This window comes from Vicugna pacos, chromosome 10 (assembly GCF_048564905.1).
Source record: "Vicugna pacos chromosome 10, VicPac4, whole genome shotgun sequence".
Lineage (NCBI taxonomy): Eukaryota > Metazoa > Chordata > Mammalia > Artiodactyla > Camelidae > Vicugna > Vicugna pacos.
The window spans coordinates 70987548-71108393 of NC_132996.1; the positions used below are offsets into that span (position 1 = coordinate 70987548).

The window sequence follows — 120846 nt, forward strand, 5'->3', positions numbered from 1 at the left end:
CCGCCCACTCCGGGACACTTGCAGAGGCTTTCCCCACGACTCCGTCTGCCCTTCCCTCCCCTGCACGTGCCCCCACACACTCTGGTGGCCTGGTCCCAACTGCGGGTGTGGGAACACCATCCGCAGGGTCACCAGGCCCCTGCCCAGAGTGCCTAACTCAGGACGACTGGGTGGGCAGAACCCGCACTCCTAACAAGAGCCTCAGTGGTGCTGCCGCTGCTGCTCAGGGCCCACGCCTCACTGACACGCTCCAAGCCCGCAGCCTGCCGCCTGTCCCGCCTGGTCTCCCTCTTGCCTTGGCCCCTTCCATCCGGTGGTCATGGACATAGACCTGTCCCCACCCCAGCCTGTCCTACTAGCCACCACCGACTGCAGCTGCTGGCCCAGCCTCACTCACCTAAAACCTTTGCACACACCCCTACTGATGCCTGGTAAACTCCTACACATCCCACAGGCTCCCACTCTGCGGTGGCCTCCTTGAGGGTGCCCTTCCTGCTCACTCAGCAGGGCTGTGTGCGGGCCCCACTTGTGTGGTGCTACCCCCACTGTCGTTCTGTTTGCTGCTGTCTTGCCTCGCTACACTGGAAGCCTGTCAAGAAGCAAACTGTGCTTGACGGAACGGAGCTCAGACCGGGCCAGGCTCTGAGCTCCCCGCAGCTGAGAGAATGAGAAGACAAGTCACAGACTAGGAGAAAGTATTTGCGAAAGACACGCCTGATTAAGGGCTACTAATCAAATATACAAAGAATTCTTAAAACCCAACAGTAAGAAAATGGACCCAGCGAAATAAACGGGCAAAAGATACTTCAGCGATACCTCGCTGAAGAAAACACCAAGATGGCGAGTAAGCGCATGAAAAGATACTTCACAACGCGTCATTAGGGAACTGCAAATTAAATGACAAGCTATGGCCACACACCTATCAATACGGCCAAAATCCAAAACACTGACACCACCCCGTGCTCACTTCTGCCCACCTGCACCCAATGAGCTTGCTAAAGAGAGCTCCCCACGCAGGGCGAGCAGGGCCCTCCCCATCCTTATCCTTTCCTCAGTCTGCTCTTCTCTTAGATTCTCTAACCTCTCCCAACATTTTTATCTTGGCTGAAACTTCTACCTTCAGTTCCTTAAAACAGGTATTTTAACTTACTTCATATAATGATTTGTCTGTTGTGGTTTTAAGCTGCACCCCCACGGAAACTAGACCAAACCCCTCAGAATTCCAGGTGTTGATGAGAGTTTCGTAAAAGGAATAAAGGGTCTCAGAGCCAAGATGAGGGTTACAAGTAGGTTTCTGCTGGTATTTTGCAGTCAGTAGAAGGTTCCCTCCTGAGGGCGGCTCGCTCGCTGCCGCGCTTTTGGTCTTATGTCCAGCCTGCGGTTAACTGACAGGCGAGACGCTGTTCAGCATGTGTGACATAAGAAGTGTGTATCTGGGCTCTGCCCCGTTACAGAGCTCCTAACACCCCTGTAATTTCCTGAGTGATGGAGATGGTGGGAGTGGCTTACACAGAGTACCCAAATCCTCTGCAGTTCCCTGGGTACTAGGAGTGTCTTTTGTTCTAATGAGGTGACTGTTGGTGGGCCCCTGGACTGCTTCAGAATGGGGGCTGATCTTCAGAAAGACCAAACCATGATTAGAAGCTCGGAACTTTCAGTTCCATCCCCCTTTCTCCAAAGAAGGGAGAGGGGCTGGAGATTGAGTTAACGATTGATCATGCCTACGTGATGAAGCCTCCATAAAAATCCCTAAACTGCAGGCTTTGGAGAGCTGCCAGGTTAGTGAACACATCCAGGCGCCAGGAAGGTGGTGCCCTCCAGTTCCAGAGGACAGAAACTCCTTGCTCAGGACCCTTCTGGACCTCGCCTATGTACCTCTTCTTCTGGCTGCTCATTTCTATCCTTTATAATAAACCACTAACAGTAAGTGAAGTGTTCTCCTGAGTTCTGTGAGCTGTTATAGCAAATTATCCAACCCAAGGAAGGGGTCATGGGAACTTCAGATTTGTAGCCAAGCCAGACGGAAGTGCGGGTAATCTGGGAGCCACTGCTTGAGATTGGTGTCTGCGGTGGGAGCTGTCTTGTGGGACTGAGTCCTTGAAACTGTGGAATCTGACACTAACGGTGTCAGAATTGAATTAAATTATGGGACACCCAGATGATGTCTAGAGAGCTGGAAAACTGGTTGGTATGGGGAAAAAAGCCCCGCTCACGTGGTATCAGAAGTGTGAGTGCAGAAACAGTTTTCTTTTAGCATGTGTCATTTTTTTTTAAAAAAATGACTTTTTCTCAGATTCTTGAAAGACAAGCTTTAAGTTCAGCTGCATTTCTGGGAAAATAAAAACGAAAACAAAAACAAAACCCACCAGATAATCTAACCTTAATCACAAAGGTGACCCCCATCATTTAGTATGTAGAGAAATTTGCACAGCCACACCCAGAAATAAGGACATACTATTTTTATTTTTATATGGTTTTAAAATAGCATTGGTTCTCTAACAAAAACAAAAAGCTGCGGTTTTCTGTCTTCTTGGTCATCCTCTGTAACTGCTAACTCTGGGTGCTGCAGTGGCTTTATACACAACCCTGCTTTGGCTTCTACTTCTCATATCGAATTTTCTGCAGGTCGTGCAGACTTAACAAATTCTCCCTTCTGAGAAGCCCTGCAGGGGTTATGCTTTCCCAGATGCCCCTTCCCTAGCCTTCAGGCTGTAGCTCTGTATCTGGCCACAGGCAGAATGCCCTCAGGTAGCACGGAAGGTCCCCCAGTGCACAGGAGCCCAGGTCCCAGGCGGGCCCCCTGCAGGGCTGGTGCAGTGCCCTGAGGGTGGCCGCTCCCCTTCCTTGCTGCCAGTCCTGCCTCCGGGCTCTGCAGGGGCGACACCTGCTGCAAGGCCCTTTCTAGGCAGCTCTCTGCCCCAGAGCAGTGCTGGAGCACAGTGTTCCCACCCCGCCATCCGACAGCACTTGTCTACCTCCGGCTTTCTGCCGCAGAATCCAGACCCCAAGGGGTGACAAAGGGGTTGAAATGGAGAAGAATTAATTTCTTTCTCCTGGTTTGGCTCCCCATCAGAACTAGGCTATTCCAAACACAGCTCTACAAACTGCCAGCTAACTCCTCGCTCCTTGCTCACTGACATGCCAGGGCCGGGCCCTGAGCCCCACTCCTCTCCGCGGGGAGCTGTGAGTGACACTACTCCCCACGGGGAGCTGTGAGCTCCCTAAATGCTCTGGGGCAGCCGCGCTGCTAACGAGCACAGAAGCAGAACTGACACATTAACAGTTATTAAGTTAATTACGACAATGGAAGACATTTGAAATTTTTATTCCTCTTTGCTTTTACAATAGAACCAAAAGAAAGTCGACTTAATAACTTACCTAACCTGCTGGTTTCTGCAAACTAGTTATTTTAACTGTTTTACAAACAATAATAGTATTATAACAATAATTATGGAGAAGTTAATTGGATAATAGAGCTTTTCCACAATTCAAATGGAAACACAAAAGAAACGAGATAATTTTTAATCCCACAACTCAAAACGCTACTGACCAAGGCAGGCCCGTGTGCCCGTGTGGGCCACCACCCACGCCTCATGGGGAGGCCCTAGAGGCGACTGGTAATTCCTGTGACTCTGAGGAGGCGTTGGCACGCAGAGACTCTTCAGGGCATTCAGCAGTTCTCTACAGACTTTAAGTTGCATCTTAGCAGTCTATCTGGGGACTTTATTTCTAAATAATTTAGGGGAAAAATCATCATGGCTTTTTATGCAGAGAAGCCCCCAGAGGAAAACTGGAGAGGATGAAGTCGGGAGGAACGGACTTTTATTTCTCCCCAGGGTCTGCTTCCACCCTCCATGACTCAACGCTGGTGCAGACACCCCCCCCCCCAGGACCACAGGAACCCATGCTCTCTCCTGGGGTCCAGACAACAACGGTTATGGCATGCACTTCCTCAGAAGAGGGGAGGGTTTCCATCGCCAAATCCCTCAGAGACTGTGAGCGCACCCCCCCCCCGCCCCGTTTCCCGGATGCAAAGGGAAAGCTTAATCTTAACCATGAAGCTGTTGCCGCAGACCCAGCCTCATGTTCCTTAAAACAACCTTCTAAACTCTAGATTTCCTTCAGAATATGGAGACAAAATCCACATCACTCACATTTCACACATTGCACTCTACTCAACTTTCAGCCCTTTGGATTTGAACTCAATATGGAGAATCTGTGACAAGCATCTCCCGAATTCCTCTAAGATCATCTGCTCCGCCAAGCACTTGGAGCGGCGCTCCTTCTCCGCCTCTTCGCCTTGAGCCAGCAGGCAGGCGCACGTGGCTTCCACCACCTCCCAGGAGATGCATGAGGAAGACGGCCTGTCAGAAGAGAGAGGGTACAGGCTGCGTTCAATCACGCCACTGTTTTAAGATACTTTGTGTATTCAAGGGGACACGCTTGTCAAGGCTTTTTAAAGACTGTCACAGGTAAAATCTAACATTGGCTTCCCAATACTGGAAACTCTATTGCCCATATGAAGTAAAGGATCGCCTTTAGAAGAACACTACCGAGCACGGGTGTGTCTGTCAGCCTCTAGACACCTTCTCGTGGCAGATTCTAAATTTTCTCAAAATTAGACCCACTAACAGGCCCTGAGACCTGGGCTGCGGTGCTCAGCCGTGGGCTGCGCGGGGTAGAAGCAGCCGGGATCTTAGATGAAACGCGTCCCTGCAGACAAGCCCGCGGCCTTGGTCTAGGCTCCCTGCACAACGTCTGCCTCAGGAGAAGGGGGCAGGACAGCGCCCCAAGGGCCGGCCCTCCTCCCAGGACCTCCGAACTGCAGAAGCCCTCGCCTCCGAGAACTTGCCTCCTTGGGGCACATGAGCATGGCCTCGCCTCTGAATGCCTCTGGGAGACCTGAGTGAGGCTCTGAGAGACAGCAGATCCGTGCCATACAGGACCCTGGCCATCTTCCCCCCGGGCTCAAGGGGCAACTGGGGCTTAGCTAGATAGTTACCCAGACTGAAAAAACGCAGGAAAACTATAAAGTATCAAGAAGTGTTAGATTATGAAAACAGAGATAGATGCTGGGATTGGTTAAAGTCTCTCATGGAGGCAATACACAGTGACTTCGGTGGAAGATGAAAGATGAAATGTCTGAACACTTGAGCTGGACTCCAAGGTATGGAGCGTCCATCACAGTCCTTCCGACACACACCATCCTGACGTTGGGCAGTGACATTTCCACATAGAATTTCGCAGAAGATGCAGCCATGTTTCAGTACGTTTTTCCTGATAAAGACCTCTGCGGATCATAGTGAGGAGTATTTCCGATGCTTCTCTAACCAAATGAACATGAACTTGGATTTTCAAAATGATATCAATTAACTCATGACGTCTGGTACTTTATCATGACATGACCCATCACACTGAACTCAGTATTTTTTTAATGGGTGAATCTAGTCCAATAGACAGTAAAATTATTGCTCAACCCTTGAGAACCTGCTAGGAATATAACACAGCCTCCAAATAATTAAATGGGAAGATACCCAACTAAAGTGGAATCCGCGATCCCTTCAGTAAGGAATACAGCTTATGAAAGCTGAGAACTTCTCCCTGCTGTCACTTCCTATGGCACAGACTGGTTCAAGCACACGCTGTCGAGAGAGCATGCCCTTGCGTCCTGACGTCCTGCAGGGCCCTTCTACTCTTGTGAAAAGCCGGGGGTGACCCAGACGGTGAGGACCAAAGGGTCACGCTAAGAGGACAAATAAGACCACTTTTGGCAGCAGGGGCCCCCCGAGGTACCACAGTGTGTGATCAAGGGAAGGTCCAGACAGGGAGACAGGTGCCCGCTCCCCATCCCCTGTCCCCCCCGCCGCCGCAAGCACGCTTTCTTCCCAGTGTGTAAACTGTTTAAACTCTCCTCTCAGATTAACCTTGAATTCCCCTTTAGGAGGCTTAGTTCAGAGTACCTACCTATCTCTTCTGAATTTTGGTAGTCCTGAAAATTTAGTTGGTGATAAATGATGGCTGCCTTCAAAACCTCCAACTTCCATGTAATTTGGCATGTTTATTAGCGTTTTTCGTTCTGGGCTTTCTTCATAATTTTTGCAACCAATGCATTTACAAATCGAAGAACACAAAGTTTTGGCCTGGTAATAGAAAAGGCTTCAATGAAATTAGGTTGCCCTGCAATCCATCAAAACCTGACACATTCTGTTTGGACCTTAAATACCTGTTTATGTTTGTGGGTATGTGTATGTGCACGAATGTGATCTGCAATCTTCACACACACAAAAGAGAAAGGCAGCTGAGAAGAGGAGTGAATGACGGCGACGTGAGGAGGGAGGCGCCTTCCCGCACGTGTCACTGTGAGGGGGAGGGTGATGGGGAGAGGACTTCCGAGGTGGGCGGGTGTGGGTGCGGGCCCGGGGCTCCACCCTCCTCCTCCTCCAGCAGCCAAGGGTGCCATGCTGGCGCTGCTGTTACAGAGAACGTGGGGGTGGGTAGAATCTGAAGCCCACCTGAGGGCAGGCCTGTGTTGGGTGTTTTAGGGGAGGCCCTTCCTGCTTCCTTGTGGGTGGACTTTGTTGTCACATGGCCGTGTGACACCTGGGGCGGGGGTTCCCAGCTGTGCCCGGCAAGCCCAGGGCCAGCCCCTTGCTCGGGCCGGGCCGTGGGGCAGTCGGAAGGCTGGCCCTGCCATCCATGGTGGTTTTCAGCTTCTTCTTTATTTTAGTCCCTGGGAATTTCCCTCTGTCCTTTTGAGCTCAGATGGGCATCTGAAAGGGTGTGTTTTATTCTTCACCTCTGCGTGTTTTGAGCAGGAGGTTTTTGGGGATTTCTACTCTGCTCGAATGCCAGAGACCTCAGGACATCTGCCTTTGCATGGGCCACTGCCCGGCAGAGGAAATGGGCGGACTCAGTCTCAGGGCACCCCCGAGGATGCTGTGAAGAGCAGACAGAGATGCTGTGAGGACGTGTGAAAATAGTTCCCCTGGGGTAATGCCATTCCTTTTCTGGACCTGTGTCTCTGCAATGTTTGTGGCTATGTTTTCAGAGCCCCAGCTGGGGGACGCTAGGTCTGCTGGATCTCCAGAATCACGAAGACTTTTCTTAAGCCTCTGATGACAACCTCTTAAAAATGAAATTTATAGAAACCCCACCCCCGTTGCCCCAAGAGACCCCAAACAAACCAAAGGAGAGATTTTTAAGGAAGAGTTTCTCAGCTGCTTCACTGATAGGGCCGGGCCTGAGGGTTCACCCCCTTCCTCTTTCTCCCTTTCCTTCAACACAGAAAAAAGACACAGAAGAGGGAGGAGAGAGGGGTGAAACTAAAGGAGAAACAGCACATCCCTCTACTGTTGCCAAACCTTTGAGAAGAAGGAAGAGCCTAGTCCTAGAATTGACACCTCAGTTTGTTGGCATCTCTCTCGTAGCAGAGGTAACTGTCCAGGCTGGTCTCTGTCCGCTCAGGCGCTGGCCGCTCAGAGAACCCAGGTGAGTGCTCGCTGGAGGACAAGGCTCCCCAGGGACCTACTGGCCCACCCAGAGTGTCTTTGCTCTGCTCAGGGAGGAAGAGGCCCACCGCCAGGAGCCACTGGACTGCTGGCCGTGAGTGTGGCTCCCTCATGAAGCCAGCAGAGTGGGCAAGGCCACAGCAGTGGGCGCCCTCAGCCAGACACTCAGGGTGGGCTCGGGGACTGCAACATGCACCCAAAGGGGCCATGGGCTAAGACATCTGATTCCTAAAGTGTAATTTATATTTGAGAAATTAAGGTAGACTAATGAGTACCCTTTAAGAATCCCTGGAAGGGAGAAAATTAAATTATATTTCTAAGTTAAAGCTTTTTAAACCACAAAGTTACTTATTTGCCTGGCTTTTAAAAATAGCACTCGGAAGGAGGTGACTGACCTCGTAGCACTCACAGTAGTTCTTAAGGCAGCCCGACCTCCTGCAGCTGCAGCCTTTGCTGTGCCGAGGCTTGGCGTCTCCCAACTTTCCTTTCCCAATTTTTGGTTGGAAAGCTTCTGGATTTCTGTCAAGACATGCCTAGGGCAGAAAGTACAAGACTCCATCACGACATACTTCATTGTTTAACAATAACGTGCCGTGAAAGGGCTCTGTTTTCCTGTCGCGTCATCTGGTAGTTACTTCAGGAGGAGCCACGGCAAGCAGCGGGCCCGTCTGTTCATGTCATTAAGAAAGTGTGTCCGCTTCCTGTCCCATCGCCACTCATTTGCACACTTAAAGGCAGAAAAGTAATGGACAGTAAAGATGCAAAGAACATCACTGTGTCTGTGTGGACTTCCTTCATTCCCGCATTTCCCGTACGTTTTTTCCTGAGACACCTGGGATCTGGAGGCCAAGGCTCCCGGGGACCTAGTGCCCCACCCAGAGCGCTTAGACAGCTCACACTTATTAAACATTTACTGTGTTTCGGGCATCCTTCTGTGTGATTTATACACATTCTCTCGCTTCATCCTCACAGCGACCTCGTGAGGTAAACACAACGACTGCTCCTGCTGCCTGACGGTGAAGAAGCAGAGGTGGGGGGAGGTCAGGTAACGGAGGGCAAGTGGTGGGAGCGGGTCCAGGCCCTGTGCTCACGTCCAGCCCCGGGTCTCAACCACACAGCACGTGAGGCTTCGTGTCTTGGTGTTCATTAAACTTTTCTGTCTACTGCCTACCCATCTAGACATACACTTACGCATCTATTTCTCATAACAAAGTGGTTCAGGGCTCTTTATGAAGCTGTCTGAGCATCAGCGCCAGCCCCCGTCCCCCACCAACAAGTGAACAGCGGGACCTCTGCCCCCCAGCACCAGGGCCCCTAGAAATCCCCAGCGGCCCAGAGGGACCACTGGGGCGACACGGCTTCATATTTTCACTTTTGACAGAAGAACGAGGGGCAGTGAATGCACGAGTCTGTGGGTGGAGTGTGATGAAATTGAGCAGGCATGTGCCCTCACCCAGGTCAAGTCAGAGGACAGTCCAGCCCCCAGAGGCTCCCTCATGACTCCTCCCGTCAACACAGCTGCAGTGGGAGCCTCTATTCTGACTTGGATCGCTCTAATTTTGCCTGTTCTGGAACATCATCTGAGTAGAACCACGTGGTGAGTACTCTTGTGCTTGGCGTCTCTCAGCAGCACAACGTCTGGGAGCCTTGCCCACACTGTAGCACACGTATGTGGCTCTTTCTTTTGCACTGGTATGTACTATCCCACTATATGATAAATCTCACCAGATTCATCCATTCTCTCATGGATGAACATGAGGCTTGTTTCCAGTTTGCGGCTATTATGAATGAAGCATTTTTGTACAAATCTGTAGTGGGCGTGTGCTCATTTCTATTGGCTATATTTTTAAGAATGAGACTGCTGGGTCATGGCACATACAAAAGTTAAGCTTTAGTAACTATTGCCAAACAATTTTCCAAAGTGGTTGTACCAATGTACATTCCCACCAGCAATGCACAAGAATTCTGACACTTTTAAAACTTTTTACACTTTCAGTTGCAGACAACACCGTTAACCCCTAAAAATGCTACTACACTGAAGTTTAAATGCATCATAGTTTTCTTTTGCCCTATGGATATGCCTGTAACAAAATTGGTATTTTCAACTGATTTATCTATAATTCAAGAGGGGAATTCAATGATTTCAGAAAAAAACAAACAGACCAACCATGGCAGAGTACGAGTCTCAAGTCCGCAGGTGGCGGCCGTCCGCGTCCCTTTGTGGAGAGAGGGCATCAAGACGTGCCCCTGCAGGTTGGCGATGCTCCCCTCCTGGTTGGCGGTGCTCCCCTCCCTGGTGCTCTTCTGTGCCTTCGGGAAGGGTTGAAAGCTCCCAGCTACTGCATGTCTCTTAGCAGGGGGCCCGAGGAGCCCTCCAAGGTGCTGTTTGCCCCTAGATTCTCCCCTTCACCCGGAAGCCAAGGAGAATAAAAACCGGCCAAGCATAACGATGGCTGAGAGCTTTCACCTGGTTTTCTTCACTCACTGGACTGTCTACGCCTTTTCGGACTACACTCTTTGAACTCAGGCTTATCTGCTATACAACACAAGCCAAGTTTCTAACCCCCAAATCAGGACAAAGTGGATATCTGCATGCTGTTAAACCAGAGCTTTCTGGGCCCCCGCCACCCCTTTGAAGACATCCCACACTGGCGGGGAACAAGGTCTCTCTCCGGCTACCGTGCTCCTAAGAGCCCCCAATCGTGGCCAATACCCCCACCTGCAGGAATAGAGTCCTATGCAGTGAATACTTTTCAACACTTTGGGTTTTCCCAATATTGAAGTTAGAAATCTGTGGAGACAGTTTTGTGACTAACCCAGCACTTTTAAATGCTTTTAAAATACGTGTCTTTCATGGAAATTTCTTACCTTAATGGCCTTAAACCGTTCGATTTCATGACGTAAATTGTTGCAACAATTATTACAATTGCAGTTGTTGCAAAAGTCTCCACCAGCAAAGCAATCACAGTACCTGCGAAGAAAACAACATGGTGTGTCCAAGGCACTGGCTGCAGAGTGAGCAGATGGCACAGGCGCGCACAGCACTCCAGGAAGGAGGGAGAGAGCCGGCCAGCACGCGCAGTCAGCACAGCTGTGTCTCACGACTCTCCTTTTCATGTGAAAACAGACCGACTGGGATGGTGTTCTCCAGTGACTAACACAGAAGAGAGAGACTAGTTAAAGTCATTGGTTTCCTAATATAGGAGTTTGCAGAGCAAAACAATTTCCTGGAACACGTCCACGGATGTCAGTTGTCTCCTGCCCCTGGTGCCCACTGCCACCCTCCCGGGAGCACCGTCAGCTGGTGAGTGGAGACTTCAGGTAATAAAGAGCTGCTTCCCACCAACCACCCCATCCTCCCAACACGCGCTCACCCCAGCCAGACCTGGCCTCGGAGAGAAAACGAGAGACCCCTAGGGGTGGGGCCTGGCCCAGGCTGTCTTCCTTTCACTCCACGCCAGTGTGTGGAGGGAGGAGAAACGAATGGCGGAAGAAACACGTGTGGAACGACTGCCGGGACTGCTGCAACGCGGGCTGTCCGTGAGCTCAGAGTCTACCCGACAGCGTGGTGAGGAGGCCCCCCGAGGCCCGGCCCCCTGCCCCGGGGACCCTGGCTGTGCCCTGCGGCCCGCGGGCAGCGCGAGCTCCTTCTCTGCTGGGCTTTCCTCGAAGAGCTCGCCCTGTCTCTGACCGCGAACTGCCTCACAGGCTCTGGGAGGTGCCTGCCCTCAGGCTGTACAGCAGAGTTCCTTACAGGCTCTGGTTTACGTTTCTTCCAGTACGGGCAGGGACAAGACACTTCCCTCGCTCATGTAAAATCCAGCGTCCCGGAAAGGACTCCTGATGCCCTACCTGTAACCTGCACCCAGAGGGGCTTTGGGAAGCTCGTCAGCCACTCCATGGCTCAGCTTGTGACCAGAGGGCCTTCTGGTTCTCAGGAACTCTGTTCTCTTCTCAGAGCACAATTCACTGGAAAAAGCTTCAAATGCAGGTTTAATATCAGCTCTGCTACCAGCTCCCCACATCCTCTGATGCAGGTTATCTATTAAGCAGTGCCTAGAGCCATGAAATGGAACTCATGGCACCCAGTCTACCAGTCTCAAAGGGCTGCTGAGGGAAGCCCTGAAGACTGGACACCCAGCATGCTTCCACAGAGTGGGTGTGATTCCTGCAGGGTGCTGCCTGGAGCAGCTGGCAATGCGGTAGACCAGACGACTGCAGAAACCTTCCTGTTACAGAATTCCTAAATATAATTCTTTTAACATTTATTATTTTAAAAAAATGTTTTAAAATGCAAGTCAAGCCAAGAGGAGAGTGGAGGAGAGACTGTCAGAAGGGAAAAGAAGAGATTGTGAACCCAGGGGCTGAGCTCTGTAACTACTAAGTACTGCCCTGGGCCATCTGCTGGTCCCTACTGACCCAGAGCTTCGGTTCAAAGGGCCACTCATGCAGGAGATAGGGGACAAAGTCCGAGCTACAGAAGGTGGGATTTGGATCAAAAACACTCATATAAAGTGTGGATCCTTGAAAGGCAGCCTCCCCACAAGTCTACTTCACAGGAGGAGGGTGTGGAGACACGTCACTGTCTGAGCCGCACAGAGAGGAAAGACCTCACACAAGATGTGGAAACTAGAACAGACGCACAGAAAGTAAAACCAACAGGAGAGAGGAAGGTGCAGAGGGAACCAGAGCGCCCGCCGTTTACGCACCAGAGGGTCCAGGAAGATAGGATTTTAAGAACGAAGGGGAGAAAATAAGTCAAGAACATTTCCCAGAACTAAAGGGCATGGGTTTCCAAAGTGAGAGGGCCTGCCAAGCAGCCAGAACAAGATGTCTCGTTACCGTATCGCAGAGCCCAGGGAGCAAGGAGAAGGTCCCACAAGGTTCCAGAAAGGATAAAATAGGCTTCGTACAAAGGTCAAGGAAAAGAATCGTGCCAAAATTTCAATAGCAACACCGGAAACCAGAAGAAAATGCAGCAAAGCCCTCAGAATTCTAAAGGAAAATTTGACTAGCTGAAGTTGAATGGAAGCTGGAAATCTCGCTATCCAATCCAAAGTGATCATCTCAGTGTGAGGACTATGACATTTTCAGACATGTAAGGTCTGAAAAATTAGGTCCCATGTACTCTTGCTGAGGAAGCTACCAGAGAATGTGCTGCACCAAAATGATGCAGTGACTCAAATGAGGAAGATAAAGGGATCCAGGAGCCAGGGGACCAAACATGAGGAGGAAGCAAAGGAAACCCTGGATCTGATGGGAGAGGCGGGTCCACGAGAAGAACTGTGCAGCAGGCCTGGAAACCAACCACTCCGAGTGGGACAGGTGACGGCTGCGGGAAAGGCTTCCTCCAGACCAGACTCAGCGAATACCTAGTGTGTGGAGCACCTTGAGAAAACAGTTACCCAAGCAGAGGAGAGTTAATGGGTAAGTAAGTGTTGTGTACATAAAAAACTAAGTATTAACTAAGTGTTAACTCGAGGGAAAAGGTAAAGAAGTGCAGGAAGAAAATCAATCAAGGCTCAGTAGTGAGGAGTGTTTTCACGGGCATAAAAATAAATACTTGCCACCACTCTACCCAAGTGCATCCAATGCCCGAGTATGGGAAACGTGTGTGTCAGGAGGCGGATTACCAGTAGGTGGGAAGAATAAACAGAGCTTTCCTCACATCTTTCATGATGTGAAAACAAGTGGTCACGCCAAAACTTAAAAGCCAGCAAGCAGCAATACAGGCATGTTGTTTAGATTTATGGAGACAAATGTTAAAAGATTTGGTTAAGGGCTGAAAATTCCTAGAGATCAGAAAATAAGGAACAATGTCAGGGAACTCCTTTTTTTTGTCATAAATCTTGTGTAATTATTTGGCTCTTTAAACTATGTGCATGTGACCTGGATAAAAATAATAACTAAATTAAAAGTCAGAAAGATAAAACTGAAACTGAAAGATAAAGAAATTGGATCCAGATTCAGCATAAAAACACAAAGCAGTTAAAAATATGGAAGAGAGGCTAAGAGAAATGGTCAGTAGCCAGGGGGCTCATGTGTATCTGATTAGCATGGCAGAAGGACAGAAAAGAGGAAATGGAAGAGAGGCATCTTTGGAGTGAGGATATCTGTGAGTTTTCCAGAGCTGTTGAAAGTTGTAGATCTTCAGATTTCACAAACCCAGTGAACCCCTAAAAGGCAGGTAAAAAGAAAAACCAAAGATAAAAAGAAAACTGCAAAAACACCAGAGAGAAAAGACAGATTTCCCAGACTTCTGTTGGAAATAATGGAAAACAGTGGAATAGCATCTTCAAAGCATTGATTAAAAACTGACAGTCTGGAATTTTATACCTCGTCAAACTGTTTCGTCACTGACGTGGGGCTTGGCACATTTCTTTTCTTGCTTTACACATTTTGCTGGGTGATTTTATTTATTAACTCTTCCCCCTCTTTGTTTTAAACTCTAGGTTGGAGATTTATAAATCTGTACCACCAACCCCTCATTTTCTTCTTCCCCAAACATCAGGGAAGGGCTGGCCACGTTTGAAGCTTATCCTCCTCATCTCCCACTCATTCTTTTTTTTTTTAAATCAACCAAAGTCCATAGATTACATTAGGGTTCACTCTTGATGATGTACATTCTATGGGTTTTGACAAATGCATAATGACATGAGCCACCACTATAGTATCACACAGAATAATTTCATTCCCTAAAAATCCCTTGTGCTCCATTTATTCATTCCTCCCCACTTCCCTCTCCCCAGACCCCTGAAAACCACAATCTTTTTATTGTTTCTGTAGCTTTGAATGTCATTTGGTTGGAATCATACATTTTGTAGCCTTTTCAGACTGACTTCTTTCATTTAGTAATATGTCTTTTAAGTTTCTTCCATGTCTTTCATGGCTTGATAGCTCATTTCTTTTTTTTTCACTGTGTATATATTTTAAAATTTACATATATGTACTGTTCTTTGTTTCTAAGAACACTTAGAGCTTTAGATTTTTAAATTTACATAGTTATCAAAGGAATAAAGCCAATCACAAAATAAAAAGTAATCCAAAAAGATACATATACCCTGCTATTAACAGTAACATTATTTATAATTGCCATGATATGGAGGCATCCTAAGTGCACATCAATAATTGAATAAAGTAGATGCAGCATATATGTGTGGGTGTGTGTATATACATATATATAGAATGGACTACAACTCACCCATAAGAAGGAAGGATATTTTGCCATTTGCAGCCCTTCATTCATTTTTTTTTCACTTCAAAACCCACAATTTTATAACTAACACAAACATTTCCATTACATCAAAAACAACAAAATACCTAGAAATAAACTTAACCAAGGAGGTTACCTATACCCTGAAAACCAAAATGACACAAAAAAAATGGAAAGATTTCTTGTGCTCCTGAACTGGAAGAATCAACATTGTCAAAATGGCCACACTACACAAAGCAACCCACAGACCCAACCCGACCCCTGTCCAAGTACTCGTGACATTCCTCACAGAGCTAGAGCAAGCAATTCCAGAATTTATAAGGAACCACAAAAGAGCCTGAACAACCAAAACAACTTTTGTAGGTCTCTGTTTTGTTTTTCTCCTTCTTCTTTTTGTTCTCTTTTCTTATGGTTTGATGACTAGAGAAGGTCCTTTAATAAGTTGTTGTAAAGCTGGTTTGGTGATGCTGAAATCTTTTAGCTTTTGTTTATCTGTGAAGCTTTTGATTTTTCCAAGTCCAAACGAGAGCCTTGTGGATAGAGTATTCTTGGTTGTAAGTTTCCCCCTTGCACCACTTTGAATATATCGTGTCACTTCCTTCTGGCCTGTAGAGCATCTGCTGAAAAATCAGCTGATAGCCTTATGGGAGTTCCCTTGTATGTTTTGTTGCTTTTCTCTTGCAAATTTTAATATTTTCACCTTATCCTTAATTGTTGTCAGTTTGATGACTGTGCCTCAGTGGGTTCCTCTTTGGGTTGATCCTGTGTGGAACTCTCTGCACTTCCAGGACTTGGGTGACTACTTCCTTCCCTAAGTTGGGGACATTTATGGTGATTATCTCTACAAAAATTTCCTCAGGTCCTTTCTCTCTCTCTTCTCTTTCTGGGACCCCTATAATGCGAATATTAGTGCTCTTCATGTTGTCCCAGAGTTCTCTTAAACTATCCTCATTTCTTTTCATTCTTTTTCTTTTTCTGTTCTGCAGTAGTGACTTCCCTAATCTGTCTTCTAGCTCGCTGACTCGATCGGCCTCACATGGTCTGTTCTCGGTTCCTTCTAGTGTGTTACTCATTTCAGTGATTTTGTTCTTCAACTCTGTTTGAGTATTCTTTATTCCAACTCTTTGCTAAAAAACTTTGCTCTGTGCCTGTATAAGCCTCTTGAGTTCTCTGAACATCTTCACCTTGATTACTTTAAACTCTTTCTCAGATAAATTGCCTACCTCCTCATCACTTATTTCTTCTTCTGGGATTTTACCTTGTGCCTTGGCCTGGGAGATATTCTTTTGCCGCCTCATATCCTCTATCTTTCTATGTGTTTGTGGACTCCTTCCACAGGCTTTGGGATTATTGTTTGCTTATTTCTAGTATCTGCCCCTGGTGGATGGAACTAGACTAGAGGCTTATGCAGGTTTCCTGGCAGGAGGAGCCAGTGCCTGGCCACTGCTGGGTGCAGCTCGGTCTTGGACCTCTGGTAGGTAGGGCTGTGCCTAGAGGCCTTTGTAGCTGAGGAAGCCTGCTGATGGGTGGGACTGTGTCCCACCCTCCATGTTGTTTGGCCTGAGGCTTCCCTATAGGCTGTTGGGTGGGGCTGGGTCTTGGTGCTAAGGATCTAATCAAGATGTCAGCCTCCAGGAAAGCTCATGTAGATGAACACTCCCAGAATGTCTGCCACCAGCTTTTATGTCCCCTGGGTGAGTTGCAGCCATCCCCCACGTCCCTAGGAGACCCTCCAAATCCAGCAGGCAGGCCTGGCCCAGGTTCTTATGGAACCACTGCCTCTGCCCCTTGGCCCTGGTGCACACAGGTTTCCATGAACGCTTCCCTCTCCCACTCATTCAGTAACCCGTGGTGCTCAGATGTTCTCTACCCGCTAACTCTCCAAGGTGGTCAACAACCTTCTTACTGGAAAATGTCAGGACCTCTTCACTGCACTGCACCTCTCAGCCATGTGTGACACCGTGGTGCTCTAGAACCACACTCCTCACTTCCTATCAGACATTTCTACCTCTGCCTCACTGCGCCTGTGCCTCAGCTCCTGACCTCTTCTTCATCCCTCACCTGCTGGCGCTGTCGTCTCTCTCTGCATTCGCAGTGTCATCCTCTCCTCGGTAACATGACCCCTGAGTCATTTCTGACCATTACCTTTCTCTCTTTTCTCACATCCAAGGTGTTACCAAGTCTACCGATTCTGGCTCAGAAATCTAATTTTATTCTTAATATAAGTAAATCACAATTGTTAGTTTTTAAAAGTATAAAAAAGTATGGATTAAAGATGCCTATTAAAAAATGGATCATTAGATTCGCTTTTTAAGAAGCTAGCTATATTTGGAAAACAAGAGACACACCTAAAACAAAACTACCACATAGAAAGTATAAACATAAAGGGATGTTATGAACACAACCTGCTGATACTAACCAAAGAAAATATGATATAGCAGATTAATAGCAGGCTCCCCCCCAAAATAATTTAACTCAAAAAGCAACAGGATACAGAGTTATATTTACCAGCTGATGGAAGAATTCACCAAAAAGATGTAACAATCATGAATCTGTATACTTTCCACTATAGACTTAAAATATACAAATCAAGACGGAATCATAAGGAGAAAACAAGCAAATTCACAAGTTATAGCAAGAGGTCTTAATGCACTTTTATCAAAAACAGATAAATCACACAAAGTCTAATAGCATTCAGCATATTTAAAAAACAAAGTGAACAAACTTGAGCTAATGAATAGTAATGCATCCAACAAAGAGAAGATACATTTTAAAGTTAGTATAGAATATTTAAAAAATTGATCAAACATTAAGATATATGAAAGTTTTCATAAATTTCAAAGCATTGATGTCATAAAGACCATATTATCTGACCACATTATAATTAAACATAAAAATTAAAAAAGAATATTGCTTTAAAAATATATATACACATACATACACGTATATGCATACATACACATCTGGACACTATGAAATGTACACCTAAATAAGTCATGAAGTGAAGAAAACATTAGGATGAAAATTACAAAATATTTCAAGTGAATGGCAATGAAAGTACCACATGTCAACTCTTAGTAGATGCAACAAAGCAGTATCTAGGGACAATTTATATCTTCAAATGCATTTGCTAAAAAATTAAAAAAGGATTGGAAATAAATAAGCATTTAACACGAAAAGCTAGTAAAACAAGAGAGTAAAATAATAATAGTGTGAGGGAGAAAATAGTAAAGAGTAATAATATACTTCTGAAATAGGAAACAGAAATGCAAGTGAGAAAATCAATAAAACCAAAAGTCGGTGCCCTGAAAAGACCGACAAAATAGATGAACGTCGCATGAGACTGACCGAGAAGGAGAAAGGCACAAATAAACAACAGCAGAAATTAAAATTAGAACATTTAAAAGGCTATAACTACAGATACAGAGATAATTTTTAAAATAATATAAGAATATATGAACAGGATATGTGAATAGATTTGAACATTAAAACAAATCAACAGTTCTCAAGAAAATATAAAATATCAAAATGGACCCGAGAAGAAACACAAACTAAGAGAAAGCAGTAACTACTAAACAAAGTGAATGACTAAGTCCCTGACTCCAAACCCCCAAGACACCAGCCCAGAGAGTTTTACAAGCAAAGTTTAACCAAACTTCAAAGAACTAATAAATTCTACTTTACCCAAACTTTTCCAGAAGCTAGAGAAAAAGAACAGGGCCCAGTGCGGATGGGGAAGACTGCTAAAGCATTTCATTAGGCAACACAGCACTGACGCCACAGCACTGAAACCAAGCAAAGAAAATGTGAGAAAGGAAAATTACAGATCTATCTCACTCACGAAGAAGATACCAAAATCCTAACAAAATATAAGAAAACTAAATCTTGCAGTGCATACAAAAGACAAAATCAGTACTTCATGATCAAATTGGGTTCAATCCCTGGCATACAAAGGTGGATGACCATGAAAAAATGTTGTAATAGATCATATTGTAAAATTAAAAGAGAAAAATAATTCAATCATTTCAATGCATATAGGAAAAAAGGCTCTCATAAAATTCACCATTCATTTATAACAAGAACAAAAAAAGTAAACCTCTTAGGAAGCCAGACACTTCCTTAGCCTCCCCCCCTTACTCTATACTGACAGCAACTCTAGTTGAGCATGTGGTCGGCTCCACCCAATTTCCACTCCATTTCCCAGCTCCCTGCATGGCTTGGTCTGACCACATGACAGGTTCTGGCCAAGGGAATGTGAGTGGAGGTAATTGTGGCCATTTCTAGTTATGCCTTAAAAGGCAAAGAGGGTGTCTTTGCCCTGCTCTTTTCTCTTCCCCAGTGGCTGGAATGTGAATGTGCAGGTGGAGGCTGGGCCAGCCTTCTTAGCCACAGAGTGGAGTCACTCTGAGGATGGCAGAGCAACTGATAAAAGAGGCTGAGACACTAATACTCGATTAGCTGCCACAAGAGCCCTGAAATGGCTGTAGTTTAGTCTCTGTTACAGCGTCTTCCTCCTACAGAGACCTCAAAACCTTAGAGCAAATATCTCATTTAGGGCAGGGCAATGCCCAGCACCCGCACCTCCCTTCATCACTGCGGTAGAGGTCCCAGCGAAGACTATCAGGCAAGGGAAAGGAAAAGATGGGGGAGGTATCGTGGTCTTTACTTGCAGATGAGGTGATTGTGTAAATACAAAGGTGAAGGAAATTCACAGACGAATCATTGCAACTAAGAAGTGGGATCCATGCATGGGCAGGATCAAAAACCCAGAACCAGATGTACACATGTACTTCTATTCTCAACAGCTGACATTGAACGCATTGCAGATTGTGGGGGAATTTATTAGGGTTTTGCAGTAAATAGTGCCAGACAATTAATTGTACATACAGGAAAAATAATTAGCTCCCTATCTAATACCATTCACAAAAACCAATTTCAGGTGCATCAGGGCCTCAATGACAAAAAGCAGACTTCTAAAACTTTTAGAAGATACTCTAACCTTGGGATATGGCCAGATTTCTTGAACAAGGCACAAAAAGACACAAATAATAAAGACCAGTGAAAATTTAGACTACATTAAATTTCAAAATTCTGTTAATCAAAAGTCACTGATCACTTCAAGTCATGCGTATTGAGTGTCCAGTGAACACTGAACCTCGCGCTAGACACTGGCGATAGTCATAAATAAGACACAGTCCTCCTCATCGTAAGGCTTATGGTCATGCACACACGCTCTTTTCTCAGGGCCAGAATGAGGGCTAGACAGGGTTGAAAACAGTATGTAAAATCAGGATACACACCTTGGCCCCCAACCAAACTTCCACTCCCTTCTTACCACTTACGTGGGCTTCCCTTCTTTGCAAAATTGCTTTCCTCTCCCAGTAGGCTCAGTCAGACTGGTCTGTCCAGTTGGTAACAGCAACAGTGGCAGCAACAAGAGAGCTGGAAAAGCGTCATCCTGGGCTCAGGCTCCCCTACTTGGTGAGTCAGTCAAGATCATGGATGAGAGTGGATGGTGGTCTTTCAGGGTATGCCACAGTCCTGTGGGTCCCTGCTTTGTCACCATCCCCACCCACAGTCTAGGTATTCTTGTACTAGGTGTTTGCATTTGTCCCCCTTCTTCAGTCTACTCTCACCACTGCCTAGGAAACCACAACTGCAGCCATCACTTGAGGTTTGGTGGCTCTTCCCTTGGCTGTGAAACACCAAATCGGCATCATCTATTGAAGATGCTGTCCTTGAGGTACAGATGGTTCCAGTGCTGGCAGGCTGGCAACATTCCAACACCTTGTGGGTAATTCTGCTCTATCACTTAATGAGAAGGTCATGATACTGTTCAAGAAGATACCTGATGCCCTGTGGTACGTTCACTTCCCACAGGCACATTATATCCTAGAATTTTAGTCTTAGTGTTTGAAAAGACCTGAGACGATTTGTTTTCCAAACTCATTCTTCATTCATTGGCATCCCGACAAATCCCCAGCTATATAACACTTTAAAACACTGGATTAAATAAATATTTAAAACATTTTAGATGCATATTTGAGCTGGTAAAAAATTAAAGAAACCTCTCAAAGGCCAAAAAATAGAGAAGTAAAAACTAAAGCTGAAGCCTGCAGCTGTCCCAACAACCAAGGGCCTTGGCTTTAACTGTTCCTCGGAGAAAGAAGGGGGGACAACAGCTATAGTGATGGCAAACAGAACATTTACAACGTGCCAGCCATTACTCTAAGTGTTTGATATATGATAACATATGTGTTTGCATGTTTAATGTATTTATGTATATTAATGCTCAAGGCGTGGGATCAGCTCAAAGATCTACACATAAAGCTGGAACAGTGGAGGGTCTGCACCCAGTGCAAGAATGAACTAGGAAAAATGCCTGCAAAAGAAAGGGCAAGAAAAATGCATCTGGGCATTGGCTTGGAAGGAGGGAGGGCTCAGCTGGGTTTGAGACCTGAATTCATACTAACTGTGTGGCCTAACAAAAAAAATCTTAGCCAAAACTTTCAGGTTGTCCAAACTGAAAGTGCCACCAAGCCCCAAGTAAAAGCAAACTCAGATGTTCTCTGAAGGAATGCACTCTCAAGGTAACCTCAAAGAATTCCCACAGATAAAGTTCTAATGATTGTATTCACGCACACACAAAATCACAAAGTACATGAGGTAACAAGCCATAAAGAGTAAAGATCAAGAAACAAACACCAGAATCAGTAAGCAGAGACTTTAATTCTAGAATTATAAACCACAGAATAGAAATAAAGTATTTTTTAAATTGTAAAACATAAAAGAAGGGATCAAAAGTATAAGTAAGGAACAAGAGACTACCAAAAAATGGCCATGCAGATTTGACCTCCTACTCCACAGAATTCTGCCTAATTAATGAATTAATCCAATTAACCAGAGACTAAAGTTCATTTGAAGAGCAATATCAGAGACTGCTTAATCTATGATTAAAATCTTGATTTAAATTTGATTAGGGTGAAAAAATTAGACCATACAACTGCTCCCCCCAAAAACCCACCCAATATCTCAGCAAAAATTGAATTGAAATGGAAGATGCTTAAAAACTGAGTCTAGATTTGTTTAAAGTCGATATAAGAAAGGTCTAATTAAAATTGCCCTGAAAAATCTCTGTGCTCATAACATAAAACCAAGTCCTTCCTTCAGAGTGCTCACGAAGGAGAGCCCTTTCTCCACCCCACTGCATAGGGGTCCTTCTCACTCTATGAAATTATTGTCCAAAGGTTCAGAATTTACCATTTATGTCCCTGCTTGTATCATAAAAAGCCCTGTTACAAAAGTGGGTTTACAATGAATGCTTTAATAAACTAATCATGAAGGAAATCAATGTTCCAAATGCTTAAAGATTATTTCAACAGTGATGGAAAGTTGATATGAGCTACTTTTAAAATCTTAAAATTATTTTTTAATAAACGGTAAGTTTTTAATAAAATAATCACAAAACATTTATCTACTTTTTAATTGAGTTCACATCAATACCATTTTAATTGTATAGATTCATTTTATCATTTAAAAATAATTTCCAACTTTTTATGGCTAATTGAATAAGAACAAAATTTTGAAGTATATTATTTCAAGTTTTCAGGGTACCCAGAAAAGAACCACAAGGGCACCTCTAGCTCTGTTTGGAGGAGGAAGGCAAAGGGGATGTGTGCAGAGAATGGACCCCTCATCTACCACAGCAAGAAGGCAACAGATCATCTTTACAGATGTGGAAGCAAACCTAGAAAGTCTGAAAACAGAAGTCAGTAAAATGGTAGCTTCCAGGGGGAGTCCAGAGAATGGGAAGAGTGGAGCAGGGTACCATTACTTTCCATCAAAATCCAGATATAGTCACTGACTTTTATCCATGTGTATCTATCACTTTGATTTTTTAAAAATACAATAATGTGGGAGAAGGGTAGATCTCAGTGGTAGAGCACATGCTTAGCATGTACAAGGTCCTGGGTTCAATCCCCAGCACCTCCACTAAAAAGAAAAAAAGAAGAAAAAAATACAATAATATGGTTTTATCTTTATTAATGGACAATTAGTATTAATCCTTCATAACCTTTATCCAGTAGAGACTTCCAATAAAGTAGAACAAATGCACCCTAAGAAAATTACATTCTATTGCCTTGAGAACATGACTTAGCTGTGGGGAGTGGGCAGCTGAAGAAAACTAAGAGCTATTACTGGTGATTATGCCACATTTGATAGAAGAGCAACTAATGGTGACTCCACTCCTATATCTGTTCAGTACGAGTGCCGGTGTCACACGTGGAGAGACAGCGTGGGGTTGCCACCAGCACAAGGTCACAGCTCCTTCACGAAGAAGCTCTGTGTGAGTGAATTTGCCCATTCCTTAGCCTTTCCAAAAACAGCATTTCCAGAGATAACTGGTTTCTTAGTGCTACTGACACCAACCAAACCAGGAAGCACGTGTTAATTTATGGTGGAAATAACAACTCCTCCAGGGCCTGAAATGTCCACATCCTCTATCGAGGGCCCCCTGCTCCTCAGTATGGAGCGACCAGGGAAGCTACATCATTGGTGATGAGCATGGATTTAGAAGTGCAGAGTCACAGAGTGTCATGTGAGGCATGCAGCACATGGCACTTCTTGGAGAAGGCAGTGCTCACATTCCCCGGAGACAGTGCCCATGTCCCCCAGAGGCAGTGCCCACGTCCCCCGGAGATAGTGCCTCCTCTGTCTGGACAGCACTGGAGACACTCTGGACCTCCTTTTCCTTTGTTCAAATGCTGACCAAACCCCCTTGTGATGATAAACTCTTTCTTTAGTGTATCAGTTCCCAATTAATCTGGAAAGCTGCTTCTAGGCAAGAAGCTATTTCTTTGGCTTCTCCATTGCGAGGTAGTCAGTAAGTGAAACCCTTCGTGGAGACTCATCTTATTTCCAAGTCCTTAGGAGTTACCTCTTTGTCCCCAGTCATAGTCAACCCCTTCCTCTAGGCTTCGTGGGTTACGGACCAGCAGTTTAGCGCCCCTGTCCACAGGAACCCACCCCTCTCCTGGCTCTGTCCACTCTAGACACTACCACCTTGTCCTCCACCGCGTCAGAAGTCTCCATCTGGGCAGGCCACTGGCTCGACAGTGTCACAGAGTCCGGGCTTTCCCCTCTGTTCTCCTTCCTCTCACCCCGCTGCGCTTTCAGAAGTCCTGATCAGTTGTCTCCTGGCGTTTCCAGTGCTCAGAGAGGTACGTGACTTGCATTCACAGACTAAACCAATGACAACTCAATATTTACATACAGTCAACCCGGACTTCAGCATTAACTTAAAAAATCAATTTTTTTTCAGTTTTGTTTTGTGAACAAAGTTTCACAGGCTTCTGGATTTTTACCCACTTCTGCGCCCCCTCATCACCAACCCATCAATGGAGCTCTCAGTGACTTCAGGAGGAGCTCTGCAATGGAAAAATCGTGTGGAGACGGTGGTTAGGGTTGTTAGACACTGGGACGAGATGAGAGTCTTCCCTTCCAACAGGTAACTTAGGGCTAGGTAGCCTTTGGGACAGAAAACGGCAGCCCGCAGGAGAAGCTGAGAGCGGGCAGACCACACAGTTGTCTACAAGGGACATGGGACAGGGTGGGAGCGGAACCTCTAGTTCACAGTGCTGTCAGTCACGGTCACTGGCCCGCCTCCTATTTCAGCCACACGGTCCACCCCGGCCCATAAGTCTGCTTCACCATCTGCCCCACCATCCCCTGACTGGGCCTCCCAGGACCTGGCATCCCCTGGGGAGGATATTTCTGAGAAAATTTCAATGTAGAGTAAACTGATTCATCAGACTTAAAAACTAGGATGTGCAAATGTTACAGTTAATGCTCAGCAAGGATGCTGTGTGCCGGGCTTGTCTGAGGGGCTAGAGGATGTAAACCAAACCTGAGAAGAGTCGCACCATCGGAGGTGGCGGAGGCGCTTTTACTGAGTTAGCTGGTCAAGGTGACACCAAGGGATCCTGCTGGGTTTGCGCAGAGTGCGAGTTCTCGTGGCGCTGGTTTACGGTGAGCGTCAGGGCAGGGCTGCTGAGTCTTAGCCGCAGCAGACACGCTGCTAGCCATTCAGGTTTGCCTGGACTCTGCCCCACTTACTTCTAGTCAATAACGAAGGATTTGTGATTACTTACAATTTCAGACACTGGGATTTGGTACAGTTACATGGCTTTTTAGACTTGTGTCCCATGAACCAAGAGTTCCTCTACAAAGATTAAAAAGGAAAAGGTATTCAGATGGTTACTCTTTGAAAAGGGAATTAGCTAAGCCTCTGGTGTTTTTGGACAAATACTGAAAAGCTCAACACCGGATAGATACAGGTATTGTTTATCAGTACCTGGTCATGCGATGGGGTGGTCTGCGTGTTCACAACGTGAAGGAGCCACCCAGCCAGGCCCAGCTCAGCCCAGAGAGCCAGTGGGGTGCTGGGCAGGGTCCTACTGCTGTCCCCTCCCCAAGAAGCCTTCCCTGCATTTATATCCATTGATCTGTGTGTGGCTCCCCACACCAAAAAGCTCTTTTTGTTTTTATTTTTTGTATTTTCCCAAATCTGAACACTAATGGAAAGTATGAATGAAAGAACAACAGATAAGCCATCACTCGCACTGTCACAGCAGCATGAGAACTGTCCGACTAGTACAACCAGCAGTGTCAAAGTGTGTTTTGAATGTGTCATGTGGGCACTGGGGTTCACCCTTCCAACCACGCCTGAGGGGATCAGCCCAGAAGCCATCCTCAGGGGCATCAGAGGAGGAGAGATAATCGTGTGTAGGATGCTGCTACACACGAGGGGCAGCTGCGGGCAGAGAAATCGGGACAAGGTCCCAAGCGTTGCTTACAAATGCTGCTCCCTGTGGGAACTCCCAGGGTTCCCTAAGGGTTGAGGGAATATTGCCAAGGCCAGATGTTTGGTAGATCACAGTGAGGAGGAGGAGGAACATACATGCCAAAACACAACTGTGACCAGGGCTCTCCCTCCTGGGGTGTGTGGCCATCTCCTGTGGCCACCTGCTCCCTGAGGCCACGTGTGCAGCTTCACCTCTGTAACCACTGGCTGCTTCCGACGGGGCAGGGACACCTCTTGGTTTCAGGTTTCCTGCAGGTCTACACCAGTACTTGGCACACACGAAGCTTGCTGTCTCCTGTCACCCCACAGAGCACGGGAATTACCCCAGTTGGAACCAATGCAATGACCTTGAAGGGCATGCTAGGCCAGCCCAACTGCCCTGTGCTCTGTGCCCGAGCACACATGGGTGCCTTTGGTTGGAACTGAGGTCAGCGTAGCCCTCGCTCGGCCCACCTCCCCTCTGCCCCCGCACACTCCACTCATCAGTCCTCCCCGCTACGCTCATGACTATGCTTCTACTTCGTGACCCTCCCCCACCCTGCCATTTGAAACAGGGAGTGGTGACTGGCGCACAGATGAGCTGCTAAGCCTTACTTCTGGAGATGTATCTCATTTCTAAAATAATGTCCCCATGCTATGTCACGGAATGCTATACTAATTTATTCTGCATCGGGTTAGTTTTCCCCTTTGTAGGCCGGAGAGCTGCAGCCTTCCTTCCTCTCGGTGCCTGGAAGTGGCAGATCCGGCTACACTGCCCCTGCCCACCCGTCGTGGATCGGACATGGGCTGTCAGGGGAGGGGGACGTGGCACCCACTTCACTGCTCTCACCCAGCCTTCAGCCCTGCCTCTAAAATGGGATGGGGTACATGGAGACACTCCAGTGGTGACTTGCCATAACCGTGGAAGGAGAGAGTGTCTACGCTGTCAGCAAGATGCCAACAGGCATTTACTAAGAGGTCATCATGTGGCCAGGACTGTCCTAAGTGCTGCAGGGGAACGCCAAAAAAATATATATATATGTGTGTGTATATATGTATATGTATATGTATATGTATATGTATATGTGTATGTATATGTATTGGTACAGTGCCTGTCCTGGAGGAATCCATCAAATAATTTGGGACATGATATATACACAATTGAGAAATTAGAGAATAGCTGAAATTATAGAATCAACTATCAAATTGAAACTGATTGTAAATGATACAAAATTCAGAGGCAGGATAGTTTTATAAAGCTATAAAAACAAAATACTTCTGAAGGAAGTAGAACTTGACATCAACTTTCAAGGGTGTGAAGGTTTTTGTTATCCAACAAAAGGATGTTGAAACAGCTGCATGAGCAAAGACGCCATGTTAGGGATGAGCACAGAGCGCCTGAAGGGACAGCAAGGGGACAGGCTGATTGTGATGGACCACACTGGGAAAAAACTTCCATGGGTCTAATAATGTTTGACCACTTTCTTCTGCCAATTTGAAAATTAAAGAGAAGAGATCTGCACAAGTTTGCCTCAGAGAATCATTATAAATACACTGTACCACAACGAGATATGACCTCATCTTTAAGTAAAAATTTCCAGAAGCAGACTCTTGAATATTCTTTATTATAATGTTCATTATTTTACCAAAAATAATAGCATCAATGATGTATGAAACAGAATTTCATGTAATCTGATTGATAATCAGATCATTAAAGCTATGCAGAGTGACAGGATGTGAATTTTGATTAATATGATAAGCTAGTTAATAAGTTAGCCAGCTCACCATCTGCCTCTAAAGAATGGTGACGGGGCGAATTTACCCACGTGGACTACTGGCCGTAGGCCCAAGCTGGCCTTCTTCCGTGTCATCTACTAGAGTAGAATGTTTAAACCATATTGGGCTGAATTTCCTTTCTGATATCTTCAGACCTAATCTGACCTCGTTATCTTGTGGAAGTCAAAAGAAAAAAAAAAGCCAAACAATGCATCTAAAAAGGTGAAGAGGTACAGCAAGTCAGGTGTGGCTGGGACTCGTACAGAGTGAACCCACCAGCGGTGTTCCGACTGCTCTCTCACTGCAAGTGATAAGCCGGTAGAGATTCCAGGACACCCGTCAGCACTGTGGATATTGACATAAAAATCATCTGGCTGATTGAGTGCAAGGACATCAAATCAACTAATTATTTGCAGCAAAAAAATCACCAAAACAAAGCTCATGTTGTTCCTGGCACATCATTTATAATAGAGAAATAGCTTATGATCTGCGTAATTACTTCACAGTAAAGAAAACCTCATAGAGACTGGGAAAGTGGGGGACAGGAGGGGGAAGAAACACACTGCAGTGAAAACTTGCTCACAACTGCTCCTCTGTGGAAACCTACATCAGCTACGACACAGAGAAACCTCAGATGGCACTGTAGCTCTGAGAGCACACACTTGAAATAAAATATTAGAAGCACCAAATCCCCTTAATGTTCTAGACACAGTAAAGCACATGGTGGTACAAAGCTGTGGGCCAGATGCTCCCAGATTACAAGAAAGGTCAAGTGAGTATCTGCAGGATTGTAACATCTTAGGTCACACGGTGTGACCAGAGAGCTCATACTACCAGGAGCACCCAGAAGTTGTTTACATAGTTTTTGTTTTGACCAGAAGTGTTAAGAGCCACAATTATAGGACCAATTACAATAATAGCAACCACGCCCTGGCTGGTCCATGACACCAAGAGAGTGAGGCAAGGACAAAGGCCCCGGACAGTCTTATCCCATCACATTAATTGAAAGTCATCAACTGACGTGGCCCTGATTACAACCAGCTCAAAGACCAACTGCTGAAACTGAAGCAGTGAATTACATGAGCAACTGACACTTTTCAGAGAGGACGGACGCAGAGGTGAGTATTAATTGAATTCATGTGTCTCCAGAACTCTTCCAGATGGTTCACCTTTCACACTGCCCTGCACAACTCTCCTCACACCAATGCCACAGTGAAGGTGCACCTGGTGGCAGACACTTCAGGAGCCTGGAATCATGAGAGGCCACAGCTGACCTTCCGTAAATTGCCTGACCTGATTTCTTTCAGGTCCTCAGATGTCCATCTGCATTAGACTGTGTGCCCTAAAACTTTTGGAATCAGGAAGAGACTGATCTTCATAACCAACTAAAGGGCTCAGTGAACAGAAAGGGCTGCCCTGTCCGCTGGTAGCATATGAATGTTACCTCCACAAACAGTTTCGACCAGCTTGGTTAGTTTAATTAGTTGCAATTATAGACATGAGTTTAAAATGGCAAGACAAGGTCACAGATAAGTGCTGCCACGTCCACGAGGAGACCACGTGCCTTGACACCTGCCACTCAGCATGAGCTTACCACACAGGGACCGAAGCTGGCAGGGGCAGCCCGTAAAGGCACAGTAAGACCACTGGCGACATGAAGTGACTGCCACGCCATTACTTACGTTGATGACAGCAAACAAGAAAGAGAGCAGCTAAGTTTAAACCAATGTGAAATCCAGACAGAGCTGTGAATGGCAGCAAGCCTCCGAAGCGCTGACACCGGCAGTGGACAGAGATGGAAGCAAATGGAGGCTACAGGTCAGCCCCTGCTGCAACCACCAGCCAGACACGCACAGCAGCACTGCTAGTACACTGCTTCACGTCAAACTGGCGTTCCAGGAGTCGTGAAAGTTTGCAGGTAAAGCTAATTTTAAAACTCAGAAGAAAATCACAAATGTACCCAAGAGACTCTTAAACTCTTACATTAAAGTAAGTGACAGCTGATTGCTTTTAATCCTTACCCAGCCAAAGTTATATTTGGTGGTCCTGGAAGAGTTGATCCCGAGGGGAAAGCAGACCCACTGACTACGGATGGTAAGGCTGTATTATCCAGCTGTTTAAAGGCAAAGGAAAGCATATTTTGAATTAGTAAACATCTTAAGAGTTTATTCCAGTCAGCCCCTAAGTACAGATAAAAACGATTCTTTTTCCACAATCCCTTTACAACAGTGTCTGGGCCCTGATACCCCCATGATGTGACTAGTACCTGAGCAGGTTCCAGCCAAGGCTTTTCAGCAGCAGTGGGAGGAGCCCAGCCCTAGTCAGCTCACAGCCCCACCCGACCACAGGACGCCCCCGGTGAGAAAGCCCTGACTGTGGACAAAGGGACATGGGTTAGGGCTTCAGGGCCAGGCCATCCACAAGATGACCAGCAGTACACACAGCTGTCAGTTGGCTGGTCAGTGACACTGCAATGGACATCGTATTCATTTTTATGAACTACACATTGTGAACTAAATTCAGTTGCAAATTTCTGTAAACTTCAAATGTTCTTTAATTATTATTATATTCTTGGTATAACACAAGAGATCTTGACATTTTCATCTAGTCATGACTTTTTCATCTAGTCATGAAAAACTTTGTAGTCTATTTTAACAAATTCAGAAGCAATGTCATAATCTCGGCATTTCCATGTCCTTTGTTTCTCATTTTCCTTTAAATTATCCACTAGCATGACTCACAAGGAGAGGAAAGGGTGGTAAAATTAATACTGAACTAATTTTCTTCTTATCAGAATCTTGAAGAAATTTAAAGCATTGACTACATCTAGGTTTTGAGATTATTTGCATAAACCACAGTTAAACATCCTGTCCTGGTCTCTTCCTTCCCTGAAGACTTGAAATTAAAAAATAAATTTTGTTTAAGAAGCATAGTCTTGGAAAACACATTTTACTCATCTTCCTCCTTTTCTCTCTTCTGCCTCTTTTTAAACTGTGTGCAATCACTCCCCGTTGGGGCCTGAAGACACTGAGAAACCAGCCTGGGTCCCACTCCTTCATTACAAATCCCCCCAAGTCCCACGGGAGTCACCCCAGGGCCCCTCCTTGGGTCTGGCTGAGAGCTGAGGACTCTGCTCTCCTTTCGGGTCACTGGAGGGGGTGTTCACAAGTTACTGTTTCTTTTACAGTCACCCAGACACCTACTGGGTGGACGTCTGCAGGTAGCAGTGCAGAGTTTTGCATTCTTTTGGAGAAAGGATTTCAAGTTCTTGGGGTTGAGGCAATTCTCTGCATAAACCAGATACAATTTCTCTTTTTCTCCTTTGCTTATTTAGCCCCAAAGTAAAGCAGAGAAAAAGAGACATCTTTTAAGCACTACATAGGTAGTAAATCTAGGGCAACTTAATCCTAGAATCTATGACTTTCCTCGGCAACATCTGGCGGCCTGGGATAGAAGTAAACTCTAAGGTATCGCTTTTCTCTGTCACAACACCTAAAATGCAGATTCTGTGTCAGTGAGTCTGGGGTGGAGCCTGAGATCCTACATTTCTCACAGGCTTCTGGGGCTTCCCATGCTTCTGGTCCACACACCACACTTGCAGCAGCGAAGCGCTGAAGAATATACAGCACTGGGGTTTGGCAAGGAAGCAAGGGGCCCTAGCGATGCAGCAAGGGCGCGGCTAACGTAACTGCCCACGCTGCGTACGGCCCACCCTGGATGACAAGCCAGGGGAGCCAAAATGAGAACAAGAATAAACACAGCTGAGGGAGAGTGCAGGGGAAGGGAAGGAGGTTGTGGCCCAAAGGGCCTTTCAGTGCATGATCTTAGCGGTGGGACAGCAAGTCCGACGTGTGCCCCACCGACTGGGGCTGAAACTGTCAAGGAGGCGGGTGGCGTGGAGGAGGCCAGGAGGGAGAGGCCCCCGAGCCCCAACAACAGAGACTCTGTATGTGGTGCTCGCGGCATCACAGTTCACTCATCTCCTTCCCTGATTAACACTCTCGCCCTTCCTGGCTCATGGATCATTTGAGAAAGATTTATTTACTCTCTCAGCAAATAGTTAACTCTATTTATGTCCACTGCCTGAGAGATCTCCTCTAGCCTCGGGGTGTTCAGTGCCATCCACACGCTGGCAACTTCGTCCCTCCAGCCCAGTCCTTCGTCACTCTGGACGCCAGACCTGTGTATCCTACACAACGTCATCATGCGTGTGTCTGAGAGACACCTCACATTTAACATTCCAAATGGAGCTCCTAGCCTCCCTCACAAAACTTGCACCATCACATCGCTCTTGAGGGAAGCTCCATCTTTCCGCTAGTTCAGGCGGAAGGACCTGGGACGTCCCTGACCCCTCTGTTCCTCTCATGGCCCACAACCAGTCCCTCAGCAAACCCTGCTGGCTTAGCCTTGAAAGTATCCTGACAAGCTGTTTCTCGCCTCCGCTGCCACCTCCTGGTCAGGGCCACCACGGTCTCTGACGCAGACCATTCCACCAGCAGGTATACCTGCTCTCACTTCGTCCTGCCTCAGGGCCAGCCCCCTTTCAAGCAGAGAGAAAACACAGGCCTTCCGTCATGTCCCTCATCTCTGTCATCTCTGGCTTCCTCCTGCTACCTTCCTCTTGCTCGCTCCGTCCCAGCCCCACTGGCCTCCTTGCTGTCTCCACCGCAGGCTGAACCTGTGCTGTGCTGTTCCCCCTGCCTGGAATGTTCTTCTGTGTGATAGTCACATGGTTCACCCCTCCTCTTTTTCAAGACTTTGTTCAAATGTCACCTTCTCAGCGGAGCCAGTTGTGACCACCCTGTGCAACCTGCCTTCCTCCCCTAGGCCCCATCCCCCAGTGCCCATCCACTGCTCTTCCAGCATGCAATACAATTTCCTGATTAGATTTCCTTATTGTCTGTCTCTCACACAAACATATAAGCTGCAGGAGGGTAGAGCTGTATGTTTTGATTTCTTTTGGGGGGTTCACTTAGCATTAGCTCCCTGATGTAACCCAAGTGCTAGGACCAGGGCCACCCTATTGAAGGTCACCCTGTATGAATGCCCATACATGCTGGCCTTGTCCCAGCTCTCAGGTCACAAACAAGAATCACAGGATCTCTGCTCCTTTAGAGCTTGCATCCCCGTGGGTGGATGCAGGCAAACAAACAGCCAACTGAAGAGCGCAAGACAGTGACAGTGCTGTGCGGAGAATCAAACAGGCGCTGTGACAGCGACTGGCTGTCTGCACTGGGGAGTTGCAGAAGACTTCCGGGGAAGTGACATTTTACAGCAAGACTTAGGGAAAAGAGCACATTTGTCTTATATTAACTCTTGCATATTATGGTGTAATCATAAAAGCATCTTAAACTTTTAAAGCTATTTCCTTAACCCTGAGGATGGTGAGGGATGTTCTAGACCAAGTGGGAGGTACATGCCGATGGGTGGCAGGACCACAAAGGACAAGCTCAGCAAATGGGGTGGAATTATGGCCTGGAGGCTGTGGGAAGGGGCCAGGCATTTTCACGAGTTGGCAGAGAATGGGGTCTTAGACTCACTCCGCTACCCCCAGTGACTGACACAGGGGTGAAGGTGTTAAACTCTCAGTGTATGTTTCACTGCTGATTGTAAGATGCAGGATAGATTATATTTTCTGAGTAATTCCAACTTCGACAATTGAAATTTCAAGAAACAATAATGCCCCATTGTACTTTTTTTTATTAAAACAATGACTTACTTGTTGTGTAATGAGATTTAATTTTGCTGGTACTGGCAAAAATCTTCCTACTAAAGTAGTCATAGGTTTAGGGGCATCTGTAAGGAAGACAATTGCAATTAATTGACAGCACATATTGTTCCTTTTCCACTTGCACATGGAAGAAAGTACAAAAATGATCATGTGTCAAGAGTTTAACATGTGCAAAGTCACTTGTCTTGATCTTATTTATGTTTTCTATAAAACCTTTCCGTTTTTCAATGTCTTGGGGTTTTTGTTTTTTTCTTCTTACTACACCCTTTTTCTTTGTCATAATGCTACTTAACTTGACCTTCCAGGGACAGTTTACTACGCTAAAAAGTGCCAGTACTGCCCAGGCTCCCAAGCTGCGTGCCAAGGTGCCCTGGAGCGCCGCAGCATGCTCGCCAGGGAGGCACTCGGTATGTCACGTTCACAAGGAAAGCAGTGTCCTCCAGAGGACAGCACATGGATGACTTTCAGTTTATGTGTCTTCTTTCTTCACATGCTTACAAACTTACTAGGATGTAAACACTTACTAGGCGATTGGGACCAAACTACTTATGACTGAAACTGATAGCTATTTCTTTGGCCTAAGGGTGCTGTGAAAAACATTGCTGAGACACTAAGGGCTCAGTAAAACTCCAGGTTTGTGAGTCAAGGTGGCAGGAGGAATGTGTCTTAAGTCTCCTGATCACCCACCAGGTAACACATTTCCTGCTCCAGGCAGGTGTATCCTAGAGTGGTGTTACCTTGAGACTTCAGCAACAGAGTGCACTTATTTAATGCTGGTATTTAGTGTGTACACTGTGTAACACAGGAGATTGGGCTGTGTGTGCATGGCAGAGGGAGGGTATGATGACATGACAAGGAAATAGATTTGGAGAACACTAAGTAAAGCTTCCTTCTATGGGTCTAAACGCATTAGGATGTTGTCATGTTTTCAAGAGGAAGGGAATTAGCAAAGACCCCTCCTCTGCCTGTGTGGGGATCAGATGTAGCTTTGACCCACCGGGAGTGGAGCCGGAAGGTCCATGGCTGGTGTAAAGCAAAGGCCTTCCGGGAGCACTTTGCATCCTAGAAAAGTGAATGTCTTAAAGGCATGTTATCTGTCCCTGGATAAAGAGGCCATCAGGATAAAACAGGAGATACACTCTTTTTGCCCTGGACTCCAAAGGCCCATTGAAATGACATTTGGATTTAATATTGATTTAAATTGTTGGCAAGGTCTGTAAATCATCTGATAATGAAATATTCTGGTTAACTCAGCTTTAGAATAACATGATTATGTATATAGTACACACAGAGATGCCCAGTTTTTAAGAATTAGTGTCTAATTTTGTAAACACAATCTTAAAACTATGTCATTTAGTCTTTCTTTAATCATTCATAAGTCATTTAATGATAATCAAGTACTTACAGGTCATCTATTATTATTGCACCAGTTTAAAGGAGTTTCTGAGTAAACGATTGGCAGATAAATCAGCATTTGATATGATTATTTCAGAGCTCATGGTGATTAAAGCAGAGTGATAGTTCTCACTGATTACATGAAAACATTGACATGAAAATGTGTATAGCTTACACCACATCTGAACAGTCAACCTGCCACCAGATCTGGACAAGGCGGATATTTCAACCCAGGCACCTGCAGCCACACCCACTTGTGGCTCTCCGCAACTAGCAGAAGTGGAGGACAGCTCTCCAAGCATTTGAGATAGTCAATATAATACTCACTTACCAACTTCCATATGATATGTGATATATTTTTATTAATTTACTTTGTACCTGACTGTAGATAATTATTTTGGTCTTGATACTGAGGAACCAAATGAAGTGCTTTTAGTTCTCTTGTGCCAGAATTGTCTATACACAGCATTTGTGTACCCCCTTTCAACTGACATATCACCTAAAATGAAAAATAATGATCAGGTTTTATTTTTTAAAAGATATCCAGCAATATGAATCTAAGTAAACTTTAATCTGAGAAAACAGCTTTAATCCAGAATTTAAGTTCTAATGGAAAATGGCAAATTATAGATGTGTTCTCCATTTCTTACTCTGCAATAGCACGCTCTGTGAGGTATCACAGGGCAAAAAGTCCCTTGGGAGGTATTTTCTGAGATGTGTTCAGGGTGCTAAGAGAAGGTCCTGCTCACGGTTTTCCCTACAGGTGTCTTACCGATGAGGCTCAGGGTAAAGAAGGGGTGACTGTGAACAGAGCTTCCTTCCCCTGCCCATTACTCCATGGTCTACAGGGATGGAGAGAGTGTGTTGGACCCCAGCCCCACTCAGACTCAGTTAACTATAAGAAGGACTCTGTCCCTCTGACCCCATCTCTGTAGCTGGACAGATACTTAGAATAATCTTTAATTTTATAACAGTTGTTCTTTTCCACCACTTCCACATGTTATAATTTAACACGTATGGTTTTTAAAAATATCCATTGATTTTATTTTCTAAAAGTACAGTTTAGAAAGGTTACTTTAAGAATGGGAAAATTCTAAGAAGACACATCAATCTCTCTTGGCCTGACAGGCACTCTCAGATCACCTAGTTGGATTCCGACCATAAATCAGTGCCAGTGAGCCAGGTGAGTCCATCAGGCAATCACACTGATCAAGCCCAGCATAGATGGAGCCCTCACTGCGTGCAGCCCTGTCCATGGCAATGCGGCCTGAATACGAGGCAAGAGAAGTCATCGTCTCTGCCTGCACATAGCTTCTAATTCTGAGGGTAAAACCACAAACACCCAGAGAAGCAGTGGTTTTTGCCTTTAGGTTGCCTTTGGGTTTCCTAGACAGGAAAATCCAAATAAGCATAAAGGATCAATGTTACCAAAATTACAGACGTAGAGCCTTTGTTAACACGGTGCTGATCATTGGGTCAAAACTTCAGATCACCTTGACATTGGATAAGAGGCCAACATTCATGTTTGGTTGGAATTTTATTTGTATTTAGAGGATACAGTTATAATCTCGCCCACACAGGTGCACAAACTGGAAGAAGGACCCAGAGTGGACTCTCCAGGCCTCTGTCCATTGCACAATTCTGGGCTCTGTCCTGCCCTTTTCAGGAGCATGGTAACATTACTCAGGGGTCTGCTGTAATTGGAAGAGCTCTTGTCCTGCTATGCAGTCCAGGTATCCTTGCAAACTCTGCCCTCAGAACCCACGGGCCTGAGGAGAACCATGGACAGAGGCGAGGACTGCTGTATGCCACAGCAAACCACAGTTCATGATGAGCCCATTTTAAAGTATTTTCTAGTTAAAGCATATGCTTTAGAGCTATGGCCTCATTTCCCCAAATGAACAGCTGCTGAGGGCAAGGCAATTGCTGGTTCTTTGAACTCTTTGCTAAAATGATGCTTCAGGCAAGATTCCCTGTCTTCCCTCCTTCCCAGTCCTCATCACTGAAACCTGGCGTCCTCGATGACCCACTTATAAGCAGACTATGTAACATCTTTGTTTTCTTATCCGTAAGATGTAGATAAAAATAATGCCTACCCTACAGAGTTGATGGGAGGATTAAATGGAGTTACAAGCATGTAAAACTGCCACATAAGCCGCAGATGTTACTGATTACCTATCGTACACAAGTGTTAGTCGGTGTTAGGAATCTGAAGGTAGGCAGGGAGGAAGGTAGCCTCTGTAGTAGCCTCACCGCCCCCTGACATGCCTGACCTCACAGCTCAGGGGCTGTCCCACTCCTGGTATGCACTGAGCGATGTGACCTGTAGTTTCTCTCCTTAATGAATACAGCAATGTCCTAATCTTTGTTTGATTTACTAAGACCAAGTAGAAATGAGAACCTTAGATGTGAAAGAAACATAAGAAAGCCTCTTTTGATAAATGAGACCAAAATGCTGATTTAACAAGGAAACAGAAGGAAAACCAATGACTGAAATAACTATTACTGTTGACTTAGTAATGAGAAGGGGTAAACACTTAAAATAATGTTGGTCAGATACATTTTCTCTGGCATAGTTACCATTGGGTTCGAGTCCTTCTGGGAGCAGCCAGAGGCATCCTCTCTTTCCTGTGATGACGAGAACTTGCCACAGGACTCCTGGGCAAGAGGGCTCTGAAAAGTTGCTTCCTCCAGGTTGTTACTCGTAATCGAACCACCGGCTTCCTTTATTTCAACCTGAAAAAGCAAATGTTATTTTAGAAATCACATTGTGGAAGCTGGATTTTGCAGTCGCATAATCTAGAAAATTCTTTACAGAAGTTACCTTTTTAAAGTAAAATGCACCCTTACCCTTAGTGCCTCTCTTCTGCACTATTATTCCCTCTATGGGGCAGCAAGATAGGGTGACAAGTATCTGACCCGCCTCCCTGGGGATTGGGGACCCTGGGGACCATAACCATCTGCCCACGAGATGTGGACATGTGATTTTGATGTGGCCCTCTTGCTGTTTCAGAAACACAGTATAAGTAACTTGAGAAGGTTCCATGGCTGGTCAGCTGCCCCTCCAGCTGCTGGACAGCCCCTGCTCTAAGGGAGCTGGCTGCCTTGTGGGACCTTCCTTAAAACTGCCTGAAATGCTGATCCTCTAGCACCGTTCTTAGAGTGCGCTCATTAGGTTGTATTAGATGTTCCAGTTGATTGCTTTGCTTTTTCCTCAAGAAGCTTGAAATCCTTGCTGACATTTTAGTAATATTTATATTGTAACTTACAACATATTTATAGTAATGTTTATAATTAAATAGTAGAGCTTTCCTGACTGGATGGTAGGATAATAATTCACATGAAACAGTGAAGGGAGGGTGTATTTGCCAACTCTGTTTTTAAGCTATCCTCTGCAGCAATTCAGTGACACACCAGCAAAATTACCAAAAATAGGGAAAACACCAATGATATTACTGAAAATCGATGGAATTTAAAAAACTAAAAAGTCTCGATGGTTAAAAAAAATTACCGTCAGATTTAAGTGTTTTAAAATCAGGGTGCTGCTTCTTAAATTTTGGTAAGAATGTAAGGAGGGTTGGGAAACAGCAGTCAACCCACATTTTACATCATCTCTCCCCTCCTTTATCTCCACCCACCCAGACTGCCGACGAGAGAGTGCAGGTGAGTCTCCCCAAAGGCCAGGAGGCAGGTCACAAACCCTGCAAAGAAGATGGTGATTCTCAGGTAACATTCTGAAGACCTCATATAAAATCATGGAACAGATAACTATCTTTCAAAGTGTGGGTGTTGACTCAGATTTGGAGATCATCTAACCTAAAATCTGAGACCCAAACAAGTAATAGTTATCACGAACTGGCAAATTCCTTAGCACAGTAGACTAGTATCTAGGTATAAATCTTTTAAAAACACAGAGAAAGTTTATCTATATTTCAAGTTATAACCTTATTTAGATATTTCAAATTGTAATTTGAATTACAATTGGGGATACTTTGTTTCCTTTAAAACTGATTTGTTTAGTTGTAGCAAGAACAAAGCAGAAAACTACTAGTAGTCATATAGCAAAAGAGGGCAGTTGGCTGACAATTAGCAGAATTTACCTAGACTCTGATTTATATTACATATGATTGAGGAACAACCACTTATTAGCAGACGGAAGCTCTAACAACTTGATTTAAAGGCTCACCACACACAAGTATTAATGAGTCCTTGCTGCAAATTACAATCTTTAGAAAATGCAAAATGCAAGCACAGGAAAACTCACACTTGTATTTGTTTTCATAGACACTGGGGCTTCTTTCCTAAAGCCAGTTTCAAAATTTTCTAGTTGTTTCCCTCCTCTTCTGTTGTGTGCTGTCTGCCTGGCTAGGCCAGGCTTGGCCAGGTTTGAACCAGGGACCCAGGACCTAATTCACCTTCAGGCAGGATGGCTTGGCTGGATGATGCATCTCGCATAACCAAGGGATGTGCCCTGTTTAAGGTTAGTGAGTCCAACCAGGGATGCTACTGACACAGGAAAAACACCCGTAGAGGGAAATCTTGGTATAAGCTGGAAGTCTCCCATCTCTACTTGGGAAGAGGTAGGGGCTGGGGCGGTGGGACTGTGCGATGTGGATCTTACTGGAATCACCCGGACACCGGGGTGGCTGGCTCCTTCCCTGGCCCAGGCGCCCAGGGGCACGACAGCCGGACTCCTGTGCGGGGTCAGCAGGGAGGACAGGAAGTGGACGTTGTAGGCCTGTGGCTGCGGGGCCGCGGGCAGAACAGCGTCTTTCAGGGGATTGAGGTCGGGGAGGCTCGGATACTCCCCGAGTACCTCCTCATCTTCGTTCTCATCCACCAGCAGCTCCACTTTGACCTTATTCTTGCAGTCTGCGCTGAGCGGGGGGTTGAACGTGTGCAGCAGGGGCTCTCTGGGGTCAGCGGCGCCCAGATATGCGTCTTTAAGGATGTGGAACTCATCTTCCTCGTGCTTCACGGCCACCGGGGACTTCAGAGGGAGGTTTTCAGAAACAAACTGACTCTCGGCGCTGAAAAGGTCGGTCACCATCTCATCTTCGGGGCCGGACATGCGGTCCAGCAGAGGGGTGTCTTCCATGTCCACCGAGGGTATAAGGGGCCAGGCATCGCCCGGGATTCTGGGAGGAAGATGGCACCTGCAACGACGCGGCCGGCTGAGGCGGCGGTCCCCCCCTGCCCGGGCCGCTGACCTGGGGCCCGCCGCCCCCAGGGGCTGAGAGGGACGGGGGCGTGCGGTCCCCAGGGGCTGAGAGGGACGGGGGCGTGCGGTCCCCAGGGGCTGAGAGGGACGGGGGCCCGCCGCCCCGAGGGGGCTGACCTGGCGGTCCCCCCGCCCCTGACGGGGACGGCTGGGGAGGGGTCCCACCGCCCCTTCAAGGCTGACTAGGGACCCGCCGTCCCCCTCCCCTCCTGCAGACCCGAGGCCAGGCCCGGAACCGCGAGGAGACCCGACGGCGGCTGGGGTCTCAGGCGGCGGAGGGGCTCCGGGTTAGGCCTCCTCAGACCGACGCACCTGGCAGAGCGAGGAGCGCGGATACCGGACGGGAGCGGGGGTGCACTGGCCCCTCAAGGGCCAGCGGCCGTTGGCGGTTGGGAGGGGCGGGGTCATGGTAGGTGGGCGGGGCTAGTTGGGGGCGGTGCCTTGTGGGCGGGGCCGGAGTGTGGGACGGGTTCGGGACGAGGCGAAGGCGGGGCGCATAGGTGAGCAGAGGCGTGGCGAGGCGGAGCCTGGAAGTGCGGTGGGGTAAGGCTTCAGAAACAGAATCAGCAGGGACCCGGCGGCGCGCGCAGGGAGCTGAGGGGTGTCCGAGTTGGGGACATCGACCGGCCGGCCGTTGAGGGGAGGTGGACAGGGAAGAACACTCCTGGGACCAGCAGCTCCAAGCTCTGGTAGGGAAGTGAGGCCCCAGGCCAGTCCAAAGCGGCGCTGGGTGGGACTCCCTAGCTTGACTTCAGGCCTTGGTCTTTTTTTTTTTTTTTTTTTTTTTTAACATTTTTCATTGATTTATAATCACTTTACAATGTTGTGTCAAATTCCAGTGTTCAGCACAATTTTTCAGTCATTCATGGACATATACACACTCATTGTCACATTTTTTTCTCTGTGAGTTATCATAACATTTTGTGTATATTTCCAGGCCTTAGTCTTTAGAATTTTTTTTTTTTTTTCTGCTCTCGAGTTCCTCAGGACAAACCTGGTCGTGGAGCACTCCACGGGTGGGTGGAGGACCACGGGTTTGCACTTGCAAATTCCCAACCTAGCATGCAATTCAGGTCGGTGGTGCTGGAGCTTGGGAGGAAAGCTAGGCATCCCTAGTCAATGTAAACAACCCAACATAGTTGATTGATGTTTGGAGGGAGAGACCTAGAAGGAACAAGTATGACTAACGCTAATAAAACGCAAACTCTGAGTGGTGGAAGTGAGCTAAATCCACCTTTCACAGAAGCAGAATCCCACTGTTTAGTCAAGGAAAGAGGTGAAATCTTATTTAGGGTCACGGCCAAGAACTGCAAATCCAACCAAGCAGTTGGAAGAGGTTCTGGGGATGGGGTTGGGGCTCTGGAGGTAAGAAGATTACATGGCGCTGTTTCCATTGAAAATATTGTTTTGGTAACGTAAAAATGTAAGACATCAGCTTTCTAATCTCATTCAAAAAGTACTTTCCTGAGTCAAACGGTAGCAACCAAGACGCACCAATGCTGTGTACTATTTAGCTGTACACTTCAGCATTCAAGAAATCCCAAGCAAAATTTGCACAGTTGAGGATTCCTAAATTTGCGACACAGCATTAAGTGTCCTAGGACCTTATCTGAAAAATTATTCTGGGACATTAAAAGCTGGCTTTAAAAGAGCATAATGTGATTAAATTTCTCACTGTTGTAATTTTCCATGTGAACAACTTAAAATATATTCCCAGCAACTAGTTCATTGCAGATATACTTGCCTTGAAATACTGTCCAGTTCTTGGAGGATTCACTTCCTGTGTGCCTGTGATCTGTAGGGCAGGGCTCCATAGAAAGCTCTAGTGGCTTCTTCAGACTAAAATTAGGACAGCTTTTGGGGGGAAGGAAATAGCTCTGTGGTAGAGTGCATACCCAGCATGCACAAGGTCCTGGGTTCAATTTCCAGTATCTTCATTAAAAAAGAAATAAAAATAAAGTCAGGACAGCTTTTTCCCTTTAATTATACAGACTGTCCTTGACTTTGGGTTTTGTTGGGGGGTTGTTTGTTTTTTTAGTTTCTTGGCAATTTACTTGTACAAACATGGACTCTTATACACGTGTTTGTGTGTGTGGCTTCCTTATTCTTAATTTTATGGCTGGAAAAATCACATCTCATTGAACTCTGCTGCGTTTGGGGGTAGGCCTGAGAGTGCACCTTGGGCTTCCCAAACCGTAGGGTCTAGAAGGCAGCTGACAGACACTGCAGAGCCCAAGTAGAAAACCGTGAAGAGCTCGAATTTGCCTGAGGAGGACTTCGAGCCCCAGCCACCCCACTCACTAACCCGCATGTAGGCACGGCTGCTGAGCAGCATCTGGGGTCTTGTGTGCATGGCCACCCATGAGCCACCTTGCCGGACAGGATCAAAGGCCTGGAACCTTCTCACACTCGCAGTTCCTAGAACACTCTGCCGGCCCTGTTGGATTGGCCAAGGCCGGCTCTGTCTTGTGATTCAAGCCTTAGCTCAAACCCCTTTCGAGATCAGCCTCCTTCCCATGCCAGCTACTCTTCCACCACCCACACAAACGTGCCCAAGGAACCCATGAGATCCTCTGGGAGGTTCCCTTGGTTCTCCGCCTCCTCCCACTGGAGCTTGATCTCCACAAATTGACAGTCAGAACCTGGTGGGGTCCCTGCTATATTCCCAGTGCCCAGAACAGAGCTCAGCACACAGTAGGTGTGAAAACTGAATTCATGTGTTTTCTGAGCACCTACCACAGGTCAGGCACTGTTCTAGGCTCTGGGGCAAGGAAGAGGATACACAAATGAATGCAGAGTGGAACTCATTGCCCTCCTTAGCAGCTGCCCTTCTCTGCCAGGTGCGTGAATTTAGTGATGTCCACTCTGCCCCACCTGAGGCCTTTTCTTACATCTTGACCTGTCACCTTTGTCCCGGTGCCTGAGCCTGGTACCTGACTTAGAATCTCCTGATCAGCATGACAAGAGACAGAAACCAATACTGCAGTAGACTGGGATTAATGTTTTTATTAATGATAACATTCAGGTGGCATTTCTAAGATTTACATCCAAAAGAGCATATTGTATTTATACGCAGTGGACAGTCCCAGATAACAAATTCAGACCACAGCTCTGTTAAGACCATGGCTGGTTCCAAATTAAATTAAATACATAATACTCTTACCTCCTCCTTTCAACATGTACAATAAAACCCCCCCTCTTCCTCCTTTTAAGGAATATAAAATTGCATTGATAACTGCATTGATTAGCAATACTACATTTGAAACATTTAAAACCTGAGAGACAAGCCTGAATACATTTTGAGTGCTATCACGTCTGCGCTTGAATTCCCATGTGACCGCCAGGTAATACAGACAGGTCAGTGGTCAACAGAGTACAATTTCGATGGCCCTGGCTTTGACAGGGAGCCAGGCCTGGCTGAGGCAAAGGGGCTGTACCCACCCACAACATACACACATCCTTGACTACAAACCACAGATAAACAGGGCCTTTTCTCACTGTGGCTGATGGATCTCCTTCTTGCTTTTTTTTTTTTTTTCATCTCTTCTCATTTCTGCTTGCTTTGAAGAGGAAAAAAAGTCTTTGGCCCATTGAGGCCCATTCACATCACAACCTGTATGTGAATAAAACACGCACGTGCTCTGGGGCAAGGGCCTTTCCCCGGCTCCAGTGGGTCAGCCTGGTCACTGTATCACTGGGCACAGAACTCTTATAGAGGCAAGCCCGACCAGAGCAGAGGGAGCAGAAAAATAAATATACAATCTGAAAAATGGACAAGCTCAGCTTCTTATTACAGCCCAGAGGCGGTGATCTCATTCCATGATCCTTTATTTTTTACATTAAATACTGAAAGTGATTCAGTGCATAATCGCTTTTTGGTCAATCACTCTTTCAAAACAGGCACTCCCACCTGAAGTGTGTGCACTCCCATCACACACGGCCTTCGCCGAGATGACCCGCTCCCTCCACCGCCCTAGAAACGCAAGAAGGCCCCTCTCTCGCCAGGTGGGGTTAGAAGGTGCTCCTACCGGTGCATCAGCGCTGTGCGACCCTCACCTCCTTGGGGTTCCCTTTTCTCAAGTTTTGTTCCTTTCTCAGTCTAGGCAAGCAGGAATCCTGAGGCACCTATTCTGTTTTAGTTTTCAGTGAGTGCTCGGGACACACACCATTCCACCATCACAGCCCTGGCTCCCCATTTCTGACACACGCCCGTTTTCTTTTGTAGCTAAATGATGAAGCTGAAGGCAGGCAGTCTGATGGGGGAATCCAGTGCAGCTGCCCGCATAAGGGGATAAGGGGACACCACAGGAACATGCTGAACACAGGGTTATCCACTCAGTAAACTGAGGCGGGAGTGAGACCTCCACAATTCCACCTAAAGGCTCTGCAAAAGAAATCTTTCATGCGGTCTCCCCTTACACTGAGAGCCTTCCACTTTTAAGGCACTGGGTTTTGAAGACTTGCAAGGTCAGTAAAACTAAAGATGAGACAGACTACGTGCTGCAAAGAGGCAGAAGCGAATGCAGACGACCAAACTGGCCAGTTACAGTTACCACAGCGACAGAGCTGTTCCCAGAAGCACAGCGTTTCTCAGTTAGTGCATTACTTGTGCGTCCGCTATTGACAATTACCATCTTCAGCTCAAATGGTGCTTTTCTCTCCAAGCAAAAGAAACGTTTACATTGCTCTGATAAAATTAAATGCCCGTTAAGTCCCAGGGATGCTGTGGCTGCGGAGGACGTGGGCCGTGTCCATTTCCAACGCGTGTGAAGTCACAACCCCACTCATTCCTGAATTCGCTCAACAACAGTTTCCTCCCTGAATAAACACAAGTCAGCATGAAGACTTTAGGGGGACTTTCTCAAAACGTCCCCACAGTTAGGACCTACTTGGAAGTAGTCGGGTTATACTTCACATGGTGGAGCCTGCGTTCTAGAAATGCAAAAACACCACGCCCTCGATGGGAGGAAAGCAATTCTTCATCCTGAACTACACAGGATTCATAGCTATTTTTCATTTGGTTTTTCATCAGAAGAGCTCGCTTTCCTTCACCGCAGCCCTCAAGGGATTTACTTGTTGGAATTGGTGCTGAAACCGAACAAAGTGATGATGTCAGCCATTGCTTGTTTCAAGTGCTTCCCAAAGCGGTGAGAATCCTGTCGTTTAGAAACAAAAAACACAGATCACAAGGTGGATGTTCCTACATTTCAAGTCTTTTCCTCTGTAATCTGACTCAGAGAACGAACGTTCCTTTTTGCCAGTTCTCTAAGCTTGCTTTAAAGGCTTAATCACTAAGTTATACAGTCCAGGGAAATGTGAAGAGTTGGCAGAGATAGTGATTTCCATATTTGTGCCCTAAAGCTTCCCCTGATGTCATGCATTACATAAAACACACAGGTAAGTGAATTCCAGTCTTCTCTGTTAAAGGTGAACCTGGCACTGCCTGTCAGGCGTTGCACAATGTGGAAAGGAGAGAAAGGATTAAATATTCTATGCTAGGAAGGGGGTCACATGATCCATTCACAGAGAACACTGCCGACCCCTGTTTCCTCACATATGTGTATTCCTAAGCACGTGCACACCAATCTTAGTCCACTCCTCAATGTTACCCAGAGGCTCGAAGTTGCAGAAGCACTCCAACAATAAGATTTAAAACCACTGCTACCAGCAAAGTTGAAAACACTTTCAACCAAATTAGACAGATCTCGTTAAAACTTTTAAGAGAATTTCATGATTCCTTTTTTGGAAAACGTCCAAACTGAGTGAAAGTTACACAACTGAACAGAAATTATTCTCTGTCAAATTAAGGATGTGCTGCTCTTAAAAATAAAACAGTAAAAATACCCTGTCTTTAGAAGACAGGACTTTTTCTACTCACTGTCTCGGGGCACGAGAACTTGGAAGATATGTGGAAATTGATGAGGTCATCCCCCACGAGAATGTACGACACACCGTAACCATCGTCAGCAACCTGCAGAAAAGCACGCTTGAATGTAACCATGGGAAAGGAGCTGATGTGAAGAGAGGATTTCGGACATTCTTATCATGAGACTGCCATTAACATCTGCATGAATGACCAGCGAGGTAACAGGCGCTCAGAACAGAGACAGACACACCCTATTCCCGAAGCTCCCTGCTCTGCAAACACGGATGCCCAGCCACTCACCGGTCCGAAGCCCCCTCCGCTCGACACATACTCCGGATTCCTCTCCAAATTAAAGAGCTCCACCTGCTGTGGAGGGGTTTGGCTGGTTGATAATCTCCAAGGCTCAGATAGGACCTGTTGAGTAAAACAAGGAAATGCTGCAATAACATGCCTCAACCCCAGTCTCTTCTGTTCCCGAGGAGCCCCAGTGGGAGACAAGAAAAGGCTTGCTCGGTGTTTGGACCATTTCAGACACCAGAGGTCCCTGAAGGGCTGCCAGCTCAGGGCAGTACATCTGCAGAGAGGGATGGAGCGGGCAAGGACACCTGGACTGGAGGGGCCAACACCGGCCGAGTGTCCTGGGAAGGAAAAGTGGCAGATACATGAAGCAGGATTCAGAACCGGGGGGGTGGTGCACTGGAGCAAACTGGCACCAGCTCCCGGGAGCTGACTGCCGCATTTCCAGGAATCTTCCAAGCTGCTCGTTAAATCCAACCATTATTAAAAACTAAATTTTATAAACTGAAAAGTAGATAAACTATATTAAAAATGAAGATGATAAATACTCAGAGCACATCATTTCCTAGTTATTTTAGTGCAAGCCACAGCATTCCAGAGGTTGAAGAGACGCAGCTCACATTTTCCACTGTGATGACAGTTAGGCCCTAAGCTGCTCTGACTGGCAAAGCTGTACTACACATCTAAGTTTCAGTTTAGCCAACAAACCTGAGCGGGCTGCCACAGCAATGACTCACCTCCTTCAGGAAAGGGGAGTCGACAGCCAGGTACTTGGACACCACGTAGAGGCAGAAGAGATGGCGGTCAATCCCCGAGCCGGTCATCGCCAGGCGGTAGAGATGCTGGTGCTTCTTGGATGCAATCTTGAATAAGTTGAGCCTCTGTTCAACCTAAGTCCCAAAGGACGGGGAGTTTCAGGTTGTGTGTTCGGAGTCTGAGCTCCAGGATGAGGGTCACAGCCCTTCTCCCCAGCGGCCCGACTGGGCGCTGAGACAGCCGGCCACTGAGTGGCTCTGGGTGGTTGCCAAGGTGACCTGACCAGACACCCCACCAGCCAACTGCCCCTTCCCCAGATTCAGGCTGCACACTGGGAGGCTCAGAGGCTACTGGGGGGCGGGTTATTGGAGAAGCAGTTTCGGGTCCTTTGTGCCACCTGCTGGGTATCATGTCACCTTTTACACAAAGGAGGCCACTGAGTAGGTGGGAAGGCCCGAGCCTCCAAGCCTCCTTGTGCGGAAATGGAGCTCCGTCCCTCTTGCTCACTGCAGTGTTTGTTACTGCAGGTTGTAAAAAGTCCTCCGAAGCGGCCTGGCAGCTCTGCTAAAACAGCTCTCTGGGGCCTCCAGGTCTGACCTGAAAAGGCTGCATGAGGTTCTGGTGGGCCCTGTCACGTCAGTCACAGAACCAGGCAGCACGGCGCCCGTACGGGGACGCAGAGGCCCACCCACTCTAGATCGGGTCTTCAAGGCTGCTCTGAAGGCAGCTTATGACAGATCAGAGAAACCCGTCATGATACCCAGAGTTCTGCCCACCAAATCAAAAGCTTTTCCAGAACAGAGTTCTCCCCAGAACAGGGAAGGGAGTCCTAGGCCGTGTCTCCTCCGGGGTCAGCAGAGGCACCTGCCCTCCGGGTCAGGCAGACCCGGGCACGGATCTGGCCTCAGCCCCTACCTAGGCGGGCGGCCCAGCCATTCGCTGCATTCACCTGGATCTCTATTCCTTTAGCTACGAAAATGAACTGATAAAACTTCAGGCCACCACCAAGATTCAAAGGCAGTGGAGAGAAAACCCAGAGCCCTGAGCAGGGGAGCTTCAGTGCGGGCAGCAGGCTTCAGCAACCCCGAGCATAAGGCTCCCCAGTGTGGATGAGAACTATTTCCTGTCATACCATTAAGCAAAGGACACTGTTGCCCTCAGCCATCAGCCACTGCCACCAGTCCCGACAGTGAGCCGGAAGGAACCCAGGATGGAGACAAGCAGACAGCCCACAGCCAAGCTCTGGGCCTCTGCAGCCTCCCCCAGTGGTGCCCCCTGAGGGGACTCAGGACAGGAAAGAACAGGACACTGGCCCTAGAGAGCTTGGGTGCACATCAAAGGAATGACTTCAATGAGCCCAGACTATTGCATCTTTCCAGACACAGAAAATTCTGAGATCTCTGGTTTTCTCTGATTAACAGTAATCTTTCCATGTTCCGACTACCTGCTCTTTGTTGCAAAAACTCCTATATATCCTGGTCCCTCCCCAACTTCTTCTTAGAGCTCTTCTGAGAGGCCGCCTCCCCGCCCGAAGTCCTCAGAAACGTCTCCAGAACAAAACTCTCAGTTTTGGGGCTGGGCATCTTTTTTCACTCGACACATGGATGGTCACTGTTTTCTCACCTAGACTCCAACTACTTGCAAAGTCTGGCAGCACCTACCTCCGACTCCGTTCTTCCTCGGCTGTGTACCCCTGGTTTAAAGACTTTTAGGAAGTATAATCTGATTGGTAGACACCACAGAACGACAGAAGACTGCTACAAACATTAACCTTTGTGTCTGCCCTCATGGTTCCCTTTTAATACTTTCTGTCTCCTCAAGGAGGGTGGAGGAAAGGAGGAGATGGAGTTGCTGGAGAAGGAATGCCTGGGGTCTCCCCTGGGAAGCCTGCCCATTAACCTCAGGAGTCCTGAAAAGCATGGTTGTCCCCGCTGGGCACACGTACCGTCTGCGTGGGGTCCACCATGGCCAGCACGAAGTTGCACGACTCGGTGGTGCAGGACCGCACGGTCTCCGTTCGCCCCTCTCGGAAGAGCCGGGTCATGGAGGCCTCATAGGTGAGGGAGAATTTGCCCATGTCCTGGGGGAGGAGAAATAGTTTAACACAAGGCAGGGTATGTTGACCAATTCTGAAGCCTGAGGGGATCGGGTAAGCTCAGCAGGGAAAAGCAGACTTCACCGTCAGCTGTAGTTTTTAGTCGTCGTCAGTTTTTACATGGGGTTATGCAGCAGGCAGGTAGGAATGTCATTAGCTATGAAAAGGGCGGAGGGTCCGGGCTTCCGTTTCCAGGTTCAACCGGTGCCTGGTTCCTGAGTGTCACCCACCTGCCCGAGTGCAGACGTGGTTATGGGAGGAATTCAGTACAGGACAAGGAGATCCACATGCAAGAGTTGGAAATTATCTAAGAGAGGGAACTGGTCAGGAACGTCCTTCTCCAGGTGGGCGGCAAGTGGGTGTGCGGCGGGAGCCTAAAGCCCAGACGGCCCCCACTAGACAGGAGTGGGAATAAAAGCAGGAGGAAGCGCCGTCGGGCCTGGCAGATGCCAGGGGGCAGCAGAGGGAAGGTCTCTTTGGAACGTTCTCACTTTCTCGGTGAAATAAGAAAGTTCGCCTACTTGGGGGGCTGGGTAGAGCTCAGAGGTAGAGGGCGTGCTTAGCGTGCACAAGGTACGGGGTTCAATCCTCAGTACCTCCATTTTAAAAAAAAGAAAAGAAAAAAACTTTTTTAAGTTTGCCTACTGAGATTGAGGATAGGGAGGTGCTGGGAGTCAGAGAGGGGTGTGAAATGGCTCCTGGGGTGTAGACAGTGGGTTGCCGGGGCCACCAGAGTCGGGGCTCACAAACTAAGACGAGCCGGCAGTTTGGGGTTTTCCTCCGGCCACACTGACATCTCGGTGCAGGGTCAGAGCAGGCAGACACCCGGAATAAACCGCGGGTGGTTCTGCTGTGCTTGGAGCCTTAGGGCCGAGGTCAGGGTGATGGTGACAGGCTGTGCGCTTCATGCCCAGGGAGGGAAAAAGAGAGGCGAGATGGGCAGGCGGAGAGGGGGAAGGGCAGTGCCTGCGATGGGGCCAGAGGGGGACAGGATGACAGGAAGAGCTGGTGGTGCCTGCAGCTGGGACCCTGCAGGTGGCGTGAGGCCGGCACACAAAGGCTGGAGATGGAAGCAGCAGGTGGCACATGAGGACAGAGACAGGTCCAGGGGCACACGGGGCAGCCACCACCTGTGCTCTGGGAGGACACCGCCCGCAGGCCACCAGATCAAAAACGACCAGGTTCCCCACGTGGACAGGAAAGTGACGAGAAACTGTGTGGACCCAAGTCATCCCTGAGCAGACTACATCCCTCTGGGTATATGGGTGCTGGTGGCCCCAGAGGGACAGAGGACACCCTGCAACAGGCCAGCGCTGTTAAGGAAATTCTGGCGAGGGCAAGGCTGAGCTTCCAGCGTGTGGTCCAGACCTGTGGGCAGCCTGGCAGGGCTCTTTCCCTCCCCACGGCTGGAAGGGTTGACTTAACATTGGCTGTTCCCGCCATCCTGCACATATAGTGATAAAGCCATCGGGCCACCAGGTGAGGGACACAGCCCGGAGGTGTGTGAGTGCTGTCCCAGCCTCTGGTGTTCCACACCCAAGGTTTCCAAGGCGCCCCCAACGCCCAGCACAGACAGTCACCAGGTCACAATACTCATCCTTTAATACGCCGGTTATTAGATTTCCCTTGGATGGTATCTGAGAGGTTCTACCCCCTCACTCTGCTCCACAGTCAGTAGGGGGGCCCCAGGTGAGCCACCAAATATGCCGTTTGGAGAACTCCGTACAGGAAGGGAGCTTATTCTGGGGGGCTTTCCAAGGGGCTCATCAGGAAGCAGTGGGGGATACAGAGGGAAGGAGGGAACGTGGGGAAAGTATAAACGTGGTACCTTAGTCATTTAATACGGGTTAACTTGGGATGTATGATGTAATAGTTTATTTGAAGTCAGCTTTCCAGCATCACACTTTAATTGTGTAAGTGGTGAGCACGATCATGCATTACACCCACGGTTTAAAAAATGACCATCTAAAAACCTCGTGGCCAATGCACTGAACATTAGTGTGCTCAGACGCCTCACAGAGCCAAGCCGGGTTACGCCTGCAGCCCCACTTAACCTGCTATGATCGGGAAGGAGCGCGGCCGCCCGCCACCGCCAAAACATCTCCAGTTCCTAACGAGCAGGATCGACAAAGTCTATAAAGATATCAACACACAGGGCGTGAGAACACAAACCTTCCACACACTCGGCCTGCTGCCCTGTAGCTGCTGCTCAGGTTGTGAAACCTGGATGAGGGGCGGGGGTGTTTCGCCTCTAGTTTCCAAATGGGAACTAGATATGAGCTCAAGGCCGGAAGCGAACAGCTACAGACCAAAACTACGACCACGGCCCAGTGTCTTCCTTAAATCAGTCATTCAGTATATAGTCGTGGACGCCTCTTCCCCGGTGGCTGTCACGTTCCTGGCACCGGGCAAACCAGACAGATCACAGCCCTGGCCTCAAGGAGCACACATCCCGCTGGGAGGGGTGGAGCATGAACACACGTGTGATGTCGCAGAGCGACAGAAATAACGCCCAGTGAGGGAAGAGTGCCATGGGTAGTAAACAGGAGACGGCAGCACTTGTGCAGACACCTAAGCAACCCCGCCTCAATCTGGGAGGCAGCAAATGCCAGTGGAGAGCAAGTGCAAAGGTCCTGCGGTAGGAATGGGCCTGGCACGTTCAAGAGCAGCAAAAAGGCCAGTGTGTTGGAAGCGGAGGGACCGAGGCCCAGAACAGCACTAAAGGTTAGTACAGAGACCAACCGGATCAGTGGTCACTAACCTTGAGGAAGTTAGCTGGATGGGAAATATGTACAATTTTTAATTTCCACCCATTGCCAACTGAAATACATCATTTGGAAGCGCAGGCAACAAATCCCAGTCCTTATGAGTAACGCCTGTGACTCTGGACAGAAAATCACAACTATTTTCACATCAAATTACAGTTGCTGCAGATCCCAAAACAGCACCTACACGTACCACTTCCTCTGAGTCAGCAGACCTGCTGCTTGAAATTTAGCGCCTCAAGAATTATGTCTACTGTGCTACAAAATGATGCTTAACGTTTTGATGTTTGCATGTTAATCACCTGGTTACCTTTGTAACCCTGTGTATTTCATTTTATGCTTTATAAACATTATTCTGAAAGGGGGTCTCCGAGGCTTTCTCAAACTTCCCAAGGGGTCCAGGACACCAAGAAGGTTCAGAAGCCTGGACGGGTCTGAATGTCAGCTCCACAACAAACCCTATCCCTGACAGGGCTGGCGTTCAACCAAGTGTGCAGGAAAGAATTTCTGAATGGAAGCATCTGATTTACATTCTCAACAGATCACTTCAATGGGTCATTTATAACAGACTGAGAGCTAGGTGAAGACCTGGCCTGGGGGAGGGACAAAGAATGAAATTCTGCTAGTTTCTGGCCAGAGGGCAAAGAATAAACTTAAGTGCTGGGGTTATTAAAACAAATAATCCTTAACTTTGAAAAAGTAACTTAAGAGTAATTGTAATATATGTTTGTGCAAAAAATTAAAACAGAAAAACGTAAGAAAATGAAGATGAACCTTCCCAGCACAGCCGCCAATACTTCCCACCTATCCTTTCCAGACTGCACACCGTAAAGCCAGAGGCACAAAACGTCTTTTGTCAGGTGCAGGCAGCGAATCTCCTCGTCTTGGTGGGCCGGTGGCCTCAGCTGCAGCTGTCCAGCTCGGCCACCGCAGCCCCAAAACAGCCGTGGACAGCATGGCAAAAAGCAAGTGTGGCCGGGTGCCAATGAACTTTATCTCTGCTCTCTGAGATTTCACTTGATTTTCACCTATCATGGAATGTTCCACTTCTTTTAACTTTTTTCAAGTATTAAAAATGTAAGACAATCCTTAGCTCAAGGGCCACATGGACACAGGCGAAGGGTGGTGGCGATCTGTGGGCCAGAGTCTGCAGACCCCTGTGAAAAATGGCTAGCGTCCCGTTTTGTTTTGTGGATGAGGTTTGTTCATGGAATATACCGTAGACACCGTTTCAGTTAGGTAATATTCCATGTATGGAAAAATATCATAATTTAACAAATTTCATACTGAGAACTTTTTAAGATTGCTTCAAATTTTTACAGAGGGGCAAACTCATCTTTGCGAGCCTGTCCCTTCTTTATGGGTACAATTCTCAAAGCAGAACTAGCCAGGCAACTCCTGAGTACTGTCCCACGTCGTGCTTCCGGCTGCGTGCGCTGCACAGGTCGCCACTCCCAGCCGCTGAGGAAGGACGCCCCTTTCTCAGCCACCCTTACAAGCACAGCAAGCTCTCTGCAAAATGCAGAGGCAAAAATTCAGATCTTATTTAAATTGCACTTATTAAATTCTCTGCATACCTTCCATGAGCCTTTGTATTTTTCTTCTCTTCTGAACCACCAAACTCTGCTCTGACTCCATGTTTCTATTGGGCTATTTTTCCCAAATGGAACCGTTTAGCCAGTTTTTCCCACTCCATTGACTAATCAAGTCACCCCCTCCCGCCAATGTTAGCTTAACTGTTACACAGTCTCGTGGAACCATTCGGGCACCCCAACCACACCATGTTAATTACTATTAGCTTCTAATTTCTGTATTTTAGGCTTTTGAGAGAGCAGGGCTCCACCTCCCCCTGCCCCATCTCCACCCTATTGCTTTTTCTTTCTCAGAATATTACTGGTTATCCTCAAATATGAGCCTGTCATATGGACTTGGAGATCCACTGGTCAAGTTGCTAAAATCATCTCCAGACTTCTGACTGTGTTCATACTGAACGTGTGAACTGGGAACACTCACCTCCAAAATCATGGCCTTCCCTCCTTTCCAAGGGTGTCCATCCCTTCCTGCCCAAAGATCCTGTCTGGTTTATATACGGAGGCCTGGGGAGCCTAGGTTTTTGCTTCTAATTCACGGCACATTTTCCAACTGTGTCTCCTACTTGGAAATCACTGCTGTACCAGGAAGAGCCTGGTCTCTGGGTGATTCAGCATGAGGTCTCCTTGCTGTGCATGCTTCCTCATCAGAAAAGCTTTTCCACTGTCTTAACCAGAGTGACGCTGGTTCTGGGAAGCCATCGGGCAGCTTCCTTCCTTCCTGAAGTCTCTGGAGCCACCTGCTTATCAAAGCCACAAAGCTGCCTTGAGACAGTTCCTGGTGGCGGGCGGCTCTCCGACAACCTCCCACTGTCACTCACACAAAGACCTTCTCAGGCTGTCTGCCTTGTCTGTGGCTGGCTTTACTCATTTGTGCTGCTGCAGAAAATCATCCTTTCATCAAGATTGTCAAGTGTGTTTCTATGCAACCTGGTGTTCTCTTATTAAAATCTTCCCTGATCTGAAGTTTCACCACCTTTTACAACTCTTATATTTATGTGCAGTTTGCTTATCAACTTTAAAGATGAAGATAATGAATTCTAAGATCCAGCATCTCAGTCTTGTTAGAGCTTTTAGCTGCTTGATCTGCCAAAGTCCACGTCTCCTGCAGTGACCCTGCTTCTGTCTAACTGCTTCTGGTTCATGCATCTCAGGGACTGTGTGACTTGGGAAAAGAAAGCATCATGATTGTGATCATCTTTATGGAGAACTGCATCACAGTCGATTTTAAGTACAGTTTTGACCCATCAGTTGTTGCTTATCTGATACTAACGCTGTCCCTTTTACTGTTATGCATCTGTTTATTTTCCCTGCTTGAGTTACAGAGGGGTCGAACCCGCAGGTACAGACTCCGGTGCCGCCACCTGGATCCATCCATCCCTGCCACCTACACTAGTGTCACCTTGGCGGGTCACCTTGCTGCTCTGGGCCTCGGTTTTCTCATTTGTAAAATGGGCCAATAACAGTGCCTCCCTGATGAGGGGACTGCGAGAGTGATATGTGCAAAGCACTCAGACCACAGTCGGATCCGAAGCAAAACTCAAAAAAAGGCAGAACTGTTACCCAGGGACTGCACGTTATGTCTGTGCACAGCACTCAAGGTTTAAAATAGAAGTTCTCCGTTAAAAACAGGGCGTGTCTTGAGCCAATGCCACAGGACTTCTGCTGCCCCTGGAAGCAGGGGTGCCCTCTTAGGGTGGAACGTTCCAACCAATGAAAAAACAAGTCCCACTAAGGTCCTCCTAGAGGCCTGGGCTGTGCCTCCAATGGGGCCATCGAGTGCAAGCTAAAATTTGCCCACAGAGAGGTGGTGGAAATATCCCAGGCTTTTGCACATCCAGGGACCCTCTGCGTCGCAGAGCACCTCCCAGGGGGCAGGCATGTCCCATTTTATGGGAGAGGGTGTACAAGGTCAGAGACACCCAGTCATGTGCCCTAAGTATTTCCGTGTTACCAAACCCCAGGATCGGTAGCTTAAAGGTTTAATTCCCCTGCGTAGAGCAGACAGATCTCACTTGGTGTCCACCCCCCACACTCCCCATCCTGCGTAACAGAGGAAACGGCTGCTGCCCGAGGGGTTCTGCCGGACGCGCGGCCCCTCCCGGCTGTGGCAGGAGCACCGCACACGGGGGTACGAAGAGGCGGTGTCCACTCCCGGGACGGCCTCCGGCCTTCCCTACCTGTCGGGCGAACAGCCTCGGGCCCGCGCGGAGAGACCCCACGGTGCTCAGGACGGAAGCCCCGGCTGGCGGCCTCACCTTGTAGTGGGCCAGCTGCAGGGCGAGCTGCACGAAGCCGTCCGGGCTGGTCCGGCACTTCTTGATCAGCCCTTTACCAAAGGTGGTGAACGGAAAAGAATGGAAATCCACGTCGTTGGCCAGGAGGTTTGCAGTGTTCAGGGACATCTCTATAACCTCTTGACACTTGAGAAAGAGGAGAGAAGGTTTACTGAACGGAAGGGAAAGTTCTGACACATACTCTGAAGAAAATGGCAGCTGGTTTCCTGCGCGGCCAACAGGGTTGTTGCTCAGATATACACACATCACGCTCTCTTCTTGGTTTTTTTTTTCCCTGATCTTTCGAATCTAAGAGCCGCAGTAAGTGAGCTACGTGTCTCCCCTCCCCCAGGTCCCCACTCCCTTGAAGAGGGCGGAACGGGACCAGGAGGGACGCATGGAGGAGACTGGGGCTTCCTGGTCTCCCATGGGCCCCCAAGGCTATTTCAAACAGTCATGGGTTTTGTTTTGTGAGATTCACTGTCCTGACGTGCTGCCCGTCAAGGGACCAGCGTTAAAAAGGACACGGACCGCGGTACAAGCACACAGGGGAAGCGAGACCCCAGCCACGCAGCGATCTCACACGCACATCTCTAGGTGAAAGAAGCCAGCCCGAGACGCCTGCGTTCCGCACGGGCCCAGCTCCGCGACGGCAGGGAGCGGCAGCAGGACGCAGCCGGTGAGATCAGAGGTGGCCGGGATGGCGCCCCCGGCACACGGAGCGCGCCGCGGGACGCTGTGACGTCCTCAGACGTTTGTCCGCAGCACAGAGCGCACAACCCCAGGAGTGGACCCTCCTGTGGACCACGGGCCTTGGTGACGATGACCTGTCAGTGAGCTCCGTCGATGGTAACAAATGCACCAACTGGTGGGGGACGCTGGCAGTGGGAGAGGCTGTGTGTGTGTGGGAGCAGGGAGGACACGGGAAGCCCCTGCCCCTTCCACTCAGTGCTGCTGTGAACCCAGAACTGCTCTAAGAAATAAAAGCCATTAAATTATTTTTAACAAGTGGTAGGTGACTTGGTCAGCTACAAGGACCCTAAGCCACACACTTCAGCACAAGGTTACACCTCTCTGAGGGACACACACCAGCCCCAGGCACGCAGGGTGGATGCAAAAAACACAGGCGGGTGAGACTGCTGCACTAGATCTGATATTTTCTACATCGAAAATGACCTCTCAGGTCCCAGGAGTTCCTGCTTGGATTAGATAAGCTAAGATTGGTATTTCCAGCCCTAAAATCCCGCCCTGAAAAGGCTCCCAGTGACCCGCATTGGGGAACACTTCAGAGGGACGAAGGCGACAGATCAGTGATTCAGAGTGTTTCGGCTCCAAAGGAAAGGCTCTTGCGTCTCACTTTTTTCGCTGGGATGTCTAGCTAAGTGTGAGCTGGGACTCTCACTGACAATCTTAGCCAAAAGCTTTACATGGAAGAAGAAATATTTATCGGGGCTTCTAAGCAACAGAAACCAGTGGCCCCGCGACTCCAGGAGGAGCTCCCCAGGAGGATGAAGCTCCGTCTCCGCAGCCTTCCGAGGAGCTCGCGGAGCACTCGGGAAGGGCAGCCGGACAATTCGACTGTGAGCCTTTCAACTCACTGCCCACCCAAGGTAACCCGGACGTACCTCCTCCGGGATGTCCCACTGCAGCCGCGTGGGGTATGGAATGTTCGGGTTGGTGTCCCCTTTACAGTGTCCGTCCTCCGTGTAGCCCAGCTGGAAGCTGTCAGTGGCCATGACATACTGTCAGAGAGAAAGCGATGCACACGTCACGCCAGACGCCACTGCAGTTTACAGAGTCACATACAACGTACCTGGCCTCCCAAAGTGGACAAATCCTGTGCTCTCTCTGGGGGTGTCACCAAGACTTAACACTGACGTCCGGTACGTGCCTGCAGTCTGCTGCGCACTTCACACCCTCTGCACAGCCACCTAACGGGACAGTTCTCATCACCATCTCAGGGGAGGGAAAAACGGACCTGAAGGGGCTCAACAGCTTTCAGGTGGGTGAGGAGCACAGATTCAAGCAGGGTGTCCGCTGCGCACGGAGCCTCCTTCCAGGTCCCGCCTACGAGCTCGTGCCCTCTGGGCACTAGCCAGGGGGTATTACATCCAGCAGACGAGGTGCTAACTATTATTCCCACTCATAGGAAATGGCCTCGGGGAGGGGAAGAGTGTGTCCGAGTTCACACTCAGGTGAGCCAGGACCTGGGCACAGGTGCGGAAGTCCTCTCTTTGCTGGCAGGTGAGCCTAAGCCAATTTATTCAACAGTATTGACTGAGCACCTCCTATGGGCCAGCAATGCTTCTGAGCACCAGTGACAGGACAGCGAACAAAACAGACAAGAATTTCTGCCTTTCTACAAAAGGTTACATGTGGCCACGTGGCCTAGCGATTCTGCTCCAGGGAATGTACTCAGAAGAAATGAAAACCCATGTTCACGTAAACGCTGCACACTGCGAGGAGGGTATAGCTCAAGTGGTAGAGCGCGTGCTTAGCATGCACGAGGTCCTGGGTTTAATCTCCAGTACCCCCTCTAAAAATAAATAAATAAACCTAATCCCCTCCAACAAAAAGTAAAATAAAAATTTAAAAAAAAATCCTACCTCTAAAAAAATTAAAAATTTGCTTGTTACTTTGAGGTGAAATTCACATACCATAAAATTCACCCTCTTAAAAATGTAATCAGTGTTTTTTGTGTATTTACAAGGTGTTGTTTAACCATCACCACTCTCTAATTCCAGGACATTTTCATCACCTTCAAAACACACTCCCCACCCCTGTCTTGCCCCAGCCCCTGGTAACTACTGATCTCCTTTCTGTCTCTGTCAGTTTGCCTGTTCTGGCCATTCATAGACATGGAATCATACAGTGCATGGTCTTGTGTGTCCGGCTAATGTTTTCAAGGTTCATCTGCGTTGTGCTGTTATTGGTACTTCACTCCTTTTTAGGGCTGAATACTATGCCTTTGTATGATTAGACTACATTCTGTTTTTCTGTTCATCACTAGATGGACATGTGTATTTTTTCCACTTTTTAGCTACTGTAAATAATGCTGTAAATTGAGCTTTCCACCAATAAACAGATTTTTAAAAAGGAATCCCTGCACTCAGGGAGGTTACATGCCAGTGAGAGAAGGCAGGAAAAAAGAAATCCAAGGTCAGATGGTGATATTGTCAGATGGTGAGGAGGCAGGGGCTCCAGGACAGGGGAGTGTGGAGGGGCCCACGTGCATGTGTGTTCAGCATCCTGCAGACCCGAGCAAGTGAAGATGCCAGCTGATTTGTGTCTGCTCTGCATCAGATCCCCCAGAGTCCAATACAATTAATCAGAAGTGCACTGAAAGCCAACAGGATTCAACCTGGACCAGATTTGTTTTTAACTAGCCTGGTGTCCCCATACTGGCCCCTTAACCAGCCCTTGCATGGGCCTCTATGACAAGACTGGGTCAGTTCCCATCCATGTGGGGGAGCATCTGGGCTCCTGTCCCACCCCTGCAGTCATCGGCCATTCCGTCAACTGGGCAGTTAATAGACCACTTACAGCTGGTCACCCTGGTCTAACACTAGACTAAAACCCTTTTACCCTTATCGTCCCCACAGTACTGAGGAAAACACGCCTGACCTTGTCAATATCCCACAGATTTCACTACTGCGTAACTTTACCCTCTGGAGTCCGGACTGCCTATGATTCAGTCTTTCTCCAAAGAACAGCTCATATGCACTCATTACTGGGAGAGTCCTTGGAACAGGGTGTAACAGGCCTGGACCACTATGCTCCGCAGAGACGTTCAAAGTGTCCTGTTGCTGCGTCCAGCGGTGCCGAAGGGGTTTGATCTTTGCTGGATTTTCAGCTGAAAGGCTCCGCTGGGGCCTTTGTCGGCACCAGCAAAGACGGCGCTAAGTGAAGAGCCTTTTTGGTACCTTTTCATCATGTAGTGATGTCTCAGGACCACACCGCTGTCTTACAGACTGGAGTAAATTTTTTTTCTTTTTTACCCTTTACCCCCATATTACTAAAAAACCTCCCTTGGTTGAAGGAACGGCAGGTTAAATTTTGCCAAGACCCTAACCAGAGGTACAGAGGTCAAGAGAAGTGGAGCGGGGTGACAGAAACGCCCCTGTGGGTCTCCTCACAAGTTCACCACAAGATGTGATCTCAGGGACACGCCCTGGGCTCCACACCCTGTGCAGGACGGTGAGGCGACCAGCCTGCCGTCACAGGGATGTGTCTCCCTTGTGGGCAGGGATGGGGGGGGCATTTTGTTCCCCTCCATTTATTAGAGCAGCAGCAAAACAAAGACTACAAAAATACTATGTGTTCCGTGTGACTCTCAAGGGCGGTGTTGCTTTAAACAAAGTTACCTCAAGTCTCATGAACACAGGATGACACAATTTCTGGGTCAAGTCCACTGTTTTGTTTTGGGTTTTTAGGGGTTTTTTGTGTGCAGTATATTGTGTCAGTTTCAGGTATATAGCAAAATGACTCAGTTATACATTTTTTTCAGATTACAGGTTATTGCAAGATATTGAATATAGTTCCCTGTGCTGTACAGTAAATCCTTGTAGCTTATTTTATGTATAGTAGTTTGCATCTGTTAATCCCATATTCCTAATTTATAACCCCCCCTTTCCCTTTTGGTAACCGTAAGTTTGTTTTCTATGTCTGTGAGTCTGTTTCTGTTTTGTAAATAAGTTCCTTTGTGTCATTTTTTTTAAGATTCCACATACAAGTGATATCACATAATATGTCTTTCTCTGTCTGTCATGTCCACTGTTGATACGCCTTGAGTTCAGCAGTTTCCTTCAACAAGAACCTCACGGGTGAGTTAAGAAAATAAAACCTTCATTCAGCTGTTCATGCCAAATGTGACACAGTTCAAACAGCTCAAAGAGAAATGAATCTTAAAACATTTTAAAAGGTGGCAGGACCAGTCTGCACTGTGCTTTTAAAATACAGGTGGAGGGAGAGGATGATAGAGATTTGGTAGTTTCTCAAAAGCTTAGTAATTCTAAAAATTAAGAGATATGGTAAAAGGCATGTTGCATTTTTATAAACAAAGATTTTAATACACTTGCTTTTATTTGGCAGACAGGAAAGTCTAGAGCCAAGAAGGGGTGATGTCTCATAGTACCCGAGCTTCAGTTCCGGCCTGGAGTCTTGGCGTTAAAGCCAAGGCCATCTCGTTATTTCTGCTCAGGACATGACATTCGATGTGTTTCCATTTAAGGAACCTCAGCCACGGGGGATGAAGACAGGAATACCTCGGGTGACTGACTGAACTTTCTATGCAGCACTGACACCCGCTAAAACTGCTTTCTGTCTGGACACACCACGAAACTAAATTGTCTGGGGTTTGGCTTTCCAACAGCAGTTTTCACTCAAGTTCAACCTGCAAAAAACTCACCTCCCAAAGGTGGCCGGCGATGGGGGCGTCGGCCCAAGAGTGCTCTGCGTTCATGCCCATCTTCCCGTTTTTGAAGACGACAAACGTGAACGACTTATCAAACCACCTATGGGAAACGGAGACACCTACGGAACTTAAACGTTCACAAAGAGAGAACTAAACCCAATGATGTGTGTTTTCTTCTGGTAGGGCCCACTGACTCTGCACCCTCCCCTCAAATGGCTCACAGACGTTCACAACTCTCAGCAGGGCACAGTAAAAGTGCACATGGGGCTCTGAGTCATTCACTTCTCCTCTGTTCCCGACACAGAAGTATGTGTTTAGGTACAGGAGACCAGAAGGAGAACAGTGTATCGTTGTAACAAAAAAGGATGCACAAGGCAACCGCGGGGAGACCGGGGGTGGGGGGTGAGGGGGTGGCTGCATGGTCGTCCCCCAGTATCTCAGCGGGTGGGTTCCAGAACCTGCTGCTAATACCAAACTCTGAGGATGCTCATGCCTCAGACGGCCCTCCGTGCCTGCAGGTTCCACAACCAATCGCGGCTCTTACACACAGTCCACAATGCGCAGTTGGCTGAATCCGCAGGTGCAGAACCTGCGGATACTGGCTGTCCATGCCACACACCCCCGCCCCCACCTCAGCCAGTCCTTGCCAGGGAGGACCTCACTTCACACGCAAGGAAAAGGTGGCTCCAGGAGGTGGAACAGCCTCACTGCAGTCACGTGATCAGAACTGACATCCAGGTCAGGCCCTGTGCACCACCTTCTCTCCCCTGGTTCCAGGTAACCAGCAGCCATGCCTCCCTAGCATCTCTGAACGGAGGTGGTCATGCACATAGAAGGGGAGAATCTCAAATGTGCTGTGGGAGGCGTGTGCGTGTGTGTGTGTGTGTGACAGTTTGGGTGGTAAGAAGAGAATCACAAGTTACATTTTCACGCTAGTCTTATTCCTTACAAGCCTAGATACTTGAGACTGGGTATCAGCCACGTGCAACATTTCCCCCACGTTCACAGGCAGACCACTGTCTTCCAGAAGGTAAGTGACTACCTGTCGAAACACCTGCCGTGCAGCAGAGACTTGGCGTAGCTGTCCATCGACGTCTCCACGTCTTCCTTCCTGTATCCTTGTTCGGTTTCGTCCAACGTCACGAAGAACGCTGCTTTCTCCACGGCGTCAAGGGACTGCTTATTTTTGCCCTGTCCAAAATAGGCTTGGCGACACCTGGCCCAGGGTACTCTGCAGGGAGGATTAAACACAATTAAACCTGTCGCAGTTTGGTGACATCTCCATACATGGGATGTTTGAAATGACAATGTTTTTAGGAGCTGAAGGAAAACTACATGTTTGTGACTTTCTCCTTTTGTAGATGTCCGTCCGCCTGCCTGCCCTGCTCTGCGGGCTGGGGCCTCACCTCCTCCTGGTACCTGACCCAGGGCATCACAGACACGGCCCAGAACTTCGGTCCACAGATGCCACATGAACAAGAATGCTGCCGGGCCCGTGCTCGGCTGTCCAGGTAGCAGACCCGCAGGCAGCGCCTCCCCCAACCCTCCCGCCCCGGCTCCCAGAGCCCCTCCACAGGACCACCCTACGTAAGCTCTGGCAGTGAAGGTCACAGCGAGCGACAAGAGCACATCCCTCGTGCCAGGATGAGCTCACAAATCTCAGCGCCACTGTTCTCGTCTTTCGGGTGAGGACACTGAGGCCGGACAGGAGCTCTGCGGCAGGGAGGGATCCAAACCCAGGACAGCCGACCCCGAGTCCACACGCCCACACTACAAATGACTACATGACATCCTCGCCATGAGGGGCACCCTCGGGAGCCAAATTCAAGGGATTCTTTTCTGTCCTGCCCCACATGGGACATGCGGGGCTGACGTGACACCCACTTCTTGAGAGTCGCCCCCGAGTGGCTTCCCCAGATTGCTCCTGGGCCCCACGCTCGGACTGCTGCCCACCCTCCAGATCAGGGTCATCTGGCCTGTCTCCCGCCCTCTTCTCCCTGCAAGGGCTCGGCCGACACCACTTGTGGTGGCAGAAGGCCCAACAACACAACGGGCCCCCTCGGCCCGACGTTTCCTGGGTTCCTGGGGACAATGGTGACAAGGACGGCTGGCGTGCACTCGGCACTCAGGCAGGTGAGATGTGGGAGCTGAGTGGGACAGATGACACTCCATCAGCACTCGGGACCCGGGGCTCAGTCCCCAGGACACTCTCCACCTCTGTTCCAGCTGCATCCATGCCCCCAAGTGATGGCCAGATACTCTGGTCCGAGCCTCCCCTCCAGCTCACCCTGCCCATTTCCGGTCCTCAAGCAAGGAGGACTCCTGCCTCCAGGAGGCCCCAGACCAGAATAAGCTCGTAAGACTCCTCAGGTCACCCCAGCCTAAGTGGTCCTTTAACAGCACTGTGTCACAGAATCAAGTCGAAATGCCATCGGGCACACGGGCAGTCGGGTCCAGCCCTGGCCCACTCCACAGCTTCCAGCAACTGCCCCCCGGCATCCGCCACCCCCGGGTCCACCTGGCTCACGGCCGCCCTCTGCGTGCCCTGGCCCAGGCATTCTCCTCTTCTCTGCAGACCGCTCACTCACCGCCTCACTTACGACAGCAGCCATGCTGCTGACCTCAGGGGTCCTCAACCAGGGCCCCAGAGACCCTGGGCCAAACTGAAGACAGATTCCCTTGTCACACTCCAGTGGGAGCGGCCAGAGACACCGCTCATCACCCTGCGGTGCACAGGGCCCCTCCCCCACCCAAAACAAAGACTCGTCCAGCCCCAAGTGCATCAGAGCGCAGGCTGTGCAGGCCAGGTCCTGGAGCTTCAGACGAGGCAGGAAGTCACCCCAACACAGAGGCCTTGGGGTAATCACGTCTGTTTCCCCTTCCCATTCATTTGCTGCTAGAGTCTGGATGACGTGAGCAGTTATATGCCCGGGATAAAATGAGGTGGGGCCGCTGCAAGCTGGGGTGGGGTACATTTCATCTCTGCTTCGTGGTCTAGACACTGTGTTCACGTCTAAATGCCCTGTGTGAGCAGGATTTAATCAATGGACTTACAGCAAATTTCCATATGGATTTAAGAGTTTCACTATTTTAATTTTTTTTCCTTTTTCTAGTGGGAGAGGTAATTAGGCCTCTTTATTTATTTAATTTTTTTAAATGGAGGTGTTGAGATGGAACTCAGGACTTCACGCATGCTAAGCACATGCTCTACCACTGAGATATACCCTCACCCCTAAGAGTTTCCCTATTTTTTTTAATAAAACAATAAAAAAAAAAACCTTGTCTGTTTCCTCAATCAAATACACTGCAGCCCCGTGAAAAAGCCTACCTCCTTCCCTCCGTTGTGCGCCTGGGATCCTGTCACCCAGAGACACCAAGGAGACCCGAGGGGCGGCGGGACCTGCTCCCCAGGGACAAAGCCCGGCCACCACTGCAGGTGGCAAACAGGACCCCGGTGAGGAGAGAACCGTGAGCCCCCGGCAGCACCCCCAGACACAAGGACGTCACGGAGGGGCGCACACCTCTCTCCCGCGGTGAGGGCCGCCAGCTTCTCCTCCCCAGCCTGGGGCTCGGATGGGTCGTCCAAAATCCTCTGCATCTGCTGCTCAATTTCTCGGGGCTTCAAAAGCCTGCCGTCGTGGTAGAGCCAGACCTTGAAGTAGCGCCCTCTGTGGAACACGACGATGTGCTTGCTGTCCCGCATGTGCTGGATGGTGTCTGCGCCGGGTCGGGGTGGACACAGAATCCAGAGGCACCAAGTTAGAGGAGGCGAGAAAACCAGCCCCAGCCTCTCGACGGCACCGATTCCCCTCCCCGAGTCACTGCCCCCACTTCCCGACAGTCCTCAGGGGACTCAGCCCGGTACCAGGGCCGACAGCTCGGCAGTCAGACAGGCCCGCACGCTGAGCCGCTCAGGGACGTGCCACCTTGAGCAACTGACTGGACCCTCCCTAAGCCTGAGCCCTGGCCGGCCTGGGATGGGCCCAGGTGAAGCCGTTGACTCTCCCTCTCATTCCTGAGGGTGTCCACACCTGGACCGATTACGTGGCCACCCTACACTAGGGTGCAGGGACGAGGGGGCAGGTGTCCCAGGTCAGGCTGCTGGACCACAAATCTGGTTTCCCTGAGTACAATCCAGCATGTGTTCAAATAAACCAGAGCTAAACGCCCCTGAGGGACCCAGATGAAGACGCAGGAACATTCCTAACCCGACCTGGAGAAAGACACTCAACTGCCAAACAGCCTTTAACCAAGAGAAACAGAGGTCTGCAGGCAAGTTAGCCATCCCGGCCTAAGGAAGGCAAGGAACATGAGGAAGGCTCACGAGCCTCAAACCTCCGAAATCTCAGGGGAGGCCAGCCCGCATCTCCTCACACTGAGCGCGAGGATCACAAATGCCAGTTCCCGAAGGAGCCCTGAGGAATCCACGCACCTGTTTCCTCTCCTGGGATCCGGGATGTATTGAACATCCGCTCCCACTGGGCAGAGCAGAGCGGAATTGTAGACCCCAGAAGGAAAATCTGCAATAGAAATATGTTTCAAACGAAAATTTAAGGAGCGAATTACATTCACACATTTCAAAGCTGGGTTTGTTTTCTGTGCACCCAGCCACGTTTGACTGCATTGTTTCCAAACTCTATGAAGAACCGTGGTTCCCGCGGACACTATGCTTCACTGGGGTTTGCTGAACCAGACCAGGGCACAGTGTCCTGCATCTTACCCTTAAAAAACACACCCCAGTAAGTCATAAATGACTCTTAAACCAAAAGGGTAGTTAAGAAAAAACTTCCTTGAGGGGAGAGGGTATAGCTCAGCAGTAGAGTGCGTGCTTAGCATGCACAAGGTCCTGGGTTCAATCCCCAGTGCCTCCATCAATAAAATAAATAAGTAAGCCGAGTCACTTCCCCTGCAAAAAAAACTTCTTTTAAGTTAATTTTTAATTTTAAAAATTAAAAAATGCCTTCCTGTGAGTAGTTCAACAACTACGTTATTTCCTTCATAAGCAAATGAGTGTTTCTTTGAAGAACAAATTATGGAACTAAGGTACATCAGATGTATATCCATTTAGGATACAAAGGAGAAATAAATAGCAAAATAGTCATGGTGAGTGAAAGAGGCTAGACCAAAAAAAAAAAAGAGTGCATGCTGCTAAGATTCCATTTCCAAGCTCTGGAAAATGCAAATGAATCTGGAGTGACAGAACAGATCAGGGTCTCCCTGGTGGGCAATGGTGAGGGTGGAAGGGGACACAAAGTCACACAAGAGAATTCCTGGAGCGGGGAGTGGATAGCTCAGGGGTAGAGTGTGTGCTTAGCATGCACAAGGTCCTGGGTTCAAACCCCACTACCTCCGTTAAAAAAGTAACAATTAAAAAAAGTAACGTAAAAATTTTTCTTAATTTTAAAAAATAAAAAAAGAGAACTTTGGGGATGGTCCACGATCTCCATTGTGGTGATGGCTTCACAAATACAGACACAAATCGGTATGTCAGAACTTAGACTGTACACCTCAAACGTGTGCAGCGCATCCATTATCCCTCAATAAAGCTGTTTTAAAAGAAATTTTTAAGAAGCAGTTGGTTTGCTTACTGGTTTGATTTCCTCCCGGTCCAGTTTGCGTCTGTAAAGCAGGATGGCGTGGATACCGTTGCCCGCTCTCGCCGCCTGGATGTGCGTGGGTAAGACGTACAGCAGATCCTGACGCGGGAAAACACAGGACAGCAGGGAGATGTTCACAGGAAAGAACAAGCTACCGTCAGCACACAATTAGAGCGTGCCCATGGGTGTGTTCAGGACACCTGCTCTGCTGGAAAATAAACTGTTCTCATTTTCCACCCTTGGTCAGTTTTATTTTTGTTCACGTTTTTTATAAGGATATAAGCCCCCAGGTAACTCTTGGGCTGTGAAAGATAACAGTATCTTTTTAAATTAACTTGTAGGGGGAGGGTATATAGCTCAGTGGTAGAGCACGTGCTTAACATGCACATGGTCGGGATTTCAACTCCACAGTATCTCCATTTAAAAAAAAATTCTTCTTTTAAAAAATTTTCAATAGTTTTATTATTTTGCAAAGACTCATACATGGTTGTTACAAAAGAATTCTTCTAAAAAGTTAGATTGTAAATAAATATAATTCAAGTTTTAAAAAAAGACAACAGTACTTCATCCCAAATAGCCTCATACAGCGCACAAAAAGAAAAGCAGAAATAAAGGGAGCGATTAGATAATGAGGAAATTTTCTTAATGAGAAGTAACCAAAGGTTAAAATAACCTTTTATATAGAGCAGTGCTCGCAACTTCCGGAATTTGGCGACACATTTCTAAAAGTCTACGTTTTTCGAGTCCAAGGGACACTCATCTCAACCATACTCTGAGAGGTCCTACGTGCAGGGCAGCCCCGATGATGTGGGAAAGTGCCTCTGTCTGTAGGAAACAGACACCAAAGTCTTCGGGAACCAAAGGGCACCAGGTGGCTGGCTCGCTCTCAAAAAGTTCTCTGGGCCACGCCAATGATTTCTCTCTAAGTTTGAGATCATTAGAAACAGAAAAGAAAAGAAAAAATTCCAAAGGAGACAAACAGAAAAAGCAAACAACAAAATAGACATGACGACAGAAAAAAAAGGAAGCAAAAAGCAGAAAGAAAGGGAAAGAAAGACCCCTTAGTCACTTAACGCCAGTTATTAGACCCCAAATGAGGTGCTTCTAACAGAATAATGGCATGTGCTCTCCCAGACCACCTGTGTCTCGAAAGACAAGAGACGTGAGATGACACTCAAGGTGGGGCTGCTGGCACCTCAGGGCACAAAGGTCCTAAATGAACTCTCAGGTGACCCACATTCCCGGGAGGCTGCCAAGGGGTGCTGGGCAGGGATGTGAGCCTTCATCATTACCCGGGCTCAGTTATGAAAACAAGGAGGAAGCCCACCGGCCACGGGAGCACTCCTGCCAAGTTCTCTGCAGTGCTCGGTGGGTGCCCGTGAGCTACTCTGCAAATACAAACCACGTCCAGGGGGATCTCCAGTATCAAAAGCAGGTGTGGGCTCCCTGCTGGGGCGTGAAGCCTTTGGACAGCGGAAGCCCAGAGCACCCCTCGGCAGCTCGCAGGGCGCTCCGGCAGACCCGCGTGGGCCTGGGGACTCACCATCGCGTAGTAGTTGCTGTTCACCATCAGCGGGCCCCGGCCTCGGAGGTAGATGTACTCCTCCCACCAGTCACTCACCTGTCAGGTGCAAATAGGAGAGAACAGCCGACAGGCTGAGTAGGAGGGACTCAGGCTGCCCTGGGCCCCGGGCTGGGGTGGGGTGGGAAGGGGGCGGGGGAGGGCGCACGCTCTGTCCCACAAGTCCCACAGCACTTGCGGCAAGACAGCCCTCACTGGATGGGATGCAGAGCAGCGGGAAAGGGGAAGTGGCTGTATTCAAGTCTGGACAGCCAGAAGGCAGATCACCTTCATTTTACAGATGGCTTTAAAAAAATAAAATAAAATGACCAAACGGTAAACAAGTGATACATACGTGGCTTGCCAGCATTTCTTCACAATCAATACCACCCAAAACTGCCCCGCAGATGGCTCCTCCTGCTTGATTCCCAAGTCTCCCCGAGACAGCCACTGGCTCAACCCGGTTCAGTTTCCTTCCAGAGCCACGCAGGGTCCACAGTGTTGTCCTCCCTCCCCAGCATGACTTCCCAATCCACCGCACAGGGCCAGCAATCTCATCCTAACCACACCCCAGCCTTCAGGACCCAAGGAGCACAGTTTTGTCCCTTTGTGTTAAAGTACACATACACGCAGCACAGTGTGCATCTAAGGATCTAGGTGTATGTGTGAAAATGTTTACAAATTCAACACACCCACGTGACCAGCATGGGACCAAATCAACCGGGGATGTGCCTGGCCCCACTCCAGCACTCTACACTCCGGTGGCTGCCCACCCACTGGTTCTGTCCAGTCTCCTTTAATGCCTTCTCCTCTGCATTAGCTGTTCCTCAGAACCTCAGCTCCCCTCCCTCGTTTCATCCACCAAACATCTCCCCCCACCCCATACTCACCAGGAGCCAGGAAGCTCAGCTGGTTCGTGGAACAGATGATATTCATACAAAAAATTCCACTAAGAAAAATGGCACGTCTGCACACTTACATAATTTGTAGCCCACCAGGATTTCAACTTCAAATACCACTGCAGTCTGGGTCCAAGGTTGACAGCAAAATCTTGGGCCAGAGCCGTCATCCGCTGGAAGTCTGCTTCCTTCATAAGAGGCCTCACAGATTCCAGATACTGGGGTTAACGAACAAGGCACAAGCCTAGTTAAAATAAGGCGTTTCCTCACCTGTGCCTTAGGAAAGGGCTAGTCTGCACGCAAGGTCACTAACTCCAACGTGAAAGGGTGTTCCGGGTCAGTGGTAACAAAACAATTCAACTTTTTTGTCCTGTACTGGCATCCAAGCTCCCCAGATCTTGCACATGCGCGAAATCACCAAAGGGGATTCCAGACTGACAAGATCATGGTGTGTCTTTTCTCCATCACTTGGTCCTTTAGAAGAGCTCTATTCTCACCTTAGCTGCGAAGGTGCCAGTGAGATGGCTGGGGAGGCCCTGAGAGTGGAGGGTGGAACCAAAGGCCGGTGCTCAGGACACCAGGACAGGAAGGAGGAGACAGGACAATGACGAGGACGGGGGCGGTCACGCCACCAGGCCGAGGCCAGGCCCCCAGATCAGGCTTTCGGGGCCCCCACTTTGATCTGCTCCGGCTGAACAGACCCTCGCAGGGGGGAGCGCACAGGCAGCAGTGCAGGGCACGCAACAGCGTCTACACGTACCCGAGCAAATGCGCTGGAGGGCGGCCTGGGGGCAGCGGTGGGCCCCAGCTTTCCCCCCAAAACGACCAGTTGTTAAACACGGTGAAGTTTATTCAAAGTAAGTGCATTCATGAAACAGAATATCACGCTCTGAACAAGCTCCAAACGCGAGCAGAAGGCAGAGCCTGCCAGCCAAGTGAGACGCCCCCCAGGACAGCCCAGGGGCTCACCCCCACCTCCCGCCGGCAAACGGGTCAGGGCACAGAAGAGCTTGTGAAGGCCAGAAAGGACTAAATAACTAAGCCTGGATTCAACAGCGAAGATGTTTCCTGCTTATAGTTTTTAAAATGGGGCCACAGGACGTGGAAAAACTCCTATGTTGCTGGTGGGAACGTAAAATGGTGCAGCTGCTGCAGGAACCAGCCTGGCGGTTTCTCAAGGAGTGAGACACAGAAATTCCACATGACCCCTCAATTCTTCCACCCCTAGATCTGAGCTCAGAAGAGCTGAAACCCAAACACAACCTTGTACGTGAATGTTCACAGCAGCACACACAAGAGTCAACAGGTGGGAACAACTCAAATGCCCATCAACAGATGAGTGAATTTTAAATTATGCATATAGTAGGACGCTAGTTATAAAAAGCAATGAGGTACTAACAGAATGTACTTAATGCCACAGAATTTTACAGTTTGAAATGGGGACAGGGTTGGGGCAGGTATAGCTCAGTGGTAGAGCACATGCTTAGCGTGCACAATCCCCAGTGCCCCCATCAAAAATAAATAAATAAATAAAACCTAATTACCCCCTCTCCCCCAATTTTTAAAAAATAAATTGGCTAAAATTGTTAATTTTATGTTATATATACATTTACTATAATTTAAAACAATATATCAAAACCCGCTGTACGCTTTAAATCAGTGAGTTGTATGATATGTGAATTATACCTCAATAAAACTGCTCAAGCAATTCTGCCAACCAGATTTTGCATCACATATGATGCCTTTTAAAAAACACCTAAGATGTGGCTGATTCACTAAGGGGGAAAAAAGATTCATAGCTTTTCACAAGCCTACAAGGTCTACTGCTGAGAGCTAACACAGCCTGTGATGGTAAATTAACTTACACTCATCAATCATAATAAACCTCAATCCCAAAGACGCTGGCGTTTCAGAGGGAACGTTCCAGGGGCCGGAAGCTGCACCTACCCTGTTCACGGTATCCTGCACGGCTGGGACCGGCAGGCGGGGCAGAGACGTCTGGAAGCTGTACAGCATGGGTTTGCGGCCCGAAAAGATCTTGACCATACACTGAAAAAAGGAAGAAAAAGGTACATTGTCAAAGATGAGACTCTGTTAAAGATCTGAAACTAGTCATCGAGTGTATATAACCTCCTGACTGTTGACTGATTTTCTGTGATGGTTCATTTCTCCTCTAGTCCATTTTCTGTCCCCACACTCGCAGGTCTCAGCTTACAAACTGGTAATCCCGAATAAAACCAGGTGGAACGAAAGTCTACGTCTGACCGATGCCTTGGAAGTCCTGCCCAGTCCAGGACACCCAGACACTAGGTCTGACTGTGCTTCTGCACACAGGGAAAGTTCCACCCACCTACTTGGGTGAGGCCCTTGGCTTCGGGGTCAGCTCCAGGCTCTGGCAACAGTGAGCAGGGCCTGGGAGACGTACGGGGACTTGGAGCCAAGCCTGGGAGAAGCAGGGCGGCCCGTTCGGTCACTGTCAAGCCTGTGGACGGCACACACTTGCCTGCAGTCAGCCCCTGCTCAAGTCTGGAACGATCTAAACTTGGTGTGACAACCGGGCATCCCATGCTGCCCAGACCGCGAAGAATTTCTAGGGCTCACAGAGTGTGTATGTATGGGGGGCGGTGACTTGGTGCCGAGAGCTCTGGGACTCAGCTGGACACGAGCCACGAAGGCCACCCTCGGAAATGCCGTGTACCTTACTTTGTGAAGTGTGGAAACTGCCTCAGCGTCTTGTCTGGGTGTTAAATTCGACTTCTCTGGATCAGAAACCTTACATCCAAGCAATAGCAGAAGTCGGTCTGGGAAAGAGTGCAGCCCAGGCTGTGGTGGCTACTCTTTTCTCACGAAAAGCCCCCCAGAGGTGGCATTTAGCCACAGATGGAACCAGCATGTGGTGAGATCAGGACACATCCACGCACACGGCAAGTAAGTGACCGCCAGGCCGAGGGCCGAGGTAAGCTGGCAAACATACCAGAAGCTAAGGGCGAATCAGGCAGCCCTGGTCACACTGGTCAGCTGGGAAACCACTGACCGCCACGCTTGTTAGAAAAGCTACAAGGAAGTGGATGGACGGCACTTTTGTTTCAAGGATGCCCTGGAAGACAAACCCAGCAGACACTGATACAAGATGCTCAGGAAGTACTAACACCGTTAAAGACAAACAGTCTCTGGCCCAAATGTATGCGTCAACGTTTCAGAGAGAACGTCGAGGTACAGGGAACGAGCTACAGGGTCGGGGTGGGGATAGCTCAGTGGTACAAACATTGAACGCTGAGCAATCAAACCTCTCCGGCAATTAGAGGTGGGCACCCAAGTCATCACCCAAGCGTCAAGGGGTGAAAGTCCCGTGAGGACACTCCTTTCAGAAGGAAAAGCCCCCTTCCTACACCAGATACGGGATGAGCCAGGCTCAGAAGGACACATCCTACAGCACCTCGCGAGTCTGGAATTGCGGCAGCGGCGAGGAGAACGGGGGTTGCCAGGGGCTGGGGGCGGTTAAAGGGTACAAAGTTTCAGTTACACGAAATCAGTCTGTTCTGGAGATCTCCCACATGACATCGGGCCTGTGACCAACAATACTGTGTTGTACTCCTACAAATTGGCTGAGCTAGCGTTTGCTCAGCATGCATGAGGTCCTGGCTTCAATCCCCGGTACCTCCACTTAATAAATAAAAAATAAACCTAATTACCTCCCCACAGCCTCGCAAAAAAAAAAAAATTTGCTCAGAGGGTAATCTTATATTGAACGCTCTTATTGCCAAAGGAGAAAGGCAGGAGGTGAGGCAGAGGAAACTGGGGGTGGAGGGGGGGCGGCAGTTGGATAAATCTGTGGCCTTGGTAGTGATAAAGGTTTCCCAGATATATACTTAACTCCAAACACATCAAACTGCTAAAGAGCCCCGGCTTTTCGGACGTCAGGCATACCCCAAGAAAGCGGTTAAGAAAAAATGCACCCCAGCCCCACGCGGCAGTGGGGCTAAATTACCATCCAGATTTTGGTGGCGCGGCTGATCTTGCCGTGCTCGAGGAACATCCAGCCGTGGTAGGACAGCAGCACCTTCAGGGAGTAGCGCATGGTGAAGATGAGGGCCACCCACAGGCCCGTGCCAAACAGGACGCCGCTGACCACGTTCTTTGTCCGGCTGGACATGGAGCCGCTGCCAAACAAAAGCAGACAAGCCACAGGATCGTCAGCCTGGAAGTGGGGCCGCGGGCCAGAGTGGGCCACCCGCGACAAGGTGGAACAGCCTTCCGGGGACACAGAGGTGGCCACAGGCCCTGATCAGACTCAGGCCTGATGGGAGAGGACAACCTGTACTGACCAGCTCTCCAAAGGCTCAACCAACTTTCCTCCTGCCTCCAAATGAACCGGCCCCATTGGCCTCAAAACAGACTGAGGCTAATCCATGTAATTGGGAAAACATGCCACCTCCTCCAGGTCCGGGGACGACGACAAGGTGATGGGTGAGGCCAGGGCCTGCCCACGATGAGAACCACGCCCCGGACTGACCTGCACTCTCCTGGGCCGGGAGCTGGCAGCAACCCTGTGCCTGCCTTCCTGCTACCCACGAATTTTTCCCCTTGAACACATCTTCGGATTTCCCTGTTACTCTCAAGAAATGCAGATCATTTTGGCAAAATTATTACTTAAATGATTTATATCAAAAGAGCTTGTTTTGGATCTAGGCAGGAATATTTATCATGAATAAATGTAGAAACTGATCGTGTAAAATGATCGTTTACATTGAAAACTTAGAAGAGATTTTCATTTGCTAAGGAAAGTGATACAGTTTCTGGTAAAGATGGGACTTTAAAAATGAGAAGAAATGCAGCGATTTGTACATCTTGGCGGGTTGTAGTTTTAGTTGTTTTGGAAACCACAAAATATTTGTGAGATAAAATCATTTAAATAACAAATGTTGGTGGGATATGGAGGAAAGGGAACTCAGGCACCCTGGTAGGAATGCAAACTAATGCAACCACTGAGGAAAAGAGGATGGAGTTCCTTCAGAAAAATTAAAAACAGAACTGCCATGCGATCTGACAATTCCGCTTCTGGGTATTTCTGTGAAGGAGATGAAATCACTGTCTTGAAGATACAGGTGCCCCATGTTTGCTTCAGCGTTATTTACAATAGCCAAGATATGGAAACAACCCAAGTGTCCACGGACAAAAGAATGGATAAAGAAGAGGCGGTAGATACACAACGGAGTATTATTCAGCCAAAAACGGAGAAGGAAGTCCTGCCATTTGTGAAAACACCGATGGACCCTGAGGGGATTATGCCAAGTGAAATAGGTCAGACAGAGGAAGACAAATGCTACATGATCTCAGTTACATGTGAAACCAAAGAAAAAAAACCAATCTGAAGCTACATGTGGTCATGGACGTTAACTAAACTTGTGGTCATCATTTTGCAATATATACATACATCAAATCATTATGTTGTATGCCTAAAAACTAATACAATGTTATATGCCAAATATATCATTTTAAAAAGCTAAAAAATGATTTACGTGTCCTTCAAATGATTAAAACATCCATCATACATAACCTAAAGGCATTGCCAATATTCGGAAACCACCAATCTAACATCTCCTGTTACTGAAGTAAGATAGAAATAAAAAGTAAAATACTGGTAAAAAAGTTTGCCTCAAAACTTGTATCCTTCTAGAGGAGGGAGGCGGTATAGCTCAGTGGTAGAGTGCGTGCTTAGCATGCAGGAGGTCCCGGGTTCGATCCCCAGTACTTCCATTAAAAATAAAAAGTTTAAAGAAAAAAATGTTAAAAAATTGTATCTTTCCATAACCTCTCAATTCTTATGGTCAAGTTCAACCGTAGTCTCCACTTTAAACCTATACCTTCTTTTCTAATAGTCTCATCTGCAGGCAAACCTGGATCTAGGGATTTAAGAATGTATCTTTCAGATAATCTGTATTTTACATTCCTAAGTGCTATGTCGCTGAATTTTGAAATGATACACATACTTGATTCACAAAAATCAAACAGTATTTTAACATGAACAAACAAGTGACACATCCAGCATTTCTTACATATATACACACAGACAGGCACTTGGGCAGCAAACATCGGCAGGCAAGCTTTTTCCTGGGGGCGTTCTCCCAGGCTGCGCGGACCAGCCGGCGCAGAGCACCGCGCACACCTGCGCCAGCGGAAGCCGCAACCTCGGGACGTCGGAGACCCTCTCCGGGAAGATTTCCCAGCACAGCCCTTGAACCTGGAAGACTCTGGCCCTTAATCTGGTCTTTCTAAATTTGAGCCAGGAATGGCCCAGTTTACCGCGACTGGTTTAGCGGGACCAAGAAACTAATCACATAAAGACTCAGATTACAGAGAGCTTTAAATAGCCAACTTGTCTAAATATAATCGTGTTAGGAGAATCAGTTAAATATCTGTGTTAAATCCACGGCAGTCTGAAAAGCAGGCAGGGACAGCACAGGGCGGAGGTGAGCTGTCTGCAGTGGGGCAGGCCTGCAGCTCCCTGGAAATAAAGGAAGGCGGGGAGAGGCTCGGGCTGGAGTGACCAGCACGACAAGGTCCCTGCCCTGGCTGCCTGGCGCCCAGGCAGACCGACGAGTCTGGCAGGCGTCCAGTCCAGGCAGCACTCACTGCGGCGACAGGGATCTGCTTCCTGGGCCTTGCAGACACTGCTGAAGGCATGAGCCAGCGTCCCGAGGCCGTGAGTGACTCAGAGGGACTCCCTGTGACTTCCCTGTGTCCCGGGGCTTCGAGAATACAGAACAGCTCTTAGGAGTATGGGGCATTCCCTCAGAGCAACAGAAGAAGAGTCAGACCTTTAAGTTAAGACTGCTCAATCATTTCGTTAGCATGACCAGGCTGGAATTCAGCCCCAGGCTGTGGGTTTTCCTTTCTGTCACACTTTGCCACTTTATTTTCCTCTCCTTTTCTGAAAGAATAATAGTTAAATCCAAACAACTAACTGATTTTATTCAAAGGCTCAGAAATTCATCTGTTTAGCTTAGGCCCAACTCCGACACTGGCCCTGGCCTCGGGACCACACGGGCATCCCGCCCCACGGACTCCACCTTCCTCCCCAAGCCCCTGGCCCGAAAAACAAAGCCCAATCATGAGAGGAGGACTTGGGGACTATCATCTCTCTAGTAATAGACCGGAAATGCTCACCGATGGAAGCAAGCACACGGAACAGGATCGGGGGTCCAGCACGGGGCAGCCATGGCCGGGCTGGGCGCACTAGACCTTTCTACCCAGAAAATCAAACCATGTCCTCCAGAGCAAGGGCCACAGTCACACAACCCGGGGAATGGAGACAGCCCTGTGTGTGTCCCCTCATTTGACCACTCAAACACCCATCAGGCAGGGGTGTTTCTTTTGCATTTGTCTGGCAGGAAGTTCCCCGATGGGAGGCTCAGGGCGCGTTGAAGGAAGCTTGGGTTTCAGAGGTTTGGGGAGATGGGTCTGAGTTCCAGCCCCCTCACTTCCTCTCTCTGTGACTCTGGCCAAGAACCTGTATCTCTGGAGGTCACCGCAGCGCAGGGTCCGACTGGCAGGAGATCCCACACAGGAGCCAGGGCCACCCCCAGGGCTGGAGGGAAGAAAGGACATCAGAGGGGCCCCATAAATGCCCTCCAGAGGCATATCCTGGCCTAAGACCCCAGGCACCACATACCTTTCGAGAAAAATATCAACCCAAAGTCTCCTCTCCAGGCTGAATCTCACGGTAGGAAAAAAGCCTACTTTCCAGATTCTAAAAAAATCTACAGCTCGAGGAGAGTGTTAGGGTCCCCCCAAAGTTCAAAGCCACTCTGACAGGGAGCTAAGGGGCTAAGGTCCCCCCAGAGCCCCCACAGCAGTCAGCTCTCAGGGTCCAGAACTCCAGGATGGACTCCAGTGCAGGGAAGAGACCTTGTCCAGAACCAGCTCCCGGGGCAGAAGTTTGTTTTGAGGACCCCGCTGGCCAGGCTGAGTGGACTGTCACCGCTGGCCCCGCCTCGGGCCCTGACACGTGCCTGCGGTACCTGGGACCAAGCTGCACCTCATACCCCTGGTCTTCAGAGAAAGGGCCACAAGGGACCACAAACTCCCCAGGGAACCTTAATACCAGTGCAGGACACGGGGAGAAAGTGGACGTGAGGGCAGCAACGGTCCTCATGTTTGAAAAGACATAAAAACGCCAGCAACAAGAGTCGGTAACTTCCGAGATCGTTCTGAGATTTGAAAGGATGACTTACGTTGAGTCAAGGGTCCGACTGATTTTTGCAATTATTCCCAAAGAGGGGTCGATCTTGGCATACATCGTTGACATCACGCCCACAACCACGATGAGCCAACTGGAGGGACTTGCCGGGTACACACCGGTGATGATGCCATTCTAAAAACAGACACACACGACATGAGCAACATCCCGCCTGGTGATGGGGCCAGTGAGCTGTCAGGTAGTGGAGGGGGGTTCGCACATGCGGACAGCTAAGCGACCTCGCTGTTACTGTTGGAAACCTCTCCCAGAGCCTCCAGCCCCGGGTTGTTCCAACTTCTGTCCAGCTGCTCCCCTTCCTCACTTCTGAGCCAAAACCCTAGCTAAGACAGTTTCCTCTGGGAGCAACCCCGGGACATTAGAATCACCCAAGGCACTAGTCCGAGATCCACCCAGATTGACTGGGGACACCAGCCACTGAGCCAACCACGATGTCCTCTCCCCAACCTGCTATTCCTGGGATGCCCCAAGACCCCTACTCCAAAACCACCGCTCCTGCTGCTCCTGAATCAGACACTGCTGGACTCCGAGGTATTTACAGGAGACTTCACTCCATGTCGAGGATTTTCCATAAGATGCTTCAGCCAAATCTTCCCAACCCCTCTTCAAAAAAATAAAACAAAAAACCAAGAACTATCGGGGTGTGGGTGGGAGTGGGAGGAAATATGACACAAAATTGGCAAAATGTCGACAGTTGTGGAAACTAGCAGGAAAGCAGCTCTGTTCATTATTTTCTTTACTTCTGTGTATGCTTCAGAGCTTCCAATTAAGAAACAATTCTTACTAAAGCCATCTTAATAAGGGACTGATCTGACCAAGACAATGGATTTGAAAACTCTCAACGCTTTATCCGAATTCCCTCAGAAGATACTTGCATTCCTACGTGCTATTCCCATGGTCAAGAGGTGTGAGAAAAAGATTTCAAACATGGTGGAGGGATAGGGGGGCTTCTAGTGTTCTCTGAAGTAAAAAGTGTTCTTGTAAAATAAATAAATACATACATACATTAGGTTAAGTTAAAATGGAGAGAGGAAGGTTCTAGATACAGTGTCTCTGCTCACCACACCACCCCCACCCTGCACCCGCTCTGCCAGCCCTGCCCCACCCCACCCCGGGCATCAGATGGTCCTCCAAGGAGCCATGTGGTTAAGCGGGGCCCTCGCTGTTCATTGTCTATTTTTGTATCTATCTATCTTGCCTCCTCAGCAGTATTACAAAGCCTTTATTTTGGGGGGAGCGGGAGGTAATTAGGATTATTTATTTATTTTTAATGGAGGGACTGGGGATCGAACTTGGGACCTCGTGCATGCCAAGCATGCACTGTACCACTGAGCTATACCCTCCCCTCAACAAAGCCTTTAAAGTCACAGAACAACGTTTCGGAGGGGCTGAGATGAGGGCCACATCTGTGCACCCCAGCATCTGCTCTCCTTCACATGAAGGTAAAAAGGAGGCTCAGCAAGGCCAGGTGTGCAAACGGCACTTTCCACGGTAGGGGGCGCCCTCCTCATCTTCCAGTGGGTCATGTAAGGGCCCAGTGTGGCCTGGCCACATAGGTGGGCCCCGGAACCCTCCGCCGAGCCCGGGGACACCTGTCCAGCCAGGCCAGGCCCCAGGGGCCCGCCCACCTTCTCGCTGGCCACCGTTCTCCCCTACTCTACCTCCTGGGCCTTCCTTCCCAGCCCTCCTCACCCTTCCCTCTGAAAGGAAAACCGGAGAACAAACACACAAACCGTAGGAGTTCCCCCGGCGGACTTTTGAGTCAGGGGCTTTCATCTTGCTTGAATTTTTTTTAAAAGATGCATTTACTTGTTCCTTCTGTGATTTTTTAAAAATAAATTAAAATGAATTAAAAACAAGACACGTGCTTTAAAATGGTGACTAAATGTCCACTCTTTCAGGTGAACAGAACTGAGAACCCATGTCATTAACTGTGTTTGAATGTACATGCATCTTTTCCAACGCTGGACTATTTTTTTGGCCAGTTATCTGTTAAAGAAACTCACTACTGTTTTGCACAGCTGGAAAACAAGCCTTTTTCTACAAAGCGTAGAGGCTTCTGGACTCAGAGCCAGAGACATAGATATCAGCCTTTACTCCGCTTCTCCCAAGCAGGTCACTTACCCTCTGGGAGCCCCGATTTCCCGGCCTGCACTCAGGGTCCCGACTCCCTACTTGCCTTACGGAATTTCTCCAAGAACCCAGTGAGCCAATCTGTGAAAGTGTTTCATAAGCCTTAAGCACCACGGAAACATACAAACACATGTGCTGTGCCAGCAACCACTCTAAAACACGCCTACTCCAGTAGCACCTGGAGTTCTCAGGTGGTAAAAGGAATACTGAACGGATTGAAGCAAGTGTCTGAAAACCTTGAATCTGATGAACTTCTTCTTCCAGGAGTGAAGTCCGGACAGACAGATCTGCTTGAGGGCCTCGTGGCTCAGCCGGAGGTCGATCCCATCAGGAGTGACCGTGAATTGGAAGGCCACGGCTTGGTGAGCCTCTGCCATGGTCAGCGATCTCCTGGAAAGACCAGAGGAGAACATGACACGGGGGGAGTTCACCGGACGTTAGAAAACCCCTACTTGCACAGAAGTGTCATCCATTCCAAATTTAAGGGTTTCGTCCGTGTTGGACAGATTCAGTGTTTTTCATCAACAGATCCAACTCCTTGACCACACATCGACCCTGCCCCGCCCGTCCAGCACCTGCTTGGAGGCCCTGGGGGATCAGCAGAGTCCAGGAGTGGGACCCCTCAGCCCTGGCCTTGGCCATCCCACCTCGCCTGCAGGTCCAGCCCGGGCACACCGGCTGACACAGGAAGCTGGTGGTGGTTTAGCAACATGCTCAGCAGAGGCAAATCCCATCCCCGGCAGCTGGGAGGCTGACACAGAAAGTCCACACACAGTCCTGACAGCCCTGAGCCGGAATCTTCCGGTGGGAGCTCGGGACCGACTCCAAGTGCCCTGGCCCCTGTGGAAGTGTGGTTGCTGCCCTGGGAAACCACTTGAGGCTGCACCCAAGAGTCCACGAAAACCGGACACTCGCAACTCTCAGGATCAGGTGGGCCTTCCTCCTTGGAGGCTGGTGAAATCAAAGTGGCGTCAACAGCGCAAGGGGCTGTACCTTGCTCACCCGGTGCCAGCTCGGCCCCCTGCGGCCTTCCCGCCCGGCAAAGGAAAGCCCACTTCATTCCCTGGCCCTGCTGGGCACCTTCTGTCTTCCTCCACCTCTTCCTCGGGGGACCACCTCCTCCTAAACTGTCAAACCAACAGCTTGAATCCACTTCTTGAAAAGCTGCCCAGGTGGCTCTAAGATTCCCCCAGAGCCTGGAGGCTGACTCTTAATCTCTCCTCCCATCAAAGCCTGGGGTGAACACGAGGCCAGCCTACAGAGATAAGGATTCTGCACGGCCTGTCACAGCAAATAAAATTATGCGTTTGGCTACCTTTCAACAATTTATCATATTTTTACACAGACAGGAAGGCAGAAAAGGCAGGAGGTTAAACACAGTGTTTGTAGCCAATTCTCTGCAAAGGTGATGTGATGTGTGCCCAGGAATCTGACCTCTGCTGGGCGAGGGCAGAGGGACTCAGGATGTTTGCAGTCTCCTTGTCTAGTCAATGGCCTTATCAGACCTCTCTGAATTTCACTGAGGATTTGCTTGTTTCGACTGGCTCAGACTAAAAACCGAATGCAACCCCCATCCCAAAATGAATAATTTGTTTCTCGAGTTTTGCAGAAGCCAAGATGGCTATCCTGAGTCGGTCTCTCCTGACTTGAGCCACGAGCACAAAATGAATGAACCAGATGGACGGCAAGGGTTTGAGAAGCTCCCTTCACAAATCTAACTACCAAAAATTCCACCCTGGAGTCTACAGCGTCGCACCTAGAAACATTTATCATTGTCATATACCCCCCCCCCCGACGTCCCTGGACTGTGGCCAACAGGAAAATGCAAAACAAAGCTGCAGCAAAATACCACTTCACACCCACCAGGATGACCATGAAGTCGACGTGTGATAACGGTGCTGGCGAGGCTGTGGACAACTCGGAATCCACGCGCACCTCTGGTGGAGATGGCAGATGGCGCAGCCCCTTTGGAAATAGTCTGGCAGCTCCTCAGACAGTTAAACACCAAGTTACCACATGACCCCACAACTCCACTCCTGGGCAAGTGCCCAAGAGAATTGGAAACGTATGTCCACACAAAAACTTGCACCCGGTGTTCACAGCAGCATTAATTGTAACAACCCAAAAGTCGGAACAACCCAACGTCCCTCCATGGATGAACAAGTACATGAAACATGCTCTACCATCCAACGCAACGTGACTTGGCAACACAAAGGGATGAAACAACAACATCAGCCACCACACAGGTGGACCCTGAAAACATGATGCTGAGTGAAAGAAGCCAGGCAGGAGTCTACCTACACAGAAAGTCCAGAACCTGCAAATCCAGAGACAAAGCAGCATCGCGGCTGCCCAGGACCGGGGGCAAGGGAGGCTGGGAGGAGGGTTTCTTTTTGTGGGGAAGAAATGTTCCAAAACTGGGGGTGACGTCTGCACATGCTCTGAATCTGCTAAAAACCACTGACACGTACACGTCGGCTGGGTGGACTACGTGGGATGTGGACGACCTCCCAATAAAGTTGTCACGACACCACCACCGCCCTGAGAAATCCAAGTGTTTGCCTATTTCTCCCTCACACACCTAAACCTTCTCTCCTCAAATACGAGAGTCAGGTGGGTGGGTGCATCACTCCCTCCTCCCTGATGTGTTCACCCTGTGTTCCATTCACACTAAGGCCCCCTTCAAACAACTGTGACCTCACGGCATTGGAGAATTACCATTAAATGCTTTCAGGTGTCCTACGACATTTGTCATGGTTGTGCTGTGTCTCGGCAATACTGACATACTTACCAATGGACTTTTACCTTTTATCAAGTCTGGAGTTGCATTAGACTGTCTTACCAGTTCATCCGCTGCTGCCACTCGCCCCTCTGGGCTCTGAGCTGGGGGGTCACCGTTCCTCTTCCAGCCCCCCTGCACCCCAGGTGTCACCACCCATGGGGCTCTGCCTGTACCTGCGCACACAACTCGACATTTCAAGCTTGTCTTCACTCATGCCGAAACAAGACAACCGGAAATTAACCTTGCATCTTTCCCACACCCTCCCGGCCACCTCTCCTTGCAATACCTCCATCATCTGCTGTGCCCGGGCTGGAACGGGCTAGAACGGTCCTTACCCCATTCCTCGCCCCGCGCTGGACGCAGGCACCAGAACCTGCTGGTTTTCAAAGGCATGCTGCCTGCTCACCAGGACCATCCCCACCTGGGTGGAGAGAGGGGAGCTGCCCGGGGGATCAGGTTTACGCAGCACAACCAGGGGGACCCACCCACATGGCAGAATGAACACCTGTGCCCCAAGTTCCTGGGGGGCCAAAGGAGAAAGCGTGTGAACTGTCTCCCCTTCTGTCATTCAATTGTTTCTGCAAATCATCACTGAGCAACTACCGGAGGGAGAACTTCTGACAAGAATTCTGAACTGGAGGGGCAGACTGAGGGCGGAAGCACCTTCTAGAAGGTCTGGCTGGGTGACGGGAGAAGGCCCCTTGGGGGCTGTTCTTGATGTAAGGCCACCTCTTGCCTTGCGCCCCCAGACCAGCTCAGGGGGACACTGGGGGGCGGCTGCTTGTGACAGCAAACCCCCCAGCTGGAGGAGATTCCCAGAAATGTATCCCACACACTGAAGACAAAAGCATTCTTTGTCTGTGTGTCTGGCATGCTGTGTGGTTCCTTCCTCTAGAAGGACAGAAATCACTTCTGGCTGCATCAGGTGGAGAGCAGCCAAGCGATAAGCCTGCACAAACCTCCAGGCCTGGGACACACCTGGTCGCTGCTCCTCCCAACCCTGCCCCTCACCCGCCAACCCTCCCCCTCCCCCTGGGGCTGACCACAGGAACCATGTGATGGTGCCGCTTTAGAAAGCAGGAGGGCCACTAAAGGAGCGAGACTGCCACCAAGGTCTGTGCCAGAGCACTTAAGCACCTTACGCTAATCTGCTCCAGGAAAAACACCAAGATCCAGAACAAGGCGCTCTGGTTGAGAATGATGACCTATTTACCGCAGTTTTTAAAAAACTGTAGTAGAGCTGACTTACAATGTTGTGTTAGTTTCTGGTGCACAGTGATTCAGTTATACGTATATAGTCACTATCGTATTCCTTGTCAGTACGGGTTATTAAAGCTACTGAATATAGTTCCCTGTTGTTCATCTATTTTACTGCAATTTCGTAAATCCATATAGCTGGTCCATCACGTGGCTCTTCCCCAGGCCTTGCCAGGCTGTCCCCTGGTCACCTCCACTCAGCCAGGCCCTTCCAAGTCTGACTCACAGCTAGGATGCCTTCTGCCCTGTGTCCATTTCCCTTGTCCTGCCTCACATCTGGCTCAGGGCTGCCCTCTCCAGGCGCCCGCCTTGGAATCTACATTCCAGAAGCACAGGAGTTCTGTCAGTCACACCTAGCAATTTCACCTGCGCTTGCTGGCACACGACTTTCACTTGTAAATGATCCATTTAACCTTCCGACATAAACTGTAAACTTCCCCGGGACACGAATCCTTGTTGCATTCTCCGAACAAACCACGAGGTCCATAGATAGTTCTGGAACACAGAACTGCAAACGGACAATTTGACGGGAAACGTTGCAACATCTCATTCAGTTTTGCTAAGATAACCTTAATTCTCCCAATGCTACTCCCCAAATTTTTGGCCAATCAGTTGGTCTGTACTTCGTTTTTCAAATCTGCTCGCTTTTGCTCTCTTTCTTCACAATCGATTCCTGTTAACAAAAACATTTCACCTCAGAGGGTAGCGGCCTGCAAATCACATGACTGATCGCGTGATCAAAAAGCCATCCTTAAGACACAATGTGTCCCTCCAGAGCCCTGCCCGCCTTCAGCCTAGGTTCTGTGACCGGCAGAAGGAAAGGAGGTGAAAGGTCATCCAATGCAAAGTATGGGGCCAGACCTCAAAACGGCCCGGGGAAAACAGAGATGTGGAAATCACCTCTATCAGTCAAAACCAACAATAAAGCTTGCCATGTTACAGTGGACTTCCAAGAACACAATGGAAATATGTAAGTAAATTACATGTTGTTAGAAGTCTTTTGACATAGTCTTGAACTCCCCAAACAAGGAGGGGATAGGCTGTAGGTAGGCAGAGCATACAGATGAATTCTTGTGCAATTAACAATAAAGATCAAACAAACAAACAAAATCTTCCTTCTACCAAACTCTTTGGCATATACCCGACAATGTGACCTACGTTTTACCTGCATTAATCCATTTTCTTTAAAATTTATGGCTGACTTTTTAAAATATTTAATTTATTTATTATTATCTTATTTAACTATTTTATTTTGGTTGGGGGGAGGTAATTAGGTTTGTTTATTTTAATGGCAGTACTGGGGATTGAACCCAGGACTTCGTGCATGCTAAGCATGAACTCTACCACTTAAGCTATACCCTCCCCCAACATTAACCCATTTAATTCCCACTAGAACCCCAGGAAATGGGTACTAGCACTATCCCCATTTATTAATGAGAAGACCAAGGCTTGGATGTCAAGAAACTTACCCAATGTCACAGCTAGCAAACAGCAGAGCTGGGAATCAGACTCAGGTCCAACTCCAAAACTCATGTTCTTACCTATCAAGTCAAGTGCTAAGTACTCCGTGAAAGTTCAATTTAAGATTCTTAAAGTTACAACACAGATATAAAATTAGGTCACTCTGTCGTAACCAAAGTGATGTGATCGCAACCAGCAATAAAACAACAGTAACTACAAACACGATGGGTGCCAACTCGAAAATTCTTTACATGCTCCGGTCTTCCCGCTAGAATCGCACAATTCATAGACCCGCAGGCCCTGCCTTCTATTAAAATCCAGCTGACAGACAGCAGCCCATCTCATCCAGTGGGAAACAACTGTGCTGGGAATCCTGAGAAAAGGTTACCCACAGGAAGTGACAGCTTAGAGAAGCAGGAATACCAGCCAGGGCCTCCAGGAGCACAGCCTGCCTCCCTCGTCAGGGAAAAAGGGTGAGGCTGGATGACACCTGGGCCACCACCCCTGGAAAAACTCTTGAGAGAAGACACTGCAGGCAGAGACTCTTTAACATCTTTGGTGGAGGGCAGAGCATTTATCATCCACAACATACTCTTCAACGTCCGGTGGCCAACACCTGGGAGGCATTCTGCTTGGCTAAACAAAGCTGGTTCTGCCCCCTAGGACTGGCTCCAACTTGGGGAAACCACGTTCCTGCCATGCTTGACGATCAAGGTGATACCAAGCCAGCCTCAGCACTGCTACCCAAAGCACTTCAAGGAAAGCGCCAGGAGGGTCCTGCAAGGGATTCACCAGCCCAGGGGTTCACGTCTCTTCTCAGGTTCCTTTCTGCTCCTTCGTATTTAGTATTCCTGCTATTACATGGATGATGAAGTTGAGGGGTTGGGTGTGGGCAGAAATGAGCAGTAATGGGAAGAAAAATGAAAGCCCTCCTTTCCACGGGGCTGGGGGCGCCCGTCCCCTGTGCGCCCACGAGCCACATCTTTATTCGCCTACAGCCCTGATTCTCTGCACAACCCTAATTCTCTGTAATCTTGCTCAATTTTTCACCAACTGTGTACACAACAAATGCAAACTGCTCTCTCCCTAATCTGATGGCATCACCTTAGAAGCAAGGATATGAGACTCAAAACTCACTGTACGTTTTGGGGAGAGGCTTCATGTACCAGAAAGGGGCAGCAGCTTTCATTTGTGAAGGGCTGTATCTTTTTTTTTTTAATTTCCTTATTTTTTTTAATTTTTATTTATTTTTTTTGGTGGGGAGGAGGTAATTAGGTTTTTACTTGTTTATTTTTAATAGAGATACTGGGGATTGAACCTAGGACTTTGTGCATGATAGACACACACTCTACCCCTGAGCTATACCTCCCCACTATATCTCTAATTCAAAACTGAACATTTAATGTTTGCGATATTTAAACTGGCCATGCGGTTAATTCCTTGCAGTGGAGTATATCCTAGTAAGCCGTTCACAGGGGCAAGATGCTGGGTCAAGGCGGGTTATAGGGGAATTCTGACTCATCATCCTTTTCTCTACAGCTCTCAAAAAGCAGCACAGCTCCTGCCGACCGAGGCACTGTCAAAATCAAGTAAAAATTTTAACTTAAGGCTTATAGTGTGTCATATTAACAAGTAATAGTTAATCAGGTACATACAGAGAAATACAGAGAAATAAAAGAACTGGGGAAAGGGCATCGAGGATCACTTTTTAATAAATAGAACACAGCATGTCTTGCAGGCCCTAATTATCTGCACTATCTATTCAAGCGTTTTCTCTGGATGCCCACCCAGAAGGACCCCCTCCGACCTGGCCGACGTCCTGAGCAAAGACAGTTGGGAAAGGCAGACATCCGCCCAAGAGCAGTCCCCAGACCTCTAGCCCCCACCAGAGTGTGGTTCCCACAACTGTCCCTAGAACTGGGGGAGTGGTGCCCCTATTCCCCATGCAGGTGCTTGCACCCAGAAATGCAACTGAACTTAAACCACATGTTCCCATCTGGGGGACTGCAGAACGCAGCCGTTCCTGTAAATCCTGCCTGCAGCCATGATATTGTTTGCCGGAAGCTCTATTCATTTCACACCCTCGAAGGTACTCTCACATCTGGCTCCTTACTGGATACTCATAAAACCCCTGTAAGACAAAGGACAGGTGTCAGAGGCACCACTTTACTGATGAGGAATGGAAACCCAGAAACACGCACGGCTGATCCAGTGTCATGTCCAGTGGGCCCCGGGGTGGGGGTAGTGCCAACACCGGGCCTCTGCCTGCACAGTGGTCTGGGGAGCAGCTGGTTAAAGGGAAGGAGTACACGCTTTAGAGAACACAAATTCAGGTTAAAATTCCAGCTCTGCCACTTACTCAGAAAGGGAGGGGTGTGTGTGTGTGTGTGTGGCCTGGAGCAAATGTCATCGCCATTCACAAGATCTGTTTCCTGGCATATAAGTATGCATATTACCCTTCCCTCACATGAACCCAAGGAGAGCAAGAGATGGGCCTGATACCACACTAGGTCTCCACTGCAGGAACACACTCTTTGCACCTTCCCAGCAGTCCCCCAAGAATGTGCATTTCCATGTAAACTCCCTTCCTCTTTCCACTGCCCCCAGCCAGTGTTTGATACCCTGTCCAAACATCTTTGACATTTTTCAGCAACATTCCCGATTTACTTTCTGCACCCCTTGCTATACCTCACTCTGCACAGCAGTGTGTGCTTGCAAAAGTAAAAAGAACCCAAAACTCCATGTATTTAATCTTTTTAAGGCTCAGAGGAGCTGACATGGGAAATCAGTGATAAATGCATAATTTCATCAATGACGAATTATTTTATAAAAAGTAAAGCTTGAGTTACAGCATATGACAATTTCTTAAAGGCAAGGTTGTTTTGTGTCTGCTTTTAATACAAACATGTATTACTTTTTTAATGGGGGGGTGTTTCTAAAGAAAGGGGATTAACCCCTAGCTCAATTCCTTAGAAACTCAGTGTCCCCGGCCTCAAGGAGCTTCCTCCCTGCCAGGGCATCATAACACAACATAACACAACGTGCTGAATGCTGTGTGTGTGTAAGGTACCCGGAGCCAGTATTCTGGGGGGAAGGTGGGGGTGCTGACCCCTTCACATGTGGAAGGAAGGAGCTGCTGGTCTCCAGCGCAGGAGTTCCGGACCACAGTAACAAGGTGAAGCAAGGTCCACCGAGGGGGGACCCAACAGCTGCACCTGCCCTTGCTTCCCTCACACCAATGTCCCCTGCCCCAAAGGCCCCTTGCCACACTGCAATCCAGGGGAGAAAGGGGCTCAACCATTCTGTCGCTTGTTCAACATACATCTGAATGCCTGCTATGGGTCATGGAAACGGGGAGGAAGGCGAGTTCAAGCGCCTCTCAGGAAGCAGAAGCAGCTCTGGGGCTCAGGGGACAGCTGGGAAGGCTCCAAGATGCCCTCCGGTTCCTGGGGTGGGTAGGTGAACCACCACATGTAAGGTATGTTAGAGTCCTTTCCTTTTTACCTCAAGAACTCGGTGCCCAACAATCAGCCAATAATCCTTCAGAAGCTGAGCAGTAGCTAGCTACCCAACTTTCCAGCCCTCCATGGTGGCCAATACCCTACCCTATACCCTGAGAGGTCACCTCACCCAGCACAATCTATTTCTTTCAATTATTAACTTCCCAGAACATTCCTGGACATAAAAAACACCCACCCACGAAAAAAAAAAAAAACCATTAAGGACACTCCTCAGAACTGCGGCTCCCAGTTAACTTACCCAAGAAGGTCAAGCTGGCCTCAGCCCAAGGCCTGCTGGGAACCCAATGTCCACCTAATATTTGTTTGGGGTAAAAGGGGAAGTTCACAAAAGGCAACAAGATATCAGAAATCAACAAACAGAAAATATTCCTCCTTATGTTAAGTAGATTTTTTAAAAATGCCCCATGCAGCCGGGACTATCGCTATAGTCGTCAAAGAAACTTAACAGCGGTGCCTTCTGGAGAGGGGCGGTGCCTTCTGGAGAGGGGCGCTGCCTGCACTGAAATTCCACTCGCACCCCTTCATCTTGTGCTTATATTACCTCTTTTAAAATTTTCTTCTTTTGGGGGGGTAATTAGGTTTAACTTATTTTTAGAGGAGGTACTGGGGACTGAACCTGGGACCTTGTGTATACTAAGCACGCGCTCTAACACTTGAGCTATATCCTCCCCCTATTATTTATCTTTAAAAAAAAGAAAAGTCCTCGCAGGAAAAACTCAAGAGGGGCTCGAGCCATTCGAAGGAAGTAGAAGCCTGCTTAAAGTCCGAGACAGAATCTCGGAAACACTGGAAACAGACCAGCTTGAACAACAATTCTATTCTTAAAAGCAGCAATTTTTCCGGAATTCAAAGTGCAGGCTTCCACCGGCAACAGAGCTCTGCTCTGCCAATGATAACCATGCAGAGTGACTAAACATTTTTTCCAACAAAGGGAAAAATGCACTCGTATCAAAGTGCAGAACCGGCCCGGGGCCGAGCGGGCACGCGTTTCCGCCTCCCACCTCCCCGCGGCTGTAGACCGCAGGCTGCGTCCCTAGTTGCTCGCAGCGAACACATCGTCGCCCGCCCCGCCAGCAACAGCGGTCGGCGCGCCCCGCCCCTCCCCCGAACGTCACGTGACGGCTGAGAAAAGTAGGGGAAAGGTTAGCGCGAGCCCCGCCCCCGGCCTGGCGCGTCCCAGGCGCTCAGATCCTGTTGCACCCGCCAAGCCCGCAGAGACCTTCCGGAGGGAGCTGGCGCGCGTCCCCCGCGCTGCCACCCCGGCGACAGCGGGCAAAACGCAGCGCCTCTCGGTGGGAAGGCCGAGCCCTGCGTGACCAGCCCTGGGGACACTTAAGAGCTGAGTGTGCCCGAAGGCAACCCACGCCAGAAACGCGGCAGTGCGCCCCGCGAGCCCGGAGCGCCTCCGGAAGGGGCGCGTTGCGAAGCCCAAGGGGAAATTAAGGGTGTTTCCATGAATGGGCACTTGGGGCCAGAGTTGCGTAAGCCCGGGCCCTCGCCCCTTGACTCCCCGCAGACCCAGGTTTGACCGCTCGGTGACCACGGGGCTGGGGTCCCGGGCCAAGGGCGACAGCGATGCCAGGTTTCTTCCCTTCAACTCTGGGTTAGGCTGCTTGTTTTCAGTACAAACTCGAAAGGTTATTTTGGCCTGTGCTTGACGCCAATTTCTGCTGCTCTGATACAAAGTATGTGCACTCCTTAAGATGGCCCATTTTCTGATTCCAGCAGCTGTTCAGATGGAGTTCAGTGTGCAAGATCAGGTCCAGCAACACATCTTGGTAAGAAAACCGGTCATTTGCATGGGAAAAGGCGCCTTGGGCACGCAGAGGCAGAACCACTAAACACTCCCTCGCCTCAACGATAACATTATCATCAGCTTAATGCCCTCATATTTACACCACACTAAGAGTCACCTCAAATAATTTGGAGGTGGGGGTGATGCTTGCTGCCATTAAAAAAAAAAAAAAAGACCAGTGAGTTCGGCCATTTTTTATTCATTTGGTTTGTGGTTTAGAATAAAAATGCTTGAATATCTGGAATGACCAGACACCGGATGCCAGTATGAGAAATGGTATAACAAGATACACACTTCAAAAGATTAAACTGATTGTCACTTTATTAGGTAACTTACAAAGTTACCAGTTTTCTAGTAAAATCTATCCTTCAATATTTTAATATCACATGGAACAGAGGAACCGAAAGTCATTTCTGAGTTGGGAATATTAAATTTGTCCTGATTACTAGGGATTTTTAACTCTCAGAGTTAAAAAAGTGTAAGATCATCTTTGTTCCCTTCGGCTTTAAGGAAAGCCAGCCACCGATTTACATTATAAAGACGCTGACCCACCGCCTTTCCAAACAAAACGAAAGGAACTGACTGTTGGCTCGCCCAGAGTTGGGGTTAGGGGCTGCCGGAGTCGGGGCTGGGAGCGGGGGCTGCTCCACCGCCCTGACCCTGCCGACCGGTCTCTCGGGCCAAGTTCGCCCAGGCCTGATCACGTGACGACCCCCACACCCTCCCACCCCTGGCAAAACTGCTCCCACTCCCGGCGCGACTCTGTGCCCACCTGCCCTAGACCCCGCGCTGCACGGGAGGATGGAGGACTCTCACAAGTGGGGACCCGGACCCGGCACCCCCTTTCGCATCCACCGAGGAAGCGCGGACAGCGCCGGGAGTCCCCGCGCCAAGGGCGTGTCCAAACGGCTGCACTGCGGGGGCGGGCGCCGAGAGTTGGGGGGGGCGGTCCGCTGCCCCCCGCTGAGTCCCGAGCGCCCCCCCGGCTTCCGCTTGGGACCGGCCCGCGACTCCGAGACGGTCCCCCGAACCCAGTCCACCCTCCGAAGGGGAGGGAACGGGGTGGGATCAAGAAAGGATCGGCGGCGCCAAGTCCGGAGGGCTGAGCATCCCTCTAGCTCCCGCACCGTACCTGTCCGCAGGCCGACTGACCCTCCGGCGGACCCACCAGACCCAATCAACCCACTCCTGGGAAGTGAGGGTGGGATGAGAAAGGGAAGGGAGCCCGTGGCCCTGCTGGCCCCAGACCGGAAGCGTCCGGCCAAGTCCTAAGGGTTGAGCATCCCTCCCGCAGCCGCACCGGACCTGCCGGCATGCAGACCGACCCCAGGTCAGACCCGCAGATCTAATCCACTGCAGGGGGTGAGGAGACCTGCCCTACTCCAGCTTCTGGCTCCCTACGAACTGAGTCCGAGAGAGGGTTAAGGGTTCCCCTCCGCGCCCCGGTACAGGCGGGGTCAGTCCGGGCCCCGGCAATCTCCGCCGCCCCCCGCCCTGGCCCCCGCCGCAGCCCGCCCTCCCCGCGGCGCGCGGCCTCTGCCGGGCCTTACCGAGTCGGCGGACAGAAGCGCGGCGGCAGCGGCGGTGGCTGCGGAGTGAGCGAGCAGCAAGCGAGCGCCGGGAGCGGGAGGGCCGCAGGCGAGGCAGAATGCACCGGACGCCGGTCTCGGCGGATTGGCTGAGGCGCCCGGGGCTGCGGCCTGGGTGGGCGGTGACTCCCCGCGCGCGGCGGGCCGGGGGCGGGACCTGGATGGGGCAGGGCGGGGCGCCCTGGGGAGCGTGCCAGATGAGAAACCGAGGCACGCCACCTCGGCCTCTGCCAGCATAAAGCGGAGGGCGAGATTTCTCGCCCTGCCAGCCTGTTTCCTCACCTGAAAAATGGGCCAACTGATTAGGGCTATGCTCATAAAAGCACTTAGCACAGTGCCTAGCTCATGCTCGCCCTTTATAGACATTGCCCTATGTAATACCTACGGCGCCCCTATAAATAGCTAATCCTAGCCCGGGTCGGAGAAAGGATCACTAACCTGCCCACGACCGCACAGCTAAGAAGATGGATCCGACTTTGGGCCCGGGTCTGACTCCAGAGCCCAAGCCCCAAATCGGACCTTATCCGGAGTGACAGCCCATAGACGATCTAGAGGCAGTGGTGGCTTGCAGGGCCAATGGGATAATGCGAAATCCGGTGACATTTCTGAGCCTCCTCCTCACGTAACTGGCATGAAGTTCCTCCCTTGCAGGGATTTGGTAAGATTTAGGAAACTATTCTGGCGCCTAAAGCATAGCATAGCATAGGTGCCAGGCCAGGAAAGAATGACTGGAGGTCGGGACAGAGTGACCCATATACCTTCGTACCGATCACTGACCTCGCACCGGCCGATCCCAGGTTCTGAGCCTAGGGCAGCTGTCACCTGCAACTATTTCAGGGGCTCCTCACCTCGCGCAGAATGAGCCGCCGCTTCCCTATCTTTGCCCGAAATGTTCCGCAGGCCCCCGCTGGTGGTCCTGCATACAGCAAGTGCTCCATAAAAGAACCAGTTTTATGAACAAATACTCGGTTTCCCTAAAAGTCAACCATTCCTTTTGGCTATGAGAAATCCGTGCCTGCCTGTCTTTCTGCCTGCAGCGTTTGATCGTCACTGCATAAGGGTTTAGAAGAGAAAATGAAAGTCCCCTCTTATTCACGCCCTCACCAGCCCCCACCACTACAGCTGCTGCAGGGAACTACTGGCACCCCCTCTCCAGGCTGTTTTGAATAAAGTCATAGGATATGTGCTGTTGTAACCTTCCTTTGTTTTCACTCGGTTTGTGTCATGGATGGAGTCCCCTGTCAAGGCACAGAGATGGCGGAATCTTTCACAGCATTGAATATGCCCCATGAATACGTTGGCTTTCCTCTTGCACCACTGCAGGCATAAATATATCTGCACTGGCCGTCAGTGTGCGTCTTTGAGCTCCTTTATCTCTCTGTAGATCGCTAGAAGTGAAGCAGGCAAACAGATCAAAGGACAGGCACATGAGGCATTTGGGGGCCACTTTGGTGTCACTTACCAAACTACCTCTGGAAGAGCTTACTAACGTCCACTGCAGTGCACACATGGCAGCCCGGCCTCCTCTCTAAGAGCTCATCACCGCTAGCTTGTCCATCCTAAAAGGGATGGTGGAGAGATGTCTCTCATTTTAATTTGCATTTCTTTGAAGTTGAAATTGCAGATGCAAGAAGTTCCCCTGCTGGATCCTGTCTGGACCGTGAGATCCCAGGCCCCGAACCGCAAAGATTTCCTGGCCCAAGAGGGCAAGTGGGCCGGGCAAAGGCACACCTGCCCCAGCCTCTGCTGCGTGCACCTATACTGGCCTTTACCTGCCTGTAGGCCTCCCTGTCTTGTGCCTCGCAAGTTGACCTGTCGCTCTCACTTCAGATGCCCTTTTCTCCTTTTCCTGGAACCCCAGATGTCTGCAGGTCCCGGCCCCCAAGGTCACTTTCCCCTTCACTTCTTGCCCCAGCCCTGCGCCCCGCTGGGATTGGCCGTGCGCCCTGTCAATTCCCAGAGCTCTGCGGCCTTGACCTTGCAGCCCCTCCCTGCGCGGCGCCACCTCAGTGCCACCTGCAGTCCCGGCGGGGAAGCGGCAGGGACTGCTGTCAACCCTGCGCTCACCTGTGCCCCAGTGGCTGGGATCTCTCGGCGGCGGTAATCCGTTCACGCCTGCCCCGCCGGCAACTCTAACCTAGCCCGAGACGCTTCATTCCCTTCTTGAACTTTGTTCCCTGGGACTGCAGCTCCCCGGGGCAGCATGGCATCGGCTATTAATAAAAAGTGGAGGAACTGAGTCCCCAGGGGAGCTCTGGGTCGGGTCCAGTCCTGAGTTTACTCGGAGTCAAAATACTCCAGTCTGCCTCAGAAAGTGACCTTTCTCAAGCTCTTTTTTTTTCCCTTCAAATTCTTCCCTAGTTTGAATGGAACATACTGTAGCAGCCGCCTTGTGACTGTAAGAAATTCTTTATTTTAAGAAAATTTTAGAAGTAATTTTTTATTACTCCGAGATTTCCCTCTTTTTTCTAAAAATATTTTTATGGAAAAATTTAAACATGTTTTAAAAATTAACAAAAACAGTGTAATAAGATACTGTATAACCAAAACCCAGGTTCAGTAATTATCAGCTAGGGCAGAGTAGTTTGTCTGTGTTCCTGCCCACCCCAACCCCCACCTGAATTCTTTAAAGCAAATCCATAAATCTATTTCATCCACAAGTTCTTGAGTACGAATCTCTAAAAGATAAAGATTCCTTTTAAAAACATGATGGCAATGCCATTGTCCAACCTAAACTAGAGGAAAATGGTAAGACACAACTTGTAAAGCCTTCTTGGTCTGCCAGGAGCACAGCTGAGTCCTACTCTCTTGCCAGCTTCTTTCTTGCTGGCAGCTCCCAGCAGGTTCTGATCCAAAAGTGTGTAAGATTTTTTTTGGAATTCAACTCCTATTTCCCAGAGGAAACAGTTTGATAATCTCAGAGTTCTGCACTTCTGAACTTGAACCTTGAGCCCCCGTAGGCCATGAGTAAACAGTGGCGGTTCCACGTCAGATTGGTGATGTTTGCTCAGCCAGCATCTCTGGGGTTTGGTGAGGACAAAATGAAGTAATACAAGCAAACTGAAGGAACACAGTTAGACCACGTGCTGGCCAAAGGAACTCAGAGCCATTTGGAATGCATTCTTTTTTTTTTCAACTGAAGTATAGTCAGTTACAATGTGTCAATTTCTGTGTTAACATCATAGTGTTCCAGTCATGCATATAACGTGTTCTTAATTGAATGGGCCTGGTCTATGACCCAGTAATCCTACTCCTGGGTGCACAGAAAAGAGAAATGGCAATACGTGTCCATGCATAGACTGGTACAGGAATATTTACAGATGATTCGCTCAAGTTGACAAAAACCCAGAGACAACCCAGATGCCCAGCGGCAGTAGAAGGGATACGTAAGTTGTGGTTTCTCCACATGGTGTAATAATAACAGGCAGCAAGGAAAAAGAATAAACTACAGACAAGCACAAGGTGGATGGGTCTTACAGGTGTTGTGTTAAGCAAAAGAAAGTCAAACACAGGGAAGTAAATATGATTTATTTATTATATATGCACTTATTTACTTATTAAAAATAAGTATGATTTCAATAACAGAAGTGATACATGTTCACAGCAGTGATGGCTATTGACCTAGAAACGCATGAGGGAGCCCGTGGCAGGCGTGGAGGTGCCCCGGGTTGGGTCGTGGGAAAATGTGTCACTCTGTATGCTTAAGATTATGCGCTGATGCTCGTTGCTACCTGTGGGTTGGGCCTTGATTTTAAAAATCAAAAATTTAAAAAGATTTAGAGGTTTGGGTGAGGGTATAGCTCGGTAGAGCGTGTGCTTAGCATGCATGAGGTCCTGGGTTCAATCCCCAGTTACCTCCGTTAAAATAAATTAATTAAAAAACCTAATTGTGTTCACCCCTCCAAAATATAAAAAAAAATTTTAATAAATAAAATAAAAGCTTTTGTCTGTAAACAGCACAGTTAATAACTTATTTCCTCATTTACTATTCAGAGGCATGGGCACAATTCCCAGCTGCCCTTACAATCAGCTTGGGGTGCATTCACTTCTTCAACAGATGCTTGTCTCTCAGTACAGGAAATGCCAAGATCTGCTGGGCTGCCAACCAGGGGCAAACAGATGCACATTTTGATCCTTATGGGTTCCCTTCAGGTAAGTATGGGAGCTCTTTAAAGCTGTTTAGAAAGGTCCGAATAGGTCAAAGTTCACCATGATGACCTCCTCAGATCCCAGTCATCTCTGAGGACCCCACCAGCTCAGCCCACCTGGAGCATGTGCACTCCAACCAGGACCTGAGCTTCTTGCTGTGATTAGAGCAGCCTGCAGGGCACAGAGCAGGGGACGTCTCAGTGGATGCTCCTTGAAGTGGGTGTCTTGACTGACATGCCTGGATGCTGGGACCTCAGAGATGGGAAAGAGGTGACTATCCTACAGTGCATTTTAGCAGATGCTTGAATATCCAAATGAGAGCCCTGACAGCAGACTTCTGTGTCAAGGTGCTGAGTTTTCCCGCTTGGAGAAGGAGATAGGGAGGTAATACTTTGATTCAATAGTTTTTAAACTTTGGGGATTGGCCGGGGTCACTGACCCTCTGAACACCTGATGACAGCTACAAACCCACACACATCAATGGTAGTGAATAATTTCAGTCTTGGATCTTCTAAAGCCAATTTATCAATTCCTGACTCATATAAATCATGAAAAAATTATCCAAAATTTGGAAATAAGGCAAAAGGTTGTCTAGAATGGCCTTTCCTTGGCTCACTAATAGGTCCTTCCAAGGATTAGCTCATTCTCCAGGGAACTGTGTCTTGACTAAGCCCCAGATCCTATGAAATCACATGTTAACTGGTAGGTTTTTTCCAACAGAAATGCGAAAGTTTTCTGTCAGTTGAAAAAAAAATGTATTCCCTGAAGTTATGGTTTTATTGCTCTGAAGAATATTAGCCAGTTTTTCACTTATGTAGGAAAACCTCAGCTTTTGTCTACCTTCTTGTGCAGGGAAAACCCCAGCCCCTTCCCACTGTGTGTTTTTCTTCCCCATGTCTCCTTTACTGCTCACACAGAACACTTCATGTCTGAAACCACTGACACCCAATGTGTAGGAGACTTCCCTACACCAACAAGCAATTCTCCAACACAACACCAGTAGGATGTCCAAGAATCTCCTTGATTCTGACACCACCAAACCACTGATAGCATTGGATTTCCCATGTTGAGGGCTCAGTCCCACAAGACCGTCTCCCCCTTCTGCCTTTAGTTGTCAGTTGCAAGCCCAGGTTATCACTTGTGCTTCTGACCCACCTGCTCCAGATCAGAGGTTCCAAAGACCCCCTCCTTGGGTTTGACCGATTTGTTAGAGCAGCTCCCAGAACTCAGGGAAACACTTACTTACACTTACCAGCTTAGTAAAGGGTATAATAAAGGCTGCTGGTGAACAGCCAGATGAAGAGATATATAAGCTCACCGGGCTCACCAGTGACCACCTGTACCTGCCCCTTCCCCACGTCCCATCCTGTTGGGACCCTCTGCTGCGTTTCACTGCTGCCCCATCTCCTCAAGCCTGGGAACCCTCTCCTTCTGTAACCTGTGAGTCACCCCTGCCCCGGGTCCTCCCCTCCCCTGGGACCTGTCCTCAGATGCGTCCCTGGCTCCCTTCCATCTGGTCCCTGCCTCCCAGCTAGATGAGGTGCCAAGCCTCTTGGCTTGACCTGCCCCTGCCACCAGCCCAGGTCCCACCCTGCCACACTGGTACCTTCATTCTGATCCTTCCAAATCCCCAACAGAGGGGCCCTCTTCAAGAGAAATGATTTGACTTACTTGCTTCCTAGGGCTGAGTTAACCACCAGGAGGAGAAGTCAAGCTTCAGGTGCCAGCAAAGCAGGGCTACAAAGAAAAGAAAATGCACGTGCGCATGTGCGTGCGTGCGTGCGTGCGTGCGTGCGTGTGTGTGTGTGTGTTATGTTCTATGTTAAAGAAAGCAGCAGATAGCCTTCAAGGGAAGCATGAGAATTTTGATGGATTTTCTTACACTTATTTTATTTTATTTTCAATGTCTTTTTTAAATTTTTATTGAAGTGTAGTTGATTTACAATATTAATTTTAGGTGTACAGCGAAGTGATTCAGTTATACATATATATACATACATATATATATTTTTTCTTTTCAGATTCGTTTCCATTATATGTTATTACAAGACATTGAATATTGTTCCTTGTGTTATATGGTAGGTCCTTGTTGTTTACCTAGTTTATATATAGTAACGTTCTTCCACTTATTTGAAGTATATCTCTTTTTAATTACATATGAGGAGGTTACCATAATCCCTTCAGCAAGTAGGGCTTTTGAATGATCTAAATCCAGCCCTGGTCTTACCCAGATTCATTCATTCATTCATTCATTCATTCGGCAAATATGTACTGGGCAACTCCAAGGTGCCACTACCGTTCTAGGTACTGGAACTCAGCAGTGACAGAGCCTTTAGGCCAAACTCTGTCCTCAGGAGTCCACATTATGGTGGGAGAGGCAGGCAAGAAGCAAATACTCTTTCATGTGAAAAGAAAGGGCAAGTGAGAAAAAACAAAAACAAAGCAAAACTCAAAACCAAAAACCAGGGAGTGGAGCAGCGTGTATGTGGCCTAGGATGGGGTGGGTGGGGCTAGTATTTAATGGACCATAAGCTTCAAAGGATGGGAACCTTGTAACCAGCACTTGATACATCACAGGTCTCAGAAATGTTAGCTGCAGCTGCATGATTCACTGATGGATGAGTGGATGCATGGGTGGATGGATGGTGGGAGGGCCCTGCAGGATTCGCTCCCTCATGCCCCTCCCATCTGGCCCTTCCTGCGCCTAAAGTCACCTTCTGTATCTTAACACCTTTGATGCATCCTGTGGCCTCAGGCAGACCTAGCTACACAATTTGCCCAGCACAGCACAAAGTGAAAATGCAGACTCTCGTCCAAAAACTATTAAGAATTTCAAGATGGTGACAACTGAGCATTAAACCAACCACAGGGCCCTTCTGAGGGCTGGCTCTGTGTGACCGCACGGGCTGAACACCCAGGCAGCCAGCCCTGTCTCCAAGGCAGGCCCAAGAGACCTTCCTAGACCTGCCCCCGAGGGACCACCCCCACCCATGCTTACAAGCCTCGATGGATTCTGAGCTCCTTCCACTCAAGACCTCGTTGCAGGAAAATGGGGCAGAAGAGGGCACATCCCAGGTCTCAGGCGAGTCCCTGGGACTCAGCCCTGGGATTCGGCCCTGCCAAGTGAGGGGGAAGGGGTAGGAATTTCCCAGAGTTAGGCCCCACCCACTTTTGGCCTTTTATGGCCAGCCTGGGAATTGTCCTGGTGCCTGTGGGTGTGTCATTTAGCTTGCTAATGTATTACAATGAACACATAATGAGGCTCAAGGCCTACTGGAAGCTGAATCTTCCGCCATCTTGGGCCAAGTTGGTTCTAAACAATTTATGTCTTATCCTCAATTGCTGTGTCATTTTTTGAATGTTTGTGCCCTGTCCCCTTGCCTCCTATTTCAACCTCACCCCACTCCCTGCCTCTGCGCATCTGTGTGAGACAGGAAAGAACGGGGGAGGGCATAGCCATTAAAGTAATGATGCGGCACTTAGCAACAAGGTGGAGGAAAGGTCGATCCCCCATAGACCCGGGGGCCCAGGATGGCGGGGGATTCGACCTCCAGAGGACCTTGAGCTTCCTTACATACACTGTACTGTACTAGCATGGTGAAGGGCACACCCACTAGCACCAAGACAGTTCCCAAGCTAACCATGAAAGGTCAAAGAAAGGGCGGTGGCCCAAGTCCGGGGAATCCCCTCTCTCCCCTAAAATAGTTGGAATGATCCTCTACTCCTTACCATACAAAAACTAGCAGCACTGCACTGCACCGCACCCTCCTGGTCCCTCTCTCTCTCCTGCCTTCCGGGACGGCCGGCACTCTGTCTGTGGAGTGTGTATCTATCTTTACTTTAACCTCCCCTGCCCTGTACATCTCTCTAAATAAATCTACTTTTACTCAACTGTGGTTTGCTCTTCAATGCTTTCCTGCACGAAGCCAAGGATCCTCACTTGGCAGGGTGCGTCCCAGGGACTCAACCCAAAGCTGGGACACGGCCATCCTCTTGCGTCCCACCTCATTCTTTTTCTTGTATATGTTTACTCTTCCTGATGCCCAATGCCTGGGGTGCCTTTCTGCTCACACCTTTGTGCACAGCCGTGGGCCAGGTGCCTGAAGGGGAGATGGGGAAAGCCAGACCCAGTCCCGACTCTCCAGAGAAGATGCTCAGAGGGCATCTGGGTTCTGGCGCAGCTGCAACCCTGCCCGGCTGTGAGGTCCAAAGCTGGTAAATTTCCTCTGTGGCCAAATGGGCGGCAAGGAGGATCCACGTGGGGCTCTGTTCACAGCTCTCCTCCCTTTTAAAAACTCTACTAAGCTATGACTCATGTGTACCACAAAACCCATCTTTTCCAAGTGTACAGTTCGGTGGCTTTAAGTATATATACAAGGTTGTGCAGCCACAGTATAGTTCCAGAACATTTCCCAAAACATTCTCTCCTAAAAGAAACTCCATCCTCATTAGCAGTGCCCTTCCCACGCCCCCAGCCCCTGGTAACCACTAATTCACAGTCTGTCTCTATAGATTTGCCTATTCTGAAAGCTTCAGATAAATAAAATCCTACCATACATGGCGTTTTGTGTCTGACGTCTTTCACTGAGCATAATGTTCTCAAGGTCCATCTGCCTTGTAGCTGGTGTCAGTGTTTCATTCCTCTTTATGGCTGAATAATATCCCTTTGTACCGATATGCCACATTTTGTTTATCCGTTCCTCACTTGATGGAAGCCCAGAGCTCTTTCACACATCAGTTCCCAGTTACCCTGGCGATGCAGCTCCCACTCTGACCTTGACCCTGAAATACAAGCTGTTAGATGTCTCCTTTCCCACCTGAAAAAATCCCCACTTAGCCTTCAAAGTCCAACTCAGACACCATCAGCTCCAAGAAGTCTCCCCAGATGACCCCCAATAGACTGATAACCCCTCGCTGGGGGCCTCCCACAGGGCCAGGTTCCAGGACGCCTGCCTTCTCTAAGGTCCGAATGTGTCCCCGCCCCACTCCCGACCTGGAACAGCGGCAGAGTCCCGTTTTTGAAGCCCCAGGGCTTGAGCTCAGCCAAGACGCCAAAACTTCTGTGGACCAGAAAGAGGGGAGTTGGCCGGGCGCTAGCTGGCCGCCGGATAAGCTCATTGCTTCCTTGAGGCCACTTGCCCTCGAGGAGAGGAGAGCCGGGGAATTTCGGGGGCCGGGTGGGGTGGGAGGAGGAAGTGACAGGCCCCGGGAAGGGTGGGGGGATGCGACGGGATGCGGCGGACGGGGCGGACGGGGCGGGAGCAGCGGACGGGCGGTTGCAGGAAGGCAGTTTCAGTTGAAAAACGCCCAGCTGGCCTGCTCCCTCGAATCTGTGTTTTTCTCGCTGGAAGTTCGGTGGACGATCCCCAAGCTGCAGCCTCCTCCCATGCGCGCCGCAGTCCCGGGGAGTCGAGGTCCCGGGCACCCTCGCAGCCGCGGGTCCTGCGGGCTGGGGAGGTGCTGGTGGCGGGTGGGGCGGGGGCGCCGGAAGCTCACCCCCTCCCCGGCTTCCTCGGCTCTCCCTCCGCCGCCTCCTCTCGGCGCCCACCGACCGCCCTTGTTGCGTCCGAGGGTCCCCTAAGGCGCCTCCTTTACGCAGGAGGAGGAGCTGGAGGTTCGACGGGGAGGAGGCCTGGGAGGCGGACTAATTCCCCCGACTCCCGCCCGGGGTCGGCCGAGGTCAGCCGGCGGGCGGGACAGGGTGTCCCGGGGCGATTGCGGCGGGTCCAGGTCGTTCGGGTCCGCGCGCTTAGGGTCACAGTCAGACTTCGGGTGGGACGGGCCGTGCGCGCCGCGGGGGTGTGGAACCGTCCCCTGGCCAATGCCGAGCGCGGCGCGCGTGCCCCCCGGCGGGGAGCCCGAACCCGGCCGGCCGGGCGCCTGGCCCGCGCCCACCCTGCGCGCCTGCGCGAGCGGGTCTACGCGGCCCGGTGCCCTCTGTCTCTGCCATCTCGGCGGATCCGCCTACGTCTACAAGGACTGAGAACCGGTGGCCGCAGGGGCTGGAGCGGGAGCTGGCTTCCAGGGCTGGCTGCTGAGGCCACCCCTTTATGAAGCTTTTAAATTAGCAGTTAAGGTGTATTCACTGTGGAAAAACAGGAACCGTAATCAAAAGGCTTTAAAATTGCCTGGGGGCTCACTCCCTGCTAACCCTCGGCTGCCCTTCCTGTCGGTCTTTCGCGAGTGCTACATTCTACGCATCTTTTCACCCTCATTTCGCGCCTGATTACAAAATGGAAGTCTTAGGAAGTTTCTGTTGTTTTTCTTGATTTGACGTTATTTGTTTTTCCCAAGTAACAGATGCATTGGCTTGGAATACACAGAAACTGTACAGAAGCCCTGGTCACCTCCCTCCCTACCCCATCCACCTCCCCCCACCCCTGGATAATCTTCCAGACTTTTCCACATTTTATGTCACACCTTTTATATATATACGCGAGGTTTCATGTACGATGCATGGCTTTGTTTTAGGGATCTCTTTTCTTTTTTTGATTAATGGAGGTACTGGGGACTGAATTTAGGACCTCACGCACTGCTAAGCACACACTCTACCACTGAGCTCTACCCTCCTCGCTACTTCGGGGATCTCTTTTACGTAAACCAGACTGGGTTGTGTATATGGTTCTGGAATCCTCCTGCCCCCACTTTGCAGCTTGTTTTGGAAGTCACTTAGGCTAGATACTCTTCTTTTTAGCCGCTTCATGATACCCCCAGTTTGAATGCACCATCCTTGTTTCAAGCGTTCTCTGTTGTTTGTTGTTTTCAATTTGTTTCCAGTTTCTTTCTATTCAGCCGTTCTTCCCACATGTGTTTCCCCGGCATCTGCTGTGCCCGGGACCCAGACCTCTCCTAGGTTCAGGAAGTGCCATAATGAACAAAATAGACACCACCCTCCTTGGTCTCCCCTTCTACAAGGACAATGAACAAGTACACTGTAGGTGGGCGAGGAGGGGGCATTTTAATTTTTAAATAGGGAATGTGTTCCAATCATTAGTATGGTTCAAATATCAAGTCAATATCAAAAAGTATCCAGGAAAAAGTCTTAACTCCCACCCTTGCCCCATCTGGCACACAGGGTAACACTCACTGGTTTCTTTTGTTATCCTTCCAGAATTTCCTTATGAAAATATAAGCAAAAACAGATTGTACAAATATTTCCCTTCTTTCTCATGTAAAAGGAAGCTTGCTAGCTCCCTACTCTGTGTTTGCCTTTTGAAACATTTACATATTATATGTCTTGGTGCTATTTGCCTTTCATCACATAGAGAGCTTTCTTGTTTCATGTTATTTGTATATTGTTTTAGGGTACAATGTTCCAGCATATGATTTATTTTTCCACAGTTTATTGCACCCTGTGACGTTTGGGTATTTCCTGTCTTTCCCCTATAACTTTGTTGTGAATAACTGTACAAAGGTCAGTTCTTCTACCTGCAAGTCCATCCGTAGCATGGGTTCTCAGAATTGCAGTTTGCTGGGTCAAAGCCTTGTATGTGTAAAGTGTTGATGTCTGTTACTGAACTGTCTTCTGTATTAGTCAGAGTTCTCCAGAGAAACAGACCGATTAAATATAAAATATTTATATATATATATATAATGTAATAATTATAAGGAATTGGCTTACACAGTCATGGAGGCTGACAGGACCCCAAATTTGCAGTTGACAAGTTGGAAACCCAGAAGAGCCCATGGTGTATTTCTACTATGAAATCCAACAGGCTTAGGACCCAAAAAGAACTGATGCTTCCGTTTGAATCCAAAAGCAGGAAAAAAATCAATGTCCCTCTTCCAAGGCAGTTGGGCAGGAGAAGCTCCCTCTTAGTCAGGGGGAGATCAGCCTTTTTGTTCTCTTTGGGCCCTCAACTGATTAGATGAGGCCCACCCAAATTGGGGCGAGCAACCTACTTTACTTAGTCCACTTAATCAAATGTCAATCTCATCTAACCACCCCCCAGACACACCCAGAATAATGTTTGACTAGATATCTGGGCCTCAGTTGGCCTGGTCAATTTAACATATAGAATTAATCCTCACACCCTCTGTGGGTCTCCCCGTTTGCCCTCCCATCAGCCTGGTGTAAGAGTGCTGCTTCACAAGGTCTCAACAAAATGTGTCAAAATGTTGGATTTCCCCCAGTCTAAAAATTGAAAAATGATATCCAAGTATGCTTCTTTTTTTTTAGTTTTTTTTTTTGGGGGGGGTGGTAATTGGGTATTGATTGATTGATTTTAATGGAGGTACTGGGGATTGAACTCAGGACCTTGTGCATGCTTGGCACTCACTCTGCCACTGAGCTATACCCTCCCCACCCCAGTATGGTTTTAATTTGCATTTCTTTTATTATGAATAAGGATGAGTTTCTTTTCATAAATGTGAGGGTCATTTGTATTTCCTCTTCAGTATGCTGCTCATATACTTTGACTATTTTTCTATTAAGTTGCTGATCTTTTTATAGATTGAGCTGAAAAAGAAATTTTCTTTTTTTACCAGCATGTCTTTTTAAAAACAGCATTATCAAAAAAAAAAAAAAAGCACTACCAAAGTATAATTCATATAAAATAGAATTCATCCCTCTAAAGTTTATATTTCAATGGCTTTCAGAATGTTTATAGAATTGTGCAGTTTCATCACCATCAATTTTGGATATTTTTCATTATCCCAGAAAGAAACATCCTATCTTTAGCAGTCAATTCCTGTTTGCCCACAAACCTCCCAGGCTTCAGCAACCACTAATCTACTTTTTGGTCTGTATGGATTTGCCTGTTCTGGACTTTTCATATAAATGGAATCATACAATATGTGATCTTTGAGTCTGGCTTTTTTCACTGAGCTTGATATTTTCGAGGTTCATCTGTGTGGTAATACATGTCAGCATTTAATTCTTTTCTGTGACTGAATATGATTTCATTGTATGGATATATGACCTCTGTTAATCCATTCATCAGTTGATGGATATTTGACTTCTTTCCACTTTTTGGCTGTACGTAGTTTACATTCCCATCAGCAGTATTTGACTTTTTCCACATCCTCACCACACTTGTTATTACCTATAGTTTTGATCATAGCCATCCTGGTGGCACTGCAAATTTTGCTGCAAACTGTCAACTTGTTCTCCAAAAAGGCTGTATGAAATAATTTTCCCTCCCTCTTCACTTTATGTTAATTCATTACCATTTGCTATTTTATTAAATATTTTCAAAACATAGTTTAATGACTGAATTTTTAAAAAATCTTCATTGGGGGTTTAACTGACATACAGCTGTGAAAATTAATAAAGGGAAACATTTAAAATGGAGTCCAGATGTCCTGAAGGCAGTGGGAGGTGCTTTCACACACTGCCACTCCTCATGGTCTGCAGACTCCAAACAGGAAGAGTTGTACCTTGCATCTCCAACTGGAAGAAGGCTGCTAATTTACTACTACAGTAAGAGGAAGAAAGATTTTCACTTTGCCCAGCAACTGCCCCAGCCAATGAAAAACTACCACCACTCAGCCAATGAGAAACTGTCATCACCCTGAACTCTCGATTTCCTCTAACGGGCTTTGCTTATAATAGTCATGCAGGAAAACAGATGTGAGGCATGAGGAGGGCCATGTCCCAGGCTTCGTTTGAGCCCCTGGGATGTGCCCCACCAAGTGTGGGTCCTTGGCTTCACGCAGGAAAGAATTCAAGAGCGAGCCACAGTTGAGTAAAGGTAGATTTATTCAGAGATACATTGAAAGGCAAGAGAAAGGCCACGAGGTGTGGGGGGGGGTTGGGTGCTCAGTTTAAAAGTAGTTACACACTCCATAGACAGAATGTGGGCCGTCTCTGTAGAGGAAGTGAGAGGGGTGGCTGCGAGGAGCACCGTGTTGCTGATTTTTATGGGCTTGGTGGCTTCATATGCTAATAAGTGGAAGGACCAGTCTAAGTAGCCTGGGGAAGGGGCTGGGATTCCCCGGAAGTTGGCCATTTCCCACTCTTTGACAGTTTGTGGCCAGCCTTGGGACTGCCGTGGTGCCTGTGGGCGTGTCATTCACCTTGTTAATATGTTACAATGGGCGTATGATGAAACTCAAGATCTGCTAGAAGTTAAACCTCTCAGCATCTAGAGCCTCAAGGCCTCCTGGGGGTGGAACCTTTCACCATTTTGATGTTAATTGCTGTAGCATTCCTTGAATCGCTGTGCCCTGCCGGCTTCCATCCTGTCTCAATAGCCCCTCCCAACTCCCGCCTCTCCTGTATAAAAGATCGCTCCTCTCTTGAGTTTTCCAAACTTGCCTGTGGTTCACCATAGCTTGCACGCCCCAAGTTGTAATTCCTCTGCTATTCCTGAATCACCTTGCTGGTTAAGTAACTGGCTATTTTACTTTTAAGACTGACACAATAAACTACACATATTTAGAGGGTATGATTTGGTAAGTTTTGACATATGTGTGCACCCGTGAAACTATCACAAGAATCAACATAGTGAGTACATCCTTCACTTCCAAAAGTTCCTCCTGCCCTTGGTGTTCCCCTCCTTGTCCGCAGGCGACCACCACTCTGTTTTCTGATAATGACCCCATAGTTTTCACCATGTGACTGTTACATAATTATCTGAGCAATTCTATGTTGTTGGACACCCACCTTTATCCCACTTTTGCTCTTCATTAATCCGTCCAGGATGTGCATCCTTGTAACACATATTTCTCCACCTATCTGAAGACAGATTTTTAGAACTGATATTACGAGGCCAAAGGTTATGAATAAATGTTAAGATTTTTGAGGCAATTTGCCAAATCCTCTTCATAAGTCTTGCTAGGTATGATGTTCACTTTGCATTTGATTTTCTTTCTGAAAAGTTGAATCTTTCTAGTACAAAAAATAAGAAGAAAAAAAGAAAAAAAGAAAAAAGAAGGAGGAGGAGGAGATAGAGCAGCTCACTCTTCAAGGGTGGTCCCGGCCTCAAATCCAGGTGCCTTGACTTACTAGCGGTGTGGCTTTGGATGTGTTTTTTCATTTCTCTAAGTTTCAGTTTCTCTATTTGTATTAAAGAGATAATAAAACCTACCTTGTAAGATTATTGTGAGAATTACCTGGGTGTGATGGTTAATTTTTTGTGTCAACTTGACTGATGGATGCCCAGGGAGCTGGTAAAACATTATTTCTGGGTGTGTTCCTGAGTTGTTTCCAGAAGAGATTAGCATTTGAATCACAGAGTGAGTAAAGAAGGAGGCTCTGCCCTCACCAGTGATGCAGCGCCATCCAATCCATGGAGAGGTTCACATAAAAAACAAAAGTGAGGGCAAGTATAGAAGAGTACTAAGTAATAGCACCCAGGGTGGTAGGCACGGCAGAAATCACCAAGGTCAAAGTTGAAGGGAGTCTGGGAACAGGTGTGATAGGCCGGGGTCCTGCTGCTCCGCCTTGCCCCAGGGAAACTCCGTCCTCCTGGAGCATAGGGCAGGTAAGGAGGACAGGTGAGAATGGAGGCCTTCAGTTTCCATGTGCCCCACTCTACTGGGGCAGCAAGACAGGTCTCACCTTCCCAGCCCTGCACCCAGCCCAGGACCCCTCCCCACTCTCCAGGGAAGGAAGGACAAAGGCCGCTGGTCCCAGGTGTCCAGACACCCACCCCCAGCTAGAGTCGCCGGGGGATGGGAGGTGTTGGAAGCTCCCAGGTGTCCAGCTGGGCAGCTTTGGCTTATTTTGCCTTGGTGGGTCCCCACAGTGAGTCCCCGTTCTGCTGCAATGACACCCATCCCAGAGGGAGCACTGGGCCTTCCCTAAGACCTCCTGGCTGCCTGCCTGCTGCTGCTAACACTCTCAGATCTGCAGCAGACTGAGGGCTCCCTTGGACCGGACCCCACATCTGCCCTTCCTTCCTGCTGGCTTTTCCTGCAAACCACCCTAGAGACATTAACAATCCTCTTAAATTTCCTTTAACCATTTTTCTGAATTACAGCCCCTGTACCCTGTTTCCAAGCTGTGATGTTGTGATTTATAATAAGGAAAGTATATCTGGTCTTCATCGCTGTTCCTGGTGCAGAGTTCCTAAAAAAGAAAAACAAAAAAAAACCCCAAAACAAAACTCGTGGAATTTCCTAAGTGATAAGAGTCACCCAAGTGGAATGGATGTATTTTGTTATAACTGGTCCCTTTCAGCTACACCTGAATTTATATTAAGGAGGTGACTTTTGGGAAGCTCCTAGACAGCCTCCGGATGGGGGCTCATTGGCTCTTTCGGCCCCACCCCCAACCTTGGGGAGGGGAGAGGGGCTAGAGGTTGAGCTGATCACTAAGTGCCAATGAGTTAATCAATGACGCCTGCTTAGTGTTTGCCTGATGTGACGGGAGGTGTTAGCTAACACCACAGGGTAATCATTTTGCCATATATGTATGAACCAAATCACACTGTTTGCCTTAAACTTACACAATGTTACATGTTGATTACATCTCAATAAAGCTTGAAAAAAATTTTTTCCCTATAAAAAATAAAAATCTTGCCTCTAATGAAGCCTCCTTAAAAATCCTTAAAGTACAAAGTTTGGAGAACTTCATGATTGGTGAACAAGAACACAGTCATGTGCCAGGAGGGTTGCGCACCCCAAACTCCACAGGGGCAGAAACTCCTGTGCCCGGGACCCTGCCAGGCCTTGTCGTGCATGTCTCATCACCTGTGTTCACCTCTTTATTAGCATTCTTTACTAGCCTTGGTAATAAGTGAGTCGTTTAGTAAGGGAAGTGTTTCCCTGCATTGCTGGGAAACAAGCTGCTGGACAACTAGCAGCCGGAAAGAAGCCACTCCTGAATGTCCGTGAGCTTAAAATACTGTATTCACACTTACTTGCTTAAAATGCACATGCTTGCTTTGTTTTAGTGTTTTACACAGTAGATGAAATTTGTGGTGAGCAATCCTGACATGGACCATAAGGGCACGAAGGAGGGCAGATACTTCCTTAGGGTGAAACAACAGACGGTCTTGGAAAGCCAGATCATCCATTAACAGAACTGGGTTTTGGCATGAAAGCTGCTGTTGAACCCAGGGGAAGTATCTGCTGTCTTGAGATGTCCCAGAGGCAATGATGGGATAGACTCAGAAATGTTGCACACCCTCAGGAGGGTGATTGTTCCTGGAAGGGATGGGCCTGAAATTAATCAGTTAACCAGCAAGCAGAGTTTAGTGCTTATGGCATGAAATATCTAAAGCCCCACCTCTTTGATCGCATTTTTTTCTGAGCTGTGTACTCCTAATAAATATGATGTCGACCAGGCTTTCGGTGCTCTAGATCCACGAGATCTTGAGTCCCCTGGTCCCATCTTTGCTCTTAGTCTCTTTGTTAAGTCTTGCGTTGCCTGTCCTCAGACACGATCCCAAGCTGCGCTGGACGCAGCGCTGCATTCTGTGAGCCTTGCTAGCGGACAGTTGGCCCTCAGGAGGCTGTCGTGGAAATCTCCGGTTTATTGCTGTCGGTCAGCACAGGTGACAACCTGGACCTGCGACGGGCCTCTGGAGTGGGGCTGTCTGGTGGGCCTGGGTCCTTCGTCTGTGAGGTCTGGGCTCTCCCCAGATGGGTGGTGTCATCGAGTTAAGAGAATTGAGTTAAGCTGTAGGACCCCCAGCTGATGTCCAGAGAATCTGAGAATTGCTTGGTCTGGGGGAAGCCCCTCACTGGGTGGCCAGACATAAAGTCCTGAGCACGCAGAAGTGTAAGTGTGCTCATAATAGGGAGCAGAGCGGAGGAGAAACGCAGCGGTGTTTCCTCTAAGATTTGTTTGTCTACTTACCTAATGGAGAGAGTGAGGACTGAACGCACGCGCTCTACCCTGGAGCTCTTCCCTACCCGCCGTGGGGCGTTCTTCCTATTCGCAGTCCTTTTAAGTTTTTTTCTTTGTGCATTTGGTCAATAATTTTCTATCTTTCTGTTGTGTTCTCAGAGGCATTGAGTTTCAGTTTTCATTTTGATTCCTTACTCTTTAAAAGAAGAAGGTTAACCTTTCATCTCTTAAAATGCTCCTATTTATTATATAAAAACAAAAACAATTGATTTGCTTTGGGGGGTGGGGAATTAGGTTTATTTATGTATTTATTTTAATGGAGGCACTGGGGATTGAACCCGGGACCTCGTGCATGCTGAGCACACTCTACCACTGAGCTATACTCTCCCCACAAATGATTTCTTTTTAATATAAATAAGGATATAAATAAGAATTTTTAACATTCTCTAAATATCTACTATACAGCACAGGGAACTATATTCAATATCTTGTAATGGCCTATAATGAAAAAGAATATGAAAAAGAATATATGTATGTGTGTGTATATATATACATATATATATATATAGTATGTATATATATGCATAACTGAATCACCATGCTATACACCAGAAACTAACACAACATTGTAAATCAACTATATTTCAATTTAAAAAATTTTTTTAAATATGATAAAACTAACAAAACAAAACAAACACCATCACGTAGAGATCAGCACTGCTAACCCGTGGCATCCACACTTTGGTGTGAGTGTGTACACTCGCGTGTATAAGCATCTTCACCTCCACACATGCAGCACCCCTGCGGCTCTGCAACACGGCGTCTCGCTCAGTGCCCTCTCTGGGGATCCATCCTTGCTACGTGTCTATACACAGGGCTCCAAGATGGGGTCCCCCAGGATCAGACCCTGCGACAGGGATTTGGTTGAAAGTCGTTTCTTTGGGGAACGGCCCCGGATGATCCCGGACATATGGGTGGGGCATCAGTGGGAAAAGTGAGACAGGGAAGAAAAGGGAAGCAAGACAAGTGCATCAATGAGCAGGTCACCAGTTTGGGCAACTGAGGCCAGTTGCCTTGGGACCCTCTGGGGGACACAGTGGCAAATGCCTCACTGCTGCTCACTGGAGGGGCGGGAGGTCCCAATATTTATCCTCCAACTTGAGAGCTACAGCGTGGGGGGTGTTTATCACGCAGCGCAGCCAGCCTGCCCCGCCCGTGGGGCTTCACTAGGACACGTGGCCGTGTTCTGAATGGTCAATTCCGGGGCACCAAGGACATCACTTATAGTCACCGAGTCCCTTTTACCTGTTGTAGAATATTCCAGTGTGTGGCTGTGCTAGAATTCACGTAATGAGTCTCCTGCTGGTGGGTTGCAGGTGGTGAGCAGTCTCCCGCTTGCTGAGATGCAGGCGCACATCTGCTCATCAGTGTGATCACCTTGGATCAGTCCCTCCTGGCTCCCTTCTGCCTTCAGGGACGGCTCTGCCTCCTATCACCTGCTGGGTCCACAGGGCTCTTTGGCCCTCTCTTGGCTACTCTCAACAATTCACTGCACACGTATAGAACTTTTGTGCACCTTTGCACAAAGATTCTGAGTTCTAATCAGAGATGAAGTGTGATATGAGAATGTTAAGCTGATAAACAACAAGGTCCTACTGTACAGCACAGGGAACTATATTTGATATCTTGTAGTGACCTATAATGAAAAAATAGGAAAAGGATGTATATGGATGGCTGAAACACGCTGTCTACCAGAATTTGATGCAACGTTGTAAACTGACTATACTTCAATTAAAAAAAAAAAGAATGTTAAGATGGCTGTTCTTTGTGAATTTAATTAATTCTCTTGCTCAGGTAATACTTGCCCCTGGCAAAAATTCCAAAGGTACAAAAAGGCAGAAAGTAAAAAGTATGCCTGCCTCCCTCCCTGTCCTCGATCTCCCAGCTCCTGACACTGGAGAAAGACACTCTTGCCATATTCGTGTGTCATCTTCCAGAGGTACTTGCACAATTTGACAAACATACTTTTCTGCATTTTTCCCCCAGTGAAATGGGAATATCAGATGTGGGGACATAAGGCCAGTGCTGGGGACTGGGTAATGAAACCCAGAGTTACCTCCTTCCTTCCTGCCTGCCTTCCTTCCTTCCTTCCTTCTTTCCTCTTTTAATCAATTTGTGCTATTTATTTAATTTTTCTTTATTCTTTGTGTGTATATATATGTATATGTATATTAAATGGTCGTACTGGGGATTGAACCCAGGACCTTGTGCATGCTAAGCACATCCTCTACCACTGAGCTCTACCTTCCTGACATGGGACCAGAACCTTGCACAGCCGCCTCCCTCTCCCCCACCCCCTCCCGCAATTCCTTGAGCCAAATGGTCAGGAGTTCTGCCATTTTCCCCTTCACAGCATCAGTTGGATTCTTCCTCCTGGAGCTGTTTCTTTCACCACCACAGTGGTCAGCGGATGCCTGGGTCACTGTGAAAGCCAGTCTCCCTGCCTCTGTGCCTGTCCAACACCCCAGACAAGGCCAGGGCTGCGGACACACTCAGCATCTCTGAATCTTTTTGTTTAACCCCCCGGGGACGTGGACCTCCTTGCAGACAAGGACGACACCATCATAGCTTCTGGGTCCTGCACTCAGCCGGACCCAGTGCCCTGAAATGAAACAAGGTGATACCCAGTTCCCCGACCTGGGCTGGGGGAGCACAGAGCTGCCGGCCTAGCGTGACCACAGGGGTCACTCACCCGCCTGTGTTCAGGTCACCCTTACCTTAATAATGGCTCCAAAGCTCAGGAGTAGTAATGCTGGCAATTCAAATATGCCAAAGAGAAGCCAGAAAGTGCTTCCTTTAAGTGAAAAGGTGAAAGTTCTCAATTTCATACAGAAAGAGAGAAAAATGTGGTTGCCGAGATCTGTAGTGAAAATGGTTCTTCTATCTGTGAAATTCTGAGGAAGGAAAAAGGAATTTGTGCTAGTTTGCAGTCACTCCTCAAACTACACAAGTTACAGCCACGGTGCGTGCTAAGTGCTTCGTTAAGATGGGAAAGGCATTAAATTTGTGCAGTAAGATATTTTTAGAGAGACCACATTCCTATAACCTTTATTACGGTATAATGTTATCCTTGTTCTATTTTATTATTAGCTCTTGTTGTTCATCTCTTACTGTGCCTGTTTATAAGTTGAACTTTATCCTGCGTGTCGTATGTAGAGGACAAACTGTAGTGTCTATGGGGTTAGGCACGACCCGTGGTTTCGGGCATCCCCTGGGGGTCTTGGAACTCACACACACATTTGGTGGGTTGTGTAAGCAGAGCTCCCAGGGCCTGTGGCTCTGCGTGGTGCCGGGGGCTCTGTGGGGACGGGGTTAGAAGTCAGAAAAGGTGGCTGGGACTGGAGCCCATTGCTGTAATTCCTGTTTGCTCTTAGCTGAAGTTCGGTCTGGACACCAGCGCCCAAGTCAGGGCCGTGTTAAGGTGTGTTAAGGTGAAGGGTGCCAGCTTGGCAGGTAGTCCTTGGAAGGGTGCAGGCTGTCAGGGCAAGGAATCCTCTAGGAATCTGGCTTGCCCTCGAAGGAAGACAAATCACACCTGGATCAAGTCCATGGGCTTGACCTGTGCAGAGCCACACCTGGGGACAGGAGGCCTCCCTGACTGTAGGAGTCAGAGTTTAGGGCTGATTCAAGCACGTGCCTTGGTGTTCATTCCACTTCGAGGTCTTCTCCACTGTCTTAGTGTCCTGGGGCCACTGTCATAAGGAACCACGGGTTGGGGGCTTAAACTACAGAAATGTATTGTCTCACAGTCCTGGAGCCTGGAAGTCCAAGGTCAAGGAGGAAGGGTCTGTCCTGGGCCTCTCTCCTGGCTTCTGGTAGGTCCTTTTGTGGCTTATCACTCCAGTCTTCACGTGGCCTTCTCCCTGGGGGTCCCTCTGTGTCCAGTTCCCCCTTTTCATAAAGACACCAGTCATTTTGGATTAGGGGCCATTGTCCCCCAGGGTGACCTCAACCTGACTAATTACATCTGCAAATAGCTCTAATGCCAAATAAACCACATCCTGAAGTTAGGATTTCAACACAAATTTTGGGAGGGAATAGTTCAGTCCGTAACTGATCACCAGTTATCCTCTTAGCCCAGCTGTCCCTTCTCCGTGTCAGCGCTGGTGAGACACACATGCTTGGTCCCAGGGAGGGGCTGGGGTGTGTCTCGCTGCTCCCAGGCTGCTTGAGGTCGGAATTTAGCCTTGGACTTGGCTCCTGGGTGACCATGAGATGCCTGGGCTCTGATGCCTCCCGACCTAGGGAGATCTACCTGCAGTCTGACAGCCGGGTAAACCTCTGGGGCTTCTCACAGGGGCAGCTGTGAGCAGGAGTTCGGAGGACTCAGAAAAGAAGCCAGCGCACCTGGCCAAGCCTCTCCGTTCCAAATTGTGAACCGAGAGGCCAGGTGCTCTTCAATTCCGGTCTAAACACACTCAGGCCTGGATTACCAACCGGTGTTCGTTGAGGATCCTTTGGGTACCACGGCCTGGGCTTCTCCAGGAACCGGACACCTCACTGGGCTCTCCCCTGGGAGGCAGGTCCCAAGCTGCATTTTGCTTTACACGAGGCTCAGAATTGTATTCAGATGCTCCCCAAACAGAGAAGTCAGCACAAAACACGTCACAATGCATTTGCCTAAAATCCCATATTTGCTCTTCCCACGAAGAGATTTTATTCTGTGAAGTCCAGTCCTCAGGATGGCCAGCTCTTTGGCCACTTCTTGTCACTCTCTTCCTCTCCTCACCAGACAGACAGTTCCCAGAACATCTGAACTTTTTCCCACCTGGAAGCTTGGGGAACTTCGAGCCTTTTATTTCCTGAGCAACATCACCTCAGTGACCTTTCTGCACTGAGGCCACCTGGCCCTCCATCCGGGAGGTCCCTCTGGTCATTCTCTGCCCAGCTCCCTGCTTCTGCTCCCGGGGAAGCGCCCTCATAACTACGTTGTCTGTTACTAGGCCAGCCAGTGGCCCAGTGGACGGCAGCGTCCCCAGCACAGGCCCCCCGGCGCTGGTCTGAAGGGCGAGCTGTTTGGGTGGTGGAAGGTGGTCCTGCAGGAGAAAGGCCTTGGACGGGCTCTAACATTTGCTGTGCCTTATAATGCATGGGACTGCGCTCAGTTAGCACAAGGAATCCAGGGAGCTGTTTCTGTTCAGGGTCTGAGGGAATAGAGGCTCAGGAAGCTTCCGTGCTGTTACACAACCAGCACCTGTCAACGGGCCAGGAGTCTGGGATCCAGACTCTAAATCCACTGCTCTTTAATCATGTCTTTTTTTTTTTAAATCGAAGTATAGTCAGTTTATAATGTTGTGTCAATTTCTGGAGCACAGCATCACGTTTCAGTCATACGTGTACATACATGTATTCCTTTTCATATTCTTTTGCATTATGGGTCACTGCAAGATATTGAATATAGTTCCCTGTGCTCTACAGAGAGACTTGTTCACCTATTTTCTATATAGTAGTTAGTATCTGCAAATCTCAAACTCCCAACTTATCCCTTCCCACCCGCTTCCTGCCCCTGGTAGCCATGAATTTGTTTTCTATGTCTGTGAGTCTGTTTCTGTTTTGTAAAGAAGTTCAGTTGTGTCTTCTTTTAGATCCCACATATAAGTGATATCACATGGTATTTTTCTCTCTCTTTCTGACTTACTTCACTTTGATGATCTCTGGTGCATCCATGTTGCTGCAAATGGCATTATTTTTTCTTGTTTTATAGCTGAGTAGTATTCTATTGTATACCACAACTTCCTTTTTCATTCCTGCATTTTTTAATTGAATTAGAGTCCGTTTACAATGTTGTGTCAGTTTCTGGTGTAGAGCACAATTTCTCAGTCATATGTGACTATACATATACTCACTGTCACGTTCTCTTTCACTGTGAGCTACTGCAAGATCTCGTATATATTTCCCTGTGCTACACAGTATAATCTTATTTATCTATTCTGTATATACCTGTCAGAATCTACAAATCTCGAACTCCCAGGCTGTCCCTTCCCAACCACCCCCTGGGCAACCACAAGTTTGTGTTCTATGTCTGTGAATCTGTTTCTGTTTTATATTTGTTTATTTGCCCTTTTCTTCTTCCATTTTTTTTTAGATTCCACATATGAGCAATCTCATATGGTATTTTTCTTTGTCTTTCTGGCTTACTTCACTTAGAATGACATTCTCCAGGGACATCCATGTTGCTGCAAATGGCATTATGTTGTCATTTTTGATGGCTGAATAGTATTCCACTGTATAAATATACCACATCTTCTTTATCCAATCGTCTGTTGATGGACACTTAGGCTGTTTCCATGTCTTGGCTTCTGTAAATAGTGCTGCTATCAATGTTGGGGTGTGTGTATCCTTTGAAATTAGAGTTTCTTCTGGATATATGCTCAGGATCGGGATTGCTGGATCATATGGTAAGTCTATTTTTAGGTTTTTTTTTTGGGGAGGGATTAGGTTTATTTATCTATTTACTTATTTATTTTTAATGGAGGTACTGGGGATTGAACCCAGGACCTCTTGCACGCTAAGCATGCGCTGTGCTATTGAGCTATACCCTCCTTCATATTTTCAGTTTCTTAACATACTGTCCTCCACAGTGGCTGCACCAAATTACATTCCCACCAGCAGTGTAGGAGGGTTCCCTGCTCTCCACATCCTCTCCAGCATTTATCTTTTGTGGACTTTTGAGTGATGGCCATTCTGACTGGTGTGAGATGATACCTCATTGTAGTTTTGATTTGCATTTCTCTGATAATCAGTGATATTGAGTATTTTTTCATGTGTCTGTTGGCGCTTTGTTTGTTTTCATTGGAGAATTGCTTGTTTAGTTCTGCCCATTTTTGGATTGGAGTTTTGGTTTCTTTTTTGCTATTAAGTTGTATGAGCTGTTTGTATATTCTGGAAATTAAGCTCTTGTCAGTTGCATCACTTGCAAATATATTCTCCCTTTCTATAGGTTTGCTTTTATTTCTACTGCCTGGGTAGACTGCCCTAGGAGAACATTGCTAAGATTGAAATCTTGTCTTTTTTGTTTTCTGTATTTCTGGGGCCCTGGCACGAATGCCTGGAGCCCTAATAATCCCAGGGCGGGCACCAGACAACTGGGTACGGCACCTATGCCCCAGGGCCCGCTGAGATGATCCACACTAGCCAAGCCCAAAACTGTCCGTCTTGTGTCACCTGTTCCTTCCCTAGGAAGCCTCAGGAAAGGCTCTGCCCACAGGTCTCTCTCTCCCTCTGCTTCCTGAGTGACCCTCGTGCTTCTCTGTGGCGTCCCCCCCGGCATGGTCTGTCCCCCTCCCCTCAGGAACTGTGAGTAACAAACCATCTTCAGTGGCAGTATCTCCAGTCTGATGGCCTCGCTATACCTGAAAAGTAATATGTATGTATATTATATATATATGTGGGACATTGTGCTGTACACCAGAAATTGACACATTGTAACTGACTATTCTTCAATAATAATAATAAAAAAAAATAAATAAAACCTACCTTTTAAAACAGGGATGCGGCTCCCAGAGGCCAGGAGAGAGAGATGTTTGCATAGGTGACCACCTGGGATGTACGTCCAGGCGGCAAAGTGTCATGAGTGGCCAGAGGAGAGGTCTCTGCACCCTCTGGATACCGAGGCTAGTGGCCAGTGCCGAATGCCCCAGGAAGTGAATACTGCTGTGGCCCCATTTGGCTGAGGAGGCTCAGAAAGGGGAAATCGTTTGCCCGCGAGAGCTGGGATGCTGAACCAGATCACCTGTCTTGGGACAGTGACGGGATCCCACGAGAAAACCCCATGTGAGCTCAGTAAACTCTCTTAATGACAAGAGTCATTCATACAGTGACATTGAAAATGTGCTGGTTGGAGAGGGGGCAGGGAGAACAGGTGGTCTTTAGGGGGGGTCATTGTCTGGGGTCACGGAGGGTGCCAAGTCCTGGCCTCAGTCCTGCCTCCTGAAACAGCCCCATCCTGGAGGCTCTTCTCAGCATCCTGGGGATTTTAGTTCAATTTGGACATTCCTAGTAGAGGGAATTCCTCCTACAGGAAGATAGGCAGCAGGCGGAGGTGGGACGGGGGGGTGGGGCTGGAGGGTGGAAGGAGGGCCTGTCAGACCCGGCTTCCAAACTCGGGCCTCAGGCTGGCCCTTTGGGAGAATGCCTTCTCTCAGATTCCTTCAGAGATATGGAAGGTTTTCTCCAGGAAAACTTTTCTTACCAGATGAAAGTCCAGTTTCAATGTCAAAGTGTGGGCTGGACAATTGAATAGAGTCGGCCCTTAAAGGGACAGGCAACTCATGCATTTCCAACTGTATGCATTGCACTGGCCTGTGAGAAGAGAATTTTCTGGAAGGCGAGGAAGTGCCTGTGACAATTAGTCACCAACATGTCCCTGACACTGATGTCTACCCTTGCACACCCACTAGTGCAAAGCTAGGTGGGTACAGTTAATGCCCCCACTTTGCAGACAAGGAAACTGAGGCACGTACCACCTTGCTGGGGTCACAGAGGGAGGAAGTAGCAGCAGCGGGGTTTAGCCCTGCCGGGCTGACAGAGGCTCTGCTTTGAATGATTCTGACATCCCCTCAGTTCTTCACTTGTCCAAACTTTCAGCCCTGAGAAGACCTCCCTTGACCTTGGTTGAGAGAGGAGACTTTGAGGAGGGAGGGTAGAGCTCAGTGGTAGAGCGTGTGCTTAGCATGCACGAGGTCCTGGGTTCAGTCCCCAGTCCCTCCATCAAGTAAATAAATAAATAAATAAACCTAATTATAATAAATACACTTAATTACCTCCCCCGCTCAAAAAACAAGTTTGGGAAGACTCGGCAGCTGAACGGCTCAGCCCTGGCCGCCCACACGGGAGCCGGCTGCAGAACAAACGCCGGGACGGGTCTGGCTGCCACCCAGACCCAGCGAGTCAGAATGTGGGGGGCCGGGGTCTGGGGGTGGCTTTTTTAAAAACTCCTGTGTGCACACTGGCTCCTCTGCCTGGGCGCCCCGGGAAGACAATACCTTCCAGCACCCCACTGGTTCTGGGGTCCTAACTAGAGGCGTCAACCCAACCTGCACCAGGTTTTTGTGACTGAGAAATAAAGATTTCTAATGTCTCTTCGTGTGTAAAACAGTGGAAAGCAACGTTCCCCTGTGCAGGGCGGCTGGTTTACTGCACCTCGGCCGCCCTGCCATCGTCCGTGTCCCGGCCTCCAGCCCTGAGCTCCCGCCCCCGGGACCCGGGAGCACTGGGCACCACCCTGCTCCTCTGTCTCCCCGAGAGAGGGGCTGCATCTCCCCTCTTTCCCGACTTTTGCTAGCTCAAGGCAGTCCCCACGCCAGGTAATGATACTTTAAAACGATCCCTTGATGAAGTGATCTTTGTCCCTCTGAGACCATCCCGGGACAACCCGATAAAGACTCGGCAAGCCCTGAGTTTTTATCAGGAGGCGGGAGTAGGGCAAGACCCTATCTGGCCATCCTGTTCTGCACATCAGGGCCTGGAAGCCTCGGCCGTGCTCCGAGGGGGGATGGTGTGTCTCTGGCAGCCGCAGTGGGAGGAAGGGAAGGAACCAGGTGGCCATCTTAGGGGAGGTTAGGCAACCTGGGTGTGTCCCTGCTGGGTTGTTTGTCCAGAAAGTGGGTAAAAGGGCACCCAGCCTTCCAGGTGTGTGGCTCTTATCTCCGAGGAGCAGCCCCAGAGGGTTTGTGCCTGCCTCAGATGAGGTCCCAGGGCTGGAGACAGTGGGAGGAAGCTGCCATCCCGCCTGCAGGGACCAGAGCAGCCCACCCTGCCCTGCAGAACAGTTCACAGCTTCAGGGCTTCTAGGCTCTCCTACTGTGGTCCCGCCAGATGCCAGGGACTCCATCTCTTCCACAGAACCCCTAGCAGCCTTGCCTGGCACCGCCGAGCAGGTTGCACCCACCCTCCTCCTCCCTCAGCCCTAGTCCCCGCCCCCAGCCCTACCCTCCAGCGTGGCCTGGGACCCCACAGATGTCTGCGCATCGTGGAAGGAGCCACTTCAGCCCTCCGGGGGACCAGCCCCTGGTCAGCAACAGTGCAGAATTAGCGATTTGGACAGAGACATGCAGGCAGCTGCATCCTGGCCAGGTGCCAGGTGCCAGGTGTGTTAGTACACATTAGTGAATAAACAGATACATCCATCCTCCTGGAGCTGGCGGCCCAGTGGGGGAGGGCGCAGGGGAGAAACCAGGGACAGATAGATACATGTGTGCAGACGCCAGGAAGAAGACAGGGAGCAGAGACAGTGTCCTGGGGGAGGGACCGACCCCCTAAGGTGGGATAGCCTGGTGGCCCATCTGAACGAATGACACGTCTCGAATAACAGCCAGGCATGCTGGTTAGCAATGGAGTTGACAGTCTGATCAAAGCCCTCGTGCCTGTCCTCGGGCTGTCCTGCATCCCACTGTCCCCTTCCAGGCTCTCCTTACAAGCAGCAGCAGCCTTGGGGGTCGTCTGTGGTTCTGAGAGGGTGGGCCCTGCAGCCCAGCGGAGCCAGCTGGGCGGCGGGATGGAGGGGCCGCCTGAGCTGGGGAGCTAGGTGAGGCTGAGGTAGTGCCAGCCGGGTGGGTGGCTGCATTCACAGGGGCAGAGGGGGGCGCAGGGAGGCAGGTGGGTGCTTGGAGGCCTGGGTGAAGCCCACACTGCTGACCGAGCTGCAGAGTGTGTTCCTATGAAAAAGGAAACAGAAACCCCGCCTGGGCACGCCCAGCAGGCAGCGGATGAGAGGCTGCGAGCGGTGGGTGGCCAGAGCCTCCTGCCAACCCCAGGTGACCCGCAGTGTGTCCAGGTCACCCACTGGGAACAGCTGGGAAGGAACATTCCTCAGAGACAGCCACGTGGATCCAAGTTTTGCTTTTTTTCCCAAGTCAAGTGATGTGACTCATTAATCTAGTTTCTTTTCTCTATTTAAAAAAATTGTAGTAAATATACATAACATACAGTTTATCAACCTAGTCATTTTTAACTGGCAATTCAGTGGCATTAGCAATATTCATAATGTGCAACCATCACACTGTCTACTTCTGGGCTTTTTCCTGACCTGAAACAGAAACCTTGCACCTAGTAGGCGATAACTCTCTCTTCCTCCCTCCCCCAGCCCCTGGGAACCTCTGATCTACTCTGTGTCTACGAACTTGCCTATTCCAGGGACTTCACATAAATAGAATCATACGGTATCCGTCCTTCTGTGTCTGGCTTCTTTCACTCAGCACACTGTCCTCAAGGTCATCGGTGCTGTAGCGGGTGTCGGAATGACATTCCTTTTTATTGGTGAGTAGTATTCCATTGTATGCACAGACTACACTTGTCCACCCATC

At 48.7% G+C, this 120846-nt stretch overlaps 2 protein-coding genes, 1 long non-coding RNA gene and 2 other non-coding genes across 11 annotated transcripts; 2 read left to right on the plus strand and 3 right to left on the minus strand.

The window, feature by feature from the left end:
- Positions 1-3309: 3309 nt before the first annotated feature.
- TESMIN (testis expressed metallothionein like protein) lies at positions 3310-40086 on the minus strand. Of its 7 annotated transcripts, none has more exons than XM_072970478.1 (10): positions 40000-40086; positions 39283-39622; positions 37047-37202; positions 34845-34965; positions 33060-33136; positions 29362-29453; positions 10377-10479; positions 7904-8041; positions 5965-6140; positions 3310-4364 (listed from the first exon to the last, which is right to left on the minus strand). In XM_072970478.1, exons 2-10 carry the CDS (start codon positions 39562-39564, stop codon positions 4172-4174), a joined length of 1338 nt encoding a protein of 445 aa, XP_072826579.1. In that variant the 5' UTR covers positions 39565-39622; positions 40000-40086; the 3' UTR covers positions 3310-4171. The 7 variants fall into 7 exon arrangements, 5 of the variants coding, with proteins under 5 accessions (XP_072826579.1, XP_006210784.1, XP_072826580.1 ...); XM_006210722.4 differs by having other exon boundaries at positions 39088-39622; XM_072970479.1 differs by lacking the exons at positions 3310-4364; positions 5965-6140; positions 7904-8041 and adding an exon at positions 8069-9818 and having other exon boundaries at positions 39088-39622.
- A 2587-nt stretch (positions 40087-42673) lies between these two features.
- CPT1A (carnitine palmitoyltransferase 1A) lies at positions 42674-91715 on the minus strand. Its single transcript, XM_072970482.1, has 19 exons — positions 91558-91715; positions 79428-79581; positions 77036-77175; positions 72790-72961; positions 70749-70850; positions 68882-69019; positions 67885-67962; positions 66333-66440; positions 65177-65264; positions 64266-64461; positions 61787-61975; positions 60739-60844; positions 56957-57073; positions 55314-55478; positions 48552-48686; positions 46588-46740; positions 45854-45967; positions 45566-45658; positions 42674-44843 (listed from the first exon to the last, which is right to left on the minus strand). Exons 2-19 carry the CDS (start codon positions 79566-79568, stop codon positions 44757-44759), a joined length of 2322 nt encoding a protein of 773 aa, XP_072826583.1. The 5' UTR covers positions 79569-79581; positions 91558-91715; the 3' UTR covers positions 42674-44756.
- On the plus strand, positions 60059-61010 carry LOC140698846 (uncharacterized). Its single transcript, XR_012076842.1, has 2 exons — positions 60059-60154; positions 60423-61010. It is a non-coding gene; the product is annotated as an uncharacterized lncRNA (long non-coding RNA).
- Positions 63623-63748, plus strand: LOC116285533 (small nucleolar RNA SNORA20). Its single transcript, XR_004195246.1, has one exon. It is a non-coding gene; the product is annotated as a small nucleolar RNA SNORA20 (small nucleolar RNA).
- Positions 85989-86060, minus strand: TRNAD-AUC (transfer RNA aspartic acid (anticodon AUC)). The gene has a single exon. It is a non-coding gene; the product is annotated as a tRNA-Asp (tRNA).
- Positions 91716-120846: the final 29131 nt, after the last annotated feature.

What these genes read in the sequence shown, in the direction of transcription:
- TESMIN (XM_006210722.4), bottom strand. Translation starts at nt 39,564, where the DNA reads ATGGAAGACACCCCTCTGCTGGACCGCATGTCCGGCCCCGAAGATGAG. An exon ending in AGAAGGACTCGAACCCAATG is followed by an intron (nt 34,966 to 37,046) that starts GTAACTATGCCA and finishes TTTTCATTTTAG; the next exon opens with GTGATATGTCAGTTGAAAGG. An exon ending in AACGGTTTAAGGCCATTAAG is followed by an intron (nt 8,042 to 10,376) that starts GTAAGAAATTTC and finishes TTTCTGCCCTAG; the next exon opens with GCATGTCTTGACAGAAATCC.
- CPT1A (XM_072970482.1), bottom strand. Translation starts at nt 79,568, where the DNA reads ATGGCAGAGGCTCACCAAGCCGTGGCCTTCCAATTCACGGTCACTCCT. An exon ending in AGAAGTTCATCAGATTCAAG is followed by an intron (nt 77,176 to 79,427) that starts GTTTTCAGACAC and finishes GTCTGTTTTTAG; the next exon opens with AATGGCATCATCACCGGTGT. An exon ending in TGCAGCTGGCCCACTACAAG is followed by an intron (nt 48,687 to 55,313) that starts GTGAGGCCGCCA and finishes CTCCTCCCCCAG; the next exon opens with GACATGGGCAAATTCTCCCT.